This window comes from Diceros bicornis, chromosome X (assembly GCF_020826845.1).
Source record: "Diceros bicornis minor isolate mBicDic1 chromosome X, mDicBic1.mat.cur, whole genome shotgun sequence".
In the NCBI taxonomy this organism is placed as follows: domain Eukaryota; kingdom Metazoa; phylum Chordata; class Mammalia; order Perissodactyla; family Rhinocerotidae; genus Diceros; species Diceros bicornis.
In genome coordinates this window covers 38,066,742-38,210,920 of record NC_080781.1, presented here as the reverse complement: position 1 = coordinate 38,210,920, position 144,179 = coordinate 38,066,742, and the positions used below count along the sequence as shown (strand labels likewise).

Genomic DNA, 144,179 nt, shown 5'->3' with positions numbered 1-144,179 from the left:
TTTATCAGCTGTAAAATGGGATAATAATAGTAGTTAACTCAAAGCAACGTTGTAAAACTTAAAGGAAACAATGCTTGTAAAGGGCTTAGCTCCTTCCTCGGCACACAATAAATATTAGTTATTATTAGACAAATGGATCATCAGAATCCTAAGGTTCTGGACACATTCTATTCAATTCTAAAGACATTATAAGAATTCAGTACTGAATTAAGCAATCCACAAAAGTAAAATGAGCAATGCATTTTACCAGACACTTTGGGAACAGAATATAAAACTAAATGAATCTATGTTGAAGTTGGAGTAATGTTCCCATTTTCCAAAAGGGAATGAAGGTGGGTTCTGTAAACCAGGGAAGAATGAGCTTAATAGAATTACTCATCAAAATTCTAAAACAGACATCAGAGGGATGATTTGGGACACACATATGGAAATCGTGGCCACAGTGTTTGTTCACCAACAAACAAGCCAAATCTTGTTTCCTTTGTTGATAGCGTTAATGAAACCAGTAGATAAGGGATTTGGGAGGCCCAGTGAATCTTACATTTTATTTATTTATTTATTTATTTATTTTTTTATAAATTTTTTGTTTATTGCAGTAACATTGGTTTATAACATTGTAAAAATTTCAGGTGTACATCATTGTACTTCAATTTCTGCATGGACTACATCATGTTCACCACCAAAATACTAATTACAACCCATCACCACACATGTACCAAATTATCCCTTTCACCCTCCTCCCTCCCCCCTTCCCCTCTGGTAACCACCAATCCAATCTCTGTTCCTATGTGTTTGTTTATTGTTGTTATTATCTACTACTTAATGAAGGAAATCATACGGTATTTGACCTTCTCCCTCTGACTTATTTCACTTTGCATTATACCCTCAATGTCCATCCATGTTGTCACAAATGCCTGGATTTCATCGTTTCTTATGGCTGAGTAGTATTCCATTGTGTATATATACCACATCTTCTTTATCCATTCGTCCCTTGGTGGGCACTTAGGTTGCTTCCAAGTCTTGGCTATTGTGAATAACGCTGCAATGAACACAGGGGTGCATGTACCTTTGCAAATTGGTGTTTTCAAGTTCTTTGGATAAATAGCCAGCAGTGGAATAGCTGGATCATATGGTAGTTCTATCCTTGATTTTTTGAGGAATCTCCATACTGTTTTCCATAGTGGCTGCACCAGTTTGCACTCCCACCAGCAGTGTATGCGAGTTCCCTTCTCTCCACATCCTCTCCAACACATATTGTTTCCTGTCTTGTTAATTATAGCCATTCTGACGGGCGTGAGGTGATATCTCATTGTAGTTTTGATTTGCGTTTCCCTGATAGTTAGTGATTTTGAACATCTTTTCATGTGTCTGTTAGGCCCAGTGAATCTTAAATTCAGCAAGGTATTTGACGAGGAATTTAATCACATCTTTGTGGACAAAATTTTCGGATTAGTAGCTATTTGAACAGTTTTACCCAAAGGATGATCAATTGATATGAACCAGATGTGTCCAGCAGTGAGCTCAAGGGCTCTGTACTTAGCTTAGCTCTGCTCATTCAATCCCCACAACTACCCTGTAAAGAAGATAGTATTTTTACAACGAGGAATGGAAGCACAGCAAGGGTAAGAAACTTGTGCAAAGCCTCACAGCTAGTAAGTCAAAAAACCTTCCTGGAGAAATCCAGCTCTATCAGACAACACTCTGCAACCTTGAGTAAGTTAATCAACCACCGTGAAACTCAATTTCCTCATTGGCGAAATGGGGATAATAATGTTTACCTACGGGGTTGTTATGGTGATGAGGTTGTTTTTATTTTCATTTAACAAATATCAAGCATTGTGCAAGATGCTGGGGATACAATACCGGGGGTGGGTGGGGGGTGGAGACAGACATAAAAGGAGGAGGAAGGCAGGCATATAATAACAAGTAAACAAACAAATATCAATTGCAATTTGTATAAGTAAGATGGAGCAAAAGTACAGCTGCTGAGAGAAAGAAAAGCAGGTGGAAAATGATTTAAATTATAAAATATGGGAACTGTGCTTTGGTCAGCAAGTCACCATAAAGGAGATTTTAAGCTAAACCTTTAAGAATAGGGAGGATTTGGGTAGAAGAAGAGAGGTAGGCATTCTTAGGTGAGAGGGAAAGTTGCAAACAAAGGTATCAAAATAAAGGTTCTTATGCCAGACTATAAACATAATGATTTTAATGTTTATTCTGTTCTCCAATAGTACAGTTTATGGGTAGATATTCATGCTTACCCTCTTTAAGTTAAAGTATAGGCATCATGTACCTTTAAAGATTATTAAGTGAACTTATAAGGAAATGTCTCTAAGAAGATAAGCTTGTGTTATTACAGGGCAATTAGAGACTTTGTAGATTAAAAATAAGGACAATACATACTAAAGAGCTGAGAGGGAGTTTAAGTAAAACAGATATTGGAAATTCGTTGAGAATTGGCCAAGAAGGAACTCTAGACTTAAATTTCTTGAAATTTAATACACTTTGCCCTGGGTAAGATTTATCGCCTACATGCTTATGGTTTTGGGTTCTTGGTAAAATACATATAAGGCAAAGCATGAGGATAGCAAAGAGAATGAGGTTAAGCCCAATCTTTGGCAAAGGAAGCCCTTTAAGGTGTAGGGCACGTGAGGTATTAATGCCTAGTTACAGGGCAGAGGCCTTGGAATCTCAGCGAGCTTACTATTGATAGTAGTAGAACTATGTCATGATTTGAAGTGAATGGCATTATCACGAATCAGTAATTAAAAGCCATTTTCCCCATCTTTTTTTTTCTTTAAAGGAAATGTAATTATAAAATGTATAGGCATGTATGGAATGTGCATATGGAAGTACTTCTTCCTTTATTCTCAAGCTGGACAGATCCATATTAAAATGCCATATCCGTTCTAAGCTCTCTAGTATAGGAAAGATGTAAAGATTCAGGTAATAGTTCAAAGGAGAGTCACTTTGCCCAGGAGAACAAACTCCATAAAAAAACTATTTGTTTTTATTTTTGTCTGAGAATGAGATGACCTAGGGGTCAACTTAATAGTGCTTTAAATATACAAAGCACAGGTTGATGAGACTGAGACTTGTTTTTCCTTTTCATTCAAAGAAGAACCAAAGTGAAGACTTTAACAGAACGAAGAACTTAGATAAAATGGAAGGAAAGAAGGATTTTTTTTTGGATAATAAAGATCTTCTAATAAACACTGGAATGGATTACTCAGTGACCTTGGAAATCTTCCATTAGTCTTCTGTAGACAATTACAACACTGCTGGGCTTAGAATCAGAAGACCTTTAACTCTTAGTCACTAATTAGTTCCATGACCTTGGACAAGTTACTTAGCCTCTCTGGGTCCTAATTTCTTTATCTGTAAAAATGACAATTTTGGACTAACAAAGGACACTTTTGATTCTTAGCTAGATTCTCATCTTGCTGGAATGATTCCTATCTCAAGTCAAGGAAAAAGGCTGCATTTCCTTGCTAGGCTATTTAATGACTTGCAATAATGCTTTTCCTCTTAAAGCACTAATTCCTTCACATTTTCTTATCATTCCAGCAGCACTGAGACAGAAAAATGTAAAATATCCTTTTTCTAAAGTTTCATATCAAACATTTTTACGCTGAAAGGTCAAACTTCTACACTGTTTGAACTTTGATGCTTTGTGAAGAGTACTATATGATTTCTTGGAGCTCTTTACAACTGCCCTTTATATTCATTCACCCAGTACCAGGGATAAGGTGTGGGCTCAGCTATCAGGGTTTTACATTTCTTTTCTTTTATCACCTGAGAAACAGAGAGAGGAAGACAATTTTTTTAAGCCTCTCTGGCTGGTATGTTTGGGGTGTTTATTTGCAAGGCTACAGACATACTCCTATAGATATTAATTTAGGTCAACCAACATTTATTGAATAGGCTTCATGCTGGGAATACAAAATTCCATCTGGCCCTGGGAAAATTTAGAGACTAATGGAGGACAACACCACCTCCAAAGATAACTTCACAAGATTGTGCTATGATGGAGGCACACACGTGGTTACAGAGGTACCCAGAAGAAGACGTTCACGCCAACCCAGGGGTTCAGGGAAGGCTTCCTGGAGGACAGGACATTTGAAGTGCATCCCAAAGAATGAGTGAAAAAGCATTCCAGTTAGAGTGGCGAGATATAATAAGGAACATCCAGTTAAATTTGAATTTCACATAAACAACAAATTTGTAGTATAATTTTTAGCAAAGATATGTCCCAAATATTGCATGGGACACACACTAAAAAAATTTATTTATGGTTTATCTGAAATAAACTCTGCTAACTCTGGCAACTCTAATTCCAGCCTCAGCTCTATCTGCTCTTCTTTGCTTCTGACATTCTATATTACCCATCTCTCCCCAAGGAGGGTACTACACAGCTTCATCCCTTCCTTCTATAGCTTCTTCCCAGAATGGCCATCCTTGACTAGCGCACCCCACCTCCATTAAATTTAGTTACTCTCTGCTTTGTGCCAATACCGTCCCTTAACATTAATCTCTATATAAAGACTTATCACACTGTATTGAAATTATTTATTTAGTGTCTGTCTTCTCCATTAGAATATAAGCATCTAGAGGACCATGTCTTATTCATCTTGGTATGGTCAGAGTGCCAGCAGGTGAGATCTCTGTAAATAAATGAACATATGGATGCAAATATGAGTGAATGGTCCATATAGCACTGATTTCCACACTAATCAGAGGACAAACAGGAATGACACTTTGAACAGGACCTTTCATATATATTTTTTCTATTTTCTTCCACAAGTTAAGTGTATTGGACGTTGATTATGTAGTAGAGATTTACACCACTTTTGACCGCCCAGGATCTAAACTCCCTTCTTGCATTCGGGGAATCTGCCATTGAATTCACACAATGACACGATGAGAGACAGGTACTAGCAGCTGTGGCATGGTCATGTGACCCAAGCCCAGTCAATTAATATGGACTGAATTCAGAATGCACTCAAGACTTTGAAATCAGAATGAATGATCAGGGAGTTTAGGCTTCATTCTGACAGTGCTAGTGATAGCCAACAGTACCCAGTTGGTGGCACTCTACATTTCCTTCTGCACGACTGTGATAGTCCTGAGTGCTGTTTGTAAAATATTTCCAGTTCTTTCCTTCTTCTAGGTACATGGTACAAGTTCATTTCCTGGTTGCCTTAGGGTTGAGTGAAGCCATATGCATGTAATGGCCGCTGCATTGGGCTGGAAGTGATGAGTGTTACTTCAGAGCTAAGAATTTAATTGATGAAGATCCTCCAGAGTTATGCTTTCCTTCTGGCATGGGCACTGGTAAAGTTTGAGGTGGTGGCTGCTTTATCACCCTGGGGCCCCAAGTGACTATGCTGAGCAGAGGCCCACTCTCAACCCAAGAAGGACACGCGAATTGGCAAGAAATAAGCCTTTACTGATTTAAGCTGCTTAAACACAACCTAGCCAATCCTGAAATTCTGGTTCCTGTTTATTAGCCTAGTTCTTGAGTCTTCCCACTGATTTTGTGAGCCACCCTATATCCTTCCAACAAGTTCTTTTTTTCTTAAGATAGATAGAGTTGATTTCAGTTGTTTACTACCAAGAATATCAAGTGACCCACTAGGGATACACTGACAACTGTGATAGAAGCTGGTCATTGCAACATCCTAGCTTTAATTTGTAAGACGAGAGTCATTTTGACCTAAGATTTGTTTTAAAATTACTATGGACAAGAAGCAGAATGCTCAGGAGGAAAGAACATTGTTAGAAATCCTAACATTTTATGGCTTGGTAGCTATGCTACCTCCGGAATGTATCTGCCACTTTTGCCCTTTGAAACTTATTCCTCCAGGGTTGATGTGAGGGTCAAATGAGAAATGTCATGTGAAAACGTTCTGTAACTTTAGCAGGGCTGTACAAATGTGGCAGCTCATACCTGACCCAGGCTGGGACTGGGCCAGTCTGGGTCATGGAGAATTTAAGGAGTCCTATTGCAGTAACACTTGAGACTGAATTATTAAGTAATTATGCAAAGAGCAGGGCACTGCAGCCATTGTGTAAATGTGAGAGGAGATTAGGGACCTTGGGAAGAGAGAAACCCTAAGACACCAGCTATAGTTTCGGCTGGGCTTGGGTGCATGGCTTGTTAGAATACTTGCCTGCCCACCCAAGCTGTCACTGGGATGAATCCAGAATCGCTATAGGCTAATGGGAAGAGCATCACATCCAACTGAAGTTTCACCTGAAAGCTTGTTTCTTATGTTGAGGCAACTGCTTCCAGATTCTTCTTCTACTTGACAAAAGCATTGTATCAGACCCTTCAGGTGCATTGCCTCATGTCCTCCTAGCACGTCTTTTGCCCCAGCCATTGAAGTGGCAACCAGTTCTGCACAGGTCTCATAGCACCTCATCTCAACTGCATCTTGTACTTCTCACTTTCTACCCCAGGGGTCCTTTGACACCACTGTACGGGACACCTGCAGAAACCCTCTTGGCACTCATATATGCACTGTCACTCCCTCCCAGCACTATGTGCAAAAGAGTTTGCACCTGTCTTGTCCAGTTCTTTCTTTTAACTAGACATAACATTTCTGAGATTCCAAAGCCAAGAAAATAAGTTGAAAACAAAAACAGAACAACAACAATTTTGTGCTTAATTGCTGCACTTTTTTTTTTTAAAGACGAGAATTCAGAGAAATGATAGAAATCTATGTTCTTGGCATCAGAAGTCCAGAGGAGAAGCAACAGCTCTGTCATTTATCAGTTGTGTAATGTCCAATAAGCCCCCATCCCTGATAGTCATAGTGTCTTACGTGTGTTTTTAAGAAGGGGGTGACTTGGGTTTCAAGTCATCTTGTAAACAGTCAAAGGGTAGGGCTGTACCCTCTGGAATTTGGACTCTGCCACCCTTTCTTTCTAAAATTGAAGGCCTCTGCCCAGGCCTTCCCCTGGCACATGGCCACTCCCTGTTAGCAATTTTCACCAACTCTGCTGTTAGTTGTGTGGCTGATATTTTCCTCACAGAGGTTGGGTAAACATTTACTTTATTTTAAAATTATTCATAGGTTGGCATTTCTGTGTTGGTTTTGTACATTCTTACTCTGTTGAGCCTACTTTAAGTTATTTTTCTATGAATTAGCAGCCTATTTTCTTTTCTATTCTTTGACTGTCTAAGATTTATGCTTTTCAAAACTCTTCCCTTTAATTATCTCTTCATTTTATATGACTTTTTATGTTTTAAATCACCTTTATGTATTTTCATTCTTTTACTTTTTACTTCCAGTGCAATAATAAACTCTTATTTCAACTCATTACATTTTGTTTAATTTTATTTAATAGTTTAATATGATAAATACCCTTTTTAATTATGTCTTTAACTGTTACTTTTTCTCATCATTTCTACCATTCACTGTAACCTACTGTTACAGTTTTTCAGGAAGAAACCGTTATTTTTTTCACATTCAGATCCCAAGGCCAGATACGTTCCTTTTCTTCTGTCTTTCAGGCGGGTGGCTTGTGCCCAATGTGCACTTCCTTGACTCATTCCTTTCAGTGTTTGGGCTTCATTCAGGGGTCTCATCTCCAGCATCTCACATAGCATGAGTCCAAAGCACTGCCTCCTATCCTGTGCTGCCCTAAAAAGCCAATTCCCTTGGTCAGGAAAATCGTCAAAGTCCCCACGAAAGCTGTGGTTTCAGATGATCACTTGTATTTCCATGTGCCTCCTACGTTTCGGCCCCTCATGATTTGTATCATCTTCTTATTAACTTGGCTATGCATTTAAAAAGATATTTGTTATGTCTTTATACATTTTTTATTGAGATGACATTTACATAACATGAAATTAACCATTTTGAAGTGTACAATTGAGTGGCATTTAGTACATTCATAGTGTGGTGTAATCACTACTTCTATCTACTTCCAAAACATTTTCATATCCCCAAAGGGAAACCGTGTACACATTGAGCAATTTCCCATTCCCCCCTCCCCCTGACCTCTAGCAAACTCTACTTTCTGTCTTTATGGATCTACCTATTCTGGATATTTCATATAAATGGTATCAAAAATATATGACCTTTTGTGCCTGGCTTCCTTTGTTTAGCATAATGTGATGTTATGTTTTATCTAGAGTTTGTAGCTGTTTTGTATTGGGAGAATTTTCAGGACATCTAGTACATATATCCTGTTGCTGGAAATAGAAGTCCTCTATCTGATTATTGCTTAAGGTTACCATGAGTAGGAAATTAAGGGACTTTATTAAAAATCCCTTTTGTCTGACATTTAACTCTCAGAGTTCTGAAACTTTCACTCAGTGCTTTACATTTTTTCAAAAAACTCAAGGATAAGAGAGTTTCTTCTAGTATTTGGTCAATAATTCCCTAAAACAATCAGTTCCTTTTATCCATATTTTGAATCCTATACTGTTTCACTTATCAGAAAAAAATGATTTTTTTTGACTTCACCATAAGAAGGAATAATTACTTGAATCAGGGACAATAAGGCGATTGTTATACGGAAAAATACATTGTGAATACATCTCCTTGCTTATCTCTCCCATAGGAATCAGTTTTTAATGAGCTTCTAAATAGAGTTGGAAGTAGCAATCATTTCTGAAACCAATGAAATAACGTCTCTAGGATAGGATAGCCAGAGGCAAACAATGTGGGACCTACCTATTTTTTGGTAGGATGATTTTGAATGTGCAAATTTCCCGAGAGTTTTTGAACTGATAGAACACAGTGCTTATTTATTGAGGAGAGTTGCCTCTAGGGAGGGACTCCAGATTTTCAAGGGTCTTTCTCCTTTTCCTTTATCATGGGCAGTTTTTCTTCTTCTGCTGCAAATTGTAGATACAGAAGCACTTATTAAAAGTAATCATCCCTGTAATTAGTCAGTAACTATTTGCCTTTCATTGTCAGGTGCACTTACTTCAATGAGTGAACCTGACTGAAGTTGACCGAGGACCATTGAAGTCAGAACCTTTGAAGCAATTGTGTGTGATCTTAATGGATATTGTTTATCGCTTGCCTTTTCATCATCCAGCATTCATGTCTGGTAGCACTTTTATTCATCTTAGAGACAAGCTTCTCAAATGTATAGGCTTTATGTGCTCAAATTGTTCCTTACTTGTCTCATTTGGATAGGAAAATAATTACATTAGAGACTTCTTAGACATCTAATTCAACCAGTGTAGGGTGCTTTCATCGAGACCAATGGTTCTCAACACGGGGTGATTTTTCCCCCCAGGGGACATTTGGCAATGTCTGGAGATATTTTTGTTTGTCACAGAGAAATGGGGGGGGGGTGCAGTGGTGGTAGTATTGGTATCCAGTAGGGAGAAACCTGGTGTATTAGGGTTCTCCAGAGAAATAGAACCATTAGGATGGATATATATATAATATATATGTATAATGAGGAATTGGCTCACATGACTATAGAGGCTGAGAAGTTCCACAATCTGCCATCTGCAAACTGGAGACCCAAGAAAGCCAGTGGTACAATTCAGTCCAAATCTGAAATCCCAAGAACCAGGGGAACCAATGGTTTAAATTCCAGTCTGAGGGGGCTGGAGAAGATGAGATGAGATGTCCCAAGTCAAGCAGGCAGGCAGGAAGCAAGAGAAGCAAATTCTTCCTTCTTCTACTGTTTGTTCTATTTAGGCCTTCAACAGATTGGATGATGCCACTTACATTGGGGACAGCAATCCGCTTTAGTAAGTCCACCAATTCAAATGTTAATCTCCTCCAGAAACACTCGTGCAGACACACCCAGAAATAATGTTTAATTTGGGCACTCTGTGGCTAGCCAAGTTGACACATAAAATTGACTATTATATCAGGAGTGCTGCTAAGCATCCTACAATGCACAGGACAGTCCCCATAACAGAATTTTCCTGTCTAAAATGTCGACTCTGCAGAAGTTGAGAAACCCTGATCTAGCCTGAAGCAATTCTAGAATTTAAATTTTGTTCCTTCTTAGGCTCAGATGATTTTAAATGATTTTTTAGAATGCATTTAAAATCTTCCAGGCCAGAGAATATGCTCTTGATATTAACGCTTTCATAGCAAAAGTGCTAAAAATCTAAGATTTAGTCTCTCTTCAGTTTTCCAACTCAAGAAACTTAACACCTGTATTCTAGTTGAATGTTTCTAAAAATACAGTCCCTAGGCCACTAATGGATGACAAAGGTTCCCCTGGAGAGCTGTAAACAGACCTAAAAGTGTAAATCTTTACATTACATCAGTGTTTCTAGGAGCATCATATGAAATTCTGTAGACTTTTATTTAATTTTGTTTTAATAGTTCTTTTTCTGCTGAAAAGTACAATCAGCAGTTTCAGCAGCTATGGGAATATTTTGCTCTCCCTAAGTCATTCTCAGTCAAAAAAAGTTTGAGAACCACTGCTATCAAAACTCTTCTTTGTAATAGCTCCTCTTGCCCAGCCTCCTGCCAAGGTGGATATGTCCATTCCTTCTCTCTGCTACTCTTTACCTGCAGATCTTGGTCTTCCCTCAAGACCCACTTCAAGTCCCCTCACACTGACTGATGTATTCGTTTATTTGTTTATTCATTACACACATTGAGAATCTATGAAACACCATTACCACTATGCTAAGGGCTGGGGGCATAGGAAAAACTCCCAAAGACAGAGTTCCTTGAGTAGCTCATTGTTGGAGGAATGCTGACCTCTGTTAACGCTTCTCTTTCCCTGTACCCCACAATTTAATACTTGATCATATCTTGCTACTTAGTGCTCTCAAATTGACATCTTTGTGTTGATTTCTCCTCCTGAATCAGAACAAAATATCTCTGGGCTAGGATTGCCAGATAATGTATGGGACCTCCAGTTAAATTTGAGTTTCAGATAAACAACGAATAATTTTTTAGTATGAGTATGTTGAAAATGTTGCATGGGACACATTTAAATTAAAAAAGATTATTCATTGAAATTCAAATTTAACTGGGCATCTTGTACTTTTATTTGCTAAATCTGGCAACCCTGTTTAGGGCAAGGGTTTTCTAATGCTTTCACTACACCTCCAAGGACATGTGAGATAGGCCTGGATGTGCAGTCAGTACTCAAATAAGCAGTTGTCTCATTCCTTTGAGGTAGACAGAAAGTTAAAATATTCTTTCTCCAAAGGTAGGGACAGTGAGTAATTTGTTTTGGCTCATACTCACATCATAGTTAAATCAATTATGATCTGAAGTAGAAGTAGGCTTCCAGGAAATGGTGGAGTTTAGGATGCAACTTCTAAAATACCAAATTAGGAGAAGAGAGAATCCAGCCCCTAAGGATTTTTTTTGGGGGGTAGGATAGTGTGGGTGAGAGTTCTGTCTTTTAGTCCTTTACTTTCCAAGCCTGAGTTTCACATAGGGCATTGGCATATTGATAATACAGGGAAACTTGGTTCAGTCTCAATTATGTGGATAATTAATCATGGAAATTTAACCCTAAATAGTATTTTTTTTCATCTAGCACTTTGCTGTCAATGAAGGTTATGCTATTTCTTTTGTTCTTCCTTTCCCCCGCATTCAAAGCCCAGTACATAGTTGTATATAGGTGTAAGTTCTTCCGGTTCTTCTGTGTGAGCCGCTGCCAAAGCACGGCTACAGACAGACAAGTGGTGTGGTTCAGCGCCCAGGGAACCAAACCCGGGCTGCCAAAGTGGAGCGTGCAGAATTTCAACCTCTAGGCCATCAGGGCTGGCTCACGTTATGCTATTTCTACTGTGGACATTTTGGCTGAAAATTCCCAGGGCTACTCCTGAGATCTCAGCACTGATGAAATGACTTGAATGCCCAGAAAGTATACAGCTATTGCCAAATAGCATCCACTCTGAGCCCCATAGGTCAGTTTCTATTTGCAACACCAACTACAATTATTGCTTTTTGGAGCCCCAAAATGCCCTGCTATCTGAAATTTGTTGGTAAATGTCACACATATAGCAAAGTATTATGCAAACAGGAACTACATTCACACAAAATGCCACGACAATCTCACAACATTTGAGCTTTTTCATACTTTTCATAGCCAGGAGTCCTGCATTCTAATCCTGGCCATATAGATGGGTGCTGTTGTTTGCAAGAGGAAGGGGTGTCAGAGATGGGATTACTTCTGTTTCCTATTTAGAGCCTTCTAGCTGTTCCACTACCTCACTGTTAAAGCCTACCTGCCACTGAACTTGCTCCTTGTCCCCAGGACTTTAGGCGGCTATAGAGAGGTGACAGCAGAGATCTAGACCAGATAATAGCTCCAAAGCTCTTTTCCAGCTCTGCGGCTCACATCACTAGTCCTCTTAAGACTGAAAGGTATTAACTTCTCATTTGTCTTGAGAAGATGTAAAGGTTTATTTGTATTTGTACTAAGTAATTCCAAGGGGAAAACAAAGAAACCGAATAATTTACTAAAGTAAGGAGATGGGAAAACTTTATTTTCTTTAGAATACAGCAAATCCTCTATTACCCAATATAGTTGGACAATATTTTTCAGATTAACACAAATTGATCAATAATTTTTCAATTTGAACATAAAATATGCTTAATAAAATTATAGTCAACAGATTTTTAAAAATATTTTATTCTGTAAATTTTCAAAAATGCACACAAGTAGAAAGAATAGTATAATGTAGTCCTCATGCATCTATCACCCAGCTTCATCTGTCACTATTGTGCCACTCTTGTTTTATTTACAGTCACCACTATTTTTTTCTAGAGTATTTTAAAGCAAATCTCAAACATTATGTTCTTTCATCTTCAAATACTTCAGTATACATCTTTAACTGATAAAGATATGTATATATATATTTTTGTGAGGAAGATTGGCCCTGAGCTAACATCTGCCAATCCTCCTCTTTTTTGCTGAGGAAGACTGGCCCTGGGCTAACATCCATGTCCATCCTCCTCTACTTGATATGGGACGCTGCCACAGCACAGCTTGACAAACGATGCGTTGGTGTGCGCCCGGGATCCGAACCGGTGAACCCCGGGCCGCCCCAGCGGAGCGCGCGCACCTAACTGCTTGCGGCACCGGGAAGGCCCCAAGGATATTTTTAATATAACCACCATGCCCTTATCATATATAACAAAATTAACACTAGTTGCTTAATGTCATCTAGTAGCCAGTCCATAGTCAAATTTCTCCATTTGTCCCCAAAACACAGTTGGTTTACTCTAATCGGGATTCAAACAAGTGTACACATTGCATTTTGTTGGGTCTTTTAAGTGTCTTTTTAAAATTTTTTTATTTTTAAAAGGCTTTTATTTTGGAATAAATCTAGATTTACAGAAAAGTTGGGAAGATAATATACAGAGTTCATGTATATCTTTATCTGCTTCTCTAATGTTAACATCTTACATAATTATATATTTTTGTCAAAACTAAGAAATGAACATTGGTAGAATAATATTAACTAAGTTTTTAACTAAACTATACTTTTACCTATTAACTAAATAGACTTCTCGAGAATGCTATGTTGAATTTAGCAAATATAGTTAAAAAAATAGACACACTGCTAATTTCACCTTTTCTAGATAATCTGTTTTTACAGAAAACTCTTGGTCCCAACTTATTCTATTAAAAAGATATTTTATTACTTGCTCATGGATGTTAAGACACAAAAGGATGATTACACTGGGGCTGCTGTGGAAAACTTCATAAGAAGTAATTATTTTTTTATTGGTTGAACTAGGAACTTTTTTTTATTGTGAAATTTTTGTTGTACATTATTGTTTGTCAGTCAGCATATAAATGCATCCTTCCACCCCTTGTGCCTACTCCCCATCCCCCAGTCCTTGGTAACCACCAAACAGTTCTATCTGTCCATGTGTTGGTTTATCTTCCACATATGAGTGAAATCATGCACTGTTGGTCTTTCTCTTTCTGGCTTATTTCGCTTTACATAATACCTTCCAGGTCCATCCATGTTGTTGCAAATGGGACGATTTTGTCTTTTTTTATGGCTGAGTAGTATTCCATTGTATATATACCACATCTTCTTTATCCAATCATCAGTCGAGGGACACTTGGGTTGCCTCCATGTCTTGGCTATAGTGAATAATGCTGCGATGAACATTGGTGTGCATGAGCCTCTTTGGATTGTTGATTTCAGGTTCCTTGGGTAGATGCCCAGTAGTAGGATAGCTGGATCATAAGGTATTTCTATTTTTAATTTTTTGAGGAATCTTGGTACTGTTTTCCATAGAGGCTGCACCAGTTTGCATTCCCACCAGCAGTGGATTAGGGTTCCTGTTTCTCCACGGTCTCTCCAACATTTGTTGTTTTTTGTCTTGGTGATTATAGCCATTCTAACAGGTGTGAGGTGGTATCTTAGTGTTGTTTTGATTTGCATTTCCCTGATGATTAGTGATGTTGAGCATCTTTTCATGTGCCTATTGGCCATCTGTATATCTTCTTTGGAGAAGTGTCTGTTCATTTCCTCTGCCCATTTTTTGATCAGGTTGTTTGTTTTTTTGTTGTTCAGCTGCGTGAGTTCTTTATATATTAGGGAGATTAATCCCTTGTCAGATATATGGTTGCAAATATTTTTTACCGGCTGGTGGGTTGCCTGTTCATTTTAATCCTGGTTTCATTTCCCTTGTAGAAGTTCTTTAATCTGATGAAGTCTCACTTGTTTATTTTATCTTTTGTTTCCCTTGTCTGACTAGACATGGAATTCAAACAGATCCCTCTAAGACTGATGTCAAAGAGTGTACTGTCTATATTTTCTTCCAGGAGTTTTATAGTTTCACATCTTACCTTTAAGTCTTTGATCCATTTTGAGTTAATTTTTGTGTGTGGTGAAATAAAATGGTCTACTTTTGTTCTTTTGCATGTGGTTGTCCAGTTTTCCCAGCACCATTTATCGAGGAGACTTTCCTTTCTCCATTGTATCTTCTTAGCTCCTTTATTGAAAATTAGCTGCCCGTAGATGTGAGGTTTTATTTTTGGGCTTTCAACTCTGTTCCATTGATCTGTGTGTCTGTTTTTGTACCAGTACCATGCTGTTTTGTCTGCCTATCTATCTATCTATCTATCTATCTATCTATCTATCTATCTATCTATCTATCTATCTATCTATCTATTTTTTTCTGTGAGGAAGATCAGCCCTGAGCTAACATCCATGCCAATCCTCCTCTTTTTGCTGAGGAAGACTGGCCCTGAGCTAACATCTATTGCCAATCCTCCTCCTTTTTTTTTCCCCTTTTTCTCTCCAAATCCCCAGTAGATAGTTGTATGTCATAGTTGCATATCCTTCTAGTTGCTGTATGTGGGACGCCACCTCAGCATGGCCAGACAAGTGGTGCGTCGGTGTGCACCCGGGATCTGAATCCGGGCTGCCAGTAGTGGAGCATGTGCACTTAACTGCTAAGCCACGGGGCCGGCCCCTACCATGCTGTTTTAATTACTGTTGCTTTGTAGTATCTTTTGAAGTCAGGGATTGTGATGCCTCCAGCTTTGTTATTTCTTCTGAGGATTGCTTTATCTATTCTGGGTCTTCTGTTGCCCCATGTGAATTTTAGCATTCTTTGTTCTATTTCTGTGAAGAATGTCCTTGGGATTCTGATTGGGATTGCATTGAATCTGTAGGTTGCTTTAGGTGGTTTGGACATTTTAACTATGTTTATTCTTCCAATCCAAGTGCATGGAATATTTTTCCATTTCTTTATGTCATCATTGATTTCACTCAATAATGTCTTATAGTTTTCATTGTATAGGTCTTTAACTTCCTTGGTTAAATTTATTCCTAGATATTTTATTCTCGTTGTTACAATTGTAAATGGGATTGTCTTCTTGAGTTCTCTTTCTGTTGGTTCGTTGTTGGTATATAGAAATGCAACTGATTTCTGTAAGTTGATTTTGTACCCTGCCACTTGGCTTTAGTTGTTGATTATTTCTAATAGTTTTCCAATGCATTCTTTAGGGTTTTCTATATATAAGATCATGTCATCTGCAAACAGCGAGAGTTTCACTTCTTCATTGCCTATTTGGATTCCTTTTATTCCTTTTTCTTGCCTAATTGCTCCGGCCAGAACCTCCAGTACTGTGTTGAATAAAAGCGGCCAGAGTGGGCACCCTTGTCTTGTTCCTGTTTTCAGGGGGATGGCTTTCAGTGTTTCCCTGTTGCGTATGATGTTGGCTGTGGGTTTGTCATATATGGCCTTTATCATGTTAAGTTACTTTCCTTCTACACCAATTTTGTAGAGAGTTTTTATCATAAATGGATGTTGGAGTTTGTCAAATGCCTTCTCTGCATCTATTGAGATGCTAATATGATTTTTATTCCTCATTTTGTTAATGTGATGTATCACATTGATTGATTTGCGGATGTTGAAACATCCCTGTGTCCCTGGCATAAATCCCACTTGATCATGGTGTATGATCTTTTTAATGTATTGCCGTATTCGGTTTACCAATATTTTGTTGAGGATTTTTGCATCTATGTTCATCAGGGATATTGGTCTGTAATTTTCCTTCTTAGTATTGTCTTTGCCTGGCTTAGGTGTCAGGGCGATCTTGGCCTCATAGAACGTGTTGGGAAGTGTTCCATCTTCCTCTATTTTTTGGAATAGTTTGAGAAGGATAGGTATTAAACCTTCTTTGAATGTTTGGTAAAATTATCCAGAGAAGCCATCTGGTCCTGGACTTTTGCTTTTTGGGAGGTTTTTGATTACTGTTTCAATCTCTTTACTTGTGATTGGTCTATTCAGGTTCTCTATTTCTTCTTGTTTCAGTTTTGGGAGGTTGTATGAGTCTAAGAATTTATCCATTTCTTCTAGATTGTCCAATTTGTTGGCATATAGTTTTTCATAGTATTCTCTTATAATCTTTTGTATTTCTGTGGTATCTGTTGTAATTTCTCCTTTTTCAATTCTAATTTTATTTATTTGAGCCTTCTCTCTTTTTTACTTGGTCAGTCTGGCTAAGGGTTTGTCAATTTTGTTTATCTTCTCAAAGAACCAACTCTGTTTCATTGATCATTTCTACTGTTTTTTTGATTTCAATTATATTTATTTCTGCTCTGATTTTTATTATTTCCCTCCTTCTGCTGACTTTAGGCTTTGTTTGTTCTTCTTTTTCTAATTCTGTTAGGCGTAGTTTGAGGTTTCTTATTTTGGCTTTTTCTTGTTTGTGAAGGTGGGCCTGTATTGCTGTGAGTTTCCCTCTCAGGACCGCTTTTGCTGCATCCCATATGAGTTGGTACAGTATATTTTCATTTTCATTTGTCTCCAGATATGATTTGATTTCTCCTTTCATTTCTTCAATGATCCATTTGTTGTTTAGTAACATGTTCTGGAGTCTCCACAGCTTTGTCACTTTCCCAGTTTTTTTCTTGCAGTTGATTTGTAGCTTCATGGTGTGATGGTCTGAAAAGATGCTTGTTATGATTTCAATCTTCTTAAATTTATATAAGCATGCCTTGTTTCCCAACATATGGTCTATTCTTGAGAATGTTCTATGTGCACTTGAGAAGAATGTGTAATCTGCTGTGTTTGGTTGAAGTGCTCTGTATATATCTATTAAGTCCATCTCATCCAGTTTTGTTTAAGTCCCTTATTTCCTTATTGATTTTCTCTCTGGATGATCTATCCATTGATGTAATTGGAATGTTAAGGTCTCCTACTATTATTGTGTTGTTCTTAATATCTCCTTTTAGGTTTGTTAATAGTTTCTTTATGTACTTTGGTGATCCTGTGTTGCGTGCATATATATTTAAAAGTGGTATGTCTTCTTGGTGGAGTGTCCCTTTTACCACTATATATTGCCCCTCTTTGTCTCTCATTACTTGTTTTATCTTGAAGTCAACTTTGTTATAAGTATGGCAACACTTGCTGTCTTTTGTTTGCCATTAGCTTGGAGTTTTGTCTTCCATCCTTTCACTCTGAGCCTGTGCTTGTCTTTAGAGCTGAGATGTGTACCCTGGAGGCAGCATATTTTTGGGTCTTGTTTTTTAATCCATCCCAGTACTCTGTGTCTTTTGTTTGCAGAATTCAGTCCATTTACATTTAGAGTAGTTATTGATATATGAGGGCTTATTGTTGCTATTTTATTGCTCTTTTTCTGGTTCTTTTGCATTTCTTTTGTTTCTCATCGCATGTATTTCAGACTACCATTTTGGTTTGGTAGTTCTGTATGGGGGTTCTCTTAGTTTTCTCTGTCTTTATCCTGTGTAATTCTTTTCTGATTATTTGTTTAGTGGTTACCATGAGGTTTGTATAACAAAATCTCATGGATGTGATAGTCCCTTTTTTTGATGGCCTCTTATTCCCTTAGGCTAAGTCAATTCGATCCCTTACCTCTTCTCCTTCTAAGTTATTGTTGTCACATCTTATTGCTTCTTGTGTTGTGAAATTGTCTTTAACACAATGAGGTTATATTTATTTTTGGTGCTTACCTTCCCCTCATCTTTGGTTTTATAATTAAGTGTTTGCTAATCTGTTCTGATAGAGAGTTGCAATTTTTCTGGTTTTGTCAACCTATTTTCCTCCTTGTTCAAAACTTTGGGGACTGGCCCCATGGCTTAGCAGTTAAGTGCGTGCGCTCCGCTACTGGCAGCCCAGGTTTGGATCCCCGGCACGCGCCGAGGCACCACTTCTCCATCCATGCTGAGGCCGCGTCCCACATGCAGCAACTATAAGGATGTGCAACTATGACATACAGCTATCTACTGGGGCTTTGGGGGAAAAAAAGGAGGAGGATTGGCAATAGATGTTAGCTCAGAGCCAGTCTTCCTCAGCAAAAAGAGGAGAATTAGCGCGGATGTTAGCTCAGGGTTGATCTTCCTGACACACACAAAAAAACTTTGAATGCCTTATCTCTTTTTTTTCTCAGTCATGAGGGCCTTCTTGAGCACTTCTTATAGTGGGGGTCTTGTGGCAATGAACTCCCTTAGCTTTTGTTTATCTGGGATAGTTATTATTTCTCCATCATATCTCAAGGATATTTTCACTGGATAGAGTATTCTTGGCTGAAAGTTTTTGTCCTTTAGAATTTTGAATATATTGTTCCGCTCTCTCCTAGCCTGTAAAGTTTCTGTCAAGAAATTGGCTGAGAGCCTGATAGGAAATCCTATTTTTTTTTGTCTAGCTGCCCTTAATATTTTTTCTTTGTCATTGACTTTTGCCAGCTTTACTACTATATGCCTTGCAGAGGGTCTTTTCATGTTGATGTATTTAGGAGATCTATTTATTTCATTGACTGGTATTTCCAGCTCCTTCTCCAGGTTTGGGAAGTTCTTGGATATTATTTCTTTGAACAAGTTCTCTGTTCCTCTTTCCCTCTCTTCTCCCTCTGGAATACCTGTGATCCTTATGTTGGATTTCCTAATTGAGTCTGATATTTCTCGGAGAATTTCTTCATTTCTTTTTAGTCTTAGTTCTCTTTCCTCCTACCTCTGGAGCATTTCTGCATTGCTGTCCTCAATATTGCTAATTATTTCCTCCATATTATCAGCCCTGATGCTTAAGGCTTCCAGATTTGTCTTTATCTCCTCTATTGTGTTTTTCATCTCTAAGATTTCTGATTGGTTTTCCTCTATAGTTTCAATCTCTTTTGTGAAGAAACTCCCGATTTCATTGAATTGTCTGTCTGTGTTTTCTTGTATTTCATTAAGCTTTTATGATGGCTATTTTGAATTCTCTATCATTAAGGTTATACATTTCTGTGCTTTCCGGGTTGACTTCTGGGTGCTTGTCATTTTCCTTTTCGTCTGGAGATTTCATATATTTTTGCACGGAGCCTGTTGGTATTGGTTTATTTTTCCTCATGGCAAAAATATATGGTCGCAGTTTCCTCTTGCTGCTGCTGGGTGGGGGTCAAGTGTTGTGTATTTTGGCCTGCCTCAATCCTCGGATGCTCTGGTCAGCCTCCGGCTGAGCTGACGCATGGCTGAGCTGAAGCATGGCTGATATGAAGCATGGCTGAGTGGAGGCTGCTGGGGGTGAAGCGTGGGAACAGTTGGAGCATGGGAACAGCTGGGACTGGAGCACAGCTAGGCTGAAGAAGCTGCTGCTGAAGCATGGCTGGGCTGAAGAAGCCAGAGCTGGAGTGCCACTGGGCCAAAGAAACGGGAAATGGAGTGTGGCTGGGTCCAAGTTGCTGGCACCAAGTCAGCTGGTGCCTGAGCATGGCCAAGCTGAAGCAGCTGGAGCCTGAGGGGGTGTCAGGCTGAAGGAGCTGGAGGCAGGGCACAGTCGAGTTGATGCAGCTGAGGCTGGGGCACAGTCAATCCAAAGGAGCTGGGGCTGTGGTGTGGTGGAGCCAGGGCTGCTGAGGCTGTGCCGTGGTGGGACCTGAGCTGCTGCTGCCTCTCGTGCAGGGTTGTGGGCAGGCCCCACCACTGGTGGGGCCCAGGCACCTGGAGGCTGCTGCCTCTGGGGGCAGCATGCAGTCATGCTGCCACTACTGCTGGGGCCCCAGTGCTGGGGGGGCCACCCCTGGTGCCCGGGCACCTGGGGGCCGCTGCCTCTGGGGGTGGGGCTGAGCTGAAGTGCAGCTGTGCCAAGGCTGTGGGGCTGCTGTGCTGAAGCCCCTGGGGGGTTGGCCGGGTGGGAGGGGCCACTGATTTTTGCCTCCCTGTTCTCAGAGGTCTCTTGCCTTGCTGTGGCTCTCTGCTCGCCTGAGGGGCTAACTTGTTGAAAGTACCCATGAAAGAGTCCTGCTCCCTCAGTAGGGGGATTCCCCACGGGCTGTGAGGGGTCTTGGAGAGCACCGGTTTTTCCATGAAGAGCTGCCCCACTCCCCTCTCTCTGAGAGCCGCGTGGTCTCAGTATCTGGGTTGCAGTCCTTGGGAAAGGAAGGGAGCTCCTCTTACCTCCTTCCACTTACTCTGGGAATTCCAGAACCTCAGTCCTTGGGTGTACAGCTGTCTGGGTGCCTCAGACTTCCCCAGTGTTGTATGAATAGCTTCTGTTGGAATATGAATGTCCTTTTTGTTGTGTCTTAGAGGGGGAGAGTTCAAGGGGGGAAGCTCACTCTGCCATGATGCTGACGTCCTTAAGTGTCTTTTATAGTGAGCATAATTTCATCTTTTTTGTTCCACAATTTAGAAAGAATTCTAGGATTTCAGAATTCTGAAATTCTGAACTCTTGGGATCTTTAGTATAATGATAATTATACTCTACTTGTCCAGATGTCTGTGAATAAGTGGTTATAGTATACAAAACATTAGATTGTAGGTTTAGGACTTTGGAATAGAGAACTTCTTCCAAGTGACACACAAAGAACCAAAGCGATTCTATAGCCTATGTCAAACAGCTTCTTTCAGAAAATGTGTAAAGGACTTGGTTGAACTCCGTTGGCTTTGATATGTAAGTGATGTAGTTAAAATTTTCCAACTTAAAACAAATACCTCTAAAATACTACCTGGAGTCAAGACTATCTATTAGAGAAGTCAAAGTACAATTTGAAGACATTTCCACTGCAGGATTTTTATGGGTCTAAGATATTTCAAGGAAGGGCTAAGGGATCATTTGATTTACTGAGAAAGAAAACACAACATTTCCAGTAGGATGAGAGGCTTCACCAAAGCAGCTGAGTAGCTAGGCCCAGAAAATTGGGGAAACCATGTGGACATGGGACCAAGAAGGAAAAAATCAAGCAAGGGTAACATAGAAGGCCCAGGAGGCTTTAGCAAAGTGACTCAGAAAAGGTACATGAGCATAAAAAGTAAAAAAAGGAAGTAGCCTGAGGAGGGCTAATGTAACCACAAGACCAGTTTAAACTGACCCCATCTTGTCAACAGGATGTTAAAGTTGCCTTGCAGGGGCAGTGAGCCCAAACTGCAAGTCATGTAGCCAGAGCATGCACAGAGGAGAAAATTTTGACCTGAAATAACACCCAGAACCAAAGATTCTCCCCCACACAGAACCAAAGGACCAGGACATGACCAGAACTCGAAAGCCAGACTCTCTTCAAAAGCGAGGGGTCCATTGTCCAGGAAGATCCGGTGTTAAAACTCCTTTCCACACCTTATTATAAATGTTTAAAGCCCTCCAATCAAAACCTGCCCTGCCAGTTCTTCTGTGTACCAGCCTGTTCCTCCTAACCTCTTAAATTTTACCCTAAACCCTGGATCGGGGAGACAGAATTGAGAGCCTTGCCTCTTGTCTCCTTGCTGGCTGACCTCACAATAAAGCCTTTTATTTTCTCAAAAGCCAGTGCTATGGTATTGGCTTCTGTGTGCATCGGGCAGAGGACCTTTACTCGGTAACACTAAGAGTAGAAGACAAAAAAATCCTGCTACTGTGCATTAATCTGTCATAATAAAATACCATAGACTGGGTGGCTTAAACAACAGTAATTTATTTCTCACAGTTTTGGAGGTTGGAAAGTCTGAGATGAGAGTGCCAGCATGATCCAGTTCCAGTGAGGCTTCTGGCTTGTAGGTGGCCACTTCACTCTATTTTCACATGGCAGAGAGAGAGAGAGGGAGCACTCTCTGGTGTCTTTTCTTAAGGTCACTAATCCCATCATTAGGGCCCCACCCTCAAGACCTCATCTAAATCTAATTACCTCTTAAAGGTCCCACCTCCAAATACCATCACAATGGGGATGGGGCTTCAACATATGACCTTTGGGGGAACACAATTCAGCCCAAGGCACATGGGAACTAAGGGAGTGGAATGGAATGAAAGGCATAGTCCTGTAAACCCCAGCATAACACCAACTGTCTCAAGACATGAGTGTCACTGTTCTCCTGGGAAAAGCAAAAGCAGAAAGTATATTTAACAGTTTTTCTACCCCTAAATAAGAAGTGCAACCTATGCATGCCTTGGATGGTGCATAAAAAAAAGAAAGTGATAACGTAAAAGAAAGAAAATGATGCTGATTTACATAGAGTACAGGAAAGCAAGGCTCAAGAAAGGCAGAGAGCTCTTTGGATTTTCCACGAGTTTTGGTTTCAGATAAAGCTGTTGGACAGCTGAAAAACTGCTGAAAACTAGACTGAAAGCTCTGTAAGGGTAGAGTTTGGGTCTCTGTATCATTACTGTCTCTAGCACTTAGCCGAGCATCTGCCCTGGATGGGTATTCAATCAACACGTGAATAAGTGAACTATTTAATCCTTACGGAATTAAAGTGACAACACGTGTGCTGTGGTTACTGTCTACCTGCCAACCAGCCTGACTATCTCAGGAGCTGTGAGGATGTGAATGTCAAGGAAGACACGTGCATTTAACACTACAGTTTAAATTGAGTGATACTGTTGGTGTTTTAGGGATTCAGGGTAGGGGGAGGTGAAGTGGGCTTGAGCACCTCCAAAGGTTAATGAGTGCAGAGAGAGTAATCTAGACATCACAGGAGAGGCAAGAGGTTTAGGTAGGTAGAAAGAAGACAGAGCAGTCTGATGGTGGGTTGGCAAAGACAGAGAGTGGGGAAAGAGCAAAGATGCAGAGGCTGGAATGGGTCTGGGTGATGGCTAAGAGGCTTACTCAAAAGGATATGCATGTGGAATTGTGGGGAGGGCTGCTAAATACAGGGTGACTAAGGCCAACTCAAGGGGTGCCAGGAAGCCAGGTAAAGGGTCTTAGACATCACATGAACACCACAGGGGCAAGGTTGATCACACTTGTTTGTCTGTTCTCTTAATACTTATGCATTTGATTCATTGTTAAGAAAGTTTTCCCCACTCCCAGTTTATAAAGGATTCCCCTATGTTTTCTTTTAGCACTTGTATAGTTTAATTTTTTTACATTTAAATTCCTAATCTATTTGGAATGTATCCTGGTGTACGATGTGAAGCATGGATTCAATTTTATCTTTTGCTTTATGGCTATTTAGTTATTTCCGTACTGTTTATTAACAACTCCATTCTTTGGGTGACATGTCAGAAAGACACAGAAGTCAGCTTGAAGGGGTACCCACTGGCCAACTCACAGACAATTTGAGCATCAAAATAAATAAGGATAGTAATGGATTATAACCCATTGAATAAAATAGGGATCCATGAATCCATACTGCCATAAATAAGTGAATACGTTGAAGGTTTGATGAGGAATATCTACATAGTCTCAAAGTAACTCTCCACAAAATTGTTAACTACAAAAGAAAAAAGTAACTTTATAGTAGAAGCCTGGAAGATACCACCTTAACCAAGATATCAAAATGAATACCACTAGTAATGGGACCAATTGAAATTGTGCCTGATAGGATTCAACTAGGAGAACACAGACACACTTTTGTGATGTTTCTGCCAAAGATGCATAATATGAATCTCATCACAAGAAACATTAGATAAACCCAAGTTAAGGAACATTCTGAAAAATTCCTTGACTAGGGTCTTCTAAAATGTCAAGGTCATGAAGGTCAAGGCAAGACTGAGAACTGTTCCAAATTAAAGGAGTCTAAAGAGACAGCATAACTAAGTGTAACATATGATTCAGGACTGGGACCTTTTGCTAGAAAGAATATAATTGGCACAATTAGCACAACTTCAATGGGGTATAAGGATTAGATGGTAGTTATGAGTCAATGTTAATTTTCACATTTTGAGGGTTGTATTGTAGCTACATAGGAGAAGGATTTTGTTTGTAGGAAATACACACTAAAGTATTTTGGAGGTGGCGATGGAACATCATTATAACAACTTATTCTCAAATGCATCAGGGGAATAAAAGGTTCTTTGTACTGTACTTGCAAATTTTCTGTAAGTTTGAAACTGTTAAAAATAACATAGCTATGGAGAAAAAACAACCTCCATCTTGTCCTCACTGACTTGAGATGGGCCTTTTATCACATGATAAATTTCCATAAGCAGTTGAATCAGTTAATGCAAAACCAACCCACTGGTCTGTCTGCTCATGAATTAATAGCACTCTGTTTTAGTCGTAGAAGCTTTATAATATGTTTTTATACCTAATAAGTCCAGCCCTCTGCTTCTCTTTATTTTTCTCTTCTTTTTCAGGATTTTCCCAGCTATTCTAAGGTAAAACTGTCTCTATTTGCATATCTTTTGTGTAAAACTCAAATAAATCAATTGAAACACTATTACGAATGATGAGATTTTAATGAAGTAACAGATTATAAAATAAATATGCAAAAATGACAGTCCTCCATTAAAAAAGTATCATATTCAAAGACATAATGAGACAAAAGACCTCAATGCCAATAGAAAAAAAATAAATAAAAGGAAATAGCTAGGCATAAAATTAACAACATACATCCAAAACGTATATGAGGAAAATTACAAAACAGCTTGGGAATGCACAAGATTATGCTTGAACAAGTGGAAAACATTCCATGTTCTTGAATAAAAAGAGTCAACATAATAAAGATATTGGTTTTACCTAAGTTAATTTTATAAATTTAACACAATCCCAAGAAAATATCTGCTAACCCCCTTTGAGGATTGCCTCAGCTGCTGAGAGCCCTTTCACCTTCCGCAGGCAGCCCACATCCAATGAGGGATTGAGGCAGGAGTACAAAGGCCTGGCCCCTGCTCCAAAGGGGAATAACTCTGCAGAGCTGTTTCAGTCCCAGAGCTCCCTGCACAGTTGGCTGAGGCTTCCCTTGGGACTGGATCACAGCTCAGCTTCTTCAACTTCCTGCTTCTTTCCTCTTCCTTCCTCAGGCATGGATCCTGAGAGCACTCCCTAATAAAACTCCTGCTTACTAACCTCGGGTAAAGTACAGTTGTCCCTTGGTATCCCCCACAGAGTATTGGTGCTAGGACCCCCTGTGGATACCAAAATCCAAGGATGCACATGTCCCTAATATAAAACGGCGTAGTATTTGCATATGACCTAAGCACATCCTCCTGTATACTTTAAATCATCTCTAGATTGCTTATGTTACCTAGTACAATGTAAATGCTGTGTAAATAGTTGTCATACTGTATCGTTTAGAGAATAATGACAAGAAAAAAAGGTCTGTACGTGTTCAGTACAGACACAACCATAGTAGGCCTTTCTCTCCAGTGTTGGTTGAATCTGCAGATGCAGAATGCAGATATGGGAGGGCCGACTGTAATTAAACAAGGACGTCATTAGACTGAGGTGGCTCTGATGCCTTGGTAGCCTATGGAACCTAAACTAAACTGAAACCTAAGCCAGAGTCAGTGCACTCATACCCAAGAAAACAAAATTTAAGAACAACCAATCACAAACAGCCAACTAGACTTTCCCAAATAAGGCAACCGCTTCAGCTAGAGCCAATCAAATAATTTCCTCGCTTTGCTTCCACATCTACTCTATAAAAGCCTTGCCCCTAGATCTTGTTGTGGAACACTCCTACTTCCTTCCTGTTTGGTGCTGCCCCATTCAAAGGATGTTTGCTCAAATAAACTCCGGAAAATTTTAATGTGCCTCAGTTTATCTTTTAACACCTCTATCTCAGAGTCTGCTTCCCGTGTAATCCAGACTGCGACACAGTCTGTTGGATTTTGGATGATCCCTGAGCACAGACTCTTTAATCCTAAGGGATCAGACATGGTACCCTGGGCCTGTTGTTTTAGGCACAAGGCTGCTCTCTATCCCTGGAGAAAATTACTTCAACCTGATTCTGATACTGCTACATTCCTGAGGAATGGTAACCTCCTGTAGTGCCTCTAGTTTGCCCCTCCTGTAGAATATTTCTCTTCCCTCGTAGATGTGGTTGCCTGGTTTAATAAACATGACGATGCTATATATCTTCCGAACAGGCTCTGTACCACTAGCCACACTCAGCTGTTGGTCCACAACCTTGGCTGTACCATCACAGACAAATGGATCTCCATGGGAGCCTCCAAACACTCTAATTATATAATATGTTACATATGTACTTAATATATATAATTATATATTATAATATATAGTTAATTAATATACATTAATATATGTATATGTAATATATATTTGTATTATTATATTCAATAGTATTATATATTATATTATGTTTCAGAAGTATGCTCAAGTTTTCTACCTTTTGTAATACATTTCAGGTTTTTGCAGTATATTACCAATTTTCGACTTCACTTATTTTTACAGTTGTTCATAGTTTGAACTCCTAATAGTCACAACATCCATAGTGAAAAATACTTTTGTTTTTAAACACTTTCATTTTAATCATTTCACATAAACTGGATTTTTATTACTCAGAAGAGTTCAAGTCAACTCAAGCCCCAGCTATTAGCATCATTTTGTAATGTGTAACCCTCTCCACCAGGAATATGTCCTGTTGCAGTAGCCGCCTATAAGGAGAGCTCCTCTTCTCATCTGATTACTATAGTGGCCAGACTCTTGATCGCAGCTGTCATCTGGAGTCGCTGTGACACAAATGTCTGTTTATAAGAAAATATGGAGAGATTATTTAACTCAGGACTACATAAAGATAATCAAAGGATTGATTTTGCATCAGTGACCTCACATTATGAAATTAGAATAATATAAATAAAAATAATTAATTAAAATAACTCCATTCAACAGCCAATAATTAGTATACAGTGGGGCTCTAATATTAATTTCTAATTTCCTCTTCCTAAAAGAGTTGGTGGAAACCCTTAACCTGATGTTGTTGGGAAACGTCTGTTCTGATCTTCTCTTCTTCCTGAGCTGAATATTTTGCTGTCTGCTCTTCCTCTGTGTGTCCCATACAGTCCTTGTCACATCATCTGTTCTGGTATGTAACCCCTTGTTTAGGAACCCTTATTATGATTTGTAGAAATATTCTTAGTCTTGACATCAGTCATTGTAAAAAAATCACTTTTGGTACACTTTGTTTAGCACTTATGTTGCAAATAAGGTTTGTTTTTCTTAAACATGCTCTGGAATATGTCTAAGTATGACCTCTATCTTTCTGAAGCCTTGTAGCTTGGTGTCTCTGCCTGACTCCATATGATCTGGGGCCCACCCCTCTGTGTTGTGCTCCTTTGTCCCTGCCCAGCCTGTGCTATGGCAATTAGATCATAGGGGAAAGAGACATCCTCTGGTTCTTTGGGCAGGAAGAGTCATTTCTCTTCCATCTAAACCTTGTCTCTATCAGCCAGCTCAGTGTGTCCACACAGTTGTTGGCCTGTTAAGGTGAGTCATGAACACTCACCTGTCATCTGGCTTGTTCCTTTCCAACTCTACTTTGATTCGGTTCCTGCTTGGTCCCCTGGCCCTGGGGCAGGTCTTTCCTTTGGCATCTTAAACTAGCCTATGGACTTTTGAATTGGATCTCAAGTCTCTAGCCCAATGTCCCAGGAAGGGCTTTAACTTGGATTGAAGCTGCCTGCCCCAACTCTTGGGCTGCTTGAAGATATGATTCCCCTCTAAGAAAGTCCTTGAGGCCAAAAGCAGGTCTTGGCCCATTGAAAGTTCCCCTACTGCCTTCTCATTGTCCCCAAGGAAGGGATTTGGACACTCTCAGATTAGGATTCAATCTGATGATGAATGCTTCACTGGGCAGAACCAGAGGCCCTATAACACTTCCAACTAAACATTCTTGAAGAACTGTCCTGGCTGCAATGGCTGACCCTTTCATCATTTGATCCCTCAATGTATGTTTAAAGAAAGATTAACAGAGAAGTTGGGAAAAAGAAACTAGTAACCTCTGAAGAATCTATTTTTAAAACAAAATTTCTATCCCCTGTCAAGCTTCCAGCATTAAAAAAAAAAGTGAAATGTACAACTTAGATCTTATCTGGTGAACTCTGTTCTGCACAGCCTGTCTCTTTATTGAAACCTCCTGTGGCATTATAAGAGACTCACTGAAATATCCGTTAATGAAAAGTTGGACAGCAAGAAAGAAGTAATAAGGACATTTTATCTCTTTGGCAGTCTTCTAATAAAAACATGAAAGGAAAGTAAGTTCATTTTAATTAATGAAAGAAACATGGATTTCATCAAGTTGGAAAGGCAAATAAACACTGCTGGGGGCAGACAGCATTCCTCTGTGCTTCTTGGTTACAGGTGTTGAGCATTGCTCCACCAGAACATGAATTAGGTTGATTGTACTTGTCTGTTTTCATATTTGGTGTTCCTAGGATTAATATCACTTCTTATTTATAAGGGTATGTTTCCAATGATGAGCACAGTGCCTGACACAGATCTGGTGCTCAATAAATCGTTCTTGAATGGATGAATAAAAGATAATGCATGACCCCTGTCTGCAGGAATTTATTATCTTGGGAAGAGAAGACACAAATGCACACAAAAATAAATGATCCTATTATTTTATTCATTGTTAATTTTTCACTGTTATTATCTTATTATTCACTATTAGTCTTGTGGTATTTGTAATAAGTCCTAAAGGTGGTCAATGATGTTCTTTGTACGCTGGACTGTGTCCAGTTCTTCCAATGCTCCAGCCTCAGGCTAGCCTCCCAACTCTGCCTGGTGTGCTTGTCTTCTTCAATAGTTGATTAACCCTTCTTTATCCTTCAAGTCCCAGGAGAACAGTTATTTCCTCCTGAGGGTTCTCCGAGATTGCCTGGGTTAGGTTATCTGGCCCTGCTGCATGTTCGAGAGCAACATTCAGAATTAGGCTTGTGATCACTCTCCCTGGATGTATTTCCTGATGGAGTGTGAGCCCCAAGAGGGCAGGAGCAGCCTCTGTCTTGTTCATCTCTTCCCCAGGGCTCAGCATAGCAGATGTTCCATAAATGTGTCTGTAATGAACAGACACCATCTCATTAGGATCACCTTGACATAGGTAGGGGGCTCTGGGCAGGGAGCTGGTTTTGGAATTGATGAGGAGCAGAGGCCTGGAGTAGAGAAGAATGTGCTCAAGGCGTGTGCTCCATGGCCCAGCAGCACTGGCATCACCTGGAGCTTGTTGGAAATGCAGCTTCTCAGACCCCACTCCAGACCTGGGTGATTTGTACGCATGTTCACATTTGAGAAACACCGCTTTTAGAGGCTTCACCTGGCCACATGATGCTGCAGGAGAAGACGGACCTTGGGAGTTACCCCACCTGAACAGGCCTGGACAACTGCCTGGATGTGAAGACAGGGGTGGTCTCAGAGACCCTCTAAAGGCTCCTGTTTCCCCTACGATCAAGGCCTGAGTTCTAATTCAACCCATTTTGACCTCATGGAGCACAAGGTAGCTTCCCCATTACCTTTGTCTGGGTAAAATGCCGTGTACCAGTGAGTTTTCTCCACAGGCTCCATGGAAATGCGATTCCTCTCCTGGCCTCGTTGCCAGCTGCACATCGAGAAGGTATAGTTAGCCTGCAGTGGACTCAAAGCTTTAGATGCCTGGGCCCTTGGCTGACTTTGCCTTACTGGAGCCAAGCAAAAAAGATCCCAAGCAGATCCTACAAGTATCCTCTCCACCCATCCCACCCCACCTCACTGGACACGTGAGTCACTTGCAGGCTAGGTGAGGGGACAGAATGTCCACAGCTAAGGAGGCCGCAGCTTCAGGGCCCTGTGGATGGAGGTGGATGGGTAGGGCTTGGCAAGGAGGAGGCCAGCATAGGCCATCTGCAGGGTGAGGCAGTGGGGACATGGGCTCAAGGTTCAGGTCCAGGGGCTGTTTTATGCCAAAGCAGGAGAGATGGATATTTCTAGAATCCACATCAGAGCTGGACCAAAACTTTCTCTGCCACCAGTGATTTCTCATTCACAGACATGCCCAAACCCTCTTCTAGTCTGAGGGCAGCAGAAGCTCAGGATCCTCTGGTAGCAGGCGGATACATGGACTGGGGTGGGATGAGATGGAGGTTTGCTTCAGGCTCTCATCAATTCACCAGACCTAGAGCCAGGCCCTCACTAGGCCTGCAGCTCCCCTAACCAGAAAAGAAGCATTTCATACAATTATTTCCTGAAAAGCCACCCTACATTGCTTCTTTCCACTTTTAGTTCTCAGAGGTGGCTTTCCTAGCTGCTCTGAAGAATATACCTCTGTTTTACTTGGAGCCACCTCAGCTTAAACACCTATGATCTTGTTGAATCAGCCCTATGTTTGGCAAAGCCAAGGTCCCCAGACCCACACCCCAGGGTATAAATAACTCCTTTTGCTGCTTCAAGGAGGCTTTGAATTAAACCCTGCCCATCCAAGGCCACTCTGCCCATCCCTGCCACCACCCGTTTCCTGGGTTCCTGCTTCAGCAGCCCCCAGCGCTTATACACTGGGTTGTTCAAGGAGCAGCTAGCCTGTTTGATCACTTGAAAAAGTGAGGCAATTTAAGATCGTCTTTAGGTGCTGCATTGACAATACTCGGGAAGAGCCTGCCTGAGTGAACTGTGGGCACAAGGGCAGGGAGAGTGGGGAAAGAAGTGGGTATTTGAAAGGAGGATGAGAGGGGCTGGGAATCCCACTCAAGCATACGCCAAGATAATGGCAATACTGCATGGTGGATCAAAGTGGGTCTTAGAACCTTCCTGGCCTTTTAAAAAAATTATTATTTCTGGTTTTTTATCTTTCACTAACTACTTTCTCTCTTTCCTCATCTGTAAAATGGGTTGTTGTAAGGTTTAACTGGAATCACGCGTGTAACGCGCTTAGTACAGTGCCTGGTACTTGGAAAGCACTCAATTAATGTTTGCTATTATCTGTATCGCTCCATTCCGGGAGTAATTGGGGTGCTGGAAGAAGACACCCAATCTGATATCCTCCCAGCCCCCAAGCTAAATAGCTCACTAGGGAGGATGATGGGACAATACTGTGCAGAAAGCCCAGGGGTGGTGGCCCTGGGGAGGGACTCTTGGAGCCCCAGGTGACCTCTCCGCCCAGGCGCCCGCCCTCCCCAGCTGTGGGCGGCGGAGCAGCGGGCGGAGACGGTGGCCGAGCGCTCCACTAGGCCTCCGCGTCGGCGGGCGGGCGGGGCTCCACGCCTAAGCGTCCTGGGCGGGCAATATAGCTGCTCTGCGGAGGCACTAGTCCGCGGGGGCAGCGCGGCGGGCGGGGGCCGAGACCCACAGATCGGAGCAGCAGGCACCGGGCGGCGCGGAGCAGGGCGAGCGCCATGAGCAGCAAATACGACGTGGTCGTGGTGGGGGGCGGAATCTCAGGTCAGTTGCGGCTGCGCGCCCTCCTTCCTCCGCCCGCGCTTGGTCAGGTGGCCTCCCGGGGAGGCGCGCGGGGAGGCCGTGGGGGCGGGGGCTGCTCCTAGGAGCCCCGGACTGTCCGTGCAAGGGCGAGGATCTAGCGGGTCCCGAGCGCCGTGCACAGAACCCTCTCTCGGGGGAAGGATTTGGTGCGCCCTTGGACAGAAGCCGGGGGCTGGAAATCTGTTGAAGGTCTGGGACCAGAGTTTGAACTTTTCCCCCGGAAGGCTGCCAAGCCTGCGCTGGCTATAATTTTCCAAGCTAGGGGAAAGGGGGTGGGCAGGCGAGAGACTCCTACGGTGGGGTGGCGCGAAGGTCAGTTATTTGCCCCAAGCGAGTGTCATTTGCTCCAGCCTGACGTGAACCCTCCGCACCCTCGCTTGGAGCTGGCATGCATCAAACATACTGTTATCCTGGCACCAGGAAAACGACCTTGAACAGCTCGCGGTTCAGAAAGAAGGAGTTGGACCCCGGGGCCATCGATTGCCGGAGACCCTCCTGTCCCTGATTCTTTGTGGTTCTGTGATTGTCATGGGTCTACCTGGGGCTGCAGGGCCTTCTTGGCAAATGTCTTTTCTCCCATCCTCTCCCCCACACTCCTGCTCCCTCCCCCGACAAGGAACGTAGGGTGGCCAAGCTGCCCAGAGGGCTAGGGCGGAGAAACTTGGCTCTCTGGCCTAGCCCATATTTGGCAGGGATAGGGACAGAGACTACCCTCTCAGACACGGGGGGAGCTTTGCCCTCGGCAGGGGCCCCCAAAGACAGAAGCCAGGAGGGATGGGGTCAGTGGGGGGACCCACCCTCTGAGGGGGGTCAGGTGGATCATATGGGATGGCGTTAGTGGGAATAAGCAAAACTCTCAGAACAGCCTGTTTAACAGACTTCCGGGGGTGCTTTGGCCAAACACTCAGGGCCTCCTGCTGCTTGAGACATCTCCAAAACTCATGGATCTGTTGGCTAAGACTTGCCCTAACCAGATCTTAGGAGCAGGGATCAGCCTTGCTCCCTGTGAGGCAGGCAGGGCAGAGAGGCTCCTACTCTCCTGTGCCTGGTGAGGAAGCCAAGGCGTTGGATGTTGGGGGCTGACCCTGGTCCTGTGCTGCTCCTTCCACTCCAGCCCTCCTCACCTTTGGGCCAGATCTCAGGCTACCTCTTCTGTCTCGCTGGCCCTCCTGAGCTCACCCACACTGGGCTCTGTGCCTGGTGCTGCAGCCACATAGATGCATAAGCACAACAACGTGCTGCGGGGGGCCGAGGCTATAGAGATTCAGTTTTCTTTCAGTATTTTTGACATCTTCTCTCCGAGAGGAGCTTGGACTTAAAAACATATCTACGTAGGTGTTTTAGAAAATATTACTAAGTGCTTTTGATGTTGCCTTGCACAGTACCCCATTTTATGGAAGCTGAAGTTTCTCCTTCCAGGCGCGCAAAGTCCTTATCTTCCCCAACGTATGTCCAATGGGTTCAGATTCTTCTATTTTCCCTCTTTATTTTGCCCTTTCTGATTCATACTCCAAACCTTCAAGCTCACTCAAATTATTCATGTTAGACTCATACAGGAGGGGTAGATAGGGGTTTAGGTATTTTTACAAGCAATGGTGAACCTCTACATTCACCCCCAAACTCTCAAAACATGGGACTGATGAGTAGATCTGCCTTTTCTCAAGAATATTACATGGAATAGGCATTGTTCTAAAAACCAAGCAAGCAGGGTTCCAAGGCCTGACTCAATTGCTTATCTGCTACATGAGGATAACATCAATTAGTCATAGCTAGGTTACAGGGTCATTGTGAAGGGCAAGTGAAACAATGTGTGAGAAAATAGCTTTGCGAAGTGTGACAGTTTACTCAAAAATTTTACTCATTTATTCAAACAATGGGCATTAGGGAAGACTGTGGTAGGGAATGCAAAAATGGATCACATTGTTCTTGCCCTGGAAGATTTGTCAATCCAGGAAGGGAGATGAGATACCCAAACAAAGACAATAGAAGGTAGAAAGTGTTAAGTGCCACAAGAGTGATTCATTCATTAATTCATTATTTATTTATTTATTTTTTCCCCCAAAGCCCCAGTAGATAGTTGTATGTCATAGCTGCACGTCCTTCTAGTTGCTGTATGCGGCCTCAGCATGGCCGGAGAAGCAGTGAGTCGGTATGTGCCCAGGATCCGAACCCAGGCCGCCAGCAGCGGAGCATGCGCACTTAACCACTAAGCCATGGGGCTGGCCCCACATTAATTCATTATTCATTTATTCAGTGAACATTTACTTCCTGTCCCACATCCTATCCCAAAGGGAATAAAAGATGAATTATACAGGGCTGTTGTCCCTGGGGCACTCACAAGCTGATGTGGGAGGCAGAGTCATGAACAATTAATACTAATGAACTGTGATAGATGCTTTAGTAGTGCATGCACAATGTTCTAGAGAAGGTGATTGGAGAGAATGTCAGTCACTGCCTGAGAAAATCTGGGCAGACTTCACAGAGGAGGTGACATTTGAAGTTAGGTCTTAAAGGATGAATATGAATTCACCAGGAGGCTAGATGAAGAAAGTATTTTAAGCTAAAGAACAGCTTATATAAAATCACAAATATGTGAAAAAACACAGTAGTGTGCTTAGGTAACCTTAAGAACTTCGGTGTGGAGAGTTGGGGGTCTGGTGGGAGACCTAGTTACAAAGGTCAGTTGGGATGAATTGTGGGGAGCCTTGTATGTTATCCTCAAAAGGTTTAGTTCCTCTGTGGTCAATGAGTGGCCACTGAAGATTTTTCATTCACAGACCGACATGTGTCAAGTGACAGGAATATGGTGATGGTGTTAGCAAAGAGAGGGATGCGAAGGAGAGGAAGAGCAAGGCTGGGGGAAAGATGGGGCATCTACAGTTGGAGGAGCCGGGAGGACATCCAGGGAGAGATGTCTAGCAGTTGGAAATGCAGGGAAGAAGTTGGGCTTACAGATGTGTGCGACAGAGAAGTTTTATTTAAAGCCACTGAAGTAAATGAAATGACCCAAACCAAGAGTGTAGAGAGGAGAGGACGTCCAGGCCAGAACTGGAAGAGAAGGTACTTACCTTCTCCACAAGGAGGAAGATATTTCAGTCATTCTCCGTAGTTTGATGAGACAGGTGAGGAAACTGAGAAACTGAAAAACACTTAGTAAAGCTCAGATCTTAGCTCAGGTGTTGTTTCTCAGGGCTGCCTTCCCGAATCCCCCCAAATTGGATTAGATGCTTAACTCTCCTCTGCCACCTTGTTCTTTTCCATGCATTTTTAATTGTTCACTTATTAGTGTAATTGCTCATTCAATATCTTTCTCCTCCACTAGGCTGTAAGCCTCTGGAGCCTGAGGAGGTGTCTCTTTTCCTCCCTAGAGAACTCCCAACCCCCAGCTCTAGAGGTCTCCCTGGCCCAGTTAGCACTCAATAAATGTGTTGGATTAATGAACTTTAACTTTACACCAACAAAGTAGCAATCGATTGGATCTGAAATTCACATCCATATACTACCAACCCTTTTGCATTTCATGCCAAATCACATTGAGAATGGGAAAAGTAGTAAAATCAGAATTCTAGAATTAGTAGGTGACTGACACAATGATTTATGTTTAAACGTGTCTGAATTTGATTTTGGTTTTTAAACTTTGTTAATTATTGAACTTGGGACATTCTGGTAATTCTCTGATAGTTTTTAAAGCTGTCAGCAAATTTTAATCGCTCTCTTTGGGATAAACAGATGTATCAGGTCTATAGTGGGTTAATATATAACTTTCTTTTTTAATGTTTGAAAAATTCTAAGGCAGCTGTAGAATAGCTTTTTAGAAATGTGTGTGGTATATAAATGCATATCTATTGAAATCTCTTTCACCCAAGGAGCAGGTCATCTCTGGAGACTTGGCAGGGTAATGGCATTTCCCACGTGGAGCTGGACAGCAGCACATTGCTTCTCAGTTTTAGTGTTTGGGCTGATGCAACCATGGAAACTATCTTTTGCAGTTCTGGAATGGCTCTTGCTCAATCTTCAAAATAAAAGCTGAAAAAGGGAAACTCCAAGCAGAAAGGAGAAAGTTTTTACCAGGCTTGAGAGAGGATATTCGACCATCTGAGGGTGGCAGGCCATTGGCTGACATCCTGAAAGAGTGGGAACCAGTCTTCCAAATTGTAACCAACACCTGGCAGGTGATCTGTGTGGTTAGGAGAGTGAACTGCAGGCTGGTGGGACAGGCCTGGGCAGGGGGCGTCAGAGATGACCCATAAAGGATCATGAGTTGAGGGACGCGGTAGGCAGATGTGGCCTGTGTGTTAATAGCAAAGCGTCCTCCTCACCTTTGATGAAGAAAGATGGAGAACTTCCCTGGACTCCTGTAACCCACCTGAATGTTCTAAATAATAATTGTATAGAAGTGCTTGGAAATTGGTACATCCCAGTTGAGAAGAGGATATAGAGGCAGTATGACAAATTAAAACAATGTATGCTTTAACATCAAACAGACTCATTATGTATCCCATTTCCTACACTTAACCTATTAAAAGTTCCATCACCTCTCTGTTCTTCAGCTGCCTCATCTGTAAAATGAGACTCCTAATGCCTTTATGGCGTGGGGGGGCGGTTTGCTAGGATTAGAAAGAATGCACATGAAGGACTGTACACAGTGGTCATTATGGCTTCAGCTTGTACCTTTGGAAAATATATTCTTATTTAACCTCTAGGGTTTTTCAATATATGGGAGCAGAAGCAGGTATTTCTGTGTCATCACTTTTTCCTCTTCACCAACCAATTATTTTTCTTGCTGTGAGGCTTTTATAAGGTGGCAACAGGATGCAAGGTTGGACCTGCCTGGTTCCAGCCTCGTCCTGCCCCACCCCATCCCTTTATGCCCTCCTGCGAGGGGCCTGAGGAGCTCAGGCTCACCCTGGTTCTGGGACCCACCGTGTTCCTCATCAGGAGACATATTGGAGCCTGGCTGTTATTCCGATTCTGACCTGGTCCTCATTTCAGCCACATGACTCCTGTCTTAATTATAATAAATCAAAAATGTATTAATAATAAATTATAATATTTATTTAATAACATTACTTAATAATAATAAATAATAAAAAGAGCTAGCATATTGAGTGCTGCCTACATTCTGGGCAAAGTGTCAGGAGCTTGATTTCTCACAGCAATTCTGTGAGGGTTTAGAATGACAAAGTCCTGTTTTTTCTGCTTGATTCTAATACCTGGGACACATTGGTGGGAGGGGCGGGCTTGGTGAACTGTGTGGGCAGAGCCAGGTGCCACCAGAGCACAATTTCTAGGTCTTTCTATATCCTCAGAAGTCACCAGGGCACGTTTAAGGCTTGGCTCAGCCATTATCAATGGCAACAATTTCCTTCTCCTCTGGCTGGGTGTTGAGGTCTAAGCTCCCTGTCATACAAGGGCAGTGGTAGAGCATAGAGGTTAAGATCATGGCATCTACCCTGGTTCCACCGCTAACTAGCTGTGCCAGCTTAAGCAAAATTGGTAACCTTTCTGTGCTTTAGTTTTCTTATCTGGAAAATAGGGATAATAATGGTATCTACTTCAAAAAGTGGTGGAGAGGATTGAAAGAGAAAATGTATGTAAAGTGCTTGGAATGAGGGTTGGCATCTGGCGAGCCTGCCAGTGTTAATCAGGCTGACAAAATGGTCACTAACCACTAGTGGATCTGAAGTGCCAATGTGTCAGCTGACTCTACTGCCAAACTTTGGGCTGAGGAAGTGACTAGTGACTGTATATATACATGTACTAACACGCACACACACACATGCACACACACACAATATTATCCTGTAACGGGGATGCTGCTTCCCAGCCCTACTTTCTTGGCTTGTATATGATTTACTAACTCAGATGATGCAAGAGAGCCAGCAGCTCAATTTAAAGAAAAAGCTTAAACTCTAATTAATTTTTAATATATATTTAAGAGATAAATATGTAAGATACTCTAAACAATGTAGAACACATTTGTATATGAAGACTTCTAATTCATTTGGTGCCTGACAGATGTTAATATTAGGATCACCTCACTGTTACTCAATTTAGCATTCGTTTCCATGTTTAATGTCTTCTGCTCCCAGTGAAAATATCATTACGGGGGAAGCTAGTTCCAGTTTCTTAACCTTTGCTCATTATCGGAGCAGCCATTTCCTCTGTAACAATAACTGAGAATTCGTTTGATATGATTTGTTCACATTCACATGGCTACAAAGACACATGCAATGAGAGGATTTTAGTAAAGTGGTTACCTTGTGCAACTGATATGTGTGTGATCAAAGTTTGTTCTAAAATACTACAGCTTATAACTGAAAGCAACTGTTTTAATGATTCCTGTATTTTTTTTTTTTGTGAGGAAGATCAGCCCTGAGCTAACATCCATGCCAATCCTCCTCTTTTTGCTGAGGAAGACCGGCCCTGAGCTAACATCTATTGCCAATCCTCCTCCTTTTTTCCCTTTTTCTCCCCAAAGCCCCAGTAGACAGTTATGTCATAGTTGCACATCCTTCTAGTTGCTGTGTATAGGACGCCGCCTCAGCATGGCTGGACAAGCGGTGCGTCGTGTGCTCCCAGGATCCGACCCGGGCCGCCAGTAGCAGAATGTGCTCACTTAACCACTAAGCCACGGGGCCGGCCCCTGATTCCTGCATTTTTGACAATAAATACGCAGGTGGCCTCTGGGTCAAATTTATCCTATGAACGTGAAGAGATAATTTAGTTTCTAATTTACTTCTCTAGCATTCTGGACCTCAGGAGCATTTCAATGCTCCATTGACATAGTGAAGTCCATATAATGTTTCAGTGTCAAGCATTATTTCTCTAGATATCATTAATGACAACTAGTATGTTATCATCAAATTCTATGTTAGTACATTTCTTTATTCCTGTGAAGATTCAAACTGTATACGCATATGCACTTGACTGATGTACATTGAATTAGAACTTCTACAGTTTAAATAATATTTAAAATTAGTGAATGTTAAATTATTACATGTGACAAAGTCATAGTATAATGGCAGGTGTCAGCACCTGGGACAAATGAAATGTATACAGTTGCCTGTGACCCCGTGTAAGAGCTACCACTAACTTCAGTTTCATCTTTGGATTTGATGGCCATTATACTTACAGTCTTAGCAGAGCTCCATGGGTATCTCTATTACTACATCTCATTTACCATGTTTAATTTAAATTACCTGTTTAAGCATCTTTGGACCCTCACCTGACTATAGACTGCTCATAGTAAGGGCCTTTGTATGATTTATCTCTCTATTTCTGGTGTTTACCAAGGAACCCAGCCCACTCTAGTCCCAACAAATTGAATTAAATTGATAGAATCCCTTGGTAAGGATCATGGTTGTTTTCAGGCTTTGGACCCAGAGAAGGCAAGCTCCATAAGCAGAAACCTATTGAAAGAATAGAGCTAACCTATCACTCCCTGGAGGAAGCGGGATAATGCAAAAGTTAAATGCAAAGACTCTGGGAGCCTAGGGATTGGGTTCAAATCCTGCCTGTGTCTCTCACAGTGTAGCTTGGGCTAGTTACCTGCTTCCTCAGCTTCCAGATCCTCACTTACAAAGTGGAGTGATGGTCCTGGGGCTAACTCCCAGAATGCTCAATAAATGTTAGCTCTGCTATTTTTACAAGTCAACAGGCAGTACTTAACTGAGAGGATCCTGGAAATGTACAAGATTGAATACTCTTTTTTATTTGTTTGCTGAGGAAGATTCGCCCTGAGCTAACATCTCTGCCAATCTTCCTCTATTTTGTATGTAGGTCACCGCCAGAGCATGGCTGCTGATGAGTGGTGTAGGTCCGTGCCTGGGAACTGAACCTGGGCCGCCGAAGTTGAGCACATGGAATTTAACCACTAGGCCATGGGGCCGGCCCCTTGAATACTCTTTAAGTCCAAAAAATGAGCCAAATTGAGAGCCCATGTTCAGAATAAGTGTTTTTATCCCCATAACAATGCTTTGGAGATTTGCTCAGGTTTAACATGCAGCATTACCATTATTCAAGGGCCCCAAGTTTGTTAGGCTTAGCTTTTTAGTAATGTCTCTGTGTAAAAGTCATTATTTCCCTTAATAATGGCATAAAATTCTTTCCTGACTTTGAACATCCAAATCACATAAACTTTTTCTGAGCTAAAAAAATGTTTGCTTTATGAGAATCATTGGTGAGTGAAGATGGAAGCGTATTTAGAGTTTTACCTAAATAGTGTGAGAACACTTGGTTTTCAGTCCAAGGAAAAGCAGACCAAGAGAGGCCAAAGGGCTGACTCCAGGCCTCATAGTCACTTCTTTTGAATAAAATTACTGCCCTGGGGGATGAACCCTCAGCTTTAGGAGGAAGTGCAATTGCAACAAGAACCTGACCTATGGTGCTGGGTGGAAGGTAAAAATCACTAGTACTTCAAATGCATTGTTTCTACTTTCACGTTCAGAAAATTAGATCCATCCTCAGCCTCGTTGGTTAACTCAGTAAACAAAGGTACTATAGAAAACCAAGTCCCAGTAAGCAATGTTCTAAAGTCAGCAGGTGTTTATTTACTGAAGAGAGGTACAGAAGAAGAGTAAGACCAAGCCAGCCCTGATGACCTAATGGTTAAAGTTCAACGTGCTCCACTTTAGCAGCCTGGGTTCGCTTCCCAGTCGCGGAGCCACACCACTCATCTGTCAGTTGCCATGCTGTGGCAGTGGCTCACATAGAAGAACTAGAAGGACCTACAACTAGAATATAAAACAATGTACTGGGGCTATGGGGGAGAAAGAAAAAAAAAGAGTAAGATTGGCAACAGATGTTAGTTCAGGGTGACTCTTTCCCAGCAAAAAAAAAAAAAAAAAAAGAGTAAGACCAAGTTCTTACCTTCAGGAAACTTAAAATGCAGCTGGAGACACAAGACCAGCGCATACAAGCAAAAAGGAATGCTTAAAAGTACATAATTGAGCTCTGTACTGTGGGACCCAAGGGCTAAATTAGATAGAAGAAATCACTGTAAGACCCGAGGGGTTGGAGAAGGTCTCATTAAGGGAGTGGAATTGGAAGGTCCTGAAGAACAGTCAAGGTTTGGGTAGGTAGAGAAGAAGAGACAGGCTTTAAAGATGGGAGGAATAATATAAATCATAGGGCCTCAGGCTCCAGTTAACAGGTGATATTTCTATGTATAGGAAGGTAAAAAGTGCAGCAAGGCTAGAGTAATAGGATGAGGAGAGATGGGTAATAAAGTTAGTAGAAGGAGGGCAGGATCAACCAATGGGACATTGAAAAGCAAAATGAGCAGTTAGGTTTTTCTGTGTTTGGAAATAGGGAGCCACTGAATTCATGCTGTAAAGATAAGGTGGGCAATTGTGTGCTGATAGGTGAAGAGGGCAACCCTAGAGCCAGGGAACCCAAGAGCTGGGTAGAAATTCAGGAACAGGTTGAGAGATGATCAGCTGATTAAATGAATTGGGTTATCCCATGCAGGGTGCAAGAGAAAGGAGGAGAAGGGAGGCAAGAATGGGAAGGAGGTCTTCAAAGGTACACTTTACTTTCTTCTATTTTGCTGAGAGCCTACCCAGAAAGGGAGTATCACAAAAAAATAATTAGTATTTTCCCTCTGAAGTTTTATAATTGGAATTGAAGGACTTGACTGTATTTAGATTTTTCTTTTTTTATAAAATCAAAGAGATTTTCTCCCCAAGGGCTGTGACTCAGCTTACTAAATGACAGATATACATCTTGGGCAATTTAAAACACAAAGTGCATAGTTCATCCTATTTGTTATATAAAAGTTGTCATTGAAACCTGTTGTGTGAGAAAGAGGGTGCAATCAGAAAGCATCTTTGGGTAGATCTGACCTTTCAAATGTTAGTCATGTTACCGTAGTCTCCATTTAATGGCATCTTAACTGTCATATCCTGGTTAATTTCCACTTGATGTTGAAAGTTTAAGCTCTTGGTCTTATGTTAGTCAGCTCTTACCTAGGCCATTTTTCATTCTGGCCTCATCATCATCATCAACACTTATCAGAATTGCACACTGATAAAGGTGTCCTCCTTAGATTTATCTGCTCTACTTCTAGCCTAAATCATCCTCCCTGTTGGTTTACTTCCCAAACATTTCCAATGATTCTTTTATATTGAATTTGGATTCCTGACTTCATCTTTTGGAGACAGAGCAACATTTTATTCCTGTGATCCAAATTGTGTTTCTTTCTTAAATTGTGTCCTTATAATTATGTGTTTTTAATTATATCTCATTTCTTTGGATTATTTTCCAGTTTTCTACATTAAAGCAACAAGCAATTTGGAAGAGCTTTTGTTATGCAACAGGGCCTCTTTTTCAGATAACTTAGCATAAAGTGAAGAATTAATAACCAAATTAATTAATAACCAAATTTATCTCAAAAAACTTTAAGAAGAAAGGCCACTGATATAAATGAAAGGTGAAATTGATACCGAACCTCTTAATCTCAAGTTTGTGTGCCTGATGCGCAGCAAGCCAGACACTGAGACATCGGTACTTGGAGATGGAGAAAGGCCCCATTCCAGTTGACCAAGACAAGAAGGTGGGAGCAGGGTTCACTCAAATCCACCTTAACCAGAGCAAAAAGCAGGGGGGTTTTATAGAGCTGAGGAGCTTCAGAGAAACAAAGGGGTCACTCCTGATAAGCCCCTGGGCAATCTGCAAAGGCTGCTGGGGGCCGGCCATCTGGTGATCACAACCTCCCTGAAGGCATTCTCTTTCTTCTGCAAAACAAACCCACAAATCCTCGAGACCCGAGACCCGACACCCAAGTCACCCCTCAAGTTAAACAACAAAACAGCACATTGACAAGATTCATCTATGTCTGTTTTAGGAACAAGGTCAAAAGGCAATCATGTTCTTATTGAATATCTATAGTAACCCTCAGGTACCTGGCTTCAAAGTCACATTCCTTCATGGTGATTTACAGTTTAAGGAATGTTTTTAGTGAGGTGGGAACATTTTCTAGTAATGTGAATTGCAGAAATAATACATATTGTGAAAATCTGTAAATTACAGAAAAGGGGAAAAGAAAATGAAAATCATGTGTAATTGAACCCCACAAAAACCTAACCACTATTACTATTGCCACCTATATTTTCTTTTTGCAAACCATCTATCATATTTACCATACTCATTGGTAGCTCTTTTAAAATAAATAATTGGTAGCTCTTTTAAAATAAAATAAATAATAACATATTATGAATATTTCACCGTCTTAAATGCTGTTCTTGCATACGATCTTGATAACTTTATATTACTTCATATGATTGTATTCAGTTTATTTGACCAATCTCCTATTGCTAAACATTTGTGTTATTTTCAAATTTCTGCTATTTTAAAGCTATTGTGAATATCCTTATACCTAAACCATTGTGCATAATTCTGATTATTTCTTTGGGAAATTCCTAGAAATAAATGTTGGGAATCCTTTGAAGGCATTTAATAATTATTGCAAAATTGTCATCCCAAGAAAGTTTCACGAATTTACTTTATGGTAGAATTTTAATAATGGGCTTCTTAGTTACTTCATTAGGAAAGCAATATTTTTCCCCACTCTGGCACAATACAGAGAAAACCATGGTTCTTCACTGGTTCTTAGTTGTAATTTAATGAAATTGTAGGTACTAGAAATTACAAATATCTTCAGTTTTGTAAAATTTCAGTTGTGGCAGATAAATTTTGCTCTTTACAACATGCAGCAAGCTGGTTTTTACATTTAATGCTTTTTGCCTACCATTATTTACTAGGAACGTATATTTTTTGATACTACATTTAAATTTTTTGAATACCATTTATCCTGTGCTTCTAGAAGTTTGGCATCATTAATTAGATAATTCTGTTGTGTTTCAGTGCAGAAAAGAAAAGAAAATAGCCCTGTAACAAACCATTTTCTATGAATTATTTTTATGCATCTAGATAAGAAATGAATATAGCCTTTGTCCAGTCTATTGTAACAGCTGATCAAACAGCTGTTTCATGTTTTACATTTTAATTTCCTCTCTAGTTTGTGTTCAAAACCTAGGATAGATTTTAGTTTATTTAGGAGTCCTGTAAGATACAGTTGACTGTTTCAGAATAGCCCTTTCATGCTATGCCAGTTAGTGAAAATCAAACAGCGCTTGTTAAGCACTGATGATAAGCACACATAAATGCATACACTCAAATGAGTTATCCTTATTTCATCAATTGTGTTTCCCTATCTTGTTTCTGCAGGGGAGAAAAGGAAGTCAAGTTTGCTCATTTGTTGATTCATTCATTCATTCAATAAACCCTTATCGAGTGTCGTGTTTACCAAGCGTAGGGCTAGGTGTGGGGATACACAGATGGGTAATACATGTTTCCATCTTTGAGGGGTATAGCAAGCAGGGGGAGGCACATACAGCTACATACAGGTGAATGCTCTGTGGGGTGGTGGGTGCTGAGAAAGACAACTTCATCTGGTTCAGATGACACAGAGGAGAGGAGGATGGCAGCTTCGCCTCAGGGCCTCATAGTAACTGAAAGAGGATTTGGTGGTAGGATTTATTGGAGAGATAATTGGCCAATTGAAATATTCTTCCTTAAAATATAGCTTTAAGTGGTTGAAAGTTAAAGCTATGCTCTAATATAGACAGGACATTGACATTTCAGTTTTGTTCTTCTTACTGTTGGCCTTAAAATGGGAGTGTAGTGGATACTGTAGTGGGCTGCTCAAGCCTCCTTTAGGACAGTTATTCCTCCACTTGCTGAGAGTATTGACTGCTGCTGGTTCACAGCCGAGTCCCTCTCTGGAAGTTGCCCTTGACCGAGGGGAGCTGACTCACCCAAGGGCATGTCCCTTCCCTGGGGCCACCCTGCAACAGGTGTAGGGGATAGAGGCCTGGCCCCCTTGCCTCAATTCAGGACAGCTCTGAAGGGCCATCTCAGCTCTGGAGTTCCCTGTAGGATTGACTGAGGCCTCTGTTGTGACTGCATCCCAGTTCAACTCCTCCCTCTACCCAATATTGCTTCCCTTACTTCTTTACACATGTTGAACCCTGATAAAGCTTGTACATGCCAATCTGTCTCAGAGGCTGCTTGCCATGAACCCTAATCTAGGCAGACAATAATTGAACAGCATTTTTGTTCTACATATCACAAGATGTTCTAACCATGAAGCTTCAGTCAGTTGGGGGTGGAGGCCATTAAAGGACTTGGCCTTTCCCAGGATGCAAGAAGCCAATAGGGCCCGGGGAGGGTGCTGAGCCTCATCAGTTCTGGATTACCTCTCTTAGGTGCCCTGAGAGTCCCTGGGACAGGGATGGAGGGTGAAGACTGACCACTACACTGGCCCAAACAAGCTCCAGGGAATCCAATTCTTCTCTTACCATTCTGCAGGCTGATTTAAAGCTGAGATTCATAGACTTTGGTCTGGAATTGCTACAAATATGAATTTCATTCTTCGTTGGAGAAATTTGTGGCAGTGCAGCCAAGGGATAACCTTCACAGATAGTCTTCACAGACAACCCTAATCTGTGAAGACTGGATACAGAAGGTCAGGGGCCATCCATCTATCCCAGGCTACCATCCAGGATACCCTGGATGCAGCTCAGCTTCTGAGTTCTTGGCAAAATGGCACTGTTGGTGTGCTCCTCTATTCTTCCCCTAATACTACCACTATTTTATGCAGCTTCCTGTAGGATTTCTCACAGGGAATTGAATATAGCGAAAGCGATTGTAAAAATGGATGATAGAATCCCAAATGGGCAAGGGAGAAAGTAAGGCTGTGAGGGAGCTCGTTGGTAGTGTTCTAGAGGAGAGGTTACTAGATTGGGAGTCTTTGGTTAAAGAGCATTCATATTAGAAGGATTTGAGCAAGTGAACTAGAAGGATAGAAGATCATGATTGTGAGGGTGATTGCTTTTGATTGTATTTCTTAGAAATGCCCATTGGTGGCATTAAAAGGAGTGGCAACATTTTGAATCAGCATGTCCAGAGATATGATCCTCTGTGTGATTCAGCAAATGATTTAAGAGCCAGAAAAATAATGTCTTTTTTTTTCTGGAAGGCCCCTCTACAGGATTGAGAAAGGAATCCTGTGCTTTGGGTCCTGAAGGTTCTAAATAGAGGTCTCTGTTTAAATTGCATGCACATCATTGGGAGGGATAACCCCTCAACTGCTGACTTGTTGTGTGACTGATGTACAGCAGAATGGGGAGGGCACCCAAAGCAAGGTGCTTTCCCTATCAGCTCATTTTATGGAAGATGATTGGGCAAGCATTGAAAAAGTCAGGGACTATATATAATTCAGCGTTATATAGTGTCCAGTGGGGATAGCACTTTGTAGCATTCCATGGCAATAGAGAAAGAGAGGGAGAGAGAAATCCTGTCCTTCCCAGGCCCGCCAAATCAAACCTTATAGAGCTAGACTATTAGTATTGTGACATTAACACTTTGAGGATTCTGTTCTCTGATGGAAAAAGATAAAGCATATTACTTATGGAAATGTCTGTAAAAGGAAATTGTGGGCTAGTTTTAAATCCTGTGATTCAGCCTCTTATATTTACTATCACTCTGACCATCCCACAGTTTTCAGCTTCCCTCTTACCTCTCTAGCTGTTCCTTCAGCCTCCTTTGCCTGTTCCTACTTACTTCACCTCCAGTGTTCCCTGTTTTGGGAAACAGAATCCCCTTCAGACCGTTTTCAAGCCAAGACCCTTGACATTTGTTGCAGACATTGGAGGGGTCCCAACATCTCAATTGGCACCCATTCCCATATACAGGGGAACCTATGGCTTCTGAATGTTGCAAGTCTTTGCCTGAGGGCTTTCTCTGGCCACTGGAGCCCTCTTGACTCCCACTCAGGACAGGCCAGCAGTGGAGTGAGGTTAATGCCCCCCAAGAGCAGTCATCTGCCTAGGACTGACATGATAAATAACCTGGCTTCCTCAGCTCCTAGTTGGAATCGCTGAGGTGTGTTCCACACAGTCTCCCAGAGGCCCCCTGTGGGATCGAGCACCAGTTGCCCACAGTGGCAACCTGTTTGATACTGCACTCTTGTTGTCTACCTTCTCTTCCTTGTCTCATCTCCCCAGAGCCTACCAGGCTTCTCGAGATCACCTCCCAAATAAACTAATGGCATCCAACTCCTTGTTTCAGCATCTGCTTATGGCTTCTAGATACTTGCTTCTTTTCTCCTTTTATTATTCCTAAAGCCCTGTTAGTTGTAGTTTCAAAATATAGCTCAGACCTGTCCACCTCATGCCCCTCCTGATCTGGGGTTCGTCACGTGGACCACTGTAGTTCCCAGAGTCTGGTCATTTGGTCCAGCCCTTCTCCAGTCCATTCAATTTTTTTTCTTTGTTTATTGTGATAAGATATATATAACATAAATTGTACCATTAGGACCATTTTTAAGTGTACAATTCAGCAGCATTAAGTACATCCATATTGTTGTGCAACCATCACCAACATCCATCTCCAGAATTTTGTCATTATCCTAAATCAAAACCCTGTACCCATCAGACACTAAGTCTCCATTCCTTGCTCTCCTCAGCCCCTGGCAACCTCCATTCTACTTTCTGCCTCAATGAATTTGACTACTCTGGGAAATCATACAATATTTGTCCTTTTGTGTCTGACTTATTTCACTTCACATAATGTCTTCAAGGTTTCTCCATCCAGTAAAGGAAGAATAATTTGTTTTTGTGTGTGTGTGCTTGAGGAAGATTAGCCCTGAGCTAACATCCATTGCCAATCCTCCTCTTTTTGCTGAGGAAGATTGGCCCTGGGCTAACATCCGTGCCCATCTTCCTCTACTTTGTATGGGACGCCGCCACAGCATGGCTTGACAAGCGGTGCGTTGGTCCATGCCCGGGATCCGAGCCTGTGAACCCTGGGCCACTGAAGCGGAGCACGTGAACTTAACCGCTACGCCACCGGGCCAGCCCCTCAACTTTGATATTTTTAAGCTACAAAAAATATTTATTATCAGAAGTGAAGCAAACAAAGTTGTTCAAAGACAAAGCTAATTACCTGTCAGCCTTCACCCCATCCCATCCCTCCTGAGGTGACCCGTGTTAACAGCCTGGTATATATCCTTCCAAACTTTTCTCCTGGCAGGGCAATCTTTCTAAGATATAAATCTCATGAGGTTGCTCCTCTGCTTCAAATCTTTCAGTGGCCTCCCAGTAACTCCAGGATTAAGTCTAAAATGATGCCTGTGGCCCAGACACACTGCAGACCTGACCCCTGCCAACCTTGGATGTCTCATCTCCCACCACTCTCTTCCGTTCACTCTGCAGCCATGCTGGCCCACTATAAAGTCTTTGAATAATCTCTCTCAGTCTCTGGCCTTTGTACTTGCTCTTCTCCATGTGGAATCTCTGCTGGCTCACCTCCCTCCCACCTACCACTTTGCTAACTCTTGATCATTTTTCAGAATTTATTTTAAAATTCACTTTTTTGAGGTCTCCTTATTCTGACAGCCTTATGCAAACTACGCTGTGCCCCCCACTTCTACCTTTCTGTGGCACCTGGTTATACCCCTTTTCTGCCCTCCCTACTATAAGCTCCAGGAGGGCAGGCACTCTGTCTGCCTGTCTTCATCACCTAAGACAGTGCCTGCACCTAGCAGGTTCACAGTAAATATTGGTTGGCTTATTGAATCTTTCTTTGAGAATGAAATTTAGAACTTTGGGTTTTAAATTGCATTTGGACCCTTCTGTGTTGTTCCTCTTTTCTGAGTTACTTTAATGTAGTTATTATGATGGGTTAATAACTATTAACCCACCTAGTTGGCTAGGAAAATTATATTTTTAATGAAGTGGGTGTTCTCATTTTCTCTGAGTCCTCTTGTTCTGTGTTCCACATCTGTGTCCTCGGCACTTATCTCATGGCAGCTATGGTTCTAATCAACCATACTACAGGCCACAGTCCCTTATCTGCATTTCCCAAATGCCCAGAGCTCTGAAAATTGAAAATATTTTCTGGAGCTTTCAGCAAAACCTGACCAGAGCTGATGTGTCTGGTTTGCTATTAGTCATCTGTTTTACTGCAGACGTCATAATGCAGGTGATTTCAGGGTGGTTGTCCCAGCTGTCACCAGGACTGTTACATAATACATGTCACTGTACTGTTTTGTCTCGCTAAAATCTGAAAAATTTGAAGTTCTGAAATGCATTTGGTCCCAAGGGTTTCAGATCAGGGAAATCTTTTAACATATAAGCTAGGAGGATGGCATACATTGGAAAATATCATACCTAAAATGAGACGGTCATACATTGTTATGTTCATAAGGTTTTTGTTTGTTAGTTGGTGATTTTTTGCAAATGCACATGAGTCATTATTCTCAGAAAAGACCTGACAATTCTCACCAAAATTTCAGCAAAAATTTAATATGTAGGAGTCCCAGCAAAGTCTCCCGATTTTAGGCTTTCAGTGCTTTTTTGGCAGGGCTTCCATGGCGTCTGCTTTTCTGTCCCTCTGAGTAGGGCCGTCATGCAAACTGCAGAGAACAAGGAGGGTTCCCTACCCACCAACACTTGGCTGACTCTGGAACCTTCCATGTGCTAGTCTCTGCCAGCCCCAGTGTCCCTGCTCTGCTCCCATGAAAGCCTTGTTGCTGTTTCCATGTGCTGGAGACGTTGCAGTCGCCCCTTCCACAGCGCTGCACCGGGAGCTGCTCCTTCTACATCTGTAGGCTGAGGCCTCAGAATCCTCTGGTCTGAGCCCCCAGGGGAAACAGTGGCTGCAGAGTCCCCTGATCCAAAGGCCACCACATTTCCCATGCAGCCTGGTATGTAAAGATGGGCTGCAGCTGTTATGGCAGTTTAGGGAAACTCGGCATTAATTGTAAACACAAGTCAACAAAATCTATTTCTAAATCTCTCTTTCCATGTTGGCTCAACATGTCACCACAGAAATTTTCTCTTAATGATTTGAATAACTTGACCAATTATCTTTCTAGTGGGGCAAGATATGAATATTACTTGAGAAGGGAGGAGAGTAATGTGTATCTTGACTTGGGTCCCCCTAGAAGCTGACCCTGAGATAGGATGTGAGTGTAGGCCATTTATTTGGAAAGTGATCCCAGCAAAAACCAGTAGAGGAGGCAAGGAAGTCAAGAAAGTTTGCATTTTCAAGCCTGTTTCCACTGTGAGTGACTGGAGCTCAGTCCTACTGGGGACCTCGGGGAGACAGTGTAAGATACTCTGCAGTTATCCCCACTGAGGTGTGGGGGGCTGGAGTACTTGAGGAGCTAGGTGGTGCCTGCAGCCAGAAACAAGCCCCTGGGGAGTCAGTCAAGTAGAAATGAATGAGGAGGGAATATGGGTGGGGCATTGAGAACACCTGCTGCAACATCTTTCATTAAAACCTCAAAATAACTTTAAAAAGTGGTGATAATGGGGGGCCGGCCTGGTGGCGCAAGTGGTTAAGTGCGCGCGCTCCCCTGTGGCGGCCTGGGGTTTGCCGGTTCGGATCCCGGGTGCACACTGACGCACTGCTTGGCAAGACATGCTGTGGCAGCGTCCCATATAAAGTGGAGGAAGATGGGCATGGATGTTAGTCCAGGGCCAGTCTTCCTCAGCAGAAAAAGAGGAAGTTTGGGAGATGTTAGCACAGGGCTGATCTCCTCACACACACACACACAAAAGTGGTTATAATGGTAAACCTTATTGAGTTCTAAAATGTCATCGTCTTAAGATTTTTTAATAGCAGCTTTATTGATGTATGGTACATACCATGCAATTCACTCATTTACAGTATACAATTTAATGGTTTTTAACATAGTCACAGGGTTGTGTAACCATGACTTTTGAACATGTTTGTCCTCCCAAAAGGAAACCTTGCACCCGTTAGCAGTCATTCTCCATTCCCACCACCACTGCTACCACCCAACCCCTGGCAACCACTAATCTACTTTCTGTCTCTAGATATTTGCCTGTTCTGGACATTTCATATAAATGGAATCATACCATATATGACCTTTTGTATCTGGCTTCTTTCCCTTAGCATAATGTTTTCAAGGCTCATCCGTGTTGTAGCATGTATCAGTATTCCATTCATTTTTATGGCAGAATAATATTCCATTGTATGGATATACCACATTTTGTTTGTCTGTTCATTAGTTGATGGATATTTGGTTTGTTTCTACTTTTTGACTGTTGTGAATAATGCTACTATGAACATTCATGTACAAGTTTTTGTGTATACGTATGTTTTCATTTCTCTTGAGTAGATACCTGGGAGTGGTACTGCTGGGTCATATGGTAACTCTATGCTTAACCTTTTGAGAATCGTCATCTTAAGATTTTAAAATGTGATCTTCAGTGATTTTCTGGATACCACATAGTGTGGGTGCACCTAAAAAGTTGTTATTTTGTGTTGCCTTCTGGAAAGAGGAAAAGTTGACTGTATTAGTCAAGGAGAAAGGAGGAGCTTCTAGTTGTAGTAAAGGCACGTGGGTAGAGGTGCCTGATCAGCTGAGCTGCCTGCTTCTCCCATATGCTTTTTCCAGACCGTTGGGGCTGGAAGAGATCCTTTGGGCAAAATGCCGCAACATTCACATGAAAACCCTGACTAAAGAAAATACTTACATGTGTATTTAAGTATATGCTTATATATAAAATGTGTATGTTTACATGAATATATTTATGTGTATATTTAGGTATTATATTCAACATGTAATAAGTATTTTCCTTAGTCACAATTTTCCTATGAATTTTGGGGCATTTTAATTGGCCTGTGAGCCTGTGGTTACAGATCATGATGCCAAACTCAGTCCCTTAATTGGTGAACAATGATTACATTGTATTCATAAGTTTAGAAAGCATAATGTAAACACTGTTATTAAGTTCCAAAATTTGTGGAATAATCTAGTAAAGATGTATTGGTGGTGTTCAAAGAAAAAGCAATTAAGGGAAACAGCTCCCAAGCCTAGAAAAAAATAATGTACATCCTTCTCTCCTTTCCCAATCTGATCATTATGTTGTAACTGAAGTAAATTTCATAAAGTATCAAGTAGTTGAGTTTATTTTTATTTGATTGATATACAGTTGACCTTTGAGAAAGCGCTTCTATCAATTTACCTGCATACAATTTTTTTCTGAAATAGGGTTAGTGGCAATATAAAGGAAGATAGACTGTGATTTGTAGAGAAGTTTTGCAATTATGTGGCTAAGAGCTTAATTTTAGGTCTCTAAAAAGTATAAATTTATAATAAAAAGTAAGTCATTTAAACAGAAAATCCTGAAAATAGTCCAGTAAATGAAACTACTCACATAGTGGCACGACTAAGTAAGTTTTTTTTTTCCACTAATTCTGGATAGATTATTTTTATAAGTTCATTTTAAGTCCTACTATCCAAAGACAACCATTCTTAATATTTGGGTGTGTTTTCTTCTAGCCTTTTTTCATGCACTTGTTTGTTTTCTGTGTGTGTGTGTGTGTGCACACGTGCCACACATTTATATTTATAGTCATTACAGACACGATTTTATATCTTTTCACTTGATATTAAAACATATGCATTTTCCACATTACTACAGTTGTTATGAACATAATTTAATTAATATCAAATAGGTGTATCATAGCTTACTTAGTTAATACCAGATTATTGGACATTATGTATTGTGTGTGTGTTGTTATTATAAATGACATTGCACTAAAGATCTTTAGGAATAATAACTTCTTCCATATTGGATATTATTTCTTAGGATTGAATCATAAAGTAATAATTTCAGATTTAAAGATATGGACAGTTTAAAGTTTTTGACAGATACTGCCAAATTGCTTTTCTCAAGTGTTTTACCAATTACTATTCCAGCCAGCTTTGTTTCATCACATTGTTGGCAACATTTAATCTCATCCTTTTTTTTTTTGAATCTTTCTCAAATTGAGAGTGAAAATGGTTGTTTTTCATTTTTAATTACCAGCAAAGTTGAACATTTTTCTTGTGTCTATTATTCAATTATGTTTTCTGGGAGGGCTATTTTCATTTCATTTTCTTCTTGACTTTTGGTTAGAATATGGGGTGGAATCCATTCTTCTTTTGTTTTGTTTTGTTTTCTTTTTTTGCTAAGGAAGATTCACCCTGAGCTAACATCTGTTGCCAATCTTCCTCTTTTTTTGCTTGAGGAAGAGTCGCCCTGAGCTAACATCTGTTGCCAATCTTCCTCTTTTTGCTTGAGGAAGATTCGCCCTGAGTTGACATCTGTGCCAGTCTTCCTCTACTTTGTATGTAGGTTGCTGCCACAGCATGGCCGACGAGTGGTGTAGGTCTGTGCCCAGGAACTGAACCTGTAAACCTGGGCCACCCAAGTGGAGCATGCCGAACTTAACCACTAGGCCATGGAGCCAGGCCCTCATTCTTCTTTTTGAATAAATTGGTGTTTTATATTTACATTTCTGAACTGATAGGTAACTAGTACTAGAAACCTTTTAGCCAAGATGTTTAAATGCTCTGTCTTTGAGAACCGTTATGCCCTTCCAATGCATGTAGTCTTCTGGGAGCCTCTCAACCATTTTCAGTGTACACATTTCACACCAAGGTGTATGGCCAATAGCCACAAGAGGATTCTGATACTGCAATTAAAATGGCCTAATCCAATAAGAAGACTTCCTTGCACATGTTTTCCTTGTGGTATTATTCTATATAAAATTCCTATTCTGCTTCTACTGCTTTTACAAACCTCCAGGGGAACTCAGTAGTTTCAAAACTTACCTCTATTAAGATGATTCCTAAATCTCTGTATATTTTCAGCCAAGTCAACAAATGGGAAAATAAATAAATAATTTTTGGCTTTGTATTTGGGTCAGTTAAGAGAGACAAAAGGAATTGGGGAAGTGTGGGACACAGATGGACATAGTAAGACACGGAGCTAAGAATGTACATGGAGACTGCTAAAAAGATACACACAGAATAAAGGAGCCCCAGAAATAAGGATTCATGGAATCAAACAGAAATCCAGGGGGACAAAGGGGCGCAGAACATAACATCACGGCATAATTTTATGGATTGAGAATTTTGCTACTAAAGGCTTTTAAATGTATTTTTGCAACTGTGGGTGTAAGTTGTGACACTGGCACTTTCTGTTCCATTTGCTTCTTTGTCAAGGTTTGCAGGATCGCCAGGTCTGGATTACACCTCCTCTCGACAAGATGGAATTGGCTTCTTCCATTAGAGGTGGCTTCACCTTTCAACTTGGAGTGTAGATTGATATTACAGTTTTGGACTATGCCCAAAGCTTGGGAGTACAGAGAGTTTGTTTCAGTACTTAAAAATACACACACACACACACACACACGCACATGCGTGCACACGTGCGGTTTTCAGCTAGAGCATAATATTAAAGCATATTTAATATATAAGGAATTTCTGTAAGAAGCTAGTACAACATAGACTAGGTATCTTTCTGTTCCACAATCTAATGGTGCAGGTATAGAATTTAAATGCTCCAGAGGAATTAATAATTAAGAAAACCCTTAAAATACCTCTTTAAAATATCAGATGCTCAAGTGACTTTTGGCAGAGGAAGAAGTTTAATTTTCTGACCAGTGCCCCAACTGTGTTATTGATTAAAGGGATGTCTATAGACTTTAGACATGACGCAGACAGGTTGTGGAGCTGACGTTGTACTGTCAATATTTGGAGACCTGTTTGAATCCCTGTCCAGGTGGAAGACTCTATTTCTATATTGGTACTTTTTTTCCCTTGCAAAACTTTTGTATTAAATTTGTAATTAAAAAGATATTTGGAACAGAAAATTTGGAGTTGAAAATTTTAAAGGGCGATTGTGTTCAAATGGTCACATGGACGTTAAAATAAGGTTTTGTGATGCATCAAATTTTGATTAGAAATGCATTCTGATGAACCCACCAGAGTAAGTCCTTTGCAAAATGAGCCACTCTTTATCCTTTGCAGCTAAACTAATTGACTTGTCTGAGTTCTTTCATGCCAGCAACAAATATTTATTGAGGATGTCTACATGCCAGATATTCTCCCAGGTGCTGGGGATAAAGCAGGAAACAAAACAAGTAAGATCCCTGCCCTCGTAGAGCTTATAATCTAGTGAGGAGGGTCACACGATAAATAACCAATGAATCAACCAAATAAATACCCACCTACCTACATACGTATATACAAAGTACTGCCAGTGGTAAGTAATCCATGAAAAATAAAATAGATAAGGTGATGGAACAGAGCCAAGAAATGCCTCTTCCTTAGAGATGAGGTACAAGCTGAGATCTGAGAAGTTGAACATGTAAATATCAGGAGGAAGAGTATTATAGGAGTTGGGAACAGCTGGTGCAAAGCCTCTATGGTGGGAACAACTTTGACATGTTTAAGGAACCGAAAGGAAATCAATATGGCTGGAGTGGAATGAGCAAGGGGTAGTAAGGCAGGTATGTAGGCAAGAGTGAGGTCATATGGGGCCCTGTAAGTTAAGTAATGGGGTAGGATCACATCTTTGCAATGTAAGGCATTGGAAGATTTGAAACAGGGAAGTGTCATGAATTTGATTTTGTTTTAAAAGATATTCTATGCTGTGTAAATTGAAAACTTAGAGAGCAAGAGTGGAAGCAGTTTCAAGGCTATTGCAATAGTCCAAAGGAAAGATGATACCATCTTAGACCAAGGTGGTAGTAGTAGGGGTACGAAGAAATGGTTGTATGCAGGTAGAGTTACTTAGTGATATATTGATTGGAGGGTGGAGTGGTCAGGGAAGAAAGGAATCAAGGACAATCCCTGGATTTTGGCCTAAACAACTGAGTGAATTGTGGTACCATCACTGAGATGGAAAAGACTGGAGAAGAACTGGTTTGGGGGAGGAGACTCAAGAGCTCTGTTTGGGATATGTTAAGTTTGAGATGATTATTAAATAGCTGAAGGCACAATTAAGTAGGCAATTTATATTTCAAGCTTGAAGCTTCAAGGCTGTGGGATTGGGTGAGATCACCTCAGACTGATTGAAAAAAAAAAACGAAGTCCAAGAACTACGTCCTGGGGCTCTCTGACACTTAGAGGTTGGGAAGAGGTGAAGGATCCAGCAAAGGAATCTGAGAAAGAGCAATGAGTTAGAGGAGAAGAAAGCCAAGGAAGTGTGTGACCCAGAAACAAAATGAAAGCAGTGGGTCAAGGAGGACAAGACCAAAAGCCGCTAAGAGAACAAGTAACTTAAGGACAAAGACTTGACCACTGGATTTGGCAATATGAAAATCACTGGTGTCCTTGACAGGAGCAGTCTAGGTGGAATGGTAGGGATGAAAGCCTGGCTGGAGTGAGGGGGAAATAGGGGCAATGCATGTAGATAACTCTTTGAAGAAGTGCTATGAAGGGATTCAGAGGGACGGGGTTGTAGCTAAAAGGAGATGTTGGGCCAGAGTTAGGTTTTTTTGAAGATGGGAGATACCAGAGCAGGTTTGTGCTCTGATGACAGTGATCCAGGGGAGACGGAGAAGCTGATGACGCAAGAGAGAAAGCATATGATTAGAAGATCAAAGCCCTGGGGGAATAGGACCCAGAGTGGGGAGGGTTGACTTCATTAAAGAAGCCAATTCATTTAAACCATAGGAGGTAAAGCACACATACAGGCACAAATGAAGGTGTATAAGTAGATTTATTGTGGAAAACATGAATGAGATTTTTAATTTTCTCAATAAAAGATGAAGCAGAGTCATCAGCTGAGAAGGACAGGGGTGGTGGTGGTGGTGGTGTCATGTAGGAAGTTTAAGAAGAAAAGGTATGAAATAACCATTTTGGACAGTGGGAAGTTACACCGTAAGGTTCAAAAATATTATTCATTTAATTGCATGAAGGTATGTGTCAAATACAGTGGTCTTAATTTTAGAAAAGAGATGTTAAAGTATTCTTTCTGATGATTAATCAAAAGATACTGCTTAGATTGCTCAAAGTCCATGATAAAAATGTCATCAACAGAGAAAAAATTGCTTTACCTCTTCTCTGCTGTGGTCAGTGGGCCTTTGTTCAATCCACGATACAACTTATCCATTTGTTTTGTTATAGGTTAAAAAGAAGGTAGTTCAAGACCCAGTCATTTTTTTGTGATGCACAGTTTGAAGAAATATTAAAACCTAGGAGTTTATGCCAATATTGTAAGACGTGGTCTATAGATAAATCATCTATACTGAATCAAAGGATGATGAGAGATGCTATAAAAAGCCTTAAGTTGTCAATAAGTATTTGTAGGGAGATGGAAGTGAAGGAGAAGTAGAGGCATGATTAATTCCCAAGCCCAGCCTGCCTATCACCAAATAGCAACAGCAGGCCCAATATATGCAAGTAATTTTGCACACATAGTCTTTGCATCAACTCTGCCTGCAAGGTATCACTCCTGTTTTACAAACTGGAATTAGGAGGAGTTCAGAAGTTACTTGCCCAAGATTCCACAGTGCCTAAGAAACAAAGTAGTGTTGGAACCTAATTCTTCCAATTTCAAAGCCAAATACTTCCTAAGCTGTTGGACTCATTCATTCACTAAGCCGATATTTGTTTGGTATTTACCATGCAACAGGCAATGTGCTGAGTAAATATTTTCACTCTTTTACAGGTTAGGAAATTGAGGTTTAAAGAAGGGGATAAATTTGATCACCTAACCAATGGCAGACTCAGAATATGAGAGATGTCTCATTTTTCAGAAAGATTAAAATTTCCTTTTTGAAGAAATACAAAGCCAATTTAACATAAGGAATTAATTAAGACAATTGGATTGGCAAGATTTGGGGGCCACGCTCAACATGAAATCTAGATATTCTGGCTAAAAGTGCCTGAATTTGTTTTTGATTTGGGGTGACTGAGCAGATGTCCCAGAGTGAATGGGGAAACTCGATCTCAGCTACAGATACCCCTGAAATACTTTGCGCAGACAGCAATAGGTATTTTGTTTTTCTGTAAATCTTTGCACTAGTATAAATTTTTATGTGGCAGTTCCTCTTCTGATACTAAAACTGACAGCTGAGTCCAGGGCCTCTCACTGAGATTTAGAGTGATTTTTTTGGAAAGTATAATTTTCCCTAAAAAGAACTGAACCTAATAAATATATAAGTAATTTCATCTGAGTTCCATTTGAGGCCTTGTCTTGGCAAACATTGCCAGCTTGTTTTGGCTTTCTGTTAAGTCTTTTATCAAACCACAAGCTGGGTTTTGGCCAGACATGGAGAAGTTTCAACCTATCTACAATCTGTTGGTATGAAATAACAGGAAAAGCCTCTCTCCAAAAATAATTTGAGTGAAAAGTTTAAAACTATGGAGCTCCCAAAAGATTCTTGTGAATTTAGATGCAAACTCTGCCTCAGCCTACCTTCTCCTGGCCCACCATGGTCTCCTCATTTTTATTGTAGGTGATCTAATAAGGGATAAAGTATGCCTTGCTATAGAAACCCTGACTTGGGGCTCCTAACACACCCTGGGGGTTGGTTAGGGCAAGTTGTCTGGAGCCTGAGCTGTATTTTGGGAGATAAGGTGGTATTAGGTAAAATCTTCTTGGCAGAACAAAGGCCTGGAAACACTAAATAGTGTTGGGTATGGAAAGACCCACAGAAGGAGGGGTTTCAATATTGCTGGAGTATAGGGTACAGGGTGGAGAGCATAAGGATAAGAGACTAGAGAAGTTGGCAGGGGCCAGGTCATGCTGAATCTTGAAAGGCGTTAAGGATAAGGTGGGACGAGGGACCAGGAAGACTCAATGATGAAGCCCAGGTTTTAGACTTGAGCTCTTGGGAAAATGACTGGACCCAAATTATAAGGCAGAAAAAAAATCTGGGAAAATGAATAGGATTTCAGCATTCATTGGTTTCAGGTTTGTCAATTATCCCTACATTGTAAATATGCTGAAAAGTAGAGATTTTCTTAGTGGTTTGAGGAAGAGCCCTGCTCTAGAACAGGAAGAGTCACCATCTTGGAAGACATGCAGGGAACTGACAAATCAGTGAGGCCCCAGGAAAATGATGCCCTCTGCTGAAGCCACATCCCTATTAATGAGGTGAGGCCCAGAGAGTAGCTTAGAACAGAGGTTCTAAACTGGTAGCCCTTGGGCCAAGTCTTTCACAATTTGGGGATGATTCTCCAGTGTTTTAAAATTTGATTTAAGTGCTTTTGTTCAAGGCACGCAGTCTTCAATTCTCCACAGCCCTTGGCCCTACTCTCCCCTACTCCCCAGTGCTTTTGGATTTTCAATCCCTGACTTGGAATGAAAAGTGAAGGCAAGATCTTGCCAGAATCTCAATATCTATAACCGAGAGACAAGCCCAAGCAATGTAACTTCCAGGGGCTAGCACTCAGGAGGTCTGAGGTGGAAGTAGTTTCCCAGAGCAGCTAGAAATGTGGAAGAAAATTCTTTGCAGCCAGATTGGCAGGTGCTTTTTCTTTCTCAGGAAGACAGAAGCCAGAGTGAGACATACCATGCTTTCGGGAAAGTGCTTTTGGGTCGTCAGCCTTGCCCTGAGTTCTGATTTTATGTTGGGATGGTCACAGAATGGGCAGTCTGTTTCAAGGTGCTAGAGGGGACTTTCTAGTAACTGTTGTTGATGGTGGGATACTGGTGGTGGGAGAAGGCCCTGGATCCACTGCTTTCTGTTTTAAAAGAAAAAAATACGTAATTTGTTCTGTTTTAGTAAAAAACAGAACAAATAAGAGAAAAAGTCAAAGTAGATATAAGCATGATGTAAAAGCTGCTATAATTGAATTTTTAAAACACTAGGATTTCAACAGTGTTTTTTATCAGAATAGTTGAACCCTTCTTAAAATATCCTTAAAATAGAGGTTTTTTTTTTTCCTCTTTGGAGAGCAAATTCCTGAACCCTGGGTGGGATTATTGACTCCTCCTGGTGAGGGAGGATGCATTTTGTCTCCTGAGATCTAGGCTGCTGCCAGAGAGGCCGACCCTAGGCATGAGGATGAGAAAGCAATGAGGGTTAGCCCCAAGGCTAACGTGTGAAAACAGCTTGTAAGAAAACACACCTTCGCCCTTATCCCCTCCTGCCAGCAGTCCTCAGGTCCCACTCCTCACAGGACACTGACCTTAATGGTGTTTGCCGGGAGAGCCATACTTCTTCCTTTTCTTGATTGCCCTTTGTTTGTCTGTTTAGAATTCTGGATACAAGGTCTGTTCTAGTTGAGTCAATTAAAAAACAAAAACAATCATGCATGAGGATTCTAATTGTTGCTGTTATGACTTCACAAGAATCTGTGTTTTCTTTCTCCACTTAGAGTTACTTATCATAGTAGCTTTATGTTGTCTCCCTATTGTAGCAGAAGGGTGGCACCCCAGTGAGAGTTGCAGGAGCAGTGGCAGCTTGTGCCTTGCTGCCTCCATCTCACCCCCACCCCCGGGTAATGCTCCTGGTTATGTGTGTTGTGCACAGCTTCAGCACACACACACACACTCACACGCTAATATGCTGGACACTGAGCACACATCTGTGCATGCCTACATGGGTCTAGGTCTACACACTCTTCAGGTGGGGCTTACAGTCTTAATATGTGTCTTTCAGGTTAGATTTAAAAAAAAACAACAAAGAAACAGAACCTGCTTGGCCTGTGATTATTAGGGCCAATATTTTAATGCCAGACCTGGTTCTTCCATCTCTTTTCACTTTGGCTTGAAAGTGGTTAAAACGTTATAGGACAGATTTTCCCACACACGCATTTCTGTACTCTTGACTTGCCACCATGTTTCCGTCCCACCTGTTCTGGGTGCCCAAGACCTGGAGTGCTTGAGCTGGCCGGACGAAACTGCTCGTATCAGGGTGTGCTGCAACTTTTCCTTGGCATTGAGAAAAGCCATGAGAGTCTGAAGCCAGGGGTTTTCTCGGTGAGTTAGTTTCATAAATGGCGTTGACACTCATTTAATTTTCAAATAGAGTTTAATGAGAGATTTACCATGAGACATTCTAAAAATACTATGGAATTTATACGATGTGTAGAAATTGTATAATCTTGGCAATGGCTAATTTCTTAATGTACATCTCAGAAGGTTTTATTCCTCACCTAGGTTCTAGATCGTTCACGGACCCTCATTATTATTTACTGCTCTGTGTTGAATGCTGAAAGGTCTCCTCTTTGTTATGCTGTGTACAACTCCAAGGCTGGAACTCAAATCCTTAAGCTTTGTCACCATGAGTCTTACCCAAGTACTCATGTAACACCTGTTTGGGCTAGTGCCCTATTCCGCAGGTCCGGAAATAGGACCACTGGCAAACTTCCTTCCCTCTCTACCGTCTCACCCTCCTCCCCCCACCAACACCCCAACACTCCTGAGAACATAAGAAACACAAGCCTAGCCTGGCCAACTAGAACTTTCATCACCATGTTATCCCCAAGTAAGTTCAATTAACAGTCAAGTTACCTTAATATGAAAAATAAAATTTCCTATGTGTATTAGTTTGCTGGGGCTACCGTAACAAAGTACCACAAACTTGAGTGGCTTAAAACAACAGAAATGTATTGCCTGGAAGCCAGAACTCCAAGATCAAGGTGTCAGCAGGGTAAGTTCCTTCTGTTGGCTATGAGGGAGAATGTGTTCCATGCCTCTCTCCTAGCTTCTGGTAGTTTGCTGCAGTCTTTGGCATTCCTTGGCTCGTAGAAACACTACCTCCATCTCCACCTTCATCTTCACATGGTGTTCTCCCTGTGTGCATGTTTGTCTCCAAATTTCCTCTTTTTATAAGGACACCAATCATGCTGGATTAAGGCTCACCCTAATGACCTCATTTTAACTGGATTATCTTTGTAAGGACCCTATCTCCAAATAAGTTCACATTCTGAGGTTCTGGGTGTTTTGGGGAGGGCACAATACAACCCATAACCCTGTGCTACCCAAAAGTACTCATCTGGTTGTGCTTTGGCTAATTTACAGCACCCCACAGGTGGCAGCCCACTTCCCCCTTCCCCGAGGCTCTGGCTGTGGCATTGCCCCCGGGTCTTCCAGATCCTGGAACTTCTCTTCTGTCTTTGGCCTGCTTTCGCCTGGGCAATCTTGCTGCACTGCATGTCCTGAAAGAAGAAGAAAGAGGGAATCTTTTAGTTCCTTTCTTGGTAGGATGCTGTCTTTTTCCTTCTCATTTCCCCATTTTCCACTTTTCTATAACTTGGCTGAACCAAGTACTTCCAGCCTCCCAGGAAGCTCTCTTTCCAAATACATTATAGTCACCCTCTTCCCAACCCCGTGGTGCCTCTCCTGTTAGGCTTTGTTCTCTTCTAGAAGCAAGTCCTGCTTGGACACCAACTCCTTGATAACATGCAGCCTAAGGACAATGGTGTGGTTGAGAATGTTTGATTTGTTGCGGGGAAGAGAGGAGGATATTTTTTTTGAGAGACGGATTCTGCGCCAAACCTACCACCAGTTGTGGCCACGTTGACCAAATAGACCATTTGCTTTAGGTAGTGTTTCCCAAAATATGTAAGGAGACATTTCTGCCCTCAAGAAAATACTTCCATCCCCTGGCCCCCAATAAACTGTAGAGACTAAGAAATTATGTAATTAATATATATAGTATCTCCTGATGGAGGTATGCAATGTTTATTAAAAGATCTGACAAGTCCAGCTGAATAGAAACTGGTTTAACTTTTTGTGTGTGTGTGTTTTATTTTTATTTTATTTTACAGCAGCTTGGCAGCATGTTGCTAACAACTATTACTATTATTACTAATAACCATTGCTGATACAGAAAAGGTCAGCAAACATTTGTACTTGAACAATGTTTCATTCATTTTTAGGTTAGGCAAACCTTAAATATTTTGCAATTAAAAATATATATAATCTAAGAAAATCCCCACATTTCAAATTTCAAATAATCATCTTCATAATTTTGATTTTATAGCCATTTTTAAACAATTCTGGTATAATTGACATGTAACGTTACATTAGTTTCAGGTGTACAACATATAATTCGATATTTGTATATATTGTGACATGATCACCACAATAAGTCTAGTTAATATCCATCACCACATATAGTTATAAATTTCTTTTCTTGTGATGAGAACCTTTAAGATCTACTCTTTTAGCAACTTTCAAATACGCAATAGAGTGTTATTAACTATAGTCACCATGTTGTACGTTACATCCCCATGAGTTATTCATTTTATAACTGGAAGTTTGTACCTTTTGACCACTCAGTTTAACTTTTTTCCCAGAATTTTCTTATTATGAAAAATTTCAAAGAATTATACAGTCAACACTCATATACCTACCAACTACATTCTACAATTAACATTTTTGCTATGTTTGCTTTATTCCATCTATCCATCCCTCTCTCCATCTATCAATCCCTCTTAGTTTTGATGCAATTGAAAGTTACAGAAATTAGGACCTTTGCTTCTTTTTTTTTTTAATTTTTTGTTTATTGCAGTAACATTGGTTTATAACATTGTATAAATTTCAGGTGTACATCATTATACTTCTATTTCTGCATAGATTACATCATGTTCACCCCCCAAATACTGATTACAACCCATCACCACACACATGTGCCCAATTATCCCTTTCGCCCTCCTCCCTCCCCCCTTCCCCTCTGGTAACCACCAATCCAATCTCTGTCCCTATGTGTTTGTTTATTGTTGTTATTATCTACTACTTAATGAAGGAAATCATACGGTATTTGACCTTCTCCCTCTGACTTATTTCACTTTGCATAATACCCTCAATGTCCATCCATGTTGTCACAAATGGCTGGATTTCATCGTTTCTTATGGCTGAGTAGTATTCCATTGTATATATATACCACATCTTCTTTATCCATTTGTCCCTTGGTGGGCACTTAGGTTGCTTCCAAGTCTTGGCTATTGTGAATAACGCTGCAATGACCACAGGGGTGCATCTATCTTTACGCATTGGTGTTTTCAAGTTCTTTGGATAAATAGCCAGCAGTGGAATAGCTGGATCATATGGTAGTTCTATCCTTGATTTTTTGAGGAATCTCCATACTGTTTTCCATAGTGGCTGCACCAGTTTGCACTCCCACCAGCAGTGTATGAGAGTTCCCTTCTCTCCACACCCTCTCCAACACATGTTGTTTCCTGTCTTGTTAATTATAGCCATTCTGAGGGGCATGAGGTGATATCTCATTGTAGTTTTGATTTGCATTTCCCTGGTAGTTAATGATGTTGAACGTCTTTTCATGTGTCTGTTGGCCATCTGTATATCTTCTTTGGAGAAATGTCTGTTCAGGTCTTTTGCCCATTTTTTAATTGGGTTGTTAGTTTTTTTGTTCTTGAGATGCATGAGTTCTTTATATATTTTGGAGATTAACCCCTTATCAGATGTATGGTTTGAAAATATCTTCTCCCAATTGTTAGGTTATCTTTTCGTTTTGTTGATGGTTTCCTTTGCTGTGAAGAAGATTTTTAGTTTGATGTAGTCCCATTTGTTTATTTTTTCTATTGTTTCTCTTGCCCAGTCAGACATGGTGCTTGAAAATATGTTGCTAAGACCGATGTCGAAGAGCATACTGCCTATGTTTTCTTCTAGAAGTTTCATAGTTTCAGGTCTTACATTCAAGTCTTTAATACATTTGGAGTTAATTTTTGTGTATGGTGTAAGGTAAGGGTCTACTTTCATTTTTTTGCATATGGCTATCCAGTTTTCCCAACACCATTTGTTGAAGAGACTTTCTTTTCTCCATTGTATGTTCTTGGCTCCTTTGTCAAAGATTAGCTGTCCATAGATGTGTGGATTTATTTCTGGGCTTTCAATTCTATTCCATTGATCTGTGTGTCTGTTTTTGTGCCAGTACCATGCTGTTTTGGTTACTATAGCTTTGTAGTATATTTTGAAATCAGGGAGTGTGATACCTCCAGCTTTGTTCTTTTTTCTCAGGATTCCTTTAGCTATTCGGGGTCTTTTGTTGTTCCATATAAATTTTAGGATTCTTTGTTCTATTTCTGTGAAAAATGTTGTTGGAACTTTGATAGGGATTGCATTGAATCTATAGATTGCTTTAGGAAGTATGGACATCTTAACTATGTTAATTCTTCCAATCCCAGAGCATGGAATATCTTTCCATTTCTTTGTGTCTTCTTCAATTTCTTTCAGCAATGTTTTATAGTTTTTGGTGTGCAGATCTTTCATCTCTTTGGTTAAGTTTATTCCTGGGTATTTTATTCTTTTTGTTGCAATTGTAAATGGGATTGTATTCTTAATTTCTCTTTCTGCTACTTCGTTGTTAGTGTATAGAAATGCAACTGATTTTTGTATGTTGATTTTGTAACCTGCAACTTTACCATATTCGTTTATTACTTCTAAAAGTTTTGTGGTGGATTCTTTAGGGTTTTCTATATATAAAATCACGTCATCTGCAAATAGTGACAGTTTCACTTCTTCCTTTCCAATTTGGATCTCTTTTATTTCTTTTTCTTGCCTGATTGCTCTGGCTAGGACTTCCAGTACTATGTTAAATAGGAGTGGTGACAGTGGGCATCCTTGTCTGGTTCCTATTCTTAGAGGGATAGCTTTCACTTTTTCACCATTGAGGATGATCTTAGCTGTGGGTTTTTCATATATGGCCTTTATTATGTTGAGGTACTTTCCTTCTATACCCATTATATTCAGAGTTTTTATCATAAATGGATGCTGTATCTTGTCAAATGCTTTCTCTGCATCTATTGAGATGATCATGTGATTTTTATTCTTCATTTTATTAATGTGGTGTATTACGTTGATTGATTTGCGAATGTTGAACCATCCCTGCATACCTGGAATAAATCCCACTTGATCATGGTGTATAATCTTTTTAACACATTGTTGTATGCAATTTGCTAGTATTTTGTTGAGGATTTTTGCATCAATGTTCATCAGTGATATTGGCCTGTAATTTTCTTTTTCTGTGTTGTCCTTGTCTGGTTTTGGTATCAGGGTAATGTCGGCTTCATAGAATGAGTTAAGGAGCTTCCCCCACTCCTCAATTTTTTGGAAGAGTTTGAGAAGGATAGGTATTAAGTCTTCTTTGAATGTTTGGTAGAATTCACCAGGGAAGCCGTCTGGTCCTGGACTTTTATTTTTGGGGAGGTTTGTGATTACTGTTTCGATCTCCTTACTGGTGATTGGTCTATTCAAATTCTCTATTTCTTCTTGATCCAGTTTTGGAAGGTTGTATGATTCTAAGAATTTATCCATTTCTTCCAGATTGTCGAATTGGTTGGCATATAGCTTTTCATAGTATTCTCTTATAATCTTTTGTATTTCTGAGGGGTCTGTTGTAATTTCTCCTCTTTCATTTCTGATTTTACTTATTTGTGCCTTCTCTCTTTTTTTCTTGGTGAGTCTAGCTAAAGGTTTGTCAATTTTGTTTATCTTTTCAAAGAACCATCTCTTTGTTTTATTAATTTTTTCTATTGTATTTTTGGTCTCTATTTCATTTATTTCTGCTCTGATTTTTATTATTTCCCTTCTTCTACTGATTTTGGGCTTTGTTTGTTCTCCTTTTTCCAGGTCCTTTAGGTGCATTGTAAGATTGTTTATTTGAGCTTTTTCTTGTTTGTTGAGATAGGCCTGTATTGCTATAAACTTCCCTCTTAGAACTGCTTTTGCTGTATCCCATAAATTCTGGCATGTTGTATTTTCATTTTCATTTGTCTCCAGGTATTTTTTGATTTCTTCTTTGGTTTCTTCATTGACCCAGTCGTTGTTCAGTAGCATTTTGTTTAATCTCCACATATTTGTGGCTTTTCTGATTTTCTTCCTATAGTTGATTTCTAGTTTCATACCGTTGTGGTCAGAAAAGATGCTTGGTCTTATTTCAATCTTCTTAAATTTATTGAGACTCGTTTTGTGGCCTAACATGTGATCAATCCTGGAGAATGTTCCATGTACATTTGAAAAGAACGTGTATTCTTCAGTTTTTGGATGGAATGCTCTGTATACATCTACTAGGTCCATCTGTTCTAGTGTATCATTTAAGGCCAATGTTTCCTTATTGATCTTCTGTTTGGATGATCTATCCATTGGTGTAAGTGGAGTGTTAAAGTCCCCCACTATTATTGTATTACTGTCTATTTCTGTTTTTATGTCTGTTAATAATTGCTTTATATATTTAGGTGCACCTACATGGGGTGCATAGATATTTACAAGTGTTATATCCTCTTGTTGGATTGTTCCCTTGATCATTATGTAATGCCCTTCTTTGTCTCTTTTTACAGTTTTTGTTTTAAAGTCTATTTTGTCTGATATGAGTACTGCTACCCCAGCTTTCTTTTCATTGCCATTTGCGTGGAGTATCTTTTTCCATCCCTTCACTTTCAGTTTGTGAGTGTCTTTAGGTCTGAAGTGTGTCTCTTGTATGCAGCATATATATGGGTCTTGTTGTTTTATCCAATCAGCCACCCTATGCCTTTTAATTGGGGCATTTAGTCCATTGACGTTTAAAGTAGCTATTGATAAGTATGTATTTACTGCCATTTTTTAACTTTTTTTCTCAGTGTTTTAGTAGTCCTTCTCTGTTCCTTTCTCCTTCTATACAGAATTGATTGTCTCTTTAGTTTGACCTCTGTCTGAAAGCTCTACTCTTTAACTCCCCTCCTCCCTCCTTTTATGTTTTTGATATTGTATCTAACCTCTTTTTTGTGCATTTGTATCGATTGCCCTCTTATCATGGAAATAGATCATTTTTCCTATTTGTGGTCTTCTCTTTTCCACTTAAATCAGTCCCTTTAACATTTCATGTAGCACTGGTTGCTTGGTGACAAACTCCTTTAATTTTTGCTTGTCTGGGAAATTTTTGATCTCTCCTTCCATTTTGAATGATAATCTTGCAGGGTAGAGTATTCTTGGCTGTAAGTTTTTTCCTTTTAGCACTTTAAATATATCGTGCCACTCTCTTCTAGCCTGTAAGGTTTCTGCTGAGAGTCAGCTGATAGCCTTATGGGGTTTCCTTTGTATGTAACTTGTCTTTCTCTGGCAGCTTTTAGGATTATCTCTTTAACTTTAATTCTAGACATTTTGATTGTGATGTGTCTTGGTGTGGTCCTCTTTGGGTTTATCTTGTTTGGGGCTCTCTGTGCTTCCTGTACCTGGATGTCTGCTTCCTTCCTTAGGTTAGGGAAGTTTTCATCTATTATTTCTTGAAATAGATTCTCTGCCCCTTTGTCTCGCTCTTCTCCTTCTGGGACACCTATAACATGGATGTTAGTGCGCTTGATGTTGTCCCAGAGGTCCCTTAGACTGTCTTCACTCTTTTTAATTCTTTTCTCTTTTACCTGTTCACCTTGGGTAATTTCTTCTAGTCTTTCATCCAGCTCGCAGATCCATTCTTCTGTATCCTCTACTCTGCTTTTGAGTCCCTCTAGCGAATTTTTCATTTCCAATATCATATTCTTCATTTCTGATTGGTTCTTTTTTATATCTTCCATTTCTTTGTTGACATTCTCACTGAGTTCATCTATTCTTTTCCCCACATCAGTGAGCATCCTTAACACTCTTAGTTTGAACTCTCTGTTGGGTAGGTTGCTCATTTCTGTTTCACTTAGTTCCTTTTCTGGAGTTTTGTCCTGTTCCCTTACTTGGAATGTGTTCCTTTGCCTCCTCATTTTGCCTCTCTCCCTGTGCTTGTGTCTACGTATTAGGTAGGTCAGCTACGTCTCCTGCTCTTGGATAGGTGACCTTATACAAGTGATGCCTTAGGAGTCCTGCAGTGTGCTTCCCTCAGTTCTCAATGTTCCAGTGGTGACCCCTATGTGGGCTATGTGTGTCCTTCTGCTGTGGCCTGTTTGCTCTCCCTGTATGCGCCCAGGTAGGCCAAGTTATGCTCCTGGTCAGCTGTTGTAATGCTCAGCTGTCTGTAGTTGTGGTGGGCCCTTCAGTCTCTTTATCAGGTATGGGGAGCCCCAACACAGTTGGCTGCAAGTTCTAATACCACATTTGTGTTGCAGTATTTCTTTTAAGTGAGTAGGCCTCCAGCGTGGCAGGTTGTTAGGCTCAGGGCCTTACAATTGCTATAAGCCTCCAGCCTTTAGGTCTCTTGTCAGCTCTCTGAGGATTGCAGCTGGGTGGGGCTGGCCTCAGGCACGAGAGCACCCAATTGTTTCAGACTTTGGAAGGTTAGGCAAACTCCCTATGTGGGTCTTTGAGAAGCACACATCTTCTGCAGCTGACAAGCCCTGCCACCCACAGGTCCACACACACAGTCAACAGTCCTGCCCCGTGTGTGTGCCCCGACCTCCCGAAGCGGACCCAGTCTCTCCACGGCGGGAGCCCCACACACTCCACCACTGCCCCACATTCTCCACCCGCTCCTTGTGCACGCCCTGCCCCATTGAAGTCAGCTCAGTTGCCAGGCTGCAGAGAATCTAGTCACCAATCTATGCAGGCCCACAAGTTGCCTGAGGGCTTGTTGTTGGGTGGGGCCAGTCTCTAGGGTGGGCTCCCCACCCTGGCTGAGCTGGATTAAATTGGTGCTCTAGTGGTGGGGCAGACCTGGGCTAGCAGGCCCCAGGGAGAACTGCAATGGCTTCTGTGTCAGCACGCCCACACCAGGCCACAACAATGGCCGCCGCCAATGTCCCAGTGCCTGGAGAGGTCTCACCTCTCACCGAGATGCACTCAGGGCCTATCAGGTGAGTCTCTTTTCACCAAAGCACTATGCACCTTTCTTTCTGGTGATTTTAGGGTGCTTTCTGAAACGGGTGAGTTTGCGCTGGGCGCTTTAAGAGCCAGTTTTAATTTCTTTGTGAACCAGCTTTTCTGGGGGTACTCCCCAATGTTTTAGTAGCAGGCAAAGTCAGATATTATGCCGCTGGTCTCGATTGTGCTGGGTCCACAAAATGCCCACAGCAGGGGCGCTCCCCGGCTCAGGGCCCCTTTCCTCCAGGGAGGGCTGCGTACCTGTGGGCTGTTCCCGGGCGGCAGTGAAGCTGGCGGCTTGTGAAGGCGGCGTTTTTTCCTCTCCAGAAGGGAGTTTCTGCCTCTTCCACCTCAATTAGGATTGTCTTTTGCTGCAGGAGTTCCTCTTATCCAGTTTTCAGTTCTGTGTCAGGGGTAATTTTTCCACGAGTAGTTGTAAAATGTCTGTGTCCATGGGAGGAGGTGAGTTCAGAGTCTGCCTACGCTGCCATCTTGACTTCCAGTCCAGGACCTTTGCTTCTAATTACCTTAGCACAGCTATCCTTAACTAGCTTTGTTTAAATCAGCATTTTCTTGTCCCACATGAGCACAAAAATCACATGTTTTTTTATTAACACATATTGATGTCACCCAAATTTCGTGCTCCACAGCACAGACTTTGGGGTAGATGTTTTGGGGTTATGAAGACACCACCTATTAAATGAAATTACATTATTTAATGTAATTACATTACATTAAATAATGTAATTTCATTTAATGTATTTAATGTAATGAAATTACATTATTTAAAATCATTTTCCTACCTCATTTAGATTAATCACAGAATAGAAGGGGCCTAATTTAATCACCTCATTTTACAGATGGGAAAGTGAGGCTCAGAAAGGTGAGGACTCTTGCCCAAGATCATACAGCCAGGCAGTAGCCTATTAGGTATAGAGCTTTTTCTACAGAATGGCAACGTTCTGCCTGTCCTTGAACCAGGCGAAGTTTTCCTTCCACTTTGGTCCTTGCTCACCACTGACTGCCTTGGTCTTTGGCTCACAGGGGTGTTTCAGGGGCAGACAAAACCCCTGGCCCAGGTGTTTCCTGGGCCAGGCTCTGCAGTAGGCTCCCAGCAGATGGAGGGAGGGCCAGGCTTTGACATAGCCAAACGACTGCTCTGTAACTTCATTTCTTCCAGTTACTTGTTACATCTCACCCAGATTTCTTTTCCTTGGCAATGCCCACATTTTATCCTCTCCTTCAAGAATTCCTAATTCATCATCTCATTTTTGGTCAAAGGAGATGTTTAAATGGAGAAGTATTCAAGGTACTCTATAGCAGGCCTCTGACCCTCTTCAGGCCATTGCAATAGCTCTTTCAGAGACTAGGATCCAGGGAGTGGGTGAGCCAAAGGGGCAATGGTATCTCTCCAATTTTATATTCTACCTTAAAGACGTTCTTGATTCTAAAAATTGTGTTGGTAATCCATAGGAGGGATATGCTCATGGCAATGAGATATTTCGTCCTCAAATCACAGTCAAGGAAACTCGCATGGCGTCATATGATTATTTTTTCTACTTAAAAAACGGTATTCTTAAAAGAATGTGTTTATTTATTTGTACATATTCCATCGAATTCCCAAAAGGATTCAAGGCAGGTGAATTAAAAGTTTAGTTTTACATAACAGTTTTTAAACTGAAGACAGTAACATACAAACTTGAGAAAGACAAAGCTATAATTTCTGGGTCTGCATCCTTTTTTTCATGGGAGACCATGTTGAGTTAAAGTGAAAACAAATTTTGTCTACCATGATTACAATACACAAAAGATATTCCACTCTTTTCAAACAACAAAGGGTAAAGACAAAAACTTGGATATGAAACAAGACTCATTATGATTGCTGACGTTTTAGGAAAATGCAATAATTTACATAGAAAGCATGATGAAGAAACAATTTTTATGGTTCAGATGTATTCTGAAAGGCCTTGGAAGGCAATCTCATTCTAGTGTCTCGAAGTGGCCGCATCTGGAGAAAGGTTTCCATGGCAACTCATGAAAGCTTGATGTTTTTTATCCTTTTCAAGAGCATAAATCATCCCATAGCCTGAGGCTTTGGTAAAGGTCTCCTTTATTTTAGAAGCTATTGCCATTTGTTTTTGTGTTATATATTTGACTGTCTTAGAGAAACAAAGAAGGGGCTTCCAAGACAGCTTGGAGTCTGTCTTTTTCATATTTAGGAGCGAGATGTGAAGAACATAATTCTAGACTTTGCTTCTCAATGATCAAAATGATGGTACACATTGGTATGTTTGGGTTATGTCATGTGTTGTTTCGATTTTCCAAAAAGTTGTGATTGGTGTGTTCTCAGGAAAGAGGAGTCAGTCTGTACTACTTAAGGAGGAGGAACTCTTTGGCCAAAGCACCCTTTAAGGAGTAGTTCAGTGGAGCTCTCCTAGAGGGCACTACATTGCTTCAAATGCTTCTAGATCTTGCTGTAATGATATGGTCTCAGGGCTTTGAGCATCAACAGGCTCCAGGTGGTTTATATCAATATATTCTTTCCAAGAAAGTTAATAAAGAAATATTCTAGTTTTAAAACTTGGCGTGCTTCGAGAATTTTTTTTTCACAGCATAGGCCTTTGTATATTACAGGAAGTAATGTGACTCCTGAAAGACACATAGGACACTGAAACAGAACTGGGTTTTAGCCCTCGCTCTGCCATTACTAGCTGTATAACGCTGAGCAAGCTTTTGAATCTCTCTGAGCCTCCATTTCCTAATATGACAAATAGGAATAACCATGCCAGCCTCACAGGGTTATTGTTAAGGACTGAATGTGTGTGAATATTGGAAACTGCAGTGTGGTACAAATGTAAGGTGGTTATTATTGGTTGGCTGTTTTTCTTTCCAGTGCCTTCCCTTTGAAAAAGTCAAGAGTATCCTTTACCATTTCTAGTGTGACCAGAGGAAATCAGTTTCAGTGTGTGTAAATATTTTAGTTTTTAATACTATATTAAATATGCTATGTTTATATAAACACCATTGCTGCCATGTATTTATTTATTGACTAAGTAATTAAATGTCATCTTGGTTGAAGGGTATTAAATGAATCCATTCAACAAACTTGTAAGTGCCAACTGTGTACTAGCATTGAGGAGACGATAGGTAATTAAATTCTTATCATTCAGGAAATAAGTTTTCTGAGTTGCAAGGCCACAGCATAAGCTGTTCAGGCAGTGCCCTGCACAAGGCTGATGTAGTGAAAGAGGGGATGCAATCCAGACCGCACTCTGCCAGTTGAGCCACTTGCACCGATGTGGGCTGCATTTGCCTGAAGGAAGTATGCCCTTTTGAAATTTACCTGCCGGGAGTGTGTGCCTTCTTGTAATTTACGCAAGTGCACGGAATGTGCTAGCAGTGGCCTTGATGCTTGTATCATCCTTGATGATTGTATCATCCTTGATGTTCAGTGGAAGCTTGTCAGTGTTTCACCGTTTAGTATGAGGAAGGCTGCTGGGTGTGCTTGTTATCTGGAATCAGATTGCCTGGATTCAAATACTGGCTCTGCCACTTGCTAGTGGTGCGACCTTGGGCACATTACTGGGCCTCTCTGTGCTTCACTTTCTATATCTGCCCACTTCATAGAGTTGTTAGGAGGATAAACAAATTCTTATATGTAAAACACTTACAATAGAAGCTGACATGCAGTCAGAGCTCAAAATGTTAGCTGTTTTTGTTTTTTTCTTGGTGAGGGAGATTGGCCCTGAGCTGACATCTGTTGCCAATCCTCTTTTTGCCGAGGAAGATTGGCCCTGGGCTAACATCTGTGCCCATCTTCCTCTACTTTATATGCGGACGCCGCCACAGCATGGCTTGATAAGCGGTGCATAGGTCCGCGCCCGGAACCCTGGGCCGCCAAAGTGGAGTGCATGAAGTTAACCACTACACCACCAGGCCAGCCCCAATGTTAGCTGTTTTTAATATCTTTACCTGCCTCTTTACTCTTTGTTGAAAAATTCAACAGTTAACATCTGAATTCTACCTGCAAATACCACTTTCCTTTAATGAATTTAATTTCACATTGGAGATGTATTTCTTCTTACCTCAGACCTTTTTTGGTGTGTGTTTATATTAAATAACTGAAAGTCATTTTCTTTAGAGACATCAAAGAATTCCAGTTCTTTGATGAGAAGGTCATTTTGTTGTTTCTAGAATTTTCTCATAAAACCATTGCTTTGTCAGAAGTGACAGAGGTGATGAGGGCTTTTATTCTTCCTGGGGGAATGCTTTATCATTTACCAGGGTTATAAGGTTAGAGATGCTTTGAGGTACAGTGAATTTTTTTGTCAACTTTGGTTAACACGATATCTTTTTTTTTTGGTAACTTTGAGAAAAATTTCTTACGTAATATTGAAATACTGATGTTTCGTAATGTTTTTAAAACAATTAACTTTGCATTTTAAAACGCTGAAAAAGTTTTGTTAAATATCAGATTTTGATATGAAGAATATGAGACAGATTGACAAAGCAAAGGATGAGGCAGTTGATGATTTTGATTTTTCTCTTCCCTCCAAATGCTAACTCCTCCACTGCTCCCAAGACACCTTGAAGAGTCCCCTTCATTACCTGCACTGTGTACTTTTCAGTCTCCTACAGCATCTAACTCTCCAGCCATTTTTCATGGCATGAAACTGGAAGCATAGAATGCTAATAATGCTGCACACCACTGATTTCTAGGTACAGTCATGAGCTGCATAATGACGTTTTGGTCAACGATGGACCGCATAAACGACGGTGGTCCCATAAGCTTAGTACCATATAGCCCAGGTGTATAGTAGGCTGTACCATCATGTTTGTGTAGGTACACTCTGTGGTGTTTGCACAACGACGAAATCACCTAATGACGCATTTCTCAGAACGTATCCCTGTCTTTAAGTGCGCATGCCTGCATTTAAAATAATTTGAGTGTCTAATCCAAATTGAGGTATTCAAATAATTGAGATACTCATCACTTTGATGAAAACTTTTCCAAGTAATCTTCCTGGGAAGAGAGATGTAATATTTTTATAATCTCGTGGCATTAGGCATCAGTCTACCGGTATTTGGGTGTGCCATGCTATGATTATTCATCCAAGAGTGACTCCCTGAGCCGAAATACTATGGACCCTGCACCATTTGGAGGCAGCAAATGAGATGATCTTATCAGGGGCCTGTCAGGGGCACATAGGGGCTGCTTCTGAAAGTGCCAAATGATAATTTGTTTGTGAAATATTAATTGATCCTGCTTGTTAAACTCAAGTTTAATTAGCTTTTTAAAAGTACAGTGATTATAAGCTTGCTCCTAAATTGGTTGCAAAAGTTAAATATTCGTTTTAGAGAAAAACGTGATATTTTAAGATTCTTATATTTAGATGAAGAACAGAATGTTTTAAGACACTTTGCATCAATCGGTGTATAGAGTTACTGTGTCTTTTAATTTTTCATTTTTGGTCCAAGTGTGGTGGCTGAGAGTTCAGATTTAGGGCTGAACTCTGACCCTGCCATTTACTAATTGTATAATCTACCAGTCAGTGAATGTCTCTAAGCCTCCATTTTTTCTTTTTAAAATGAGGATAATAATACCTATCATCATTGTGGCGAAGATCAGATGAGCTTTGTGTGTAAAGCGCTTCACATAGAGCAAAGCAAGCGCTCAATGCCTTATGATGGTGGCTATTATTATTGTGGATATTTTCTTTGTTTTTTTAACTTACTGTGTTGTGTCAGCAAATGATTGCATAAGTGTTTAAACAGTGCCAATTACATTGTCTAGTGTTTTAGAACAAATATGTTTCTGCTACTTTATGATTTGGGTTTTTTTTCCACAATAGTATTGCATTTTAAAATTCCCACACTTCCCAGAAAATGCACCATCTCTCATCTTTTTGTTCTATGGCAAAATATGTTAAATGTTCCAACCAACAAACATAGAAATGAACTCTTGGGAAACAAGTCTATTGTAAGCCGGGCAGCTCTGTATGGTTAATTGTTAGCTTATTCTTCCAACAGTCAAACCATTAATCCTTTCACTTAAACCAGTCATCACGGAGGACTCCCTTCAGAGATTAACAGTCTTAATCACCTCCTGACCAGACTCCAACTCCTCAGTTTCTTAGGTACCCTAACATTCCCTCCTCCTAAACTGCGGTGACTTTCCTAAGCCACCAATATTTGGGCTAATTATTTTTCAAACCAGTTTTTGTCAGTGGATGTCCAATAGGCATTTTGAATAGCCCCTGTGAACATTAGTGAGACAAATTGTGAGGTATTTCCAACAGGATACTTTTCGTATTGCTCTATTTAAAGATATTTTTGTAATTTTCCATTTATGACTTAAGTCACATGAGCATAGAGAACTCTATTCACTGGTTTGCTAAGACCATTGTTTTAATAACTGTTTATGTTTAGCATCAGATACTACTGGGTAAGTGTACTTACTAAAAGACAGTACCTTTTGTGGAATATAAAATGCTAGTGTACGTGAGTGATGTTGTATTTCGTTCGGAAGCCTTTTGTTTAAGCCTCAGCATGCTGAGCAGGTGTGTCTGAATCCCCTGATAATAGCTGTTACTATGGCTGCATCTTATTTCGTATTTCATTTGTGGAACTGATGCTTGATAAGAGAAATGACATGGAATTGTCTGCAATTTTGAATCTAAATAGAAATGTTTTCTTCTTTTTTTCCTTATGGAGGTAAAATTAGGAAACTGGAGTTAAAAATTCAAGCCCTATATTCGTCAATTAGGGTTGTGCAACGCTCGTGCACATTGCGTGAGGGGTTGCGGACTTTGGGCCCCTTACCCTACCCCCAGCTGAAAGCTCTGGCCCTGCCCCCAAGGACAGGGATCCATTGGAAGATGAATTAACTCAAATATTGAAATGTCAAATCAGCCTCTTTAAAAAATGGGTTTCTTCTTTTAGGTTAGCCGATAGATGGTAAATGAAGCCTCAGCTTTTCATTACGGCTTTTAAGATGGGCTCATATTTTATGTTCCGTGGTTCTTATCAAACCACAAAATACAAGCATGTTTAAAAACATGTTGATCCAAATAAAGTGAAAAATGTCTTTTGAAATGTAATTTCTCCCTGAAGCAAAAATTGAGAGATGTGATCTGCTAAGAGGATGGTTCTGAGGCCCTGTGGAGAGCAGTACGCATAGTGGTTGTGAATATCAACACTGGAGCGATATTGCCTGGCTTTGCCTGCTGGCTCCTTATGTGACCATGGGCACCTCTGTGCTTCAGTTTCATCAGCCATAAAATGGGAATATCAATAGTACCCTTTCTCGTTGGGTTGTTGTGAGAACTCATTGAGTTAATATATTAAAACACTTAGAATAGTGTCAAATATAGTGAGCACTATATGAATATTAGCTTTTTGGTAGGAATCTTTTTTTTTTTCGCACTAGTGGGGTCTCAAAGTCCCAGAACTATTGTTTTTGAAAGACGAGGTAGAAGCTGTTTTATTTATCTGTAAGTCACAGTGTCTTGGCATTTCCTTGATTTTGTTTGGTTTCATAAAGCAAATGAGTAAGGTAATTGGAACTGAGTAAATTCACTTCAGTGTGGTAAAAGCTTCAGAGTTCTGTCTGAGAAAACTCTTATTAAACTCTGTAAGAATGGCTTTAAAGGTGCAGGATTTTAAGACCTCTGAGGTCAAAAACTCCATTCAGGGTGTACTTATACTGAGAATGACATACATGAACTCTATACTAAGCTTTGCATGTTGTCAAAACTCATTGAACTCATTGGGTAAAGTTTTTGTATGTAAATTTACCTCAATAAAGCCATTTTTTTAAAGATAAATTCATGATGGTGAGAATGTAGTAGGCATTCATTAAGTATTTTTGACTACATTAATAATTAAATGGATAAATGAATGGCATCATTTAATTCTTTAGTGATGGATCACATGCAGAATTAGGACTCATAAAGAGGTTAGATTTTATGTCCTTGGTTTTAAATCAACTTCTAAAAGTCCAATTTTATCAGTAAATCCTAGGTCCTCTCACATGCTTTGCAGGCACACTCTCCCCCCAATTTACCAGTTTTTCAGATTTACCTTGAGAATGAAGTCAGTGCCTACACTTGGTTCTGTGTCTGCTGGGGCTTACACATTTCTCTTAAGTGTGGCCTTGTGTTTTTATCTGTGTTGTCAGACGTATAATCCTGCAATTTAGTCCTAAAGGTAGACATTTTGATATAGTGACCAAAGATGTTTTTAAGATTTCAGACATTTATCAAAAGTGAAATCCCTTTTGTTCTTTCTACAAATAGCAGTTGGTTTCCCAGACTTGGAATCTGGGCCTCTATTGAGAAACCCTGGCCACCTGTATGTTGAACATAGCAGTGGGCCATATATGTGAACCAACATGGACTTTTCTCATTGGCTGTTAGCATGAAGAGCTTAACTGGAATCCCTATAAAGTGTTTGATTATGATTTCTTATTATATTTTCTCCCAGGTATGGCAGCAGCCAAACTTCTGCATGACTCAGGCATGAATGTGGTTGTTCTGGAAGCCCGGGACCGTGTGGGAGGCAGGACTTACACCATTAGGGTAAGACATTAAGGATGGAGTGGAGAAATATGGGACTGAAGCTGAGTTTTTTTTTCTTTCTGAAAGTCTTGAATTTCATTCAACTCTTTCTAAGAGAGTGAAAAGTACTCTGAAACGTTCTCCACAGCCTCTCTTTCAATTTGTTTCCTTTTCAACTCTTTCTTCTGTCCCTTTTCTCTTCTCATCTCATGGTAATTGCCACTTGCCCACTAAATTATTGTACCAATAAATAGGTGTTTGGAGTACATCAGTGAATAAAACAAAGATCCCTGCCCTTGTGAAACATGTTCTTTTTTGGGGGGTGTAGGGGGAGGCTAGACAATACACAAACAAGGAAACAAAAACAAAAAAGGAGGGCCTCTTCTGGTATCCCTGACTGATAGGTACCTGGTTATGCTTGGACATGTTCAGACATAGGGAGCTTTTCTACTCACTTCGTGTTCAAATGTTGGTCCGTAGTCGTTGGATGTGAAGCTGATTCAAAACCATATAGAAAACTTGCTATTGAACATACGAGCAATTTCAAAGGTTCAAATTAAGACCAAATATTCCCTAATGTTATCTTTCAAACATCTGGATTAGCAAACCACATAAGAAGTGATCAATTCCTTTCTTACTTTTCCTCATTAGCATTAGGTGCCTCAAAATTAGCCTGAAGTACTAAGTCAAGAGAAATTAACCAATAATTCATAGCTTATAAATTCAAGGCACTAAAAACCAAACCATGTTGTGGTATATTGTGAATGATGGGGGTCAGAAGTCTCTTGTCTATTCAAAGTTCAATCAATTTTGCTTTAAATGAAGGAATGATTTGATAAGTCACGTGAATGGAATAGAGTTGAGAACAGAATCCTATTTTCCATGGATACATCTCAAGGTGTGTCTTTAACTTTTGAAATGCCAATTTGCTTATTTCAGGACTGTCTTTTTTTATCTTAGTAATAACATTCTCACAACTATTTATTTTTATTTTTTTCCATGGGAAAACAGAACCAAAATGTTAAATATGTGGACCTTGGAGGATCTTATGTTGGGCCAACCCAGAATCGTATTTTAAGATTAGCCAAGGAGCTAGGATTAGAGACCTACAAAGTGAATGAAGTAGAGCGTCTGATCTACCACGTAAAGGTAAGCCTGAGCCAGCCTTTGAAGGATTGGATGGCTGCTCTATCGATATTTCCATATATGAATTCCAGATTCTTCTCCCAGAGAATCTTTTGCATCCCTGAATGATGCATATGTATTTTATAAGTGTATTTCAACCACTCTGAGAACTTTTTCACTGTTATCAAAGGGGAATTAGGTGCGAATTCTAAACCTATTTGGGAAGGTTATTGACAAAGTAGTATTGCCCGTTTGGTAAAAAGTTTAACAAAACCAATAGAGAAAAAACATTTATGATTGATTTATTAAATACTTCTGTTTAAATACCTGGGGCTTTTTCATGTGATACAGAAACCTGTGTACAGTTTTACAAATGCTGCCCTAGACTTCACATCATAAAAAGTATTTGCAATATGTCTAATGTAGTATTTTGAAATTTTCTCATTGTATTGTGTATATCAGCTAAAGTTACTCTTCTTTGGAGATTTACATAAAAGTGGCTCAAGTCCCAAATTCTGTTTTTTTGTAGGGAAGTTCTATTGATCACCCCAAGATTTCTGTTTACTGGGTCTCACATTCCCATGATCATTTGTAGCTTATAGTTCCTGCTTCCATGACATCTATGCTTATTTACATCTCATGGCCTGTGATTCTTTTCTTCCCTTTGCTCTATGCCAACCTGGGTTCAAGCTCACCTTTTGTCTCGATTTTCCTCAGACTACCCCAAGCATTTGTGTGCAGCAGACCTGACTGAAGTTTTGAGCAATGGGGGAGGGGGAGGTAATTGTAGAAACACAAACAGCTTAGAATTGAATATTGGGAATTCCAATTTTCATAAGCCCTTAGACCAGTGCGCCCCTGGGGATTTCTCACTGGCCACATTTCTCTGTGGATTCCAGTCTCTCACCGTGTTGCTGGTCTTCAGACTCCTCTCACATCTCCCTGATCCTTGCTTTCCCAGCATCATCATCTTGGTCCAAAAAGTCACTGATGTTCTCTGAGAAGCAGAAAGTCACCCACTTTGGGCCCCACCCTGAAGTCCCACAGAAGAACTGGTGGAGGTTTTGAATTTCAGTCCTTCTTCTCTCTTCCTCACTTACCTCTGTAGGTGGAAGTGAGCGGTATAGAAACATATTCCTCACTGGTAGAAATCATCCCCTTAGAAGACAGAAGAAACTAGCAACAGTCAGTTTTGATTTATATAACAATGTTGACACCCTTATATTATCTGTGAGTGATAATATCAAGAATGACAAGTAACAGACTGTACATTATGAATCATTTAATAAAACAGGAAGTAAACATCTACTATTTTGGTATAATAAGGGTAAAAGATTTTTTTAATTTAGACGTAATTGTTTTGGTTGACCTTTTCACCTTACTTCCATATGTGTCTAGCAGAAAAAGAGACACATGAATTAGAAATGAAAATGTAGCATGGTAATAGTGCCATTTGTTGAATAGCAATCAGCAACCCTTAATAAACATCCTTAATTGGATTCATTGCTTTTAAATGTCGGTCACATTTACTAATTTCTTCTGTCTTACTTGTCTTGACACATAACACTTGCAAAGACTGACTTCCTAGAACACTAGGATCTCTTTTAGGTTTCTCCAGACAAAGGAGATAACTAGAGATTATATTCACTGTTCTGTCTTTGTATGTGCAGGGTTTCTTGGCAGTCAGGAGCTATGCCCAGGATGCCTTGTTTTTCTGCTAATCTTATAGCTGACATTAACTTCCTTGTTTGAAAGAGATTGCTGATAGTCATCAGTTGCGGAAATGATGTTACACGTAAAAATTTTCCAGTGATGGCCAAATGTGTTGCTTTCTTAGACTATTTCGAATCATCTATGGGCAGCTAAGAAAATACAAGTAACTAAGCAGTATCTCTGACTTGATATAGGGTAAATACATACGCCAACAGTGCTCTTTATAAAAGTTAAGATAAATGCTATTGCTTTTTAATTATTACAAAGTAAAGCATGTTTGTTGTAAAAATATAATTAGAAAATATGGGTAAAGAAAAATAATTAAAAAACCCCTGCATAATCCTATCTAGGGAAAATCACTCTAAAGCATTCTCTTGGTTTATAGATTTTCATATTCCTTTATTGCTATTTTCTGACCTCTGCTGGAGGAAATGAGAAATATCAGTGCACTCAAAAATACGGTATACATATGCATATGCATATGTGTATATGTTTGATATGCTCACTTACTCTCTAATTCTCACTGCTGAGATTGAGAAAAAACAAAGGTCTTTTTCAGCCTTGATAGAGGTGCTAATTTGACCTCCTCATGGTCATATCCAGCTAGGAGCTACATGATAATAAATAATGATAAAGACTTTATAGCTAAGAAGTCCTCCCAAAATTAAATACTTGTTCTCCACCATCACCACCTCCATGGCTTTGCTCACGTGTCATTTTTCTTATTTTTAAACTGTAAAAAGCATCTCAGATGGCTACATCCATTTCTGGAATTATTGACAAGAATTCTGACATTCTATCTCCTACTACATGCTGAAGAATGTAGTTCAGAAATTTGTCTCCTCTGTCATAGTAGGCAGTACTTTGAGCATTGGGACATTACTCTCTATTACCTATTTTAATAACTACTGTTCCCACGTGCAAACTATGGTTCATGCAAATAGATAGTATATTTGTGCCTTGTTTCTTCAGCGGACCTGAGTATATTTCTTAACCCAAAGCCTGAGAGTATCAAGTATGCTACTTACTATGTTGTCAGATCCTGCTCTTCAAATCAGCTGTTTAAAGAATCTGCTTTTTAACTTTCTTACATAGTCGTTAATAGAAGAGAGAGTTTTATGTGCAGCCTTAATAACATTAGGCTAAGGAATTTGGATATGCTGATTGAAGTTGAAACTGATGAAATAGAGCTACCCCAAAAGGGGCAGGGTACAGCAGCTGATGATGTGCTACCTATCCAAAGGGTGGGTGTCGTTCTCAAGAAAGGATGACTCCCAGTATTACCAGTTTCCTGGTAGTGTAGAAGAAATGGTCTGCTGATAGATGGCGTGTGTTCATGCCGGCCACATAACGGGCATCTATAAAGTCCCTGGTGTGCTGCAATGTGCGGGCCCCTTCACTGTCTACCTCTGGTCTGTTGTAAATGTTTATATCTACTGAGTGCCATTCATTTTAGTGTTACTGTAGCTCTGTCTTCTGTTGCTAAAATGTGGTTTTCCAAAGCCTTGTTCGTGAATAAAAGATGTGATGCCAAGCTATACTGGGATTTAATTATCAGTGGGAAAAGTGATCACTTCAGCTCAAATCTATATAATATAGAAGGTGTTTTTCTCACTTCTAAAGTCAGTGACGCAGCCATTAGTGCTTAACAATTATTGTTAAGCATCTACTGAAGTTTTTAATCTGTTTCACAAATGGTCATGCTAATTCTGCTAGTATAGACTAGAAGGCAGCTGTTTAGATGCCGTGGAATTGACTTGTAAAAATCGTTCCCTTTTAGGGAGTATTTTGTAATTAAAAAGACAAAAAATAAAAACTTCTTAGGGAACCTTCCTATATATTTTGACTTACACCTCTTCCATCTAGTGTGTGCATGTGTGTTGGCATGCACATGTGTGTATGGTTGTTTTGTTGTTTATTTTTTGTTCTTTTGAGTTCTTACTTTGAAGAAGTTGGAGAATATTCTAAAGTTTGTTACAGTTTAGGCTATGGACAAATAAAGTTCCTCTGTCTCAGAAGCTTTTATAAGTCTGAAATTTGGAGCTGAAGTCTAGTCAAAGTATGCATGAAACTGCTTTAGACTGGAAGACTGAACTGTTAAGAGTTTGGTGAATGTAAAGATGTAGTGTGACTTAAAATTAAGAGCCCAACTTCACACTGATAATCGTTTCCAAACTTCAGCTATCTGGGGAAATTGAGAAAAAGGATGCTCTGGTCTTAGTCTGCTTCCCAGTGGGCAGAAGCCAAGCTCATTGTCAAAGTCCCTTTTGTGTTGTATGTGGTCAGCCTCAATGCTTGAAGAGGCATATGAATGAGGAGACATGTCTCAAATATATCTTCTACTTGTTGCTGCTATGACTGCTATTGCTCAAACAGCCTCATGGGGGAGGCAGCATTTGGCACAGCCCCTCAGTTTTTTGAGAACTCTGAAATCCAGTTGACAACATAGTCCACAAGAAGCACATAAAGGCAGAGAGTGGAAACTGTAGATCTCCATCAACAAGACCAGTTCAGTGAATTTCTCAGAAAAGATCTCGGGGGGCTAAAATGTCTCTTGATATCGGAGAACAGCCACAGAATTAGAGCTGAAATATTGAGAAATAAAATATTCAAATTATAATTACATTTGGCAAATGGAAACTGTCCTGTGGTGCAGCACCTCAGCATGTCCCAGAAATCCACAGATTAGAAGTGTCCAGTCTTCTCCAGGTTCTTAATATCCCCTTCTCCATGCCCCTATCCCCAATCCTATTAATCCAGGGAAGCCTGGATCAAAGTCCTGGGTGCACTTGCTTCTCTCATGATGACAGAAGTCTCCAGGAACAGGTTAGACAAACTCTTGTATTTCACCCAGGAACAGCTGCCCATTTCACATGAACTTCACACATGCCACTCAGAGCTCCCTGGCTCCGCGAGTCTGCCCTAGCTGAGATGGGCTTCACAAACCTTCTCTTCTGCCCTCATCCGCACTCCATTTCATTTCTTATTTTTGGAAACAAATATGTCTTATCATCATGGGAGATTTTTTTCAAAGAAAAAATACAGAGAATAGTAATTTCCTCTTCAGCAAGTGAAACCCATTTAACTAGTAATCATTCTAAAGCTTATGTTAAGTTAATCTGGAAACCAAAGTGCTCGTTTGTATTCTTCAGAGAATATAGTCAGATTTTTGGCATGTGATAATTTGGTGAAAATTATGCCTTCAATGTCTAGATTTGGAGCAGTATTTGGGGATATGAGATGAATTTATTCCAGGCTTCCAAGATTTCCATTTGGAATTTAAAATATGATAAAACCAGTAAACATATTCTCTATGTACATACATACACACACGCATACATACACACACATCTGATAAACTTAACAGTGACTACAGTTGTGGGTAACACAGAGTTAGTTGTAAATTATGCTGGAGGTAGTGGGTAGAGAATGTATAGAATTCAATTATGATGGTGAAATTCACTAAAAGAAACCGGCCTGTGGCTTAAATCTTGTCCAAAATTTTATAGTGTCTATACCATATCATCATGGGGTATGGCCAAATAGTCCAAAAGAAATGCAATGACAAGGGCCCAGGTCACCAAAGGATGGTGACTAATAAGGACGACCATGTAACGAGTCAAAGAGCCTCAGCAGCCTACAGTACCAAAGGGCTGGTAGGAAATACAAGATGGCCTAAAGTGTGTTAGCCTAGCTTGCCACCCCTCAGCAGCAGCGGCCTGCAGAAAGGCTTACACACGGGAGCCCATGCCTTTCTCTTGGCCTCTGCTGCAACCAGCAAATAATAACAATGGTAACATTACTCTTGTATGGACATCTAGAACCTATGAAGTGCTTTCACACATGATATCTTATTTGAGTATCACAAATGTGAGTCCCAAACAACTAGTTATTTATAGTTTATAATGTATTTATAGTTATAATAACTAGTTATTTGGTTGTGAACTAGAAGTGTTATCCCCATTTAACAGAAGAGAAAATAAAGGCTAAAGAGATTAATTGTATATGACAAGAAGCCTTGGGATCAGAGCGTGAGCTGAAGTCTTTGGGTGCCAAGGCTATGTCATAAAGAGCTCACTGTCCCCTGGATGGGAGGCTTTCTGTCATTTCCTTCTGAGCCCCAGAACCCAGCTTGACCACTTTCCTTCCCGCCAAACTTACACTCTTACACCTTGGAAAAGTCCAGTTCAAGGTCCTCCTTTCTTTAAAATTTTCTACAATTGATTACAGTTATTCCATTGGCTCCTTCCCAAGCCCTGTACCCTCCTCTTTCCTGATTACACTTTGTAAAAACCTGTTTGGAAGTAGAATGAATAGAGTTCTGTTATTTGTATTTTAGGATTATCCACAGACACTTACATACATATACAGGATATTTTGTTTATATTTAAGATTCTTGGATTCCTATTTTTATACTTTCACATAAAGGAAGTTTTTAGGTCTGCTTTTTCACTTACAAATATTTTCACAAATATTTTCCAATGTCATTAAAAGTTCTTTGCAGATACCATTTTAAAGAGATACATAATGTTCTGTCGTAAGGACACTCTGAAATATACTGGATATTTTGCCAATCAGTTACTATCAATTAACCATCTACCCTCTATTCAAATCATCCAACATTTATTGAGCATCTAATATATGTTACTACTATGTAAGGCACTGGGCTAAATAACTAACTGAGAGAATTTGGGGTACAGTTCATGTGGGATTTGTGAGGTCAAAGATTCTCCTCTCAAGAATAAAGGAAATGAACAAAAAATAGGAAAAATGACTATATAAAGTAAATTAAAAAAAAAGAGAGAGAAGATTCTTATACCACAAACCAGGAAAAGGCAGCAGCCTTAGAACATAAAATTTGAAAATTGATGGCAAGGAAAACTTAAGGTTTCTAATCCTTGCTCCTCAATCCCAGAGCTGTACCACTGCTGAAAGCAAATGTATTACAAGTAAAAGCCAACAATCATGAACACTCCAACAGTTTCTCTTAGAATGTCAAGGTTGGTAAGTACTTGGTCTGCATTTCAAATTATCCAGGCAACAGTTTTGCCAATGCTTTGTCACTTTCTCTGCCTTTCAATCCTGTGGCATCTCTTTTCTGGCCACCTGCATGCTGTCTGCTAAGCCAATGGCACACAATTTAAACTTTGTCATAGCAGCACTCCACTTCAAGGTATCATCAAACAATGACTCAGAATAAAGAACGCAGGAATGGATAAGCTTTGGTGGAATTCGTATTAAACATTGACTACATTTAAATATAAAGAACTGGAAGAATTATGATTGTAGTACAGAATGTACTACAGACTGTATTTTAAAAACACCTTTATATGTTAAAAAATTATATAATCTATAAAATCAGAATGTGAGGAAGGCAAGAAGGGAAGAAGTATAAGAAAGGTGAGTGCTACTAAAATCTTCCTTCATAACGTGGAATCAATCTATACCAAAATTAAACTTGTAGCTAATAAAAAAACAAAGACTCAAATCTCTAAATGATTTTTATGATCTTTTGACTTTATGCTACAGGGCTCTTTCAGGAATTAATATCTCTTGGGCTTATGCAACATTTATGTGAAGTTTAGTACTTCCTTCAATTCACTTTAGTTTGTGTTTCTTCCATTAAATTCAAATAGATTTATGTTATTAAAAATAGCAAATATAGTATGATTAAATTTTCAGATATTTGTATTTCTTTCTTTGCCCCTTTCTCCTTCTTTCCTTACTTTTTTGTTTCTTTTCTCCCTCTCTCAATCATCCATTGGTTCACTTGTCCATCCATATCAACCATCCATCCATTCATCCATCCATCCATCCATCCATCCATCTTTCTATCGTGTAGATGCTTATAAAGAGGTCTGGGATGTCATGCACCAAATGTTATAGTTATTTTCTTTAACCTGGTTGGTGTGATTTGAGGTAATTTGTTGTCTTCATCTTAGTATTTTTTAGTATAGCTTGGACTTTTTATAAAGAGCTCCTCTCATTTTTATTTTTAAAAATGTAATTAGACAGAGCGTCTACTGTTGAGAGCTCACGGTCTATGAGTAGAGGTGAGGCCCAGTGTTTCCAGAAGATCTCTGTGATTCTCACGTGCCCAGGCAGCCATCTCCCGGGTTACATATCTAGTAACAATAACCAAACTGCTTCCAGCCAGCTTAGTGCCTGAGCTTCGATCCTTTGAATTTAGATAGTCCAGATCCCAAAGCAGCTGCTCAAATGCAGAACCTCAAAGGCTCTTGTCCTGGTATTATTGGGCTGCAAAATTTTCCCAGTGTCTGATACAGTGCGCGCGCGTGCGCGCGCGCGCACACACACACACACACACACACACACACACACATTTCATTATTGACCTTTTGTGCGACCTTGGCCATGTTATTTATGTTTTTGTGCCCTGATTTCTCCATTTGCAAAAGAAGGATATTTGTTCCTGTCCTGTTTAGTGCTTTGAGCTTTTAAAGAGAAAAGATGATAACAGAAGACACTGATTAACATTATTCTCACCAACAGGGCTGCTATGATACACTGAAGAAACTAAGAGTGTTTTGATTGGAAGAATAGAGTCTGTTCACTTTCTTTTTGAAAACAAACTTTTCTAATGGGCTCTGGGGATTCTTACTACCAAGTAAGAATTTAAATGGTTGAGACATCACATAGGATAAAGCTTTACAAATTCTTTTCAAAAGAGAACAGGCCAATAAACTCATCCTGAAATATTTTCATAGGCTCCTTATACACTGAACTATAACTCCTCTTGCTTTTCAATCCAGTCTTCTCTATTTGTTTCCCATATTATTAATAGAATAGGACATCATTTGGCTGCAATTACACTTACATGCCCAGGCAAACAGAGTAAATAGATAATAGAAGAGAAAAAGTAAAATCTCCTTTTCCAGCTGTGTTACTTTCCAAGTTTTCTTCAGCTCTACCCTGATGTCTTCAGATCCTGGCATATGGGACAGTGGTTATTATTTGGCCCAGTTGAGACCCTTCCCTAGGGTTGCTAAGTGGCAGTGCTGGTGCTCTTGTAGAGCTGTCAGGAGACAATGGGCATGTCAGAGTTGACTAATCTCTGAATAACCCAAGTTCGGAGACTCAAAATACATTAATTCTCCCCCTTTTTGACATAGTCGTGAAATCTGGAAATACTCATTAAAATAGCTTAAAACAGCACTGTCCAATAGAAATATAAAACATGTGCCACATATGCCATTTTAAATTTTCTAATGACCATATTGAAAAGTAAAAAGAAACAGGTGAAATTAATTTTAATGATATATTTTATTTAATCAAGTATATGCAAAATATTATCATCTGGACATATAGTCAACATAAAACATAAATAAGATATTTTACGTTATTTTTTGGTGCTAAGCTTTTGAGATCTGGTGTGTATTTTACACTTATAGCACATCTCAATTTGGATTCGCCACATGCTAAATGCTCAATAGCACATATGGCTAGTGGCGACTGTATTGGATAGCAAAGGCCTAAGAGGTTAGCAGATTCCATGTATTTTTGCAAATATTTTCAATCTATCTTCAATTTTTTTAAAACCTGTGCAAAACACATGCTTGGATCCCATAACATAAACTCTACATTATGGCACGGATTAACTTCACTTCTTCCGGGAACCTCAAATATCTGGCATCACAGAGAACTTGGAAGTAAACAAAAAGTGAACTTCCTTATATGCCTGTTGCTTTCTAAGGGTAAACCAGCTTTGAGTCACTTTTAGAAAACCCTCCTAGGTACACAGGGAGGTGCCATGTCCTTGAGGTTTTCAGGCATGAAGCAGCGAGCAAGTTAGAACTAAATGAGGTCAAGGTGGTTTGAGAGGCTGCCGTGGAGAATGCTTTGAACACTTCCTCTAACCTTGAAGGACGTTACTAAATAAATTTAAGGGAATAACTTTATGGAGAGCACAAATATTTTTTGTATAGCATCATTATTTTAACAAAGTTGTTAAGTTGTCCCTGATCATGACTAACTCAGGAGAAACCATAGACCTGGCCCAAAGTGCTAAAAATGATTATTGTCTTGGAGTATAGTTAGGGAAGATTCCCACTAGTAGTGAGTTGTAGGAAAGATAAGCCTATTGTTCAGTGGAAGAAGTTTATTTACTCATTTCATCTTTCAGCACACATGCTCCATGCAAAACTCTGAGCAAAAGGGCTGCAGAGTGACCTGGAGCCTTTTACTGCTGACATTTACTGTTGCCTCTTTTTTAGGTTGGCAAATGTTAAGGGCAGCTTCTACAGACAGCGTCTAGTCACATGCAAACCAAGCAAAGAAACTCACGATTTGTAATCACCTATAGTTTAGGCTTTCACGTTGAACCAAACACACGTGCATTGTGACTCCTGGAGATTCAGTTCAAAATCAAATTTCATAATAACAACAATAGCCAACACTTTTTGAGATTTCAAATATATATGCAAAGAACCATTGTAAGTATTTGATATGCATTATCTCACTTAATACTCAGAAAAGCCCGATGGTTATTATTATCCCTTATTTACAGATGAGAGCATTGAAGCACAAAGCATCTGGGTGATTTGCCCAAGATCCCCCAGTTGGTAAGTGATGGGGTGGAGCCTCCAACCCTGATCCATCTCACTCCAGGGTTCGTGTACTTGCCTCCTCAGCTGAGGTGATGACCTACGTGGAAATCATACTTAAGAGTGGGTGAAGTCTCAAGAAAGACAAGGAAAAGAGTGAGGGTGCTGAGGACTGAACTGTGGGCAGGCCCTCAACCCTCCTCTTCTTTCTTCTCAGGTTCTTGCTCCCTAATGCTACCTTTTTCTGTCTTATGCACCATCGCTGACTTTTTTATCCCCATTTGACCTCCTGAGACCCACCTGATCTCCTAGTGGCACCAGGAGCCACTAGTGGCATTAGGAGCCCATGGAGGCCATGGACATAAACTGTCCATTTGGTTAAATCAAGGGCTATTGAGAGACATTGAACTATCTCATTTCATTCTTAATCCAGGAATTTAAAAAAGTATTAAAGCTGCTCATTCTGGCGAGACTGCTAGAACTCTGTGTCATACAAGATAAACATATGAGTAGACAGCCATACACGTGTCTGGGGTTCATTTCATTTTTCCATTGCAAAATGTAAACATAATAAGGTTAGAAGAAGCATTGCTTTATGTTCAACTTCATGCTTAGGCAGAAAAGAGAAGATAAAACTATATTTAAGGGTGAGTTACATAAAGCAGATGTTTGACAGTTGAAGGGTGTCATTATGATACCTAATGACATTGATCCTTTGGATTAGAAAGGATGAGAGTCCATCTAAAAACAACAGGTTGTTTTTAAGCTGTTCCGCTCTTTCTAAGGCCAGGATAGCTGTACTGCTGCTATTTTAGGGGCCTCATATTTCTCCCTTATTGGTTCCAGGCGTTTCTCCCAGATCACTGTTGATATCTTATCTGTGTATCCAGGCTGGAGCTAAGATTTCTTGACTGTAGAACCCTGGGAGAAAAAAAAGCAATAAAAAAAACTTAGGGGGCTGGCCTGGTGGCATAGTGGTAAGTTCCTGCACTCCGCTTCTGTGGCCCAGGGTTTGCAGGTTTGGATCTGGGTGCGGACCTACACACTGCTCATCAAGCCATGCTGTGACGGTGTCCCAAATACAAAACGTAGAGGAGGACTGGCACAGATGTTAGCTCAGCAACAATCTTCCTCAAGCAAAAAGAGAAAGATTGGCAACACATGTTACGTCAGGGCCACTCTTCCTCGACCCCCCCAAAAGAAAAAAAAACATAGAAGAATGAATAAGATTAAATTTTTTATCATGGCTTACAAGTACCTATATGATGTGCCCCTACCAACTTCATGACCCAGCTCACTCTAGTTCAGCCACTCTGGATTCTAGTATGCCAAGGATATTCCTACCCCAGGGCTCTTGCACACTGAGGCAGGTTAAAGATGGCCACTTATTCTTTGATACTCCTCCCTTGGAGAGGGAGAGTTGGGTTCTATGCCCCTTCCCTTTGAATCTGGGAGGACCCTGTCCTTGCTTTGACCAGTAGAATATGATGGAAGTGACACTATTCCAGTTTTGGGGCTCAGGCCTTAAGAAACTGGCAGGTTCCACTTCTCTCTTGGAACACTCACTCTTGGAGCCTTGAGTTACACCAAGTAAGAAGTCCAGATACCCTGAGACCACCATGCTGGAGAGGCCACATGTAGGCACTCTGCTCAGCTGTCCCAGCTGAATCCAGCCTTCAAGCCATCCCTCCCAAGTTACTAAACTTGGGAGTAAAGCTGTCTTGGACGTCCAGCACAGTCGACCTTTCAAATGACTCCGGCCCCAGCTGCTATCTTATGCAGCCACACTAGTGACCTCAAGCAAGAACTGCCCAGCTGAACCCAGTCAACCCACAGAACTGTGTGAGGTAATATTAGATTAAGCTTTTAAGTCATTAAGTTATGGAGTTACTTCTCTATGCAGCAATAGATAACCAAAACACACTTGCTTTTCTCTGCACTTGGAATGCTCTTTCTTGGATTCAACTCAAATATCTCCTCCTCAGAGAGACCTTCCCGGATAACCCTATCTTGAGGAGTAGTCTCTCCCACCACCACCTGATAGTCTCTATCCCTAATTTATTCCTTCCTTGCTTCATTGTTTTTTCATAGCACTTACACATGCCTAAAATCATATCATACATGTATATGTTTTTCATCTGCCTTCTCCTGGTAGGGTATAAGCTTTGAGGAAAGACATTTTTTTCCTATTTTGTCTACTGCTGTATCTCCTGCACTTGGATCAGGACCTAGCACGTAGTAGGCTTTTGGTAAATGTTTCTTGCATGAATGACTGAAAGAATGGGTCTTTGCCCCTGTGTGAGCCTGCCCTTTTAGAGCACAGTTGGGCAGACTTTGATTTTGTATTGCTCTGAGGGGCAAAACTGAAATATTTTAGTCATAAGTAATCTAGTTCTACAAGAAAATAAGTGCCTACCTTGTATGAAGTCAAGAAACCAGGAGGGCCCCCATCTCAACACATACACCACCAACTCCCACCAGAATTCCACAATTGAAGAAAACTACTTTCCTTGTTCACAGTTAAACTAACAAATACAGAGGCAAACAAAATATACAAAAATTCTTGCCCTCATGGAGCTTATGTGTTAGTAGGGAGGACAGGCAATAAACAAACAAATAAAATATATAGAAAAACAATTTATATGCCTAAAACAGAATTATAATTAGCCATGTTTGATTTATATTGCTTTTCACTTGCAGTAACAGGCACAATCAAGAAATAAGGTAAAGTGCAAAATAAAAAATGGTATAAACTATGGATTTTCTTAAAATGAAGTTAATTCAGATGTAGTAAAAATTCGTATATTGCTTTGTCTGAAACTTTTTTAAATGTTAATTTTTAATTTAACACTCTCAACTCTAATGGGTATGTGAGTTGATTTTCAAATATATTTTAGAGTTAAAGTTCAGTTAACCACCAAGTTGCTGAATTATGCAAAAAGCTTTGGCTTTTAAAATCTGTTGCTTTTCCCATGTCAAGATTTAATAAGTTCTACAAAGGGTTTGGACATTTTAACCAGATCTGCTAAATTTCTCATATACATTAAAGAAATATACAATAACACATCTGCTCAGCCACATTTGAAAAAATATGTATATATATATTATCAGAAGGTCATGAGTGCTACGGAGAATGGGGGGCATTGGGAGTGTGTGTGAGAGTGGGATCCAATTTCAAATAGAGTAGTCAGGGAGGAAGTGACATTTCAACAAAAACCTAGCTCTCATCTGTAGGGTTTGCATGGTGTAAATACTTCACCATGGCCCGTGTCAACCTACCAACTTATCGTTGCTGGACGAAGTGTTGGGGAGAGAGGAGCACAATCGGTTCTCGTGAGCCAGCATGCACAAGGCCCTGGTACAACACTGGAACGTCAGAGAGGTGACATCCAACACTAGATGGCAGAGGCCCTATAGGCAATTATAAGAACATGGGCTTTTACTCTAGGTGATATGGGGAGCCATTGGAAGGTTTTAAGTAGAGAAGTAACATGATCTGACTTTTGTTTTAAAAGTAATATTCTCCAGAAGTTTGCTTATGAGCAAATAGATACTCTGTGCGTGTGTGTGTGTGTGTGCGTGCAGGAACGCGGGCATATGTGTATATTTCTTCTTCATAGATGTCATTTCACCTCAGCCACCACTCTGCTCTTTCTTTGGGCAGATACCAAAGAAGAATACACATACTTTCCTGTGAAGGGCCGATTCTCTTTCTTCATTCAAGCATTTAACCAAGAACCCATTGAAATAAAAATGCAATATATTATCATGATTTTTAAGAATATGTGGCTTATTGAACCCTAGAGCTTCTCATAAAAGTGAAATTCAGCACACGTTGTGAAGCTGTAAGTTGTCATCAGAATTAGTTATATTACTTCATTTCATTAATTGGTGATGAAAGTTTTCTTAGGATCCTGCTCTGTTCTTCAGCTCTGAAGCTCATAGCATTCTATTCAAACTGATATATGTACATTTGGGAAACATAAGTGTTGTCAGCAGACATTCAATAAATTTGAAGAGGAGCATTTTGAAACTACAGTTAGACCACCCTGCATTTCTCCTTACCATGGTCATCGTTTAAACATACTTTAGGTCAGCGTAAGTTAGCTCGCACTCGGTGGCCTGCTTTGAAATTTAAAGCAATCATTTTTGACAATATCCTGAACAGAAGTATAAAATTGAAGCTATGCATAAGAATGGTGTTGGAGGTATTTTAGAAACCTTCTAAGTTAATAATAGAATTATTATTAGAATATTAATAGAATATAATATTAGAATTATTAATAGAATAGAATAATAGAATTGTTAACTTAGAATTATTAATTTCTAGGGAGTCCAAATAATACAGATCAAAGAAAGAGAAAATACCCATACAGTGATAGACTGCCTGAGCATAAATACATGAACTTGTAAATGAAAAAGGTGATATAGTTCAAAATAATATCAAGAAGGAGAAAGAGGTAAATGCTTATAGACTTAACAGAAGCCATGAATTATTATACAATACAACTTAAGGAGTGTCTCTTCTAGCTATGAAAGAAATAGCCTTTGTCCCAGTAGTGTTTTGCTAATATCTTCCAGCAGCTCTAAGACCTGTTGGCATTATCATATCAAAGTTGCTCTTAGCCTGAAATTTGTTATCAAGTGTATTTTTGGGGAAAGTGAGAAGATAAAACAACCCATCCATCGGTAATAATATGGAGATTGGGATCATAGGCTTAGAACCCAGAGGGCCTGGATTTGAATTTCTGACTCACTACTTACTAGCTGTGTGATTGGAGGCAAGTTTCTTAACCTTTCTGTGCCTCTCTTTCTTAATCTAAAAAATGAAGATAATAATAACACCTTCCTCATTGGGTTGTTGAGAGAGATAAATGAATTAAGTTTGTAAAATCCTTGAAAGAGTTCCTGGTACACAACAAATATTCAGAAAGTATTAGCCGCGATGATGATGATGATGATGATGATGATGGGTGGTTGGTGGTGGTGACAATGGTGGTCGTGGTGATAATGGTAATTATGGTGCTTGCCGATCACAATTCTCATTTCTCTTACCCACTTTCTTCTTGCTTATGACTTATTTTTGCAATGGTGTTTTTTTTTTTAAGAGTTTGGGTGTCAATCAAAAGTACCCCTTAAGTGAATTTCTTTGAAAACTCTTTTCTCCTGAAAATAATTGTTTCAAATAAGCAGATGCCTCTGGGATATCCCTTTCATTTCAGTCCAGTTGGTAAAGTTTGAATTCTCTTAAAGTGTGTCCAGGGTGTCTTCCATGTAAAATTCACAAGTTACCTCTTTGCCAGACTGGCCTCTTCCTTTATCTGAATCTCGCTCCAGATTTCTCCTGCCACGTCATCTCTCTACTAGACCCCAGAATGTTCTTCTAAGTGGAATCTGCCCAGCACCCTTCTTACTGCCTCAACAAGTGACGCTCCCTAAAATCAACACAATTTCACCACTAGGGATTAATGATCATAGCAGCAAAGCTCCTTTTGGGGCCAAGGAAACCTTTCTATTTATGTGTAAAGTCTCCTTTGATTTATTTCAAAGTGGAGTTCTTATTTTAAAGCATTGAATTTCTTTGGAGGGAATCTTCTGATTTATCTAAGTGAATCATCATTTTGGTTTGTACCATTAGATAAAGTAAACATTTTCACCAAACAATTTATGAAGTGAAAAGTTAGTATCTGTACAGGCATTAATTAGAGGCTGATGTTGGAACTGAGTTATTCAATAGAGAGTAGAATATATGTTGTGTTGGATACATTCAAGGATATGAATTCCCATCTTCTAAGGACCTCTCTGTAGAGAAAGGCAGACTAACTCTGGAGCCACAGACCTTCGTTCAAGTCCGGGACTTTCAGTAAATTAGCTAAAGATCCTGGGCATGTAATTTACTGCTTCTTAGAAGCCTCAGTTCTTACTTTGTAAAGTGCTTTGTCATAAAAATTAAATACGATCATGTATAAAATGACTATAAATATTAAGTACTTTCATTATTATTTTTTGTCTTATGTTGTGGAGAAACCCTTTAGAAGGAAATTTTTTTTTGATAATTTGCTTTTTAGACACAATTTTTCCAGACTTGAATCATCACATGTCCTCAGATTTCAAAATAATAGTCTGGTAATCCAAAGATGATAATAATTGACATCTGAGGAAAAATCCATTTTGAGAAAAATTATTTATTTTAGAAGTTTTAATCTCTCTCTCTCCTTTTATATTGTACTATGTTTGTACCCAGGTTACAAAGAGCTTTTCATCTTCTCATTATTTAGGGACATCAAAGGCATTCGGATAATATCTTTGAAAGACTGTACACACACCTGTCGTCCGGCACCTGTGACCCCAGGGAGCTACAGCTGGGCTGGGAAAGTGTGCAGTTGTTGGGGATTAGCTGAGCTGCTGTCTGAGGCTGGAGGTCAGGGTCCAATCCTGAAGGTTCAGAGATGCCTTCATAGAGAAGGTGACTGGATGAGCACCTTCCTTTATAATGGGGTGCTGGGGTGAGCAGTTGCAGATTGATTTTTCTGCTGGTCAATCCCAGCATGCTGAGTGATGCTGTAAGAGCAGGAAGCTTTGCTCCTTTGCTGTCAAGTCATCAGTGGGCTCACACAGTGGAATTCCCCTGGAGGGCCCACAGAGCTTCCCTTCATGGGAGGCTCCAGATGTCTTTCTAAAGAGGCTTTGTGGTATTTATTAAAATAATAACAATAACATCCTTCTGAGCACTTTACATATATTATCTCATTTAATCCTCATCTCAGCTCTGGAGAGAGCTATTATTATTCACATTTTGTAGATGACGAAAGCATCAGAGACAGAGTAACTTACCTAAGGTCATAGAATTAGTCTGTTTCTTGAGCCAATGCTGTCAACCTCTAAATGACAGCTGGCAATACCTTTCATGGAAAGAAAAGTGTAGGGACGGTAATGATGATATTAATCAGTATTTACACATTTACTATGTGCAAGGCACTCTGTTAAGAGATGTCTATGCATCATCTCACTGATTGCCAACAGTGACATCATGACATTGGTTGTGTTTGCATCCACATTATACAGAGACCCAGACAGCTGAAGGCATTTACCTGAGTTCGCGTGGTTACCTAGTGGCGTGTGGAACATCACAAGCTGTGCTCTCACCTCTAATTGCTTGTATGTGGGGACAAAAATGGATCTTTTTCAAGTGATTTTTGGTGTTTGAATATGCTAAAATAAGTGTTCGCAATGATTATGGTTAAGCCAAGTGTCTCTTTTTGCTAAGGCCATTGTGTTTGGTTTTATTTCTTTACTGGCCTATAATTCAATCACTAGAAATCACTTTACCTCTTACTATGATTTATTTTTTAATTCACAACACTTCTGACATGAAATGTGTGAGTTTTTCCCCACACTAACCAATTCTTTAACTCTCTGGACACCAACAGGGTATCCTATAATTCAATTCAATTCTGATACTAACTACCTGGAGTTAGTGTAAACCCCACAAGTTAAGGGTTCAGTCCCACAAAACTGCCTCTACTTCAGAGGCCAGTAACAAGTCTCAGGCCTCTTGTACTTCTGACTGACTGTGGTTCCCATGACCCCTTCCTCAGGTACGATAACTTGCTAGATGGCTCACAGAACTCAGAGAAAATAGTTTACTTACTGCTAGTAGTTTGTTATAAAGGATACAGATGAACAGCCAGATAAAAAGGTACATAGGGTGAGGCCCGGAAGGGTCCTGAACACAGGAGCTTCTGTCTCTGTGGAGTTTGGGGTGCACCATGCTCCCAGTACGTGGATGCATTCTTGTTCACCAACCCGGAAGCTCTCTGAACTTCCAGTTTTTGTGGGTTTGTTTAGGGGTTTTTGTGGAGGTTTCATTACATAGGCATGGTTGATTAAATCGTTGGCCATTGGTGATTAAATCAACCTCCAGCCCCTCTCCCCTTCCCAGAGGTCCAGAGGTGCATCTGAAAGTTCCAAACTTCTAATAACGTGGTTGGTTCCTCTGGCAACCAGCCCCCAACCTGAAGCTACCTGGGGGCCCACCAAGAGTCACCTCCTTAGCATAATCTCAGGTGTAGTTGAAAGGGGCTTGTTATTAATAACTGAAGATACTCCTCTCGCCCCTGTCACTCAGGAAATTCCAAAGGTCTTAGAAACTCTTGTGCCAGGAACTGGGGACAAAGACCAAATATCTATTATCACAATATCACACTACTGTAGTAAAATTTTCCAAACCATAACTCATCTATATGAGCAAGCAATTTTACAACTCTTTAATAATGGCTATTTTAACAAGCTCTTTATCTATATTTTTATCTATTAGAAACCACATTGGATTTATTAATTAAACTAGAATATTAGAGCCGGGAAAACTACCTTCTGTGTAAATTATTTATGGAGGATTTTACGAAGTCTTTTAGTGAGACGAAAAGTGATTTTTTCTTTAAGATTACACGTAAGCTAATGCAGCTAGCAGAGCATGTTAAAAATGCATGGAAGAGAAGATTTCAATATTTAGACTCATTTAAGATTCATTGGAATTGGGAGATCATATGGATTTTAACTCCAAAGTCCTTTCCTAAATAACTCAAAACATATAAGAGGAGGGTTTTTTTTTTTTAAGGTCCTTGAAGACATTTTTAAGATGGCAGATTCACTCTTGCTCCTCGCACACAACCTTATATGAACATTAACGGGATTTTAAAATTATGACCTGTGATGTAAAAGTAGCTTTGCCTTGTAGGCCTTAGATTTGATTACAAACTTTCTCCTCTCAATTTTCCCCTTTCAGTCTGTTAACCTGTCTGGGGATGTTTGTAGCAGCTATTGCTGTCTTTTCCATTTCCTTTAGCAAGTCTCTGGTGAGAATCATGGAGAAGAAGGTTGAGACCTCCCCACTAATCCTCCCCGAAGAAAAACCCCCTATTCTCAAATGAGGTCCCATTGTGCTGCTTCTACAAGTTTCTCCTGAGGTTTGGGCCACACCAGAGCCCTGGGATTGAGATTCTTTAGATGTTGCTACAGTCTGTTGTGCCAGTTCCAATGAATGGCTGTTGCGGTGGAAGCAGATTCTGAGATGGAGATTAGCTTGCAGGAGGGTTATTAGCGGAAGCTCTGGGGATCAACAGCTGTGGATAGGAGGGGAAAGAGGCAGGAGCCAGCAGAGAGAGAAGTCAAACTGTGATGTGGTTTCAATGGAAGCCTCAGCCAACCCTGCAAAGAATTCTGAAGATGGGATGACCCTTTAGAGCTGTCCTGAGTGGGACAGGAGGCCAGACCTTTATACCCTTATATCAGTCAGTTATTGGAAGTGGGCTGCCCAGAGAGGACGGCATGACCTTGGGCAAAGTGGTTTTTCTGCAGCTGGGGTAATCTCTGAAGGGAATGAAGAACCAGGGGCTGCCTGGGATTCTGCTAGGAATACTCTTAGCAGCTGAAGATATAAGTCCCTTCTTTCTGAATGGGGATATGGGCAAGCTTATCACAGTGTCCACCACATTGACCACTTGGGTAGTCGACTCTTCTCTTTAGTAGTTCTAGACCAAGCTTTACTTATTGGGGCTTTTGTAGATCTTGCCAACTGGCTAACAGAATAACTCTGGACAGAGAAACATAGGGGGTATCTGGGGTAAGACAGAAGCAGTCATGAATCCTGCTGACTACGCTCTCCATGAAATAGCTCCTTTTATCCAAAAGCTGGGGGTTTCATCAAGGGGCTTTGCAATGCACAGCCATGTAGCCAGATGACACCATGAAGCCGGCCATGTTCCACGTTATATTTATGGTGCTGTAATTCTCTGTTTCCATAGACTTGCCTTTCCAACTAGACTTCAGAGTTCCTTGAGCCTGGGACTATGTCTTATTTCATTTCTATACTGCAGAGTGTTACACGGTGCCTCTCTCATACCTTGTGGTTAATACATTTTTACTGAATGAAGGAAGAAAAGTCCAAGTGTTAGTAGCACTTAAAAGTATAATGCCTAGAGATTTTTCCTGGGCCTATCCAAGCCTCTCAGTAAGACAATTTTGATTCTCTTCATCGTTTAGCTAAATACAATGTTAGTTCTCATTTGATAGTTATCCTTTGCTTTGTCTCACTGCCTAGGGCTTTTAAAGTCACAATTACATTTAAGCAGATAGAGTGGAATGGTGATGAGGTGGGCCATGTTGGTGCCTGTTGTTGCCTGTGTACTGGTGATCATCCAGATCTTGGATCTCCTGCTGCATGAGAGGTGGCATGAGCTAGAGAACTAGCTTGACTTTAAGCACACTGAATTTGAACCCCTCCTCATTAACTGTGTGATCCTGGGAAAGTTGTTTATCCTAAGATTCACTCTCCTCATCTGTAAAATGGATTAATATATAGATGTTCGTGCAACATTATTCTAATAGCCAAAAAGTGAAAACTACTCAAATGTCCATCAATGGATGAATGGATAAACAAAAAGGGGTCTATCCATACAAGCCAGGCCTGGTGGTCTAGTGGTTAAGATTCAACACTCTCACTGCCATGGCCCGGGTCATTTCCCAGTCAGGGAACCATACCACCTGTCTGTTGGATGTCATACAGTGGTGGCTGTGTGTTGCTGTGATGCTGAAAGCTATGCCACCAGTATTTCAAATATCAGCAGGGTCACCCATGGTGGACAGGTTTCAGTGGAGCTTACAGACCAAGACAGACTAGGAAGAAGGACTTGGCCACCCATTTCTGAAAAAAGAATTGGCCATGAAAACCCTATGAATAGCAGTAGAGCATTGTCTGATATAGTACCCAAAGGTGAGAGGATGGAGCAAAAAGACAGGGCAAGCTTCCGCTCTGCTGGACACAGGGTTGCTAGGAGTCAGAATTGACTGGATGGCGCTAACAACAGCAACTGTGCATACAAAGGGGTATTATTCAGCCTTAAAAAGGAATGAAATTCTGATACATGCTACAACATGGATGAACATGGAAAAAATTATGCTAAGTGAAATAAATAAGACACAAAATCCACTTATATGTGGTTCCTAGAATAGGCAAATTCATAGAGACAACAAGTAGAATAGAGGTTACCAGGGGCTGGGGAGAGTGGGAAATGAAGAGTTTACGAAGTTTCTATTTGGGATGATGAAAAAGTTCTGAAAATGGATAGTAGTGATGATTGCACAACATCATGAATGTACTTAATGGCACTGAATTGTGCACATAAAGGTAGTTAAAGTGGTAATTTTATGTTGTGTATATTTTACCACAATAAAAACGGATTAATTTTGTGATATGTGAATTATATCTCAATAAAGCTGCTATTAAAAAATAGGGTTAATAACAGTACCTATCCCCCAAAATATTTGTGAAGATTAAGAATGATATATGAGAAGTACCATGCACGTGGTAAGTGCTTACCAAAAGGGAGTCGTTACTAGGCGTAGCCTAGAAATTAAGCAGTTGCTTTATGCAAAGGACCCCATAATTCTAAATGGCGCTGATGCTTAAGGACTGGTATGTGCAGCTCTTTCTCTGGCCTCAAGATGGGTGCAGGAGTCTTCTCTAATAATAATCCGTATGTGCACTTGGGTGAGAGCTGCCCTTTCCCAGAGCATTTATAATTCCCCACTGCACCTTGCTCCACCCTAACAGAAGAGGAGCACCTCTTTATACTGGTCCCTTCTGTCTCACTAGCCTGAGCCTCCCTGTGGTCAATGGTAAGTGTCAGTGGTGTTTTAGTTAATCGCCATGGGGCAGTGACCTGACTTCACAAATGAAGAACTCATCATGAACACCTTCCAGATACGTGATTAAGGCATAGCTACCCTCTTGGCATCGTTAATATTTGCTATGAATCTCCTCTGGCCTCTAAACATGGTTTCAGATGAACACAGCATCAGATTTTTATTTATGGGTGGTTGTAGATCGTTTGTTCTCATTGTTGCATGGTATTCCATCGTGGGAATATAACTCTATTTATTTGTCCATACTACTCTTAATGGACATTTAACATTGTTGTGTATGTGTTGAGAGAACATTTTTTTGGGCATCTACCTAGAAGTGAGTCATAAGCTATGTGCATATGCAGCTTTAGTAGATACTGCCAAACAGTTTTCAAAGTGGTTGTACTATGTTACACTCCCTTTAGCAGGGTATGAGAGTTCCAGTTGCTTGTTAATTTCACCAACACTTGGTATTGTCATTAGACTTTCTCAACTTCAAATTCCTGGACTCTTGGGAAAGGGCCCAAGATAAGCTTCAGATACACTCCCTGGTTTTATATACAGAATTGTCTGTATGTGTGCACTTTACTGGAGAGATTCCATGCTTCTTAACAGGTTTTCAGAGGAGTCCTTGTCCTAGAGAAGGGCAAGAACCACTGCTTCAAGTTTTTGGCTTTCTTATAATCCCTAACATTGTGATGGTACAGCCTTTTATTTGAGCCAAGATGTCTCTTAAAAAGCTCAAGCTGCTGGGTAGCCGTCTCTATTTTTGAAAAGTGCATTATTCAAGGCCAGAGCACTCTGGAATTTTGCTAGTGCTGGTGCATGTTGGGTAATATGTTGGAGATGTTCAAAATTACATGCTCTAAATAAAGGGGTGATATTTATTGGGATATTTTAGGTGCCTGTGCTATTTGATCAGATAAACCCTTATGTGTCTGCAAATTGAAAGAGTGAAAAAATTGGCACAGTAAAACAGATTTTAGCCGTGGGCATTATTCTGCTTTGGAAACAACTTCTTGGCATCAACAGTGGGTCCTGATGGTTTGCAGTGTGGTGTGGCTGGATATGGCTGATATAAGCAGCAGAGGATCAGGGGCACAAAACCCTGCATCCTTCTCAACACACTCTTAGTCTTTGAGATAAATGTCTGGGCTAAATTTGGAGACTCTCCCCTGTGGAACTTAGACCTCTCTCCATTGGCAGGTGTATTTACAACAGATTATGAGGTTCAAGAGGACAAAGACATTGATTAGGTCTTTGGGGCAAGGATTAGGTCTTGGGGGCAAGAGTTAAAGTTTTCAGCTTCTAGTTTAAACACTTACTGTAACTTTTTCAGAAGAAATTAGTTTTGATTGTATTTAGAAAGCATTCAGTCAGATGTCTGCCTCAGACCCTGGAGAATTCCTCTTCTTATTTTAATACTGTTTGTCGTAGTCCGTTCAGTCTGCTATAACAGAATACCATAGACTGGGTGGCTTATAAAGAACAGACATTTATTTCTCACAGTTCTGGAGGCTGGGAAGTCCAAGATCAAGGTGCTGGCAGATTCAGTGTCTGGTGAGGTACCACTCCCTAGTTCGTAGATGATCATCTTCTTGCCGTGTCCTCACATGGTGGAGGGACTAGGGAGCTCTCTGGGGTCTCTTTTATAAGGCATTAATCCCATTCATGAGGGTGGAGCCTAATCACCTCCCAGAGGCCCCACCTCTGAATACCATCACACTGGGGGTTAGGTTTCAACATATGAATTTTGAGGGGACGCAGACATTCAGTCTATAGCACTATTCATCCAATCATCCATCTGTCTGTCCATCCATCCATCCAATCTTGCAATGCTTGTCAAACATAAGTTGAATATATAACACTCTTAAGCATTATGGGAGGATGCAAATAATTGCTTTCTTTCCTGAAGTAACTGGAGAGAGAAGAGAGAGCCCCACATGGAACACCTAGAAAGCAATATCAAGATAACATGGGCAAGTACAAGCTAATACGGTAGGGACTCAAAATGGAGTGAATTTTATGTTTAGAACACTGATCGGAGGTGAGGTGAATTTCGGAAGGCTTCTTGAAGAAAGTGAGTCTTGAGCTGGGCATAAAAAGTGGTTTAAGCTTTGCGCTGATGGAGATCAGAAGACAAAGAGCCTTTGAGGGAAGATGTGGCAGTAATACAGTGGTCAGGATGGCCTGGTAAGATCAGGGGAACTGCCTGACAGAGCACAGAGGCCGTCTCCTTGGCAGCCACCTTCTGGCAACCTTGAGTTGGGATTTGTTCCAGTGAGCGAGGGGACATCCCTGTGGAAGCTGGCCTCCTTCCCGTTCCTTGTGTGGTCCATTCATACTCCCATCTCAGGACACTTCCTGGGGCCTCTGCCTGAAGGCTCTCCCCCCACATAGTCACATGGTTCCTTCTCTCTCCTCTTTCGTCTTTTCACTCAAATGTCACCTTCCCATCGAGGCCTTCCCTGACCACCCTATTTAAAATCGCAATCAAACCCAAACCGCCGACACTTGCTCTTTGCCTTTCCTACTCTCTTTTTCTTCATAGCACTCATCCCTTCTAATATACTACAGGATTTTCCAATTGATTTTGTTTAGTGTCAGTTTTGTTATTTCATTTTCTTTACACCGATTATAATGTAAGCTCCCTGGAGAGCAGAGAATTTTGTCTGTTGTCGCTCACTACCGTGCCTCCAGAGTCTGGAATAGTGACAGGCACATGGCAGGTGCTCAAGAAATATTTGTTGAATGAATGAGTGAATGAATTTACGTGGCAGCCAATAGAAGATATGTTGGACTGGTCCTTGCCTGGGAACAGGAGGGACAGCTACAGAAAAGATCTGGCTGGTCATTGAACCCATCATGAGCTTCTACCTGGTGTGTAAGAGTCACAAGTGGTTACTAGATCTAAATGCCATCCAGAGACTGTCTTTAAGCCAACTGAGCAGTGGCTCATAGAGCTCTAAGTAAGAGCTTGAGCTCTGAGTACACAAACCTGAGGTTAAATTCTATTCCCACTGCATACAAGCTGTGTGACCTTGAACAAGTTACCCAACCTCTCTGTGCTTCAGAACTCATCTGTAAAATGAAACATACAATTAGCAGTTTATTCACTGGGCTGTTGTGAGAATTAAATTAAATAATTTAATGAAAACTGTTAGCACAGTGTCTGACAAATTGTGTTCAATAATTATGATTATAATTAAGAGGCTGGAAATCTTCACGATCAAGAGCATTGGCCTTTGAATGTCTGAATTTAAATCCTACTGCTACTTATTAGTTGTGAGACTTTGAGCACATGATAATTATTTCATCTCTCTATGCCTCACTTTCTCCCTCTGAAAGGACAATATCATGCCTATCTTGTAGGATTGTTGTGAAGATTGAGGAATCAGTACACATACAGTGCACAGAACAAGGCTTGAGCAGAATAAACTGTCAGTGGTAGCCATTGTTGTTATTGTTTGTTATTATTATTCCTGCAGGGCTTTGCCTAGTTTCTCAGCTACTACCGCCCCCACGTTCCCCATCTCTCCCTACATGGACAGTTCCAGGCCTTTCAGGTACCACGGTGCTGTTGGCCGATTCCAGAAATGTTGCCGTTGTCTGCCCTCTAGTTTCACCTGTGTGATGATGCAATCAGAAGACGGTGTGGATGCCAGCTCCAGGTGCTTAGAAATGTGAATACATGAACAGGGAAGGAAAGCCATTTGCCTAAGTAGGCCTTGCAAGACTTCCTTCCCTTCTTCCCCATGGAGAAAATTAAAGTTCTTTTCTTCCAAACTGGAAATGTGGATCAAAAGAACAGCTTGGTCCTCCAAATTTGTTTATGGCCCAAGCATAGTCCTTGCCAATAGCTGTAAAAATGATTGAGTTCTGGAGAGCCCAGTGGCCTACTCTAGCTCCCCACAGTGAGGAAGGCAAGATTCCCGTGAATAGCAGAGGAGGCACCCTGAGAGGAAAAGGTCACTCCTGAGGAGATGGATCTAAGAAGGACCAGGCCACCTGTTCCTACTGGCAGAGACTGGGGTCGGCATTGGGAATAAGATGGCAAAGGAGCTTCTTAGATGGGACGGAAATCGGGGTGTGGGGTCTTTGCCTCCGGAGAACAAGGGTCAGGAGACGAGCAGGACATCTGGAGCATTGAAGTTAGTGATGTGTGTGCCAAGCCAGCCTGGTCTGAGAGCCACTCACCTGCTCTTTAGATGAGGAATCCAGAAGGTGGATTTCGGTTGTTTTTACTGAGCCCACCAAGGCTCACAGGCTGCAAAATAAGGCCACGTGATGATCAAGTTGGTTGCCGGTTTTCAGCAAGTCTGCTTTGAAATGTCAAACATAAATCTTCATGCCAGGAATTCTGATTCTGGGAATTTATCCAAAGAAGACTAATCAAAATGTGAACATGGATTTATGGGTAAGAAGTGGTTGTATAAATGACAAGGGCGTTCATCAAAACCACAGACTGTCAGCAGCATCCATTTAGTGAGCACATCCCGTTTGCTCTATATAATCTCGGTTAATTCCTACAACACTCCTGTGAGATGGGTAACATTATTCCAAATCTAAAGACAAGAGAACACAAATGTTGAGCAACTTGCCTGTAGTCACACAGCTATCAAGTTTCAGAGTCTGTTTGAATCAGTTCTATTGGCCTCTTAAAAGCCATCCCGTGTCCCTTCTCCTGTGGTTCTAGTCCAGTGCTTCTCAAACTTTTACGTTCTTAAAAATTATTGAGAACCTCAAGTAGCTTTTGCTCAAGTGACTGTATCTATCTATATTTACCATATTAGGAATTGAAACTGAGAATTTTTACAATATTTATTAATTCACCTAAAATAACAGTAGTAACCCTATTACAAGTTAACATAACACATTTTTATGAAAAAAATAGTTTCTAAAACAAAATGAATGAGGGGCATTGATTTACACTTTTGCGTATCTCTCTTACATCTGGCTTGATAGAAGACAGTTGGATTCTCATGTCTGCATCAGCATTCAATCTGTTGCAATATGTTGTTTTGGTTGAAATATGTGAAGAAAATCTTTCCTCATGTGTGGTTGGAAAAGGGAGACCCCCAACAGACTCCCTGAATGTGTTTTAGGGACGCTGAAGGGTCGTTAGACCACAGTTTGAGAACTGCTTGTCTCTGCATATTATGGAATATTAGGTAGTAATCAAGAAAAGTATGCTTAATGAATAAATGAATGATGTGGGAAATGTTTAGGATACAACGTTGACTGAAAACAGGCAGGACAATAGTTGTATGTACAACAGGACCTCAACTGTAGAATGTATAAAATATATGAAAATATGAAAGAAACGTGCTGAAATGTTAATAGCCATGATAGATTTCTGCTTGGTGGGATTATGAATGCTTACTCTTTCTTTATAGTTTTCTTTGTCATCTAAAATTTCTATATGGGTAAAACATAAACACATACATATGTATATGTGTATATATGTGACGTGTCACACATCATCTATATATAAAACATTTACATCAAGCATAGCTCCTGGGCTTCACCTTCTCCCCACCAGTGGAGATGTATGCCTTGCAGCCCTGTCTTACCTCTCCACACATGCCCACCCTCCCTGAAATGACCCCTAAAGAGCTTGGGGCTGCTTTGGTTTCCTCTATACCATCGACTTGCCCCTAAGTTCCCTCGACTGTTTCTTCCAGAGAGCCCATAAGATAATATACCCTGCTCTCAAATCTCAGAATCCTGGGGACCTGCCTGGTGGTGTAGTGGTTAAGTTTGTGTGCTCCACTTTGGCAGCCCAGGGTTTGCAGGTTTGGATCCCAGGTGCAGACCTATGCACTGCTTATCAAGCCATGCTGTGGCAAGCGTCCCGCATATAAAGTAGAGGAAGATGGGCACAGATGTTAGCCCAGGGCCAATCTTCCTCAGCAAAAAGAGGAGGATTGGCAACAGATGTTAGCTCAAGGCTAATCTTCCTCACCTAAAAGATGAAAAATAAAAAAATAAAAGAGAGAGAGTGCACTAATGATGAAAAATTATGAAAAAAAAATCCCAGAATCCCTGCAATGGTGTCCCTTCCTCATGGTACTTGCTATGGATGCTTACTTAATTTGGATCACAGGAATTTTGATATTAGTCACCAGTATATACTTACTGTCTAATGGATGGTTCGAGATGATTTGCCAGACATTCCTCATTCTCTTCTTCTCTCTCTCTCTCTCTCTCTCTCACACACACACACACACACACACACACACCACACACACACACACACACACACACACACTTGTGACCTTGACAGCTACTCTAAATAAAATTGAATTTCCAGTGGCTTCCACTCATGAGCTGTGAGATCCCAAACTACTCATTTAAACTTATCTGAACTTTCTTTTCTTTACCTATAAAAGGAAGAAATAACTTGCTGGGCATACCTCACAGAGCTGTGTTGTGAGGATAAATCAAAAATGCTGTATGTAGTTAGACTCTGTAACTTGAGAGCACCTTTAGCCGGGGACTTACTCTGATGTCTTCTCATGATTTCTTCGGAAGGACGGGCCTCCCTGGACAATGTTCTAAACTGAAACACTCACTACAATGGCCAAATCTGAGGCATAAAACTCTTGAAGTGCCTTTGGTCATATAAAATAAGTTTAGAAATTTCCTCCCTCCCCTACTTATTCCCTGAAGCTTGAAGATTTGAGATTTTTATGGGTCTAACAATAGCTCTTTCCTATGTTTTTCAGAATCTTTCCCTAATCTTATAAAAGAATAATCACTTTTATAAATTAAGCCAAGCTGTTACCTGCTTGGAGGTAAGACACTGAGAACTGTCAGTAAATGAGTACATAAAAGGGTAAAGTGTTTTCTTCTTCTTCATCATGGTGCTCTTTGCATATTGTTTGGTTTCCATTTACTCACACAAAGCTCTTTGTGGTGGTAGCTTCTCACTCTGGTTTTGGTTTTAGAGATACCTTCTTTCTAAGAGCATTCCTGAATTAGGAGGGCTTTAGCAGCTGGTCTCTGACACCACTGCATTGCTGGAATGATTTGCTTTGTGCAGCCTCCACAGTGTTTAGGACCCCATTGAATGAGAGTCCCTATCCTTCAGCTGGGGTGACATTTCAACTCGCCTGCTGAGCTGGGATCTGTCAAATTGAGTCTTGGAAGAGTGCCCCCCACCACTCCCATCACATCATTTCCATATGACACATACTGAACAAAGACCTTATCCTTGGGAAAGGAGGGAGGGATGGTGGAGAGGTGCCCATCTCAAAACGTGTCTGTGAGTGGAAGGTTAATATGGAAGGAGGAAGAGATTACTGTTGTTGGGTGGAGCTCCCTATGCAGGTCATGGTTTGCCAGGTAACTCTGTCCTCACCCAAAAGCTGTTCTTCACCTTTTTCCAGGCCAAACTGCATGAGTCAGACTGGAGTTCTCAGTTTCTGAAGCAATTGTCTTTATGTTCCCAAGGAGCTGCCATGGCTGTTGGTGCAGACTCTGGCAGTGACAGAGCAGACACCAATTAACCAAATCTGCTGGGCTCCATACTCTTCTTCAAGTTATCTGCTGGTGATTTCTGGTAGAACAAAAGTGTTTGTGAAAACAAACTACTGAGAACGCTGAACAACTAAATTGTGTGGTTGAGTACTAGTTTCTTCTCCCCCATCTTAGTCTTAAGGGTTTTTTCAGACAAAACCGTGCTGTTCTTCCCATTTAAAGGGTGGATATTCAACCTGCTTGTAGTTTTATCTCTTTCTGATCCCCTTTCCCTGTGGGCACAATGCCACATTGAAAAGTCCAGGGAGAAGTCTACATATGCCAGTCTTGGATATACTCTGCCATTGGTAGGTAGCCTGATTTGGTTCTTCACTATTAGAGTTCTATCTGTCACCCACTTTGTATAAGTGTATCTGGGTGTGTGATGAGGAGGGGAGCAGGAGTTCGCAGTGCTCTGCTGGTGGGGATCTGCAGAGTCCAGAGTGGTCTGGGCTCAGTGGGAGACTTAAAAACAAGGCAGTTAATAATAGCATAGGAAACCTACCATAGGCTGAATGTTTGTGTCTCCCCAAAATTCATGTGTTGAAATCCTAACCCTCTATGTGATGGTATTAGGAGGTGGGGCCCTTGGGAGGTGATTATGTCATGACAACAGAGCCCTCATGAATGAGATTAGTGCCCTTCTAAAAGAGACTCTGGAGAGCTTCCTTTTCTCTTCTGCCTTGTGAGGACATAGCAAGAAGATGGCCATCTGTGAACCAGGAAGTGGACACTCACCAGACACCAAATCTGTTGGCGCCTTGATCTTGGACTTCCCAGCTTCCAGAACTGTGAGAAATAAATGTCTGTTGTTTATAAGCTACCCAGTCTATGGTATTTTGTAATAGCAGCCCAAATGGACTAAGATAAAACCTAAGTACAAAAGATCATTTTAGAAATCAAGACATTGTGTGTCAAGTAAATAACAAGTTCAAGGTCTTGCAGCTGAGATGATAGCAAACATTTATTGCGAACTTACTATGTGCCAGCAATCTGTACCAACAAGTCCTAGGCATGCAAAGATTATAATTACAACAGTAGCAGCTGCAGTAACAACAACATTTATTGAGAACTTACAACATGGCAGCCACTGCTCAAATTGACTTACATGGATCAACTCACTTCATCTTCCCAGTACATCTGTTTGGTAGATATTGTCATTCCATCTTACACATGAGTAAACTAAGGCACAGAGAAGGTAAGCAACTTAACACAGCTAGTGAGAGGCAGAGCCATGACTTGACCCAGATAGACTGGCTCTAGAGCCCATGCTCTTGCATCATAGAGCCCAGAGGGTGACACAGAATGGTACATGCATGAAACTGGTGCAGTGGAGTTAGTGGCAGGTGAAAGTTAAGCAGAGAGCTTTAGAACACTGACAAGGCCACCTAACTCAGCTGTTTATGGTAATCCGAACATACTTCCTGGAGGAAGATGATGGGGCCAAGAGATGTTGAGTTGAAAAGATTGATATCTGGGGCCCAAGGAGATTAAGCAACTCACTTGCTCTGTGTTAGTCAGTTTAGGAGAGGCAGAGCTGAAATTTGGATACACGTGTCTTTTGTTGAGAATAATCCCATGGATTAATCCACAGGTTTCTACTGAGTAATTTCTATGTGCTGAACTCTGATGGGGGCATAAATAGAGGTTTTAAAAAATCGGCACACAAATCGTATGTAATGGTTTGTCAATTATATCTCAATAAAGCTGTTTTTTTAAAAAGCCAGACTACACCTAGCAGCCAGAAGTTGCTTCTAAATACCATTTTGATGAAAGGAATGAAGACTCCTTGGAGAAATGGCAGATCCTAGGGCTGGGGCAGAGACAATAGAAGATGAGCCTGGTTTCTAGTGCCAGAGATGAAGGAAGTGCTCAAGAAACAAAAGGACGTGGGAGCCAACCAGAAGGAGCTCCCAATGGCCACAGGTGGAACGATTTGAACAACAAAATAAATAATGTAGTATTAGATTATGACATAAATTCTAAAGTAAATATATATATAAGTCTATACTGATAGGGATAAATGACTGAATAAATACATGAGAGGGGAAAAAAGGCAAATCTTCCTTAGAGAAGAATTTAAAAAATTTATGTGGATACTCTTCTTCTATGAAGTAGAGCTTAATTCCCACCATCTCCTCTTGAGGGTGGATTGAACTTAGTGACCCTCTTCCAAAGAACAGAGCATGGAAAGAGAAAAATAGTAACTTTACAGTGGAGAAACCTGGCAGATACCACCTTAATCAAAGGATCGAGGGTAACATCACCAATGATAAGTTATGTGGATATCACATGCCCTCTGAGGTGATGTGATGAGAAGGGCAGTTCACCTCTGTTGTATTCTTCCCCCAAACTCACAACTCCCATCTTCAAAAAAAAACTTCAGACAGATCCAAATTGAGGGACATTCTACAAAATACCTAACCAGTATTCTTCAAAACTGTCAAGGTCATGAAAAACAAGGAAAGACTGAGAAACAGTCACAGATCAGAGGAGACCAAGGAGACTTGATGACTAAATGTCATGTGGTGTCCTGCATGGGATCCTGGAACAGAAAAAGTACGTTAGTTGACAAACTGGTGAAGTCCTAGGGCTGGGGTTGATGCCTGAATGATGCCTGAAGTTTTGTAAATAGTGAGGTACCAGTCTCTTGATTTTGATAAATGCACCATGGTAATGTATGATGCTGACATTAGGGAAAATTAGTTGAGAGGTGTATGGACACTTTCTGTACTATCTCTGCAACATCTCTGTAAATCTAATATTATTCTAAAATAAAGTATATATTTAAAGCATAAAAGTCAGTAAGTGCTGGTCAGGACATGGAACAAGTAAAAGTCTCATACATTGCTGGTGAGAATGTGAAGTGGTACAATCTCTTTAGGAAGATGTTAAACTTAAAAAGTTAAACATACACCCACCATACAGCTCAGCCATCCCACTTCTCATCATTTACCCAAGAAGAAGGAAAACATGTACATAAAAAGACCTGTACGAGAACATTTGTAGCAGCTTTATTCACAGTAGATTGAAACCGGAAATAGTCATCAACAGGGAATGGGTGAACAAACCATGGTACATCCATATGATGGAATACTACTCAGCAATGAAAAGGACCAAACTGCAACCTCAAGAACATCATGCTGAGCAAAAGAAGCCAGATAAAGCTGTGCATATTGTATGATTCCATTGTTTAAAACAATTCTGGAACAGGAAAAACCAATCTATAGTGACAGAAAGCTGATCAGTGGTTATCTGGGTCCAGAAAGGGGGCAGGGCCAATCAGTATATGAAAAGGTGCTCAACGTCGCTAATCATCAGGGAATTGCAAATCAAAACCACAATGAGATATCACTTCACACCTGTTAGAATGGCTGTCATCAAAAAGATAAGAGATAACAAGGGTTAGCGAGGATGTGGAGAAAGGGGAAGCCTTGTGCACTGTTGGGGGAATGTAAATTGGTGCAGCCACTATGGAAAACAGTATGGAGGTTCCTCAAAAAATTAAACATAGAGCTACCATATGATCCAGCAGTCCCATTTCTGGGTATTTATCCAAAGGAAGTGAAAACACTAATTTGAAAAGATATGTGCACCCCCATGGTCATTGCAGCATTATTTACAATACCCAAGAAATGGAAACAACCTAGGTGTCTATCAATGGATGAATGGATAAAGAAGATGTGGTATATATATACAATGGAATATTATTCAGCCATGAGAAAGAAGGAAATCCTGCCATTTGCGACAACATGAATGGACCTTGAGGGTATTACTCTAAGTGAAATAAATCAGGCAGAGGAAGACAAATACTGTATGATCTCACTTATATGTGGAACCTAAAAACAAACAAAGCAAACTCCAAAAGGTACAAAATTCCAGTTATAAGATGATAAGTACTGGGGATGGAATGTACAACATGAGCATTATAGATAACATTGCTATATGGTATATTTGAAAGTTGCTAAGAGAGTAAATCTAAAAGTTCTCATCACAAGGAAAAAAAGCATTAAAACTTTTTTTGTATCTATATGAGATCATGGATGTTAACTAAATTTATTGTGGTAATCATTTCACAATATATATCAGTCAAGTAATTATTCTGTATACCTTAAACTTGTACAGTGCTGTGTGTCAATTATATCTTCATAAAACGGAAAAAAATAAGAATAGATATAAACTCAACAAGCCAGAAGTAACACTTGTGTGACCACAAATTAAAGTTACTTTTTCATTTTATGTAACCACACACACACACACAAAAGACAAAAAAAAAATAAAAATAAGGGGGCAGGAATTGACTGGGAAAGGGCAACAGAGAACTTTCTAAGGTGATGGGAATGTTTTATATCTCGATTGTGGTGGTGGTTACATGGGTGCATACATGTGTCAAATCTCCCCAAATCATACATTTAAAATGGTTACATTATATGTAAATTACACTTTAATAAAGTTAAGAAGTGTGATGGTTAATTTTGTGTGTCAACTTGGCTAGGCTACAATACCCAGATATTTGGTCAAACACAATACTAGATGTTTCTGTGAAGATATTTTTTAGATGAGATTAACACTTAAATCAGTAGAATTTGGGTAAAACAGATTACCTCCATAATGTGGATGGACTTCATCCAATCAATTGAAGGCCTTAATAGAAAGACTGAGGTCTCCCAAGGAAGAGGGAATTCTGCCAGCAGACTGCCTTTGACCTTGCACTTTTACTCTTCTCTGGGTCTCCAGCCTGCAAGCCTACCCTGCAGATTTTGGACTCACCAGGCCTCCACAATTGTGTGAACCAATTCCTTAACATAAATCTCCCTCCCCAACACCCCCCATCATATATATATATATGTATATATATAGAGAGAGAGAGAGAGACAGAGCAAGAGAGAGAGAGAGAGAGATCCAAAGTGGTTTTTGTGCATGTCCCTTAACTGCCGTCAACAAGTTAAGCCTCCCAGCGATGACTTATAGGCTGCTTATTATTAATCCTTGGAGAAATGTGTTCCCTTTATCTCTGTGTCAAGGTGTCCCTGCCCTACCAGGAGAACAAGGTAGTATAAACAAACATGTCCTGAGGAGAGGTGTGAAGTTGTCTCTTCTTTCTGCTTTGACTTTGTTGATCTCTGGGAACTGTGTTGCCCTAGCACATCTGATTTCTTGGGAAAGCTTGCTGGGCCCTATTTTGTGGCTTTTTCTACAGATGGTTGCATTCCAACAATTGGTGTTTCATTCCCTTCTAACTTGTGTAATGTTTATAGTTGTAATTTTCTGACCCTCCAGGCACACAGGGTCTCCTAACTTGGAGATATTTGCAAGTATCCTTGACAAATGAGATTACTTTAGGTAACCCCACTTCTGTACTGGTATTTAAATTTTACATGATAAGGGTTCCAATTTCAGAGAGAAAGCTTTTTATTGTGTTTGTTGTGGCACCAAACTTATTTAGGTAGCAGAGAATTTTGTTGTAGTAAATGTTTCCTTTTAAAAATATCTTGTATCTCACAGGGCAAATCGTACCCCTTCAGGGGCCCATTCCCACCTGTGTGGAATCCTATCACCTACTTAGATCATAACAACCTTTGGAGGACAATAGATGACATGGGACGAGAGGTAAAGCTTCCTAAAGCTTCTTTGGCTACATTTGTATTTTTCATAATAAGTTTTGTCCTTAAAAGAAAGAGGGTGCAACATATCACCAGTGCCTAGCACATTGTCTAGCACGTAGTAACTCTCAGTAAAGATTTGTGAAATGAATGAATAAACTTGTTTCTAGCCTTTAAACGAATGAGATGTTCAACAGACTGCTACTTGTATACTACTGATGAGGGGGAGAAGATCATATATCAGTTGGCCTTCCTGGGATGATGTTTCTAATTTAGAAAATCCTCAGGACAGAGCAAAATAAGAGTTCTGGGTCTTTGAGTCGCCACCATGCTCAAACCTGCAGCCCATAAGTCAACACACAGAGAACTTGACCTGAAACTCCAATTTAGATGTGATTTGGTGCAGCTGCCTGATCCTTGTTAAAAAGTTGAATTATAAATGTTCTCTCAATTAGTAACTTAGTAATCAATATTTTGAAATAGCCTAATTAGAACGTAGCCTCCATTTATTGTTCAGGAAGTGTCATCATAAATTAAATATGGATTGAGTGGTATAGGTCTATAATAGGAAAGCTACACAGACAACATTGGTTGTGCAGTAAAAATCACTATTGGGAAAATTTGGAAAACTTACATTTTCCTTCTTTAAGTTACAGTTTTTAATACTATTAAAATAGTTATTTAAAATGGAAAATTCCATTTGTTTTTCCCCTCTGAATCCTCATCTGAATGTAGATTCCCAGTGATGCCCCCTGGAAAGCACCCCTTGCAGAAGAGTGGGACTACATGACGATGAAGGAGCTGCTGGAAAAGATCTGCTGGACTGAGTAAGACTCACCATTGGGCACAGACATTCATTGTGACTGTCTTTCAGGTTTCCTTAGCAATACCATTAAATAGGTATGGCACAAGGAGCTGCTTTGTGTCTAAAACCACGCTATTTGGCCAGGTGGAATGCTGAAAAATATTGGAACTGGGTTCTGACTTGAAAATGTCTATACACCAAACCCACTTCTTTGGAATAGTTTTGCATCACAAAAGTGGTATGACCCCCAAAATCCTCAAAACAGACCAGAATGTGCTGCCTCCTTTGCTTAGAACAGCTTAAAGACCATCAGCATAAAGATCTCATTTATCAAGTTGTTGATGTAGGAATACTTTTGTACTCTTTACTGGTGGTCAAGTATGGAGATGGTGAGTTAGCAAATGTGTTTGAAACACCTTATGGGGTGGGTACAACTCTTCATGGATTTGAAGAGGAACTTCTAGAGAAATTCTCTGGATGATTCACAACCGTAGAGGAATCATGTATGACTGGATCTACTGCTCCCCTTTAGTGAAAAAACTTGTAGCATTGAAAGCAAATATTCATGAATCAAGCGTTAAATTCTGGATGGCAGAACTGGGCACTATATATAAATTGGAGAGGCCGCACTGCTCTTGGACAGCAGGGAAAAAGGAAAAGATTGTAAAGTTTCCAGTCCAAGGACATAGTGAACCTGTGGTAAGCAACGTAAGAGAAATGGAAGCCAAATTCAAGGAGACAGTCCTCTCATGCAAAACAGCATTAGTCGGGAATTTGTTTGGATCTGAGGTTGATGTCTTCATTCTCTAGGTATTGGGGAGGGAAGCTGGAGCACAGACAACTAAAAGTAAAAACGAATTTTTAGAGATACATGAATCTATGATATGGAAATAATCAAAAGACAAAATTTATTTACCTCTTGATATTTAAATTCAACTTCTTAGAATTTAGCTTAAAGAAGGAGAAAGAAAAGAAGAGAGGGAGAAAGGCATACAGGGAGGGAGGAAGGGAGAGAGAGAGGGAGAGAGGGAGATTCAAAGCATTATTTTTAAAAGGAAAATCGAAATGTCCAATAATAGAAGATGGGTTAAATTAACTATGGGACATCTGAAAAATGGAATACTCTATAGCCTTTTAAAATCATGTTGTAGAAGACTATTTAATGGCTCGAAAAAAATCGTAATATTAACCACACAGAAAAGCAGGCTGTCATTGAGTATGTGTAGTGTGATATGTGATCTCATTTCTAAAAAGGGAACTGTGTATGCACTGAAAAAGAAATACACAGCCATCAAAATGTTTTTTAACACCTAATATTACAATGCAAACATGTCATTAAAAATGCTTCATCAAACATCATATTTCATGATTGCACAATATTCCATGGAAAGTGAATATCATAATGTATTTATCCATTATCATCTTGTTCGACATTTTGGTTACTTCCAGTTTTTCATAATTAGTATTATTATATAATACTTTGTGATAAACATCTTTGTGTTTCTTCTATGTCTTCAACTTTTGAAAGCAACCAATTATGGAATAGTAAAATACTTTCACTGTCATGAAGTCAATGTGTATTATTAATTATATCCTTTTTAACACTTATCTAATGCTATTTACTAGTTTTTTTATTTTTTTTGTGAGGAACATCATCCCTGAGCTAACATCCATGCCAATCCTCCTCTTTTTGCTGAGGAAGACCGGCTCTGAGCTAACATCTATTGCCAGTCCTCCTCCTTTTTTCCCCAAAGCCCCAGTAGATAGTTGTACGTCATAGTTGTGCATTCTTCTAGTTGCTGTATGTGGGACGTGGCCTCAGCATGGCCAGAGAAGCGGTGCATCGGTGTGTGCCCGGGATCCGAACCGGGCCGCCAGCAGCGGAGCGTGCGCACTTAACTGCTAAGCCATGTGGCCAGCCCCCAACCAGTTTTTTTGAGAATGTTGTTTGCAGTATAACTTATTTTGATTGTAATAAAATCTCAGTATTTACTTTTAAATTCTTTACATTAAATCTTCAAAATATAGTGAGTATTTAATCATCTGCATTAGTTTTATAGCTTCTGTTGTGAAAACCTTTTAGTAAATTCAGTTAGGTCTTTTCTCCCTAGAGAGCTTTGAAGCTCCTTGAAGATAGGACTAATTATATTCCTTTGGGATCATAGCGATCTGACTTTTTATACCATAGTCCTTGGCCTAGTCTCTCCTTAGTGAATATTCTAGGCTGACAAAATAAAGCATTCTGAGATATTAGGCATACGTGAACACAAGGTAGTTTTCTAACTTTTCCCAAGCAAGATATACATGATATCATTTCCTAGTTTTAAAGGAAATAATCCCCAGACTATCCAACCTCTTCAAACTAAAGTACAATCATACATTCAAAGACTAATGTTGATCGTTCTTTCAGTTATTATCATTTATAAAGTGCTTTTCAGAAACACAAATTAAATTTACAATGTGGTCACAGCTATGTAAATACACTTTTTAAAACCTATAACTAGAAAAAAATGCACCAAAAAGAGACTAGTGATTATCTTTTGGGGGGCAGAAATATAGAAGACACTCATTCTCTTACCTTTTTATTTTATGAATTTTTCCAAATTTTATAGAACATGTACATATTTTTCATGTAGAAAAATATAATAACATTTATCTTTTAAAAAGTCAACAGGACAAAGAACATGAAAATATGATTGCACTAGCTTCCTTGACCTTCCATCCCTCAGATATTGTTCTTCTCATTTCTTTTCTCACTAAAGCTCCCAGAGTAAATCAAATAAAGGATTAGGAATGGTTTGGCCCTCCAGAGAGAATTACTTTTAGATCTCCCTCCATTTCAAACCAGAATTATTTCTTTCCCACCAAATTGGCAACAATAACGACTAGAATCGCAGCAATATTTTTATGTTTCATTTTGGCTGTCTAGCTGGACCAATGTTAAGTTTTAGTTATTTATTACTCCCTTTACCTTATGCCGCCCTAATTCACCTATAAAATAAGGAACAAAAGAAAGAGGACATCAGGAAATGGCAAAGGATGTTTTCATTTTGAAGTAATATTTTAACCATTGTCTGGATATTTGCTTTAGATAGATATCACAAATTGCCTCTGCAAAGAAAGCAGGAGTCAGCAATTTCCTTCCCTTCAGTTATCAAGAGGAATCTTGTAAGTCACTTCAACATATATGTTACGCTATTTGCAGGCTAAATGATGGGGACTGTCACAAAAGTGCTGTCAGGTTGTTATGACTGCAAACATTGTCAGTAACTGATATGTGTGTTAGGTATGGTTCTACAAACTTTCAGAGTCAAGGTACACTAGAGTTGAGAAGTGCCCCTTGGTGAGTGAGTATGTGCACTTTCAAGAATGTCAGCTAATTATAAAGCATTTTGAGGTATTTAAAAGCATGAGGTTTGAATCAGGTATGATCTGGTTTGAAGTTGTCCATTTATTGAGCTGTATACTACGTATTACTAACCTCTCTAAGATCCGATTTTCGGGCTTGTGAACTGGGGGAAAATAATAACTATTGTATAGAGTTGTTATGACAGTTCAATAATTCGATAGGTTTAAAAACCATGAAGTGTGAAAGAGTTCAATAAATGGAAGACAGTATTATTTATTCCACCCGTTGTCAGAACTAGCAGGTGGCAAATTCTGCCTCAGATATAACCAGATTAATAACATGCAAACTTTATGTCAAAGTCAAAAGGGTGATTTGTCCTTATTAAAGATATCTCAGAGTACACATTATTTCTAGTGAATTTACGGTGTTAGATATAATTGAGTCATTGGAATTGCACGAGATCATTCACTTTCTGGTGTCCCTCCAGATAGAATATAATCTCTCACTATTTACTTGCCAACTGCAAGCAAAAGTTCACCTCTCTATGCTCTATTAATTCCTTTTCCCCTCATCCATCCTTTGAGCTTGTCTTCTATTAGGCAGTAAAATAACTGAATAGATAACTATGACTAATTCTGTGTTTGGTACAGCAACTAGCATATCCTTTGTGCACTGTAGATAATTTAAAAATAGTGTTTAATTGATATTTCTCATCAACCATTCATTCATTCATCCAACAAGTAATTATTGAGTCTTACTATGTGCCAGACACTATTTTATTAAAAGGGCACACTATGGTGAACAACAAAGTTAAGATCCCTGTTCTCATTGGTTGATATTCTAGTGTGCAATAGAGACAGCAATAAAAAATAACTCAATAATCAAGATAATATAAGAAAGTGAAAAGAGTTCTAAAGATACTATGCTATGGTAAAATGGTAGAGAATGCCAGGGTGCTGGGAATGTGGAAACTGGTGCTCATTTTCATAGATGTTAAGAGTTCATCTTTCTGAGGAGACACTAGAATAAGTAGAGAGGGTACAGGATGAGATAGAAAAGGTAGGCTAGATCACTTAGGGCTTTGGAGGCCATGGTAAAAGATCTGAATCTTATTCTGGTTTTGATAGGATGCCACTGGAAGGTTTTAAGCAGGGGAATGACATGACTTGATTTACACTTTAGAAAGAGCACCGTGGAGGGGAGGTGTGGTAAATAGATACCAAGTGAGGATGAGTGGAGGCAGAAAGACTGGTCTGGAGGAAATAATTGCAATACTCCTGGCAAGAGATGATGCTAAATTGGTTGTGATGAAGATGGAGTGATGTGGTGAGGGGCAACAGGACTCTCTTTGATGGATTGGATGGGGAGAGACTGGTGGAAAGAGAGAAATTAACGTTTGATTTCTAGAGTGCTGGCCTTAGCAATTGAGTGAACGGTGATGCCTTTTACTGAGAAGGAGATCACTGCAAGAGTGGCAAGTGTGTGGGGAGAAATCATGGCAGCACAGAATATGGAATACGAGCTGATTCTGAGTAAGGTATTTTGGTTAAGGGGAAAATAAACCTCATATTTCCCAAATCTCTGATGTCATGTTTTACAATATTGGATTCTAGTGACAATTTTCTGTGACTTGCCAAATTGTGCTAAACTTAGGCAAGTAAATTTATTGCTTGAATAATTTCCAGGGTATGAAGAAGATGCTCTCCTGCATTTGCCAATTTTGCTCTTGTTTCTTCCTGAGCAGATCTGTGAAGCAGCTTGCTACTCTTTTTGTGAATCTGTGTGTCACTGCAGAGACCCATGAGGTCTCTGCTCTCTGGTTCCTGTGGTACGTGAAGCAGTGTGGGGGTACGACCAGGATCATCTCGACAACCAATGGAGGGCAGGTACCCATCAATCCCCCACCATTTCAACAGAAAACCACCACTGTCTAAATGCAAGATTGGCATCATCCTTCAATCGTGAATGGATGAAGCAGGAGGCAGGCTTGTGGCTTTTAGAGCTTCATCATGGCAGCTCAAGGTGGCTTTTGTAAAGGACAGTCTGTTGTTAGATACCCAATGTGAGAACTCAGCAGCCAATGTAATTTTAAGATTAGGCTTGTCTCTTTTTATGTACTTTTGCAGTTTTCCACTTGGATATACATCCAATTATCATTTGGTAAGTTCGTAGGAGACCGTCTGATGAACATAACTTGAGCACTTGGAAGGCTCAAGGAAAGTCAGAAATGCATTTTCAATTTAAAACACACACACCACATGAAATTCATTCATTCATTGCCTATTTCCTGAGCCCCAGCATTGTATAAGGCGTTCTGCTAGGCACAGTAGGAAGTGGATTAGAGTTCTTAGATAATCTGCTTGGTAGTCATTTTCATTTTCTTCCCTTCATCTTCCTCCCCGCTCCTCCTCCTCATTCCCCTCCTTCTTCGGCTCCTCCTCCCTTTCTTCCTCTTCCTCTTGCTCTCCTTCTCCTTCTTCTTCCTAGACCTATTTGAAATAGTCTTTTAAAAAATTAACTGAACTGAAAATTAAGGAGGAGGCAGTCAGCTCGACTGTGTGCACAATCATACAGAACATTTGGAAGCTTAAGCAGGGCCCAGGACAGGTGGGTGCAGTGAGGTGAAATGAGGTGGCCACAAAAGCAGCAGGCACCTGACCCAAGATGAGATGGGCAGCCCGCAGCAGGGAGTAGGCTGACTTGGGAGTGGGTAGGCCAGGGAGGTTCTGAGCCTGAGTGACAAGGAAGGGGGAAACAGGCTTCAATATGCTCAGACAAGCAGTGGCCCAGATGTTGCTAGAGCTTCACCAGACCCAGCAATCTAACAAAAGGATGCGAATAGGAAGTAGAGCAGGGGTAGTGGCCAGGCAGGTGGGACAAGGGGGTCAGGCTGAGGATGTCCAGCTGAGATCGGAACCTGGGAATCCAGAGGTGACTGTTAGAAAACTTGTAATTTTGTCAAAAGCCAGCCACCACTAGTTAGAAAACAACTATGAAAGACACTATTCACAAGAGCAACATGAAATTTTATACATCTCACATAAAGATATGCGACGAAAACTAGCAACTGAATAATTTATTCCCATTCCTATATTTCCTACCCACCTCTTGAGTCATTTTTTCTTTCCAGGAGAGGAAATTTGTAGGTGGATCTGGTCAAGTGAGTGAGCGGATAATGGACCTCCTCGGGGACCGAGTGAAGCTGGAGAGGCCTGTGACCTACATTGACCAGAGAGGAGAAAATGTCCTTGTGCAGACCCTAAACCAGGAAGTGTATGAGGTAACCAAGAGCCTTAAACTAGGGGGAAGAGATCAGAGTCCCATAGATAACCAAAGCTTAAATAAAGCCAAGAATATTCCAGACTTCACAGACAGTCCCTTTGCCAAAAGTGAAAAAGCTACCTCTATCTGAAAGAAAGGAAAAGAGAACCAGAATATTTGCCGTGGGGGAGGATTTATAAAAATATATATTATCAATCTTCTGTATTGGGCTCCTATATAATTAGAAAGCCAAAGGAAATATTTACTTGATAAATATCAAGTGCCTCCTATGTGCCTGGCATTATTCTAGAAGTTGGGAACATAGCAATGAACAAAAGAGATAAAATTCTCTGCCCTTACGTGGCTTACATTCTAGTGATGGAGAAAGGCTGTGATGAAATACAGAGTTGAAATATAAAATATGGTAGGCAGTGATAAGTACTGTAGAAAAAATCAAGCAGGAAAGGGGGAGAGGGTGTGCCAGAAGGTGGGAGTGGGAGGATTGGTCATGCAATTTTAAATAAGGTCATCGGGGAAGACCTCACTGAGAAGGTAATATTTGAGCACAGAACCAAAATAGATGATAGATTGATCCATGTGGCTCTCTGGCGGAGGAGCATTCCAGGTAGATGGATTAGCCAGGGCAAAGGCCCTGAGATGGAAGCAAGCCTGGCATGATGAAGCAACAGCAAGATGGTCAAAATGGCAGAAGTAAGAGGAGTGAGGGAAAGAGTAACAGCAGATGAAATCAGAGATGTAACAGGGGTCCATTTCATGTATGGCCTTGGAGATGACTGTGAGGAATTTGGTTTTCACTCTAAGTGTGATGGGAAGTCATTGGAGGTTTTGAACTAGGGAACAATAAGGGCTCATTTTGGTTTTAACAAGATCCTTCCAGCTTCTCTGTTAAGAAAAGACTAAAGAGGGGCCGGCCCGGTGGCTTAGCGGTTAAGTGCGTGCGCTCCGCTACTGGCGGCCCAGGTTTGGATCCCGGGCGCACACCGACGCACCGCTTCTCCGGCCATGCTGAGGCCGCGTCCCACATACAGCAACTAGAAGGATGTGCAACTATGACATACAACTATCTACTGGGGCTTTGGGGGAAAAAAAAAGGAGGAGGATTGGCAATAGATGTTAGCTCAGAGCCAGTCTTCCTCAGCAAAAAGAGGAGGATTAGCACAGATGTTAACTCAGGGCTGATCTCCCTCACAAAAAAAAAAAAAAAAAGACTAAAGAGGGGGATAAGGATAAAATGAGGGAGAAATGTTAGGAAAAAAGCAAAAATTACCCACCAACAATGTTTAACTACACTGTTTTTCTTCCAGGCCAAGTATGTGATTAGCGCTGTTCCTCCTACTCTGGGCATGAAGATCCATTTCAATCCCCCTCTGCCAATGATGAGAAACCAGCTGATCACTCGTGTGCCTTTGGGTTCAGTCATCAAGTGTATGGTTTATTATAAAGAGCCCTTCTGGAGGAAAAAGGGTGAGTACTTCCCATAAATGAAGACCTTCGGGAGAAAGTCCAAGAAACTTGGTGCAAAGAAGCACATTTGCATGTGACTATTTTTATTAGAATGCTGGGCGTAAAACATTAGTCCAAGGTCTAAGTACAGTTCTGTCAAATAAAATACATTGGCACAAACTCACAGGAAACTTCCCTTGGAATATGATCAACTCTTTTTATAATTCAATATGAAGTTTATTTAATCCTCCCACAAAATCTTGTGAAAATAGGTTATTAACATTTTCTAATACAGTTTTTAAAAGTATGAGTTTCTAGAACCATTCACAAAGGTGGGGATTCTGAAAATTTCCAGTTTCTCATTTGTGTTCAGATTCTACTATTCTAAATTAAATTCATTTATTCATTCATGTATATTCAATGAGTGTGCTGCTGTACTGGGTAGAACATCACAGGGATGCCCACTAAAGTGCTAGATTCCACAATGGCGGAAATGTTCTAGAGTTTCTGCGTCCAATATGGTAGAGACTAGACACGTGTGGGTATTGAACACTTGAAGTGTAGCTAGTGAGACTGAGGAACCAAAATTTTCAATTTAATTTCATTTTAATTGCTTTAAATTCAAATGTAAAAAATCACATGAGGCTAGTGGCTACTGTGTTGGCCAGCGCTATGCTGGAGTCGTGTCACGTTTACTCTCATCACATCTACTTTTCTTCCAAGAGGAGGCCATGTAAGAAGAAGTCAGTGCCTGGGCCTGAGGGCAAAGGGAAGGATGGACTGAAATGAGGAGCTAAAGTGCAGAAAGAAGGTGCTGGAAGCAAAGGAGGAGTTTCACAGTTTTACCTTGGGGGTGTTCTTCCTGTATTTACCCTTTTTCAGCCACTTCGCAGCCTCCTGATTCTCCACCTTTGCAGGAAATCCTATTTGAGACTATTATTGGTTTGGTGCATCAAGTAATCTACCTTTTGCAAAGGACAGTGCAGTGACCCACCGTGAAGAGCCTGCTGGTGCTAAGCTGCTTCCTCTTATGACCCAGGTCACCCATTTTAGATAGCTGGCTGGTGGCAAGTAGATGGGATTTAGGACCATGGAATAGAGATTTTTCTTTTAATGACTCAGAATGCCTTTATTTTTGGAGAGAATCTATAACTTTCCATTCATATTTGCAAAGCTTTATCTTAGGCCTACTATGTGCTAGGCAAGTTCATTGGTAGGTACTAGTATCAAAAAGAAAACCCAAGTTCTCCACCCTCAAGAAGAGGCTGGGTCTGACTCAGTCCTTGTTGGTAATAAGTCTTGAGTAACACTTGAACAAATGATTGTAGACTGAGAGCCTCACTAAAGCATGTTCAATTTCTTTTGCGTTACTATAGTAATGTATTTCTTCAACTGACCACTGTCGAGCACCGGTTGTATGACAGATGCTGTGCTAGGCATTGGGAATTCAAAGGCACATTTCCTTACCCAGAAAATCCAGACTTAGGAGGAAGACAGTCATGTAAATGGATAATTGCATGACAATGTATTGAGTTCGGTGTTGGCATTACCTAGGTGATGATAGAAACACAGAGGAGGGCTCCAAAACTCACATCTAATATGATTCCTGTTGTATTGATAAGTGATTCAATAAGAATTTTTTGAAGGATTCTATGAGGGAATGAAAACTGAGGAAGTCCACTCTCATAACAGGGTCTTTGCATCAGACTATCAACGCCACTGCTGAAGACACTGTAATTAACAAGTAACAGAAAAGCTCAGAGAATATGAGCTAATGAGATAAAAGGGAGTAAATGTTGCAACTCCAAACAGCCTACCACCATGACTAGCACATATGGGCACTCAGCAATCAATCACTCAAGATTTTTGTTCATTTCTTTGCTTTGTTTTGTTTTATAAGTGCGGTATAGTTTGGATTATTAAAGAGAAGGTAACTTTTTGCATTTTGATACAGGCCAGTTCTTGACTGCTTGTAGATTGATTGTCCCAGGACGTGCTTCCAAGTCTCTTGGTGTGTAGCATCTTTGTGAATTTGCAATGAAGAGACCCCCCTTCTTTGCTGGCCTTCCACCAAGTCATCCTTAGTCCAGCCACCCTCACCATGAGCACCCCACCCTCCCGGCATCCCTGGGGGAGCCATCACAGCCACCTCAGCCATTTCTCCCATCCCCACTTACTGGGAGAGAGAAGGCTGTTTCCAATGCCTTGAATCCCTTCAGTCTTCCTTGCTTTTCCTCATCTACACCATTTATACTTTCCCTTAAATCTAATGTATATCAACTTATGTTTAAAATGACAGAAGCAATATCTGCTTTAAAAAAAAATTACAGAGCCAGCCCTGATGGTATAGTGGTTAAAGTTCCGTGTGCTCTGCTTTGGTGGCCTGGGTTCGTTTCCTGGTCATGGAACCACACCACCCATCTGTCAGTTGCCATGCTGTGGCAGCGGCTCACATGGAAGAACTAGAATGATGTACAACTAGGGTATACAACTGTGCACTAGGACTGTGGGGAGGAAAAACAAAAGCAGAAGATTGGCAACAGATGTTAGCTCAGGATGAATCTTTCCCTGAAAAAAAAAATACAGAAGTAAATTTATTCACTATAAAACTTTTAAAAAATAAAAGTGTATGAAAAATGTTTCTCTTGTATTGCCCCTCCCCTTAGGGAGCCACTGTTAAAAATTTGTTTGTCTTTAGAGATTGATTATATGCCTAGGTAATACTTTAAATATATATGTACCTATATATTGCAATATATATATATACTTTAAATATATATTAAAGAATATGTATATCATTTATATGCAAATATAATTTTAAATAAATGTTATATATTTTCCCCAAACCATTATTTTTTAAAAACATGATACATATTATACTGAAATTTGCTTTTTCCCGTTAACAGTATGCCCTAGACATTTCTGCACATCATTAAGTGTAAATCTACCTCATTTCAACAACTGAATAAACAGTATTTCACTGTATGACTCTGTTCAAAATGTACCCGATAGGCCTGCTGTTGATAGGCATTTTGATTGTTTCTAAGTTTTTGCTATTACACACCATGCTGCAATAAACAGCTTCCTTCATATAGCTCTGCAGATTTGTGTAGGAGCATTTCTTTTTGATAAATTTGTAAAAGTGGAATTATGAAGTCAATTGACTTGGGTAGACCAAACTAATAATATTTTTAACTTTTTGCAATCAGTAGGGGAAAATATCCCATTTATCTATAATTGATAAGTTTATCATTAATAAGGCTTAAGGGGCTATATTAAATCATTTTGTAAATTACCTATTTATCCTTTGCTCTTTAATTTTTTTTCTGTATATGTTGCAAATATTTTCTTCTGGTGTATGAGCTTTTTAAAATTTGCTTCTGATGGTTTCCACCTGCTAAATTCTCATATATACATGGGGCTGTTCTGGACTAACAATTCTATTCCACTGATCTTTGTCATTGGGCTCCAGATATTTTTTTGTAGCCCTATACATTAAAAATGTGTATAAACATCAACTACCACTGTATGTATTTATTCCTAAATTATGTATACGGACCTCTGAAAAATGTATTGTTATAATTATAGAATATATAAAAGTAGACTTTTTGAAAAGCTGAATTAAAAAACAAGAATTTCTAGTAACCCCCTCTACTATCTAGATGTGCAATCTAGGTGGGCACACCCCACTTTGGAGAACACAGATTTATGTTATCTAGTCCTATGACAGCACTGTACTATTTTAATCACTGTAGCTTCATAATATATCTGATATCTGGTCAGACATTCTCTCTTCATTATTTTTTTATGGTACTTTTGTCCTTGATAAACTTCAGTTATTCTTCTAGATGAACGTGGTCATTTTCTCAGAATTCCTCCCTCCACACGCCCACACCCAATAAGCTTCTCCTGAAATATTTTATTCTGAATATTCCTCTTTATCACTTCCCATAGTTAAAATATCTTCTCCTTTCTCCCTGAGGATATTACTTGCCACTTTTGGGGAAATTTCTTCTACTCCTTGTCTTTTTTTCCTGCGAGTTCCTTCTTGTTTGTTAGTTTGCTTCTTCTTTTGTCTTTGCTTCTATTGTTAAAGGACTTCGTTAAACGTCTAGATGTCCTTGAATGCCCCTTCCTTTCTAAGAGTGAGGCCGGACCAAGCTAACCCAGAAGTCTCATGTGCATAGGATAGAAATGCCGCTGATGCCACATGGTTTGTCCTGGCATGGACATGACTCCTCTCTCTGCCCCTTGTGCCTTCACTTTCACCCAGTGCACTGCAGGGTGCAGGCGCCAGCTTTGGGCTGGGAAGGAAGTGTCCAAGGAGTCCACCCAGAAAGCAGGGTCTCCACCCTGGCTAGCGTGGTGTCTTCCGCTAGCCCTCCATCTGTCCAGCCGACTGCTACGTGATCAACGTGCTCTTGCTCTTTTCTCTTACCAATCCTGTCCTGTCTGTCTCCTCTCTTTCTTGTCTTCTTGTAACAGGCAATTCATTAGCTATTTCTCTTGTATTCTTAAATCTTCTTGAGTCTTGGACAGACTTTAAACATTTCTTCTTCCCATATTTCAGTTTTTCTCAATGTTTTTCCTGCCCCGGCACACCTGAGGGGCATGCAAGTGACCCTCAATTTGGTGGCTGACTGGTACATTGATTCTCATGGATGGGCAGTGGGGAGGGACGTGCAGGTAAAAAGGCCTACAGGTGTGTCTGCTCACACACACGGGTTGGGGTGGTGCATACTCTCAAAGTTCTTTCTCTGTTCTTTCTTCTTCATTTTGAAACCCTCTTATTGGATTTTCTATACAACATTCCAGAGTCTTCCACCATAATTTTGTTCAAACAACCTCAATTTGCAAGTAAATGATGGAGCAGGAGGAGTGGTAGACTGTAATAAGATATTATTATAACATTTCAAATTCTGCCCTGACATTTTCACCATTGCTCTGTCATAGTCTTTTTGTTGAAATTGCATATATTTTGTTCAGGAGAGAAATGAGAGAAGCACTTTTGTCCAGAATGAGCTGAAATTGTTTCCCAAGTTGTGCTGGAGGTCATATTTGAAATGAAGGTTTGGGACTCTGTGGATTTTAGTTATCCATGTCCTTTCTGCTCTGTCTCCAGATAATGAGGAACTCGTTGACAAAGAATAAGTGACTCCTCATAAAATATGAACGTTCAGTTTCTTCTATTTTACAGTAATAGACTAGTATTTATTTTACACATCTTTAGTTTTATCTGATTTCTTATGAAAGAGGAAATAGGGGACACAAGTATTAATGGCAAGGAAAGCAAAATTTCCTTAAAGGGTGGCCTGGATTAATTCATAATATCACATTGCTTTATCCCATGCAGAGAAGGGCTTACATTTTTATTTTTTCACAAAATGTTGACTACTTGGCCTTCCTTTTGACATCAGTTTGATTTGCCTTCATATATTTAGAGTGTAGTATCTTACATTTGCTCTTTGGGCTTCTTAAGTTGAAAAATGTATGCTTCATTATAACTGCTATGGGTAGTTTGATAGGGTGATGAATATCTTCTTTCATTTTGCTGTTCTCCAAGATTATTGTGGAACCATGATTATTGAAGGAGAGGAAGCTCCAGTGGCCTACACGTTGGATGATACCAAACCTGACGGCAGCTATGCCGCCATAATGGGGTAAGGCATGGTTATGGTGGTGTGGATGCTATTCAGTATTGACAAGATTACATACTATTAATAAATGTGCCCCAAACTTTGTTAAATAATTTTTTACCCAACAGAATTATTCTCCAAATCTAGCAGTAGAAAAGTTCTTATTCTTTATTTTAAATAATGTCTTCCAATGAATAAATATTTAGAAAGGAAGTAGAATACCAATAACATTTTAAGATTAGTTATGTTAATTTTCTGCTTCATATGTAGTACTGGGAGTAGATATATTTTTGTAAGCTATCTTTTGTGAAAGCATAATATGATGAGCTTAGTGAAGGTGTTTTACTAAGAAGGTTTCTTATGGACACTGTGTGGGCATCAATGGTACTTTCATGGGATGCTGAGATTTTCTGAGTCCCACTAGGGAGGAGCCAAGGCCATCCCAGTCCTCAGCTTGGCAAGGAAGACCAGTACAGATGGGGGGTGTCTTGGAGGCCAGAACCTGGCCCAGAGGAGTGATTACCTAGAGCAGCCGAGATTGAAATGGGCCCTAGAAGATATATGAGTTTATTTCAGAGAGAGCCAAGGGTCATAACACCCAGATCAATTAAGTTGAAGGCAATTATAGGGCTAGAAATGGAGGCAGATTCTAGAAGGCTGGGCACTAGGGAGACACCATCGTGGAGATAGACCCAAAGAGCAAGGGCTGGATGAAATTCAAAAGGCTCAGACACGGCCTTAGGTGAACATTTGAGACCCAGGGCTCCATCCTATTGGTCACCAGCCATGAAGGGGAGGTTGGTCAGTCATAGTATTACCCTAGGGAGAAATTATGGCCAGTCATCTGTTTTTAGTCCCCTGAATCCCTAAAACCAGAAGATGCCTTTCAGTGTCAGAAATGTAATAAGTAAATAGTAAAACATTGAACATAAAATAAGCTAGTGTATAATTTGTTTCTTCTGGCTAACTTTTACCTTGTACACTAGGCACATGTGTAGCTATAGAAATGAGGCCAGGATGCAAGCAGCCATTAATTTTCCCCCTTTTTCTTGTTTGTATATTTTAGATTTATCCTTTCCCACAAAGCCAGAAAACTGGCCCGTCTTACCAAAGAAGAAAGGTAAGAAAAAGAGTGCCTCTCCTTTCTTGCCTCCCTCCCTCCTTTCCTCCCTTCTTTCCTCTGCCCCTCTTTCCCTTCCTTACCCCTCCCTCTCCCTCCCTTCCTTTCGTCCTTCTTTCCTGCCTACTTGCCTGCCTGTCAATTTTACTTAACATTTTTTTTTTGGTGTGGAAGATTGGCCCTGAGCTAACATCCATTGACAATCTTCCTCTTTTTGGTGAGGAAGATTGGCCCTGAGCTAACATCCATTGCCAATATTCCTCTTTTTGCTGAGGAAAATTAGCCCTGAGCTAACATCTGTGCCCATCTTCCTCCATTGTGTATGTGGGACGCCGCCACAGCATGGCTTGATGAGCGGTGCGTAGGTCCACGCCCAGGATCCGATGGAGTGTGTGAACTTAACCACTATGCTACTGGGCCAGCCACTTACTTAACTTTTTAACTTAATAACTGCCTAATAATATATGTATTCCCAATGCTACATGTCTGTTATGTTAATTTCAAGGGTCTTGTATAAAGGCCCAGTGCTGGTAACTTAAGAACCAAGTGTTCAAATTAATATTTATTGAGTTTATTGTACATAGGATATTATGCAAGGAGCTATGGGGAATACAAAAATGGATATAGCCCAGGAGCTGAAAATTTACTTGGGGAGGAGATAATCAGGAAGGCAAATGAGTGCATTGCAGGGCAGTCTGTAGTGCATCCTGCCTGAGTGATGCATAACAATTAACAGATTATAGGTACAGAGGGACTGGTTTCTCTGGAGGTGGCAATTTCTTCCAGCAATTAGTACTTACCACTGCCACTTATTATTCCCACACCACCACTGATAACATATTTACCTACTAAAAGCCCCGAATTACATTATGGCACAATCCTTCCCCTCCGTTAGCATGTTCCTTCGTGACTGTTACCACCCCTGTGCTTGGCCAGTGCTATGGAGGTCTGACTGGGACACTCACCTAAAAATGTCCCCACGAGAATATTAAGATCCATGAAGGTAGGAAGTTTTGTCTGTTTGGTTCACTGCTGGATTTGGAACAGTGCCTGGAACAAATCTTTTCCCAATTTGTCTTTTGATCATGTTTATGGCTTATTTGTTTCATACTATAATAAAATTTTAACTTTTTATGAAGTTAAATTTATCAATTTTTTTAAGTCATGGCTTCTGAATGGTCCATTATTCGTAGAAAAGACTTTTCTATTCCATGATTGTTTAAAAATTTTCCCATTATCCCATTACTTTTATAGTTTCATCTATTATGTGAAGATCTTTGATCCTTATGAAATATATTTTGGTGTAAGAAGTCCTGTAGGACTCCAACTTTATTTCTTTTATGGGTAGCCATTTGTGTCAGTGCCATTTTATTGAATAATCTGTCTTTTACTGATGGGTTTAAAATGGCCACCTTTATAATTCTAAATTCCCTTATGTATTTGGTTCTATTTCTGAATTTAATTTTATTGCTTTGCTCTGTCTGACCATTCCCCTGCTTGAACCAAATTACCCCATTTGTGTAAAAACAAATTAGAAAGAATAATGAGAGAGGGAGAGAGAGAGGAGGGAAGGAGGGAGGAAGGAAAAAGTGAAGGAAGGAAAGAGGGAAGGAAGAGAGGGAAGGAGGAAGGGGAAATTAAGCATTTTCATATACCTTTGTTTTTAGAAAGAGCTCCTGGATTTAAAACAATAATACTTTTGAAAATCATTGACCTCACTCTAGATCATCTTTAAGATCCCCTTTAGCATTACTATTCTGTTAAAATCAGACTTGAAATAACTACAATCGCATATGTTAATTGACTAATTATAACCTTCAGCTTACGTGCAATTCTCCCATGAGACTACATTTCTTAAGAGCTACTATTTACTGAGCATTTATTATGTACCAGTTATTGGGCTGAGAACTTTACATGCTTTATATCAGTGGTTCTCAAACTTGATAATCACCTGGAAGGTTTGTGAAAACACAGTTGCTGCCACTGCTGTTTCTGAGTCAGCAGGTCTGGAGTGGGACCTAAGAATTTGCATTTCTAACTAGTTCCCAGGCGATGCTGCTGCTGCTGCTGGTCCAGGGACCACACTGTTTTACATCATTAATGAAAAAATCATGCCAGTTTATTGATAAAACTAAAGCTCTGAGAGCTCAAGTAACCTGCTCAAGACCTCATAGTATGGAAGAGGCAGAAGCAGAATTCAAAGCTTTTCCTGCCCCTTCCTCTTTCCACTCTGCCCATTGCCTCCTAGTGGGGTTGGGGGAGAAAGGGGAGTGAGCATGGATGTGTCTCGATCCTCCCAGAATCTCTAGTGCTTAGAAGACTGACTGACACTTAAGAGGTACACAATGTTTTCTTGAGTGAATGAACAAACTGTCATGTGCCCCCAGTGATGCAGTGATGCATTATAATTTTCAAAAAATTAAAATGAAATGTTACATGGAAGCAATAGCCTTTGAATGAGAGGATAGGTGCCTCTTTCACTTCCTTCCTTCCTTCATTTTCACTTCTGTCTCCCCCCCCCTTCATAGGTTGAAGAAACTTTGTGAGCTCTATGCAAAAGTCCTGGGCTCCCAAGAAGCTTTGCAGGTAAGGCTGCTTCCCAACCCTTTCCTGAGGGAGAAAAAGATCTTGCTTTGTCCTGAAGGGGCCAGCAGGGATAGGCCCATGCAAGTAGGGTCCTAGAGCTCGTGTTTTCCCTCATGTTCTCAGAGGGGTCTGCATAGGGCTGGTCAACTTATAAACTGTCCCAGAGAGTATGGGCCCTGGGTGTGTTGGTGACTGCTCAGGGACCCTGCAACGTTGCTGTATTTTAGGTGATGCTATGCTTGTCCCTTCATTCAGAGCTCTTTCTAGAGCACAGCATTGGGCCACTCTGCTCCCAGCTATGTCAGGGGGTAAAAGAGGGGAGCTTCTGCTACCCCTCGTGAGTTCCTAGCTCCTAGCAGCCAGGATGGGGATGAAAAGAGCTTTCCTGAAACTCTGTTGATCTTGTAAAGAGACCGGAGTCCATTGGTGTACATAAAGTAGCATATAAGCATTCCCTAACAATCACCACACCCCCCACTGTCTTGCAGGTAAAAATAGGGTGGCCTGCCTCCCTCCTGCACATCCCTTTTTGCCTTGTTTTATCCTTGAACATTAGGGGTGCAAGGAAGACACGTAGATTGACTCAAGGTGGGCCCTGTCAGCTGAGTTTCCTAGACACCTTTGGAAGTAGGAAACTATAATCTTCAAGTGAAACTAGTAGTACCCCTCAGGTGGTCAGAGGAGGGATGGGAGTGGGGCAGGGAGGCAGTGTGGTAGGGGCATTTGGTGACAGTCAGTGGACCCAATGTGCTCGTAACCAGTAGCCATCACCACCTCCCTCAGCAATATTTAAAGCAATGAATTGGTGTTGTTACATTCACCAGTCTGCTGGGTTTTTAATGTTTTGACATGGATTAAGTCACCTATTGAAAGTGATGATTAAATCCAGTTATCTGTGAAGCACTTGAAGACAATGGAGACTGATATACAAATGAACAGTTAAAGCGTGAGAAAAATCTAATGAGGGGGCTAAGAATGTTCAACTTGTTAAGCCTCTTACATCCAAATCTCTGCAGTACACGCTGTGACCTAGTTGAGCAGCTACATAGCTTAATCTTATTACTCTAACACTTAATCTTGCTCTACTTCGCAGTGGCTTGCTTCCTCCTAGTCAAGTTGCTGTGGCTTTTGGATTTGTCATTTTTGTTCATTCTTTTAAAGCAAGATTTTTTTTCCCTGTACATGCTATAGGTGAAACACGTGCTCTTGAAGTTTCTTCGAGTTCTTTCTCAGCAAATGAACAAGAAGATTAATTGATTGGTTTGGAGAGAAACAATAATAATGAGGAATGTGTTTTGATTCATTTTTTGCTTTCATATACCATTGAACAAGTTTAAATATAAGTATAGCCTCTAGGCTCAAGGGTAGTTAGTATGAGTGAAGTAGCAAAACCCAAAATATATACACACTAAAAAAAAATCATTTTGCATCCCTTAAAAATTAGTGGTTTTTCTGTTTAAAAATGCTGTTCAAGATATTTTACCCTGGTAGATACTCAACCATTTTTGAAATTACATTCTGAGACACTCTCAGGCTGAAGCAGTTTGTAATTGAGATTCCTCCAATTACTTGTGAGATGGTTGTTTGGGAACCCCAGTTGGAGAGGAAAGCAATTGTTCTCAAATTTCCAAAAAAGTTGATCATTTTTATTTTTATTTATTTATTTATTTATTGCTGAGGAAGATTCACTAAGCTAAAATCTGCTGCCAGTCTTCCTCTTTCTTTTGTTTTTTGTATGTGAGCTGCTGCCACAGCATGGCCACTGAGAGATGAGTGGTGTAGGTCCTCACCCAGGAACCGAACCCAGGCCACTGAAGCGGAGCATGCCAAACTTAACCACTAGGCCACTAGGGCTGGCCCTGATCATTTTTAATTTGAGAAAGTCTCTTTTTCTAAGAAGAGTGTGGATGATTAATTGCTAATGATAAAAATGAGTTGGTCCTGTGCTTGTTTGCTCTTGGCGTAGAGAGGGGCACTTGCTCTGCTTTTGCTTTGGTGTCTGTTATGTGGAAGGAAACAAGTTCTGGGAGCAAGGAAAGATGAAAGATGAAGTGCAACCTTTCTTCTGATTGGCTGGAAACAGCTAGAGAAGAGGGTGGTTGTCACCCTCCGATGTAGAGGGAAGAGGGCTGGGCATGAGGTGTGGGAACAACACCAGAGGCCCGGAGCCACTTACAACCCCCAGGCAGGGCCTTGTGCTTTGTAAGTAGGATACGTTACAAATGACTATCCAAAGTCCCATATGTGACTGCAAATTTTTTAAACAAAACATTTTTTCAAATCTATTTTTAAACTAACATTTTTCTCTCTAAACTTGCTGTGTTGATTTTATCTTTTCAAAATAATGCTTAATGATAATGCTTATGTTTAGTTATTTTAATAAAGAGCTCAAGCTTTGCAAAATCTCAGCTAATATTTTGCCTGTTCATGGCAAAAACATATTTTTCAGACCGATAGTTTTTGCATATACCACCATCAACAGAAGTGCCTACATCCTGCGAAGACATTAATTCGTCTAACTTCCCTTAACAAAGCTCACTTCTACCAGAAACATGAATCTTGTCATCCTTTTTACCTGAAAGACATGTTTTTCTGCTTTTTCCTGTTCCACCCACTCAGTAAGCATAGATCCTTTTTTTAAACTTATGAAACCATCAGCACTAAAAACTTCTTAATAGGTAAGAACAATTGAAAAATGGAACTAGATAATTGCAATTTATGAATGGCACTTGGGACATGAATGAACTAAGTGAGAAAACTTTCTCAAGTCAGAGTTTCTTAGAAGTTTATTACCAAGGACATTTACCTTCCCAAAGACATATCTCTAAAAATATCAGGATAATAAGCCTCTACTTCAGACATGTATTGGTTCTCCAATATAAAGCATAGGGGACTGTGTTTGATTTAGTCTAGACTACATAGCTTCCTTTGAGTCTTTGAGCTTTTGTCATTCTGCCTTGCAGCCGGTGCACTATGAAGAGAAGAACTGGTGTGAGGAGCAGTACTCAGGAGGCTGCTACACAACGTACTTCCCCCCAGGGATCATGACTCAATATGGAAGGTAGAGTAATGGATGCTAAGGTCTAATTGAAATTCCCTGAACCTGAATCCAAACTCTAAATAGGTTCATGTAGCTCTTAGCCTGTTTCTTGTAAATGCTAAAAAAAAAAAAAAATTCCTTTGTATCTTGTGAATTTCATGAATGAAGTCATCATAATTCTGCATCACGGTGGTGCCTTTCACTCTTAATTCCTCTGAAGGAGCAATCCCAATCAATATAACCAAAGAAGGTTGCAACATAAGAATAGGAATTTAGAAAGTCAGAAGGTTCACTTATATTGTCAGAAGAAGTGTCTTTATACCAAGTTAGAACTCAGTAAAACTTCCTCAAATGGAACTGTGTAAGTGCCAACATGGGTACAGCATTATAAAAGCAAAATGAGTTCTAGATTGGGAGTGAAGGGACTTGGGTTCCAGTCCTGATTCTACCAATAACCAACTTTGGTATCATGGACATGTCACTTCTCCTCTCTGAACCTCACTTTCCTTAGCAGATACACGAGAAAGCACAAGATGGCATACAAAGGACAATAATCAGTATGTTAATAAGAGTATGAGTTATTTTATAACATCTTTATTGAGATATAATTCACGTACCATACAATTCACCCATTCAAAGTGCACAATTTAGTGGCTTTTAACATTCACAGTGTTGTGCATCCAAGTATGACTCATTGGTGTTTAGTTAATTCTATTCAATGACAACAATCAGGTTTGAATTAATGCTATAACAGTAATTATTATGACCATTATAGTAATACTAAACCAAGCAATAATTTAATGCGAAGAGCTCAATCTGCACAAAATAGGAAATGTAGAGTAGGGAGTAAAAGCTGTTGAGAGTATGCAATAAAAAGAGGGTGTGAGTAAATGTAAATGGCTAATCAATCTGTCCATGAAAACTGGTCAAAGATGGATTAAAACCCTCTCGTGAGAAGATACATAATGACTTTGGTTAGCACTTTCCTTATCTTCCTGACGATGGCAAAATATCATCTACGAGAACATTCTGGAGCCAAAGGACACCACCTGATTAGCTACTAGGTCATTAAGTTAATTTTTAGATATACTGAGTATATAATGTGTCAATATTAATTGTTTAAGTCCCCATTTATTGGCTAAGTGCCAACCATTTGCCAAACACTCTGCTGAAAACTTCGATACTGAGAAAAGCCCTCCCTGCTGTGAAGGAGCTGACAGTGTTGGGGCTGGGGTGGGGATGGGGAGAGGAGAGAACATCAAACATTGACTTTAAGGTACTGTGGTAAGTACTCTAATAGAGGGGCATAGAAATACCATAGAGACTCAGGGAGGGACCGGCTAGCCTTATCTAGAGAAATCTAAGGATTATAGAAGGAAGAGAAAGGTTATTGGGGAATGCATTCTAGGCTGATGGAACTGTATGAGTAAATACTTGGAATCCTACAAGTTCATGAAACGTCTGGTTCTGCATGGCTGAGCTCTGGGTGATATTGAGGATGGAATGGACAATCAGAAAGGTAGATAGAATCGTTTGCCACATATAACACATTCAGGAATACAAAATTTAACCTTTCAACAGAGAAAGGCCAATCAGAGCATTACTTATGTTTTTGGCTTTGTGATGTGATTAGATTTCTAAACACGGAGTGACGAGTTTCATGCTCAATCCCATAAAGAGTGTCAGGAAAATGCCTTTTGGGCAGTGAGGTCGGGGGAGCAAAAAGGACACTCACCTGCACTGGCCTGACCTTGACCACTTGAGAGAAGCAAGATAAATCTCATTGTATCAGTCATGGGTGGTGACAAGGTGATGCCCTGGAAATACACAGTAAATGTTCTGCTTCTAGATGGAAGACAGAGGACAGTATTGACAGTATAACTTTAGTAAAGAAATAAACACACATTTCTTAAGGAATTTTACTTCTGGATAGACTGGAAAACTGTAGTGATTAAGCACTAAAACACATAAGGAAATATTTTCCTCCACAAGCCACAAGAAATATACATGGAAATATCCTTTTTGTGAATATATACTGTCTGTTCACTTACCTGCAAAAGAGGAGGCAGGGATGTTTTTTTCTGTAGCTGTTGGACTTTTCTCCTCCAAGGGAAGATTTCCGTATGATGAGTGGAGGAAAAATCTCTCATTGTCTGTTTCAAATTAATTCTTGGTTTTTACATTGCAGTTGTTAGCATAATTAGTTCTCTAAGCTTTATTCTCTCTTCTAATATTTAATTCTAGGATTTGGCCAGGCTTCCCAGAGGTTTCCAATTTGGGGTTAGTTCCCTCTGTTTGAAAGAAGTGAACACGTGGTGAAAGCAGCTTTGTTTAATGAACGTGGAGAGAGCAAATTTACCTTCTCTTGTAGGGAACCCTACTTGAATACCCTTAGGTTCTCTGGCCTATGCTGGCTATGGGTCATTCCAGATTATTCCATGTATTATTATCAATAGTCTAAAATTCTATAATGTCTTCTCTTTTATTTTCTACTGCTTTTTTTTTATGGCTGCAATAAGGGCTGGTGAAGGAAAACCTACCAATTCAAGCCAGCCCATCTGGTTTTCTGGTAAAAGGCCTGGTGGTGTACAGTATTTACAAAGATAGAGCGTGAGTGTTAGCTATGGACATCCATATCCCTTACCTGATATAATGGCAACCTGGGATAGGATGAATAATGACATGTTGACAGTGCTTCCTTTATGGTATTTTTGTCTGGGTAACGACAAACTGCCCCTCTTAGAAGCCAAGTGCTGTGACACGTCTGTCCCTTTGTGTAGCATATGGGCCCTATTTGTTAACTAGTGATGATCATACACTAGGCAAAGCATAAAGGATAAAAACAGAGACCTTGACATCTGGCAGACCTAGTTCAAATCCGAGCTCTGCTATTTTCTGGCAATGTGGCTTTTGGCATGTCACTACACATTTTCCAAGCCTCAGTTTATCTCCTTTGTAAAATGGGATAATGATAATGGTAGCTATGTCATAGAGTTCTTTAAAAAGATTAAAGAAATAGTTCAATAGAGAGAGGAAGTATAACCAGGTGGTTAAGACTGTGGGTTCTGGACTCAGATGGCCTGGGTTTACATACCAGCTCAGCCACTTACTAGCTGTGACCTAGAGCAGATTACTTTGTCTTTGTTGCTGATTAGATTCCCCAGGAAGCAGACTCTGAAACAAAGGTTAGTGTATAGGATATGTACTAGGGAGAACCCTTGACATCAACACCTGTGGAAGGGAGAGGAAGTGAGCAGGAGTGGGCAGAGGGAGAAGCCGAGCTGTGATGCAGTTCCAGTGAAGGCCTCGGCTGACCCCACAGGGAGCTCTGGAGCTAGTTGGAATGAGGGGGTCAGGTCTTTTTGACTTCACATGATGATCAGTCAGTGGGTGCAACTGCTGCTGGAAGGAAGCGTCACCTTGAGCGAGGCAATTTTCTTCACTGGAGACAGTCTTCAAAGAGGACAGATATCAGAAGGCCATGTTCAGCAGCACTCCCAGCAGGTGGGAATAAGTTCTTCGTTCTTGAAGTGGGGTCTGGGCAGTGCATCACAATGTCCATCACAGTCTCTGTGCCTCCATATTCTGATCTGCAAAATGGGGATAATAATAGTACTGACCTCATAGGGTTGTGGTGAGGATTAATACACTTAGAAGATTGCTTGACACCCAACAAATATTAACTTTTATAATTTAATTTAGTAAAACTCTTAACACTGGTAAAGGTAAGTGCTCAATGAATGGTAGTTTTGGAGACATAGTCAGACTCACAGATTTGTTATGTGTTACTGATGAAAAAGGTCTTAGAAACCATTGGACCATGCCCTTTAAGAGATGGGGAAGCCAGAGCTCAATGAGAGGAAGCGATTTGCCAAATTCATTGGTGGAATAGCCAGGTAGGGAAGTGGGGGCATGTGTCACCTTGCTCAGAGCTGGTGAGCCATAAAAGGAACTAGACGTGACTGGGCTCATATGGTCCCTCACTTCATATAGGGAAAGCAAATACATACTCCGTTGATGTCAGTCCCTTTACCTATAAGCTCTTGGTGCAGAAGTGGACTTTGGCTTTTACTTCATTTTGTCTGTGACAAGGATCATGCAAGCGCTGGAGGAACCTGTGAATATTATTCCATAATTGACAATGTACTCCTGATGTTTAGAATCTGAGAAGAAACCGATCAGCCTTGGTCTTTGTGGGAAGGCTCTTCTCTGGCTCAGTGAGACTGACCACTTTTACCTCTTTGCTTTTGTTTCAAGGGTTCTACGCCAGCCGGTGGGCAGGATTTATTTCGCTGGCACCGAGACTGCCACACACTGGAGTGGCTACATGGAGGGGGCTGTGGAGGCCGGGGAGAGAGCAGCCCGAGAGGTAGGGCCTGGGGTCACAGGCTGTGGGGAAGGCAGAAACTCATGGACCTGACAAGCAGGTCAAAGATATCTGAGGTCCTAGAGACCAACTCTCCAGTATCCTCCATCGGAAGACCTATGAAACACCATTTTAACAGTAGTCTCAGGTGAAGTGAACACCCTAACCCAAAAGTAATGACGAAAATATCTATCATGTCACCCAAGGTAAAAAGAGCCCGTGGGACAAAAGATCACTATGGCTATACTTGAGAGATAACCTAGGTCTAATATTATAGAACCAAACATGTTTCCATTAGGACCCAGAATTCATTTATATATTTCCCAACAATTCCTCTCACCTCATCCCTATTAAGGCACATTCACAACTACTAAAATTTATGGAGAGCCCAATGGTTGGAGCCTTTTATGCCATAAATGAAAGACCTTTTGGAGCCTTTTAAAGGTTGAGTGGACTATGTTGGCTTTTACCCTGGTGTTTTTTTGTTTGTTTGTTTTTGTTTTTTTGTTTTTTTTGGTGAGGAAGACCAGCCTTGAGCTAACATCTGATGCCAATCCTCCTCTTTTTGCTGAGGAAGATTGGCCCTGAGCTGACATCCGTGCCCATCTTCCTCTACTGTATATGGGACGCTGCCACAACATGGCTTGACAAGCAGTGCGTTGGTGCGCGCCCAGGGTCTGAACTGGCAAACTCCGGGCCGCCGCAGCAGAGCACGTGCACTTAACCACTGCGCCACCGGGCTGGCCCCTACCCTGGTGTTTTTGATGAATATCCCAGGAGACATTCAGTTAGTCCTTTATTTAAAGACCAGATTAAGAGAAAGATGGTATCACTTTTGTTATTTGCCAAGATACTCTTTTTTTTCAGATCCTGCATGCCATGGGGAAGATCCCAGAGGATGAAATCTGGCAGTCAGAACCAGAGTCTGTGGTAGGTTATATTTTATTTCATGAATTTAAATCTCTTTCCTCTAAAAACGATTATTTGCAAAAGAACACACTTGTATATATTCACATACCTTTCCCTAAGTGATTCTCCCACGAATATTTAAAGAGATACCCTGGGTTAGGGCGGAGGTGAGAGATTTAGAAGAACTTTGATAAATTTGTAGCTGCCACATCCATTGCAGATTATGAGGAAAAATATGATTTGGGGGGGCATCAGAGAGCTCTGGACATATTAAGAACTCAGTAAATGCCTATTGAATAAATCTCTAACCTTGTGATTCTGAACAGGGGGTAGGAAAGGAAAGGAAGATATGTTAGCATCCCCTGTCCAGAGGCAAAGGGATGGAATTAAGTGGAGTGGATTTAGATTAAAAATGCATTTTCAATATATGCACTATCATTTTTGTAATAAAACCCCAGAAATTTTTCCTGATTGGAAGGAAGGACACATAGAGGATAGAGTGAAATGCTTTGTAGAGGACAGGGGTCAAAAAGGTCAAAGTTATTCCTCTATCAAGTGTGAAGTCAAAAAGAATAGCCCTGCCAGTCTGAGTCATTCTCTTAGTGCTTCTGTCAGAGATGGGATTGAGGGCTGAGTGGACCATAGATTCACTCATCTCAACAAATATGTATTGTGCACCTACTCTGCATCAGCCACGGTGATAAAGGTACAGCAGTGCTTTCACAGAGCTCAACATGTGGTGCGGGAACAGATGATAACCGAAAAGCACAAGTGCAATGAAGACACGCTGAGAATGTAAAAAGAGGGACCCATCTTAGCCTGGGGGCACAGGACGGGCTCCCTGAAGAAATGAGGTGTAAACTCAGACTTGAAGGATGAGTCTTGAAGGATTAGTTAAGTATAAAGGGCCCAGTGGGGAATGGAGATGAGTGTTCCGAGCAGACGGAACATTATGTTTAATGGCCTAGAGGTTGGCAAGAGTGGGTCATGTTCAGAGAACTGGAGGAAATCCAGGCTTTCTGGAATGAAGTGCACAAGCCCTGTACTGACACCATATGTTCTCTGAACCCAGGATGTCCCTGCGCAGCCCATTACCACGACCTTCTTGGAGAGACATTTGCCCTCTGTGCCAGGCCTGCTGAGGCTGATTGGATTGACCACCATCTTTTCCACAATTGCTCTTGGCTTCCTGGCCCACAAAAGGGGGCTACTTGTGAGGGTCTAAAGAGAGAGCATCTGTCGCCACACCCTCTTCTTACTCTACTTGGTGTGTGGGTTTGGGGAAGGGGTTGCAATAAAGTTCCATGAAGACATAAAGAGTGTAGAGTGAGGTGGGGAGCATGAAATAAGTCAGACTTCCGACCACAGGAAACACAGTATCTCTGTCTCCATTTTGGCCCCTGCTTATTGTCCCTTACCTGGTTTAGCACTCTGTCTCGCCCATTTCCAAGTTTACTGCCCCCAGAATCTTTACAGTAGTTAAGCAGGCTTGTTTAAGATCCTTGCTGTCCCACAATACACCGTGCCTATGCATAAAAAACTAGTTTTTTCCCACCTCTGTGGCTTTGAGCTTGCCCTTCTTACCTGTAACATCCTTATCTTCCAAGTTCTCTGCATTTCCTCTTAGAATCCTGTATTGCTATAGCTAGAAGACCTTAGAGACCGGCTCGTCCTCATCTTCTGTTTTAGAGTTGAGCAAACTGAAGCCAAGAGAGGTGGAACTTGGGTCCAAGGTCCACACTGAGCTACTGATATTTTGGGGACTAGCACACAGGTCCACTGCTTTTCCCAACTCTCGGGATGCATTTCCCAGTCACTCTCCTCCACTCCCTGCCGTGGTTGCTGATGGTGTCCCTTTGTGTGGGTTTACTCTGTACTAAGTTGTTTTGCACTACTCAGATGCTACTCAGTATATATCCTTAAGTCTTATTGTCTTGTGCAGTGTGTCTTCGGCTGATTTTAATTTTTTTTAATCTTCCATTATGTCTGGCTACAAAGGTCAGTACACCTTTGGGCAATTAAAAATAAAGTTGATTGACCAGATGTCTGTTGTCTTTTCTTTTTGGGTAATAACTTTCAAGGTTTTGACAGATCAAATCAAGATCCAGTATTAGGCATATAATTGTGACTTGAAAGCATTTAGTCTAAATTTCCTTGAAGCCTGGATGATGCTTACATTTTGACTGTGTGATCCATCATGGGCAACGTGTGTGAGCACTTGGTAAATGATATATAATGATATGATAAGGATGCTAAAAGACAGATCTCCTTGCTTTCACCCTCCCCAAAAAACTGTCAAAATAGTTGACATATTAATAAGCAAGATGCTTTAACTATTAAGATAATTATAATATTTCAGTTGACCTTTCACATTCCTTATCAGTGCAAAAAGCTTTTTACTAGGTACACTCATTAATTTAAAACTACAGTTTCACAGTCCGTTAAATCCTATTTGAACTACTTTTTAAATGATATTATCATTTCAACCTACTCATACCTCTCAACTCCCAAGGTCATTTTTTATCGGGATATATTTTAAATCCATAAATGACCATTCTCACACTGTTCTTTACAAAACAAAGCTTATTATTCCTAGCATAAATGAAATTTAAGAAATCCATCAGGATTAATCAATAATAGTATAGAGTTCTGATTTTATAGCGACATTTACATTCATAAATTTATAGGAACTCTAGAGACCAAATAAGAAAATTAAAGAACCCACTAAGACTTTCTTTGTAACCATTTTGTTTTTTCAATCTGTCTAAAAATGCAATGTATTTGGCATAGGAGTATCTTCTTGAGCATGCTCCCTCCAAAAAAAGTTCCACCCAAAAGTCGTCACATTACTACATAACTCCAACACATCCATTAAGAAAGAGTCAAATAGGGAAATGTAAATTAAAACCACAATGAGATATCACCTCACACCTGTTAGAATGGCTAGCATCAAAAAGACAAGAGATAACAAATGCTGGGGAGAACGTGGAGAAAAGGGAACCCTCAAGTACTGTTGGTGGGATTGTAAATTGGTTCAGCCACTATGGAAAACAGTATGGAGATTCCTCAAAAAATTAAAAATAGAACTATCCTATGATTCAGCAATTCCACTTCTGGGCATATATCCAAAGGAAATGAAAACTCTGTGTCAAAGAGATAGCTGCACCCACCTTGTTCATTACTTACATTGTTATAAACATTACTTACAATAGCCAAGACATGGAAACAACGTAAGTGTCCATAGATGGATGGATGGATAAAGAAGTTGTGATATATATATATATATATATGCGCAATGGAAAATTATTTAATAAATATTAATATTATTTAAAAAGGAGGAAATCTTGCCATTTGCAACAACA

General features: G+C 40.3%; 1 protein-coding gene across 2 annotated transcripts; it reads left to right on the top strand.

Moving 5' to 3' along the window:
• Positions 1–31,781: 31,781 nt before the first annotated feature.
• On the top strand, positions 31,782–142,860 carry MAOB (monoamine oxidase B). Of its 2 annotated transcripts, none has more exons than XM_058535685.1 (15): positions 31,782–31,929; positions 78,000–78,094; positions 79,085–79,222; positions 114,184–114,288; positions 115,017–115,108; positions 120,180–120,321; positions 121,566–121,715; positions 123,022–123,181; positions 128,724–128,820; positions 129,863–129,916; positions 132,445–132,502; positions 135,466–135,563; positions 139,800–139,911; positions 140,776–140,838; positions 141,890–142,860. In XM_058535685.1, the coding sequence occupies exons 1-15, from the start codon at positions 31,884–31,886 to the stop codon at positions 142,040–142,042; spliced, it is 1,563 nt and encodes a 520-aa protein (XP_058391668.1). In that variant the 5' UTR covers positions 31,782–31,883; the 3' UTR covers positions 142,043–142,860. The 2 variants fall into 2 exon arrangements, with proteins under 2 accessions (XP_058391668.1, XP_058391666.1); XM_058535683.1 differs by lacking the exon at positions 31,782–31,929 and adding an exon at positions 69,407–69,508.
• The last annotated feature ends 1,319 nt before the right edge of the window (positions 142,861–144,179 follow it).

Excerpts from the sequence above, each read along its gene's own strand:
- MAOB (XM_058535683.1), top strand. The coding sequence starts at position 69,451 with ATGTCCCAGTGCCTGGAGAGGTCTCACCTCTCACCGAGATGCACTCAG. Across the intron at positions 69,509-77,999 it reads ATGCACTCAGGGCCTATCAG|GTATGGCAGCAGCCAAACTT; the intron begins GTGAGTCTCTTT and ends ATTTTCTCCCAG. Across the intron at positions 128,821-129,862 it reads AGCTATGCCGCCATAATGGG|ATTTATCCTTTCCCACAAAG; the intron begins GTAAGGCATGGT and ends TGTATATTTTAG.